Source organism: Lepidochelys kempii, chromosome 4 (assembly GCF_965140285.1).
Source record: "Lepidochelys kempii isolate rLepKem1 chromosome 4, rLepKem1.hap1, whole genome shotgun sequence".
Taxonomy (NCBI): domain Eukaryota; kingdom Metazoa; phylum Chordata; order Testudines; family Cheloniidae; genus Lepidochelys; species Lepidochelys kempii.
In genome coordinates this window covers 111,667,611-111,811,789 of record NC_136383.1, presented here as the reverse complement: position 1 = coordinate 111,811,789, position 144,179 = coordinate 111,667,611, and the positions used below count along the sequence as shown (strand labels likewise).

The 144,179-nt window shown below is 40.7% G+C and overlaps 4 protein-coding genes across 8 annotated transcripts; all 4 read right to left on the bottom strand.

The window, feature by feature from the left end:
- Positions 1 to 7,687: 7,687 nt before the first annotated feature.
- FGFBP1 (fibroblast growth factor binding protein 1) lies at positions 7,688 to 10,121 on the bottom strand. The gene is made up of 2 exons (XM_073342465.1): positions 10,037 to 10,121; positions 7,688 to 8,821 (listed from the first exon to the last, which is right to left on the bottom strand). The coding sequence occupies exon 2, from the start codon at positions 8,798 to 8,800 to the stop codon at positions 8,084 to 8,086; it is 717 nt and encodes a 238-aa protein (XP_073198566.1). The 5' UTR covers positions 8,801 to 8,821; positions 10,037 to 10,121; the 3' UTR covers positions 7,688 to 8,083.
- Positions 10,122 to 42,081: 31,960 nt separating this feature from the next.
- Positions 42,082 to 42,811, bottom strand: FGFBP2 (fibroblast growth factor binding protein 2). Its single transcript, XM_073342466.1, has one exon. The coding sequence runs from the start codon at positions 42,745 to 42,747 to the stop codon at positions 42,082 to 42,084; it is 666 nt and encodes a 221-aa protein (XP_073198567.1). The 5' UTR covers positions 42,748 to 42,811.
- A 1,017-nt stretch (positions 42,812 to 43,828) lies between these two features.
- On the bottom strand, positions 43,829 to 136,985 carry PROM1 (prominin 1). 5 transcript variants are annotated; one of them, XM_073342457.2, is made up of 28 exons: positions 136,896 to 136,985; positions 127,054 to 127,478; positions 102,213 to 102,271; positions 95,128 to 95,333; positions 89,514 to 89,634; positions 86,776 to 86,839; positions 81,311 to 81,400; positions 79,398 to 79,615; positions 78,920 to 78,994; positions 77,448 to 77,511; positions 73,251 to 73,410; positions 67,928 to 68,080; positions 66,487 to 66,610; positions 65,913 to 66,016; positions 65,369 to 65,453; positions 63,266 to 63,412; positions 62,889 to 62,960; positions 55,920 to 56,012; positions 54,885 to 54,902; positions 54,417 to 54,470; positions 51,698 to 51,778; positions 51,529 to 51,597; positions 50,894 to 50,986; positions 49,210 to 49,325; positions 48,472 to 48,495; positions 48,033 to 48,101; positions 45,478 to 45,517; positions 43,829 to 45,232 (listed from the first exon to the last, which is right to left on the bottom strand). In XM_073342457.2, exons 2-27 carry the CDS (start codon positions 127,268 to 127,270, stop codon positions 45,499 to 45,501), a joined length of 2,595 nt encoding a protein of 864 aa, XP_073198558.1. In that variant the 5' UTR covers positions 127,271 to 127,478; positions 136,896 to 136,985; the 3' UTR covers positions 43,829 to 45,232; positions 45,478 to 45,498. The 5 variants fall into 5 exon arrangements, with proteins under 5 accessions (XP_073198558.1, XP_073198559.1, XP_073198561.1 ...); XM_073342458.2 differs by lacking the exon at positions 54,885 to 54,902; XM_073342460.2 differs by lacking the exons at positions 48,033 to 48,101; positions 48,472 to 48,495.
- On the bottom strand, positions 68,142 to 72,666 carry LOC140910729 (uncharacterized). The gene is made up of 2 exons (XM_073342463.1): positions 72,152 to 72,666; positions 68,142 to 71,232 (listed from the first exon to the last, which is right to left on the bottom strand). Exons 1-2 carry the CDS (start codon positions 72,639 to 72,641, stop codon positions 70,970 to 70,972), a joined length of 753 nt encoding a protein of 250 aa, XP_073198564.1. The 5' UTR covers positions 72,642 to 72,666; the 3' UTR covers positions 68,142 to 70,969.
- Positions 136,986 to 144,179: the final 7,194 nt, after the last annotated feature.

The window sequence follows — 144,179 nt, the reverse complement described above, 5'->3', positions numbered from 1 at the left end:
TCCTCTACCTTCACATACCTCAAATACCTTATTACCTGATCTTAGTTTTTATATATAATATCCTATTACCCTCACTCTGTTTGAATATCATAGAAATACAGAATATGTCACCTTTAAAAGATATTATTTGACAGAAAGAATTTCTGGGTTTTAATTTAATATCTAGTTTAAACCATTCTGGCTTACTGGTGCAACCCTTTTCCAGCCTGACACATGTGAACACATCACAGAGCTGTGGTACAAATAAACAGTTTTGAACGTTTCAACCTTTCACGTAGTCTTTTTGAGGTGTCTACTACCTGTAAGTCAGTTTGTGATTTCCATGGTGGACTGGAAACTTCAGGTTAATTAAATGTATCATGACTGCACAGTGATAGATATGATCAAAGTCTGACCCAGTTAAAAACCAGCCACGTGGCAACAATTCTATGGACTGTCTTCGCATGTAAGCTACTCCATTTCTTTCCCACCTCCTTATCACTGTTCTATCTTGAGAACTAGCTGTTTCAATGGCAATAAGTAAGTAAGCTTGGAAGGAAGCCAGAGAAAACTGTGCCATTAGCTAAAGGAGCCTAATAAATCCCTCACCTGGGACAGGAGCAGCCTTCCAAAGAAACCAGTGACAAATGCAGCCTTGTTAATTAAATAAATTGAGCCCCAATTCTCCTGCCCTTTTCCACCTGTAGTGGCTTTCTAACCAGGACAGAGCTGGGATGGGGCTGAGTGGAAGGGAGCTTTGTGCTATGGCCTCCTGTTGCTTCTTAATACAGAAGTCTCTAGTCTGCAGAGTCATGGCATTGGAGGGAGCAAGCTGGGGGCCTTGGCCATTCTCAGCACCATGCCCATTCAAACCCATAAGGATTTGTCAGCATACGTAGCACTGACCTCAGAATTCTGTTATTCTACTTTCCCCTCAGGGGCTTTAGGGTAGCAGATGGGATTAAGGTGTCCCCTGGCTCCTAAGGAATCTGTGCTGACATAGCATAGGGGAGCCATGCAGGTACACTAGACCTTCGCACAGACCCCCTGGCTCCCTGCCATGGTCTTGTGATCAATAGGATTCCCTGGTCCATTCATGGAGGTGAAGGACAAAGGCCCACCTATGCTCCACAGGGGGAATAAAACTGACTGCACCACCCTGATGCTATGATTGCAAGGAGAATCTGTGAGCTGAAGCTTGTGACATTTCCTCTCCTTTTTAAGTAGGATTTTTTTCACATAGCATTTGAACTAAGCCTCATTTGCTAACCAAATTAACACCACCCTTGGAGATAGCCTGGAGGAAACAAACAAAACAGTGTATGGAAACGGATTGGAAAGTGTGCCAAGAACAGGAGAGGTGCAGCAACCACTAACAAGTAAGAAGCTGCTCTGCCTAGGGCATCAGCAGCAGAAGGTAGAGGCGGAAAAGGGAGGAGAGTTCGTTATCTGAGCTCAGTCATGTCCACATGGACTGAGAGCAATGGTGTAAAATGTGTAGTGCCTGAAGATTGATCCTCTGCACTGATTGGCCGGGTACAGGTGAGGTGATATCAGGTGGTACGTACTCGTTGGCTCCCTCAGGGAAAAGGGAAGGTTGGGTTGTGTTGGAAGCAGGAAGGGTGAGTCACTCACATTCTATTCTCTTAAGGGCCATTAAGCAACATGTTGTGAGATTAGATGTGTAACCAGTACTGCTGCCAAATAGAGGAATGAGTAAAGCTGGGCATGAAAGGAATGGAAATTTATTAAAGAAAATGTGTCCTGTAGTAAAAGTGAGTGAAAAACACATTGAAACAAGTAAACTAGAAAGGAACTAAGGCTAAAAGGGCCTGACATTGCAACGAGCCTTAGCTCGGGCCTCCCATGCTGCACCACAGTAAATGCAGGCACCAATAACAACACTGAGGTGGCCCATGCCTGGTGTACAGGGTACACTGACAGATGTATATGAGGTAGCGTCTGAGCCCACAAAATTAATTGCAGGTGGAAAATTGTGCAGAAAGTTTTTTCATACAGTTGGAGGCTGTTTTTGAAAATCAGTCCCAAAATTTCGCTTAAAATAAGGATAACTTGGTATGTGTCAAGATGATTGGAAATTATTTTAAACACTGTAACACTATTGGATAGCATGCAGCACTGATTCCATTTTATATTTCACTATAAAGCTTTGAGGGTTCTTGGTTCTGGGTGTTTGTTTATTTTTTCATCTAATACACAATGGGTATAGTCAAGAAGTTCATTGATGTTCACAGGTTGCAGACTAACAGTGCTGGGACTATTCCCCACTTTAAGGGAATCCCTCTGAAACCTATACTGCCTCTGAAACTAGAATGAATTTTCCAAGTCTGCCAACTCTACACCTCTTTCTCAGCAAGAGATGCAAGTTATAAATCATGAGATAAATAAATAAAAACACAGTAAACTATGTTTCATTGAAAAGGAAACAACAGTTCTTAAAGAGATATTGCTCATCAATATATTCTTTTTTTTTACAATAGTCCCTGCCCCAAAGAGTAATAACCAATGATTACCCAGCTCTTGATCTGGGACTCAAGAGACCTGTGTTTAATTCCTAGTTCAGCCACAGACTTTCTGTGTGACCTTGGCCAAGCCATTTAATCTATCCTGTGTCTCATTTCCCCATTGTAAGTGGGGGTAATACTTCTCTTCTTCACAGGGGTGTTGTGAGGACAAAATCCATAAGTGCTTTCTGAGGGGCTCAGTTACAGAGAGAAGAACCGTATTAATACTTACTAACTCGACGATGCAACAAGTCAGTGAAGAGAGATTATCTAACAGTAGGGAAAAAATGGATAGAGGGAGCAAAAGCATTGTGCAGATAGTCACTGTAGACATGTGCACAGCTTGGTGGGTCAATAAATCCTGGGCTAATACCTATGTAAGTGGGCCCATTGCATTTAGTTATGTAAGTAAATACTTCTCAGTATGAGTTGCAGAAGTGGGCCCTTAATAACTGCCTGAAAATAAATGAGGACTAAGAACCTAATCCTGCAAATCATTACTCATGCAAATAGCCACATGGAACTCAGTGGGATTAACCTCTCCCTTTACATGGTAAACTTTTTAGGGCACACCTCATCTCATTTATCTTAGAGTGCCAAATTATGGGTGGCGTGTCAGACAATTATTTACTGACAGTACACATTGAGATTCAAAAAAAAAAAAGCTTTATAAACTGTTAAAACCCAAATTGTCAATATCACATGCTAAAATATACAAAGTATATGACCTTAAATCAAATTCTAATTAGTTTTCAAGCAGTATTTTTCTTACTTTGTTGATCTGTAAATTTTGATTAGTATCAATGGAATGTGTTTTCATCCTTGTGTGTGTGTACACAGTGAAATCGACGTTTACTGATAAAAATGGAATCCTTCCAAGATTAGCTACATGGAGGGGTCTCAGGCTAGAGCATGCACTGGGCTGTGCCACTCTGGCTTAGTCCAGTATTCACTTGGCAAGCAGCCATTAAAGGAGCAATACTGTGCACAGATAGGCAGAGACAGAATAGGTTTAAGGTAACAAAACAATCAATGAATGGTTGTGTAACTGTAGCTAGTTAAGGATGGATGTTTACCAGCATGCCTGGAAGAGTGGAACCCTTAGAGACGGCCCTGCCCATAGCTCAAAATGTTCATCTATGACTTGGCATGACTTGAAACTCTCATAAAGGTTGCCGGCTACATCTGGTACATCTTTTTGTTGTACAGCATTTCCCAGACCTGAAGAAGAGCTCTGGGTGAGCTTGACAGCTCATCTCTCCCAGTAACAGAATTTGGTCTAGTACAAGATATTCTCTCACCCACCTTGAGTCTACTGTATAGTTACTCATACAAGCTTGCCTCAGTATATGATTGCCTGAGCCAAAGGCTGCTGCTAATGCTTTCTTTGCTTCTGATTTTGTTTCTTGCCAAAACATTCTCCTAATATCAGGCAGGCTTTGTCAAAAAAAAAAAAAAAAAAAAAGATGATTAGCAGCTAGAATTCAAATCCAGGAGTGAGGGTACAGCATGCACCTTAGATCCCTACACATAAAATTGGGATAATTGGTAACTGATTATTAGTTTTTCACCCCTTTCTAAAGAGCCTGAAGTACTGTCTCCCCAGCCTCTTCAACAATTGGCAGCAATTCCTCTATCGTGATGCTTTGCAGTGGGCATTAGGGTCAAATGCAAATGTAATATACCCATGGTTAAGCCTTCTCTTGTCAGATGGACTTTGTAAATAAAATTGCGTCCATTAAGTAAAATAGTAGTAAGAAAGCGTGTATGTGTGCACGTGCTACCACATCAGCAGCATCATGCCTTTGCCAATCTGTTATATAAAAGCTTTGTTTGCCTGTAGCGATATAAGAAGTGGCATAAAATATAATCAGGTACAAAACCATGTATGCGTGTGAGCTTTCAGAGTAAAGCCAACAAAAAACTGTGACTACTGAAGCAAATTCCTTTTCTGTTCTGCCCTGCCAAAAGCAACTCAACCCCGCATGATATGGTGGATTCAAGTCTCAACCAGTGTGGTTGACTTTGAAGAGCAAACTTTTGGAAACATCCTGCTCAGAAACAATTCAGCCTATAGCACCAATGTCTTCTTACTGAGGATATTTGTATGAAAGACTGTGTTGTTTTTTATTCCAGTACATATGTAATCTTTTTCAATGTAAATGGAAACTGATATTAATTGATTGCTGAGACTGAAAGGTACATGCAACTGGGCTCTATTGTTGCAGAAACTGAATGGGGGAATATTAAGATCTCCACACACCCCAGGGGAGTACATAAGAATGGCCATACTGGGTCTAACCATTCACCAAGGGCAAGTCATGCCTGACTAATCTAATTGCCTTCTATGATGAGATAACTGGCTCTGTGAATGAGGGGAAAGAGGTGGACAAGTTTCTTGACTTTAGCAAAGCTTTTGACACGGTCTCCCACAGCATTCCTGCCAGCAAGTTAAAGAAGTATGGGCTGGATGAATGGACTATACGGTGGATAGAAAGATGGCTAGATTGTCGGGCTCAACGGGTAGTGATCAATGGCTCCATGTCTAGTTGGCAGCCAGTATCAAGTGGAGTGCTCCAAGGGTTGGTCTTGGGGCCGGTTTTGTTCAATATCTTCATAAATGATCTGGAAGATGGTGTGGACTGCACCCTCAGCAAGTTTGCAGATGGCACTAAACTGGGAGGAGAGGTAGATACGCTGGAGGGTAGGGATAGGATACAGAGGGCCCTAGACAAATTAGAGGATTGGGCCAAAAGAAATCTGATGAGGTTCTACAAGGACAAGTGCAGAGTCCTGCACTTAGGACGGAAGAACCCCATGCACCGCTACAGACTAGGGACCAAATGGCCAGGCAGCAGTTCTGCAGAAAAGGACCTAGGGGTTACAGTGGACGAGAAGCTGGATATGAGTCAACAGTGTGCCCTTGTTGCCAAGAAGGCCAATGGCCTTTTGGGATGTATAAGTAGGGGCATTGCCAGCAGATTGAGGGACGTGATCATTCCCCTCTATTCAACATTGGTGAGGCCTCATCTGGAGTACTCTGTCTAGTTTTGGGCCCCACACTACAAGAAGGATGTGGAAAAATTGGAAAACGTCCAGCGGAGGGCAACAAAAATAATTAGGAGACTGGAACACATGACTTATGAGGAGAGGTTGAGGGAACTGGGATTGTTTAGTCTGCGGAAGAGAAGAATGAGGGGGGATTTGATAGCTGCTTTCAACTACCTGAAAGGGGGTTCCAAAGAGGATGGATCTAGACTGTTCTCAGTGGTAGCTGATGACAGAACAAGGAGTAATGGTCTCAAGTTGCAATGGGGGAGGTTTAGGTTGGATATTAGGAAAAATATCACTAGATATCACTTTTTCACTAAGAGGGTGGTGAAACACTGGAATGCGTTACCTAGGGAGGTGGTGGAATCTCCTTCCTTAGATATTTTTAAGGTCAGGCTTGACAAAGCCCTGGCTGGGATGATTTAGTTGGGGATTGGTCCTGCTTTAAGCAGGGGGTTAGACTAGATGACCTCCTGAGGTCCCTTCAAACCGTGATATTCTATGATTCTATGATTAATCCAGTATCCTGTCTTCTGACCATGGCCAATGCCAGGTGCCCCAGAGGGAATGAACAGTAATCTTGAAGTGATCCATTCCTTTTCACCCATTCCCAGCTTCTGGCAAACAGAGGCTAGAGACACCATCCCAGCCCATCCTAGCTAATAGCTATTGATGGACCTATCCTCCATGAATTTATCTAGTTCTTTTTTGAACCCTGTTCTAGTATTGGCCTTCACAACATCCTCTGGCAAGGAGTTCCACAGGTTGATTGTGTGTTGTGTGAAAAAATACTTCCTTTTGTTTGTTTTAAACCTGCTGCCTACTAATTTAATTTGGTGACCCCTAGTTCTTCTGTTATGAGAAGGAGTAAATAACACTTCCTTATTTACTTTTCTCCCCACCAGTCATGATTTTATAGACCTCTATCATATCCCCCCTTAGTCGTCTTTTTTCCAAGCTGAAAAGTCCCAGTTTTATTAATCTCTCCTTATATGGCAGCCATTCCCTACCCCTAATCATTTTGTTGCCCTTTTCTGAACCTTTTCCAATATATCTTTTTTGAGATTGGTTGACCACATCTGCATTCAGTATTCAAGATGTGGGTGTATGATGGATTTAATACCGTGGTAGTTAAATAATGCTTTCCCCAGGGCTGACCTAAAGATTTTTGGGGAGGATCAGTTAGGTGATTGTGATCATTATGGAGGGGAACTGGTTATGTTTTGGAAAAAGGCAGAAATAAATGGTTTGCAACCCACCAAAAAATGCTCAGGGCAACTCTGCTTGTTAAAACGTTTACCTCTCTCCAAATATACCCATATTGCAGAGCTGAAATCAGCCACAAGACCGTTCTTCCCACCCCAAACCCACAGGAAATGTGTGATTTATACATTTAATTGCTTCCAATTTATTTTTCAACGGTTACCAATAATCACTTGTCATGATTTAACATTAATTTCTAAAAGTTCTATTCTCTCACAATTTCACTACATTGTCACAAAGTACAGATAAAATCTGTAAGATCCAACTGAAGATGAAGTTAAGCAATTTTTAATGCACTTAATTTAGATTTTTGTCAAAATATAATAGTTATAAGTGAGGCATTTAATCTTCATTAAAGTTTGGACAGAAGGTATAATCAATGTGCTGTATAAGTGATCTAGTTCTTAGAGACAGAGACTGGGAGTCAACTCCTGGGGTCTATTTTTTGCTCCACAATTAACTTACTGCGTGATCTTGGACAAGTCACTTAATCTCTGTGCCTCAGTTTACCCATCAAAAATGCATATAATATTTACTTTTGCTCTATCTCTATGGTTCTTGGATGAAAGTACAATGCAAAGCTTTGCACAATTGTCCTGAAAATGTATCAGCCCAGACACAAAATCTTGTTGCCCTTTACTTTGAGGGATAATGAACAAACAATAACTTACCCATTAAAACAAACAAACAAAAAAAACTTACCCTCACTGTGAGCAGAAGTACAATTTTGTAAAGCTGCAAAAGTATTATTATTAAAACTGCTATCTAGGCACCTCAGTGAATTATATGTCCTCCACAAATATCTAAACTGCAAGAGAAATCTGTTTTAACATACACAGAAAAACAAAACAAAAAACAATCATTTTTAGTCTATTTTGAAGTTTATTATCCTCAGCAATTTTGAAGTCAAAAGTACTGTACACTATGAAAAAGTGCATAGCACTGAAATCATCACTTTGGCTAACACAGCTCAAAGAGAAAAATGAGAAGACTTTGCTTTATATACATCTTTACAGAGTTTGTAACGTCCATTGGTAACATTTGTATAGCAATCTATATACAAAAAAGGTCTACAGCATCTTCAGCTACACCAAGTACAGAGCATTGCATGAAATACAAGTCAGAAATTGCAGAGTTGTTCTCTTTTGCTCGTATATACACTATATAAAATCAGAAGCAAATCTAGAAAGGTATGCAAGAAATAGATAGGACCAAACTTTCAGTAACTAAGAATTTTACCAATACTCTAGAATTCTATTATCTTATCAGCATTTTTTATCCTGTATCATTGTGATAAAGAAGTTGCACCAAGATCTCCATGTTTCTGAACAGTACTCTTCAGCCACCTTTTGCTGATCAATGTAATCTATATCTTCAACGCAGTCATTAGAACTTTTCTCTGGCTGATTTTCAGGTGCAATGGCAGGTGCTGAAGTTTGTGTGATCTCTTTTCTATGGTGATCAGTCTTGTCTTTTATGGAGTTTTGTAGCGTTATCAGGCTTGAGCCGGTCAAAGTGAGATGGGCACTTTGTGGTCCCTTCTTACATACTTTAGATTTTAGGATACCTTTTGGGTCTTGACAGATATTCTTCTGTTTCTTTAGGGATCGGGAGATTTGTTTCCAATATTGTTTTTGGTTTGCTGCAAATTGAGGACAGGTGGAAGGACTTCCTGAAAAATCACACCGGAAGCTGCTTTCACCTTTCTTGCATTCTACTTTTAGGGTAACAGTGTCTACTTCAGTCACTGCCCAGGTGCATGCCGAATTATCTTTGGTTGTAAACTTGCCTTTAAATGACGATTTACCTCCTTTGGATTTCTGTCTCTTCTCATTCTCTTGATTATTTCCAGTTTGTTTTTTTCTACCTTTTCCACCGTTTTGTCTTTCTTTTCTTCTTTCCTTCTGTGTTTCACCGTCAACTACTAGTGTCAGAGAGACCAGAATCAACACACAAAGAAGTGCAAAATTTCTGATTTTCATTATCTCAGCTTTTCTTGTAACCTGTTTTGAAAATAACAATTAATAAAAAAATCCACATACAATGTTGGAGTTCATCCAGTTGCTGCATTTTTAAAGTTTTTAGGAATGACAGTATATTGCTCACTGACAATGGTATTAAAATGACACATTACTAGTAAAATCTACAAAATTGTATGCAAATAATCTCAAAGTTATTTCATATTGTATTTGAGAAATAAAGCTATTTATGGGATGTACCCATTCACACCATTTACTTAATTTTTTCCTAACGGGCCTCACATAAATAGCCTTAAACTCTTTCTTGGGAAATTAGAGTCTGATCCTGCAACTCTTACTCAAAAGAGTAGTCCCATTTACTTTAATGCGACTACTAGAGTAAGGGCAAGTCACATGAGTCAGGGTGGCAGGATTGGGTTACTAGATAGTGGCTGTACCTTGAATCATTGGATCTTCACTGTGGAATAAGAAATAGATCTCGTTTCACCTTTGAAGATGTTTGCAATATATTGAGTCAATCTAAAACTACCCAAATCTAGAAAATATAAATTAATTTATTATGCATAACTTCAATTTTATTATGTAGATGTCCAGCAAATTCAAGGGGGGCCAAACACAAATTTTAAAATTAAAGTCCATATCCTGCAAGCTGCTTTGTATAGCTGGATCCTGGCATCTGCACAGGGTCTCATTCATTTCAGTGAGGTCCAGCTATATTAAGCAGCTTGTAGGGACAGGACCTAATGATATGATGGAATTTACAGTACATGTAGGTAATTTATAATCTGGTCTTCAATTGATGCGATTCCTGGATGCACAGTTCATATACTTGCACCAGACCCCCGACCAATAGTTAAGTTTCCATGTGAGCAAGCTAGGTATTCTTGGGAGGGCATTCCATCAAGGAAGGTATTTCAGCATTTACTTATCTGTAAATATTTAAATTTAATCCTGCAGATTTACACATCTGAATGTGAAGACCCCAGAATATGAGAGAAGAGACCACTTTTGTACATCTCCTTCTCCTTGTCCCATGCTTCGATACTAGTGATTGGCACTGTATGAAAACCTATGATAGCTAGATCTCCATAGCAAATATTGCACATTATTTATAGCTCTAATACTTCTTAACAGGCAAATCAAATGATTAAACCCCCAAAACCTTGTCTATAAATTATGTGACATTAATATTCTACTGCAAATTTAACACTGAAAATGTAAGATAAATAGAACACATACCTTGCACAGTGCTTGGATTTACGCAATTGCAATTCAAGTGAAATACTGGATCTTTCAAAAGTTTCATGCTTAGTTGTAAAGCACTGTGCTATTTATAAAGCCAGAGACACTCCTTCATCCCTCCAACAAGGTTATTACAACATAATTGAATGCTTCAGTGACTTATTCATTTACTCTTGACACACCTTCTTGAAAAGATTCCAGTGATTGCTTATAGCAGTAAAAAAGAAATCAGCTACAGTGGGGTGACAGAGGTGTGGCTGAGTAAATTAGATGTTACATCAGCCAAGTCCTTCCCTTTTCTCATATGGTAACAAAAGTTTTTTTAAGTCATGGATTCTTAAATAACCTTTCCCTATTCACTAAGGGCTGGATCTTGCAAGGGGCTGAGCACCCTTCACTCTCACTGAGTTCAATGGGAGTTGAGTGCTCAGCACCTTATAGGATCAAACCCATCATGGGCAGTTTGCTATACTGTTTGTAGTAGCTTTTATAAACTATCAACCAAAGGCTTAAAATATACATTTAATAAAATAAAATGTTTCAATGTAATGGGTAGATATTATCCTTTATATCTGGCCATTAAGTTCAGAACCAGATCCAAGCTGCCCTAAAATTCAAGGGAATATGAATCTGGTAATTTAGATCAGCCCATTAGAGAGACAGGAAGGAGTCACAAAGTCCAAATCTAAACTTTCCCCTAAACCTTGGGTAGTTTGTTTATGGAGTTTCAGTATGGGCCACATCTCTAATTTATATTAATCTGCAAAAGAATATGAAAATAAAGTTGTGAGCATCTGACAAATGCACAAGAGCAAATAAATTCAGAGCTATGAATGGGACTCCATCAACTGTATAATAAAGAACAGACAAAGTGGATAGTGGTCACTATAGCTGGAATGCTTCATGGAAGCTTTTTTTGAATGGGCAGAAGAAGAGCATTTGACGTATAGTGATAGGCAGGTATTTACAAGAGTAAAAAGTAGCATGGATGAAGGGATGAACTGGGAATTGGTGTAAGAGACAGGAGGCATGTCTTCTGCTTTCCCTCCTCAGCTTCAGGTGCAGATGGAATGGGAGAATAGGAGGAGATAAAGATCGAGATATAGGTGGGGCCAGTGTCTGAACTGGTTTGAAGATAAGGAGACGTTTGAACTTTGTGTGAAAAAGCAAGGAAGCCAAGGCAGAGATACAGAAAAGGGAGAGACATAGGATTTCAATTTGCTTAATTTTTTGCAGCACATCAAAAAGAAACTGCGGGAGGGGACATGTTACAGCATCCCAGCTGTTAGCCCGCAACTGCCTGCCAATACACCCACTGATGTTCAGTTACCTTTGGTAATCCTTCTGGCTCCATTCAGCCTTCAGAGCTGCAAAGTGCACCTCTGAGTTTGATGAAGCAATTGGGAAGCTAACCACACCACTTAACTGAAAATGAAGTAATCAGAAAGGTTTGTGGTTAATGCTGAATTCCCACCAAGAGCAGATGAAATGAGGTGAAGTTAGGCAGTGCAGTGACCACAGAACCAGTTGAGATTGTGAAAGTGACACAGGCTAGGAATCAGAAAAACATAGGAAATGACAGATTAGAAGCAAGGAAAAGGCTTGATTTAGGAATCTCACTTGACCTAGTTCTTACTAAAATAAGTTATATACTGGAACTAAATAAAAACATGGCAGACCTAGCACCTGTAAAATCAGTCATTCTCCATAGTCCTTACACAAAGTCCATTGCTAGAGTTGACCTTTGGGGCCTGTAACCCCCATGGCCACTTCCACACCTACCCTTAATTCAATGATATACACATATCATCATGGTCTAGTCTACTGGACTAAGCACAGGACTAAGAACAAGGCTATTCTGCATTCTAATTCTGGCTCTGACACTAATTTCCTCGGTGGCCTTCATCAAGTAACTTAACCCCTCTGCCATACTTCCTTCATCCATAAAATGAAGATAACACCACTTACCTCACAGAGGTGCTGTGATGATTAGTTAGTGGCTGTTTGTAAAGAGAGATTTAAATGCTAAAATTCAACACTTTGTACACAAAGCCCCCAAACCGTTTGCTGATTTTGACAATTTTCCCTTGCAAAATCATTGGCCACTGTGCATGAACCAGAGCACAAGTAGCTGGTCTGCAGCAGGAAAGTCATTAAAGTTAGGAGCTTCTTGGAGCAGGGATTGTACCATCTTCTTATGTGTGGACACAGAGCCGACCACAACAGCTACCTGATCCTGAGTGAGGCCCCTGGACACAACTGTAATATAAGTAACAATAATAACTATCGTTTAAGTGAACCCTAAAGAATCATCTCACGAACCCTCTTTGAGATCCTCAATCTGCACTGGTATATAGAGGGGTGTCATAAAAATAAAGGGAAGGGTAAACCCCTTTGAAATCCCTCCTGGCCAGGGGAAAGCTCCTCTCACCTGTAAAGGGTTAAGAAGCTAAAGGTAACCTCGCTGGCACCTGACCAAAAGGACCAATGAGGAGACAAGATACTTTCAAAAGCTGGGAGGAGGGAGAGAAACAAAGGGTCTGTGTGTCTGTCTATAGTCTGTCTTTGTCGGGGATAGACCAGGAATGGAGTCTTAGAACTTTTAGTAAGTAATCTAGCTAGGTACGTGTTAGATTATGATTTCTTTAAATGGCTGAGAAAAGAACTGTGCTGAACAGAATAACTATTTCTGTCTGTGTATCTTTTTTGTAACTTAAGGTTTTGCCTAGAGGGGTTCTCTATGTTTTTGAATCTAATTACCCTGTAAGGTATCTACCATCCTGATTTTACAGGGGGGATTTCTTTATTTCTATTTACTTCTATTTTTATTAAAAGTCTTCTTGTAAGAAAACTGAATGCTTTTTCATTGTTCTCAGATCCAGGGGTTTGGGTCTGTGGTCACCTATGCAAATCGGTGAGGCTTTTTATCCAACATTTCCCAGGAAAGGGGGGGTGCAAGTGTTGGGAGGATTGTTCATTGTTCTTAAGATCCAAGGGTCTGGGTCTGTAGTCACCTAGGCAAATTGGTGAGGCTTTTTACCAAACCTTGTCCAGGAAGTGGGGTGCAAGGTTTTGGGAAGTATTTTGGGGGGAAAGACGCGTCCAAACAGCTCTTCCCCAGTAACCAGTATTAGTTTGGTGATGGTAGCGGCCAATCCAAGGACAAAGGGTGGAATATTTTGTACCTTGGGGAAGTTTTGACCTAAGCTGGTAAAGATAAGCTTAGGAGGTTTTTCATGCAGGTCCCCACATCTGTACCCTAGAGTTTAGAGTTGGGGAGGAACCTTGACAAGGGGTGTGGTCACAGTGGGCAGGAGTCCATTTATTCAAAATGGTCTCAGAGGTTTCCTCAGAAATGCTCAGGCAAGCCCTGTTCCTGCTACACACTGTGCCATTTGTGGGTTCTCTCACTTGTTTCTAATTCTTGACTCTACCTGGTGACTACTAAGCTGGTGCTTCTACTCCAGGTAAATTACTGCTTCCTGGAACCCAAAAGAGGAGAGGCAAGAAGCACAGGATCTAGTCCAAAAGGTGAATATACCAAAAGGTAAAAGTAGCCATGACATAATTAAATTTAACATTGCTGTGCATGGGGGAGGGGGAACACCAAAGGAGCCCACTACAGTAGCATTTAACTTCAGAAGCGGAACTACACAACAATGAGGAAGTTAGTTAAACAGAAATTAAAAGGTACAGCCACAAAAGTGAAATGTCTGCTAGCTGCATGGAAACTTTTTAAAAACACCACAATACAGGCTCAAATTAAATGTAAATCCCAATTTAAAAAAACATAGTAAGAGGACCAAAAATGTGCCACGACAGCTAAACAACAAAGTAAAAGAAGTGGTTAGAGGCAAAAGGCATCCTTTAAAAAGTGAAAGTTAAACCCTACTGAGGAAAATAGAAAGGAGCATAAACTCTGGCAAGTCAAGTGTAAAGTGTAATTAGGTCAAAAAAGAATTTGAAGAGCAACTAGCCAAAGACTCAGAAACTAACAGCAATTTTTTTTAAGTAGATCAGAAGCAGGAAGCCTGCCAATGCACCAGTGGCACCACTGGATGACCAAGGTGCTAAGGGAGCACTCAAGGAAGATAAGGCCATTGAGGAGAAGATAAATGAATTCTTGGCATCAGTCTTCACTACAGAGGATGTGAGGGAGAGTCTGACAGCAAAACCATTCTTTTTAGGTGACAAATCTGAGGAAAAGTTCCAGACTGAGGTGTCAGTAGAAGTGGTCTTGAAACAAATTGAGAAATTAAACATCAGTTAGTCCCCAGGCACAGTTCTGAAGGAACTCACATACATAATTGCAGAACTACTCATTGTAACCTATCACTTCCATACCAGATGACTGGAGGATAGCTAATATGACACCAATTTTTTTTAAAAAGGCTCCAGAGGCGATCCTAGCAATTACAGGCCAGTAAGCCTAACTTCAATACCAGGCCAATTGGTTAAAACTATAGTAAAGAACAGAATTATCAGATACATGGTTTGTTGGGGAAGAGTCATCATGGCTTTTGTAAAGAGACAGCGTGCCCCACCAATCTATTAACATTTTTTGAGCGGGTCAACAAGCATCTGTACAAGGGGGATCCAGTGGATACAGGGTACTTAGATTTTCAGAAAGCCTTTGACAAGGACCCTCACCAAAAGCTTTTAAGCAAATTAAGCTGTCGCTTCATGGGATAAGAGGGAAGGTCCTGTCATGGATCAGTTAATGGTTAAAAGATAGAAAACTAAGTCTAGGAATAAATGGTCAGTTTTCAGCATGGAGAGAGGTAAATAGTGGTGTCCCCCAGGGGTCTGTACTGGGACCAGTACTGTTGAACATATTCATAAAGGATCTGAAAAAAGAGGTAAACAGTGAGGTGGCAAAATTTGCAGATTATACTAAATTACTCAAGATAGTTAAGTCCAAAGCAGACTGCGAAGAGCTACAAAAGGATCTCTCAAAACTGGGAGACTGGGAACAAAATGGCAGATGAAATTCAATACTGATAAATGCAAAGCAATGCACATTGGAAAACACACAATCCCAGCTATACATACAAAATGACGGGATATAAAGTGAATGTTACCATTCAAGAAAGAGATATTGGCGTCATTGTGGATAGTTCTCTGAGAACATCTGCTCAATGTGCAGCAGAAGTCAAAAAAGCCAACAGAACGTTAACTATCAGGAAAGGGATATATAATAAGGCAGAAAATATCATAATGCCACTATATAAATACATGGTACGCCCACACCATGAATGCTGTGCATACTTCTGGTTGCCCCATCTCAAAAAAGATATATTGGAATTGGAAAAGGTACAGATAAGGTCAACAAAAATGATTAGGGGTACGGAACAGCTTCCATATGAGGAGAGATTAAAAGGATTGGTACTTGTCATCCTGGAAAAGAGACGACTAAGGGGCAATATGATAGAGATCTATAAAATCATGAATGGTGTGGAGAAAGTGAATAAGGAAGTGTTATTTTTTCTTCACATAACGAGTACCAGGTGTCACCCAATGAAATTAATAGGTAGCAGGTTTAAAACAAACAAAAGGAAGTACTTCCTCACATAACACACAGTCAACCTGTGTAACTTGTTGCCAGGGGGTGTTGTGAAAGCCAAAACTATAGCAGGGTTCAAAAAAGAATTAGATAAGTTCATGGACAATTGGTCCACCAGTGGCTATTAATAATCTGTCATGGAGGTCACGGATTCCGTGACTTTCCAGGACCTCCATGACTTCTTCCACAGGGTTGGAGCAGCTGTCAGGCACAGTGCTACCAGAGCAGTGGCGAGTGGGTCGGCACCGGAGCAAGGTTGACCACCCATTCCTTATTTAAAATGTACTGAAACATACCACTGTAAACACTAAATTGAAGCTGATGATAATTGCATTGTATACGTGAGGGCTGCAGAAATGTACACTTGAGAGAAAAATGCATGATATGCTAAGGGAAATGGTGTTTCCCTGAAATGTCCCATAAAATAAAGCATTGTCCCTTATTTTTCATGTGATTTTCCATTATTTCCATCCAACAAAAGTTATTACCCTAGTGGCTCCTCCCTTTACCCTTGTTCACCTGTTGTGGCCATGGCAGGGTGCAACCATGTAAGGACTACTTCAGTCATTAGGCTGAAGATGCAGAGCACTCTGCACTTCACCACTTGTCTACACACAAAAGTTGTACTGCTTTAACTATACTGGTAAAGTTATACCTGCACCACCTCATTAGTGGGCACAGGATAAAGGTGCTTAGACTAGTATAGCTTATTCCCCTTTCAGTATTTCCACACCCTACCCAAAATAGTTATACCGTACAAAATCTGGGGTAGACCAGGCTTTACGAGATGAAGGGATTCATTGCCCCAGCATCACCACCTGGAGATAGTCAAGGCACAGCCAATTACCCTAGTTAGTTACTCAGGGCTAGATTTTCAAAGGTATAGATACAGATAGGTGCCAAGTGGGATCTACTTGAAGTCAGTGGGACTTAGGTGCCTGTCCTGCTTCGGTGCTTTTGACAACCCCACTAGGTAACTATTGGCATTTTTTGGTGCCTAGATACCTTTGGCAATCTGGGCTTGAGTCCTTGGATTGTCCTCAGGTCTCTGGTTTCATTATCCTCATAATATTTTGGCCCAAATTGTGTTTTTGTTTAAGATGAATAGAGCCCGTTCTTTATTATTTGTTTTTTATCCTAGAGCACAGAGCCTGTTCTTGTTGTGTACTGCAACTCCCTTTTTGCTGGGACTAGCCTGAGCATCTGATCAGTCAGTTAGCTGTATTGCTCCAGTTTTCATTATGGCAGGATTATATTAAAGTAAAAACTCGTGGCTAAATTTCCATGCTGATCGTGGTTTGATAATCTAGTCCCAAGCAGTCTTCCTATTGCCTTTTTTGACTGAAACTTGTGACAGTCAAAGAAATGTTTTCATTAGAACTGAAATAATTTAGTGGGTAATTTTCTGTTTTTATTTATAAATAATTACATGCAGAGAGAGAATTTTTAATTTCGGATTTTACTCATCTATGATGAACTATGATAATGTAGATGATTAATCTAGTCCTTTTCATTGCTCACATACTACCTTCAAATACACTTGTTTTTACTAAAGTATTCATTATTATTTGAACAGTTTGTTAATTGCAACCTAGGGTTGTCAGTAAACTATAGACTTTGACTATTTCCTGATTACTTGTGGTGTCACCTACCTGACATGCCATTGTTCCTGCTCACAAGTGGATAAGTTTTTAAAAAGGAGAATAGAAAATAAGGAATAGCAAATAGTGAATAATGGATGTTTTTGTTTGAGAATGCATGAATTCCTTAACCACATACCAATATTAATATTTATATGAAGAGCAGCTATTCTCCATTCATTTATGTTGAACCTGCCCTCCCTGCCATTCATGCAAATATTCACAAATAGCAAATTCAAAAGGGACACAAATGTGAGTGAAGTGACCAGCCATTTGGAATTTAAATGAATGTCTGCGAATACTGTTTTGCAGCATTTGAGCGGCTCTAACGATGGCACAATATGGTCTGTGTGAGAGTTAGTTACCACATAAGGTATCTGTTCCAAGGATGTTTTTGGAAGCTTTTACTCTAACAGGACCCAAGGGGCAGCTTCAGGAATAGTCTCTCTACCACAAAGCTTTCCTTTTAGTTTAACAGTTTGCATTAGGTTTACTTGAAGGCATGGGCACCTGGGGCAATATATTTTACAGAAATGTACAGGATTTATGCACCCAAATCTTGTTAAAAGAGAACAGAAATGCACATATACAGGTATCTCCTACACATCACTTTAAAATATACAATAAATCCGAGTCTGTTTTTAAAATTTGTTGAGTGACCAGACGAAGGAATGACATTCAGAACTGTACAATGCATCCAAGTGTGCCTTTAAAATTTATTGGACTGCCTGAAGGAATGACATTAAGCAGCCGTCTAATGTTAATGTCAAGATTTTTTCCAAAGTAAATAGATCTAATTTATATTTGAGGTACACTGAAAACTGTCCTTAGAATACGGGCACTGTTATACTATGGGGAGGCACTATTAATGTCACAATTAAAACAGGCTAATCTGTTCATGTACTAGTAATTAAAGGAATGTAATTACTTAGTCAAGAAGGGTACAATACTCCACACCTATCTGCTGAAGACATTTACAGAAAGACTAAGGATGTTCATACTTTACTAATGCCGTTGGTGTGTTTAAATCCAAGAGCAATATCCTTTCTATTATGGAACTGTATGGATGTCTGGCATATCTGCCACCCTGCTCGGTAAACAAGTTTAAAACAAAGAACTCTTTTTTTCTTTTTATTAATTCAAAGAATTTAGTAACTGTGACAGACGCTGGCTTGACAACCCTAAAGACTGAAACCCTCTTAGCTGGCATAAGAACATAGTAAGGCTGCTAGCCTCTTCCCCTGAGTCCAGGTCTCTTTCAGGCCCTTTCCTCAGGGCACAGTTTTATTCTTTAAACGTAACACTTAGACAAAGCACCAAATCAAAGCAGTTCCTTGAGCACTGTGAGCTACAGGTCCCTGAGGTGTTTCCCAGTGCTGAAAGGACATACCCTTTCCTTCAATCTCCCTGCTTCAGGGCCTACTACAGGAACCCATCTCCCTTTTGCAGCTCTCACAGAAGTTAACTTTATAGGGATCATCTGACCCCTTCACATCTGGATCTGAATCGAACAAGCTTGGTTGGCCCCAGACCTTTAAAGGGGCAGACCACCCGGTTACACATGGAGGCAGCAGCAGCACATCCTTCTCTACATTTCCATGTTGCTAAGGAACACCGCCAAGACCGTTCAGAGTCCACGGCTGATTCTGCTGACTGCCCTATCTGCTGAAGCTGCTAACGCAGGAGTCAACTGTGGTGACGACTCTGTACAAGACAAGTGTCCATTAATAACTGCTCTTAGGTCAAGGATACATTTCGCAGGGAGACCACAGAAAAATCTTCAGATAGCAATCATTTGCAGTCACTTTTGACCTGGGACTGGATTCATATTGGTAACATAAGTCTCAAAAGACTCTATATCCCATTGCCAATTCCCTGAGCCACCAGTTCCCCTTAATTTCTCTCTAGTCACATCCACACCTTTCACTAAATGACCATAAACTAACCAACCGCCTCATATATTCCAGCAAAATGTCATACAACTGGAGAGGAAATAAAAAGCAGAAAATAAAACAAAGACTTAGGCTATGTCTACTCTAGAGAGCTTACAGCAGCACTACTGACTCAAAGAAAAATCAAGCCCGCAGAACTGTATTAGCAACGAAAGAGCTACAGAGGTATCAAATAGATATTGCTCCCTTATCCAAGACTAGGCTACATGATGGTGGCACACTACAGAAAAAGAATACACTTTCTACTGGTCAGGTTATAAGGCAGATCAAAACACCAGCCTACACGGGATAGGTCTTGCAATAGCGAACTCCATCACTCATAAAATTCCGCAGCAACCTGTGTTAATATCTTAGCACCTAATGACATTGCAGATACTACTGTCCCACAACAACTGACAATAATATGTGCCTATGCCCCAAGGCAACTTGCTCCCAAAGAAACATACCCAGCAATGAAAAAATCTTATTACTGCGTGACTTCAATGCTCGCACTGGAGAGGATTATACCACGTGGAACAGAGTCATGGGGAAATTCGGCCATGGGTCTTTAAATACAAATTGAGAACTACTCTTAACACTCTGCACAGAGTTTGCTCTTGGTGTTACAAACCTCAGTCAAAATGATGGCACCTTCTACACTATGTCATCACTCATTGTAAAGACATGAGGGATGTTTACATTACCAGAGCTATCATAGAATCATAGGACTGGAGGGACCTTAAGAGATCATCTACTCCAGTACCCTGCACTCATGGCAGGACTAAGTATTCTCTAGACTATGCAAGGTGCAGAATGCTTTACAGATCACCAGCTTATTCATACTAAACGGAATATCAGGATTCACAGTTCTAGATTGAAAATTGTCTGAAAACTGAACTGACATGTTGATGTTTTGAAACTTTGCATGGAAGAGGGGAGACAGTAGTAGGGAATGTAGACACCAACTTTCCTTGTCACAGCTCCTGAATGTTACATGTGGAAACTGATTTCCAGTTGTGGTTTTCCTTGAATATGAGTGACAGGCATTATTATTTATTATTATAATAAAGGACTTGTGCTGAATTCTGTCCTAGATTGGTATGTGCAACCACTATTGACTGCAAGAACAGTTGTGCATGTGTGTGAGAAGACTGAATTTGACACATGAACACATTACACCTATCACTGGTGAGTTAACACAAGAGCCTAATTCTGTCTTGTATGCCACTCTATTTGAGATTGAAGGAAAAAAACAGGTTCAACACCTAAGTAACTCCTTAAACTTTCATAAATGTGTGCTTTCCATTTAAAGAGCAGCAGTCAAGAACGCTCTACATGTTTATCCAGATTATTTTTATTTATATTACTGTAGTGCCTAGAAGGTCTAGTCATGGAACAGGGCCCAATTGTGCTAGATGCTGCACAAACAGATAAAAAAATATGGCCCTTCCCCCAAAGAGCGCACAATCTAAGAGAAACAGGCATCTACACCAAAACTACTTAGACTGATATTATCTATGAATCATTTGGCTCAGAGATATGGTAGAGGGGACACCAGGAAGTTTGTAGCAGCCCTGCTTAAAATTCTTCCACCAAACTCCATGGAGAGTTGGGCTGATTATCCTGCTTCAGAAGATGGGCCATCTGTCTGAACAGTCAAACACATGTCCCTCTCCAGAGCAATCTAATATGTCTGCTAGTTTCTCAAATTGAGCCTATCATGGTGGTAGGAACACCCCACAAATGTATCAGAGTGAATGTTAGAAGATCTCTGCTGCCCAATACAGTGAAGTTTTATTATTTAATTAGTTTTTTTAATGAATCTGCAACTCTGGTGGGGTTACTGAGGGAAGGCAAAGGTTAAGAAGTAGGTTGGGGAGGAGGCAATTGGCTATTGTCGCCCTCGTGCTAGTCCTCCAGCTCACAAAGGGAAGAAGTTTTGGTTGATGTTAATTTTAAATAACTGAGGCACTTGCCCTGGTCCTCTTCTCTCCTCACACAATAGTTCCTGCTGAGTTACTTCAGTCTCAGGCTGCAACCACGAGAGGGGGGCAGCATTCAAAAAATGTTATTGAGGAGGTTTGGGGGGGCTCATTTCCAACATTCCCCACCACCACCGGGAGCAACTCTCCATGAAAAACCCTTCCACATCCCCTTTCATGCCAGCTTGACCATCCTAAGGCTTCTAGACTGCTGCAGAGCCAGTCTATGTGGGAGTGAACGTAGAGCCCTGCAAATCCGCAGATATCCACTTCATATCCGTGGATGCTGATGCGGATGTCCACCAATGTTCCCTCTAATTTTTGACAGGCCGTGTGTGCAAAAAATTTCTTCTGGGCAAATTTTTGAAGCAGAGTTCAAATTTGTGCGCCATGAGGCAAATGCGCCCAAGCGAGTAAAATGCTTATACATTTAAAAAGTTTTAATTTGCAGTTTGTGATAATAATAGTTTTACACCATGTTATTTTATAAATGTCATTTTTAAATACTTAGAAAAAGGAAATTTAACAATTCTTCATGAAGCAGAAGTTAGTTTTAAGCATTACGCTTTATGATCTTTTTTATAGACCATCACGAGCATATATCAAGCACATATTAATCATGATCATTATCAGCCCATAGGCTTCTGCCCGTTGGCGTCCACTTTCAGCTTTCATTCTATACACATATCCGAAAAGATTTTGACAAATGTATAATACAGACAATTTAATAAGTAAGCCATTATGTCAATTTATATGGGTTTTCAGACAGAGACTTCATAAGTAAAAACAAACAAACAAGAGTTTGTGTTTTAAATTTAAAATTTTCCTAAAAGATATCAATAATGATTATCAGCCAAGAATAAGATATGTAATTACAAATGCATTTTAATTTCCTTATTTGTCGAAATGTCAGAGACTGCTGAACTAACCTTACTGTTTTTCCCTGCAATCTTTTTCATTTGCCCATTCAATACAAACTCTGTCCAGATCTATCAGTCCTCCATCCAGCTGGTATCTCTTAATACATATCATCATGTTCAAATGATCTACTTGTAAACGATTCCGTAGTTTGTTTTTTAGAGTGTTCATTAAGCTAAAGCCACGCTCGCAGTCTACACTTGATGCTAGGAATGTTCCTCCAATATCCATCAACTTTGCAAGATCCTGAAACTGTTCATTCTGATGAGCAAATGTCACCATATCCGGGAAACTTAAAACCAATTGGCTTTTGATTCTTTCAGCTACTGCAAACTTGAAGTCATTGTACTTACTGACCATAACAATCTCTTCAGCAAGAGAGTCTTTGTATTTTGAACATAGGGATTTGATAGATGACACTTTAAGAAATCCAACTTCCATATATCATTCCACATTCTTCCTGTTGAAAATTCTCCTGAAGCTCTGGCATTTCGACAATATACACAAACCACTCCGTTGTCCTCATCGTATGTGAATTTTTCACAAAGTTTAACAAGCATTACATTATGTGACTTTGGTGTAACTGTCTCTATAGTCTCATCCAGCCATTCAGATTGAAATGAAGTCGCTGTTCTTTTACGCTTTAGACCTCTAGACAGTGACATTTTGGGATTGATTTTTTTACCAGATTGGTTTATTTAAAATTAATACTTTTATTATATGGCCACTGTTTCAATGCACTTAACAGCGTGGCTCGACAAAACGGCAAACGGGAGATCATTCAGATCAGGATAGCAGAGGTTTGTGTATAGCTCCGATCACGTCCATGCATCTGTGGCAAAAAACGCAGGAAAAGGGAGATGTGTGGGTCCCGACCGTCCTGACGTGATCAACATTACACGTTCGAAATGCCGGCGGGGAGGGGTACAATTCATTGCCCTCTTTTCCCTTTCCCCCCTGGCCAGCTGGTAGAATCTGTCTGTGTTGATAGATGGTGGGCGAACAATGTCAAAAGTCGCCCGTAAATGATATTTCGGCCTGGCTCCGATGTAGTATTTCATTTTTTGTGCGCGCGGTGTTTTGCCATGTGCGCAGGATTTAGCATCTGTGCGCACGCGCACAGCTTAGAGGGGACTGATGGACAGGATCCCCTGGGAGAATAACATGAGGGGGAAAGGAGTCCAGGAGAGCTGGCTGTATTTTAAAGAATCTTTGTTGAGGTTACAGGGACAAACCATCCCGATGTGTAGAAAGAATAGTAAATATGGCAGGTGACCAGCTTGGCTTAACAGTGAAATCTTTGCTGATCTTAAACACGAAAAAGAAGCTTACAAGAAGTGGAAGATTGGACAAATGACCAGGGAAGAGGATAAAAATATTGCTCGGGCATGGAGGAGTGAAATCAGGAAGGCCAAATCACACCTGGAGTTGCAGCTAGCAAGAGATGTTAAGAGTAACAAAAAGGGTTTCTTCAGGTATGTTAGCAAGAAGTCAAGGAAAGAGTGGGCCCCTTACTGAATGAGGGAGGCAACCTAGCGACAGAGGATGTGGAAAAAGCTAATGTACTCAATGCTTTTTTTGCCTCTGTCTTCATGAACAAGGTCAGCTCCCAGACTGCTGCACCAGGCAGCACAGCATGGGGAGGAGGTGACCAGCCCTCTGTGGAGAAAGAAGTGGTTCGGGACTATTTAGAAAAGCTGGACGAGCACAAGTCCATGGGGCCGGATGCATTGCATCCAAGAGTGCTAAAAGAGTTGGCGGCTGTGATTGCAGAGCCATTGGCCATTATCTTTGAAAACTCATGGTGATCTGAGGAGGTCCCGGATGACTGGAAAAAGGCTAATGTAGTGCCCATCTTTAGAAAAGGGAAGGAGGATGATCCTGGGAACTACAGGCCAGTCAGCCTCACCTCAGTCCCTGGAAAAATCATGGAGCAGGTCCTCAAGGAATCAATTGTGAAGCACTTAGAGGAGAGGAAAGTGATCAGGAACAGTCAGCATGGATTCAGCAAGGGAAAGTCATGCCTGACTAATCTAATTGCCTTCTTTGACAAGATAACTGGCTCTGTGGATAAGGGGAAAGCAGTGGATGTGTTGTTCCTTAGCAAAACTTTTGACACTGTCTCCCACAGTATTCTTGCCAGCAAGTTAAAGTAGTATGGGCTGGATGAATGGACTATAAGGTGGATGGAAAGCTGGCTAGATTGTTGGGCTCAACGGGTAGTGATCAATGGTTCCATGTCTAGTTGGCAGCCGGTATCAAGTGGAGTGCCCCAAGGGTTGGTCCTCGGGCTGGTTTTGTTCAATATCTTCATTAATGATCTGGAGGATGGTGTGGATTGCACCCTCAGCAAGTTTTCAGATGACACTAAACTAGGAGGAGAGGTAGATACGCTGGAGGATAGGGATAGGATACAGAGGGCCCTAGACAAATTAGAGGACTGGGCCAAAAGAAATCTGATGAGGTTCCACAAGGACAAGTGCAGAGTCCTGCACTTAAGATGGAAGAATCCCATGCACTGCTACAGAATAGGGACTGAATGGCTAGGCAGCAGTTCTGCAGAAAAGGACCTAGAGGTGACAGTGGACGAGAAGCTGGATATGAGTCAACAATGTGCCCTTGTTGCCAAGAAGGCCAATGGCCTTTTGGGATGTATAAGTAGGGGCATTGCCAGCAGATCGAGGGACGTGATCATTCCCTTCTATTCAACATTGGTGAGGCCTCATCTGGAGTACTGTGTCCAGTTTTGGGCCCCACACTACAAGAAGGATGTGGATAAATTGGAAAGAGTCCAGCGGAGGGCAACAAAAATGATTAAGGGACTGGAACACATGACTTATGAGGAGAGGCTGAGGGAATTGGGATTGTTTAGTCTGCAGAAGAGAAGAATGAGGGGGGATTTGATAGCTGCTTTCAACTACCTGAAAGGGGGTTCCAAAGAGGATGGATCTAGACTGTTCTCAGTGGTAGCAGATGACAGAATGAGAAGTAATGGTCTCAAGTTGCAGTGGGAGGTTTAGGTTGGATATTGGGAAAAACTTTTTCACTAGGAGGGTGGTGAAACACTGGAATGCGTTACCTAGGGAGGTGGTAGAATCTCCTTCCTTCGACGTTTTTAAGGTCAGGCTTGATAAAGCCCTGGCTGGGATAATTTAGTTGGGGATTGGTCCTGCTTTAAGCAGGGGGTTGGACTAGATGACCTCCTGAGGTCCCTTCCAACCCTCATATTCTATGATTCTATGAACAGTGATGTCTACGGATCATTTTTGTGGATAGTGGATTGGATGTGGATACAACCATGCAGAGCTCTACTCACTGGCAGTGCCTGGCCCATGGCATCTGGCTTGGGCAGCCCAGGGGGCGCAGTGCACTTGGGGCTGGTGGCCAGCAGCCAGTGGCTGGGGCTGGGTGGCAGGCTGGAGTCAGGGCTGTCCAGAACGTGCTCACTGCGCTGCTTCCTGTCCAGCAGCTCGGGCCCCTTGGGCAGCGCCAGCATCCCCACCATGGCCCAGACCTGCAGCACTGGCTGCATTCCCAGTCTGCTGACTCCTGGGCAAAGGGCCCTCCCCCAGGCACGGGGATTGGAGTGCATGGGGCCCCGGTTCCCCACCCTTCTGCCTAGCTGCGATGCAACATGCACTGCTGCTGCCATGTGCCGTCTCTCACGAGCCCCTGGGAGCAGCATGCTATCCGCCACTCTGTCCTTTCAGACCCCATCAAGCCCCTTTCCCTTGAGACCCCACGCCCACGCCACCTCTTCCCTGCAAGACCCTGCCCTCTTGCTCGCTCATCTCCCTCTCCCCCTTGTGACATGGCTTGCTGATGCGGGTGCGGACACACATAAAAGATGGCGAGCGGATCATGGGTCGGATCGCGGGTTGATTCTGGCGGATGTGGATTGGATGTGGATTCACATTTTTGTATCTGCGCAGGGCTCTAATTAAAGGACATAATGTGTCTTATTTCCAATAGAATCTGGCCCATTGATATCAATGAGTTGTGGATCCCTAGTACCTCTCAAGGCCAGGTCCCAAGTGCAGTAGCAACTTCATAGAACTTACTGTGGAAACAGCATTAATTTTAACTGTGCTTTTTTATAATTAGAGCAGGGGAATGGGAGCCCATAGGCTGTGTTGCTACCTAAGACCCCAATCCTGCAAACACTTGTGCAAATACTTAATTTAAACATTGATTTCATTGGGACCACCCCTGTGAGGAAAGTTAAGCACACATGTAAGTGTTTGCAAGATTGGAACCTACGGCAGCTCACCCTCCTTATACCTCAGGTTCCCCTCCATAATTTGTACAGATAACATTTCCTCACCTTTGCATTGTGAGGCTCAAGCTGATGTTTGGAAAGTAATTTGGGATGCTCTGTTGAAAGCACTATAAGTTCAAAGTATTATAAATATCAAAGTTTTTAGGTATATTATGGGCCGATGGTTTGCACTATTTTAAATTATGAAAAATAGGTTTTTGAAAGACCTGCAGTGAATAAATGAAAGGGAAATTAGAACATTTTTCTTTTAACTTTTCAAAAATGTTCATAGTGAGATATCCCAGAATAAAATAAAGAAAAAAGAAAAATTACAAAAAATATTGCTCAGTAAAGTTCATGTTTTCCTTGTTTTAAAGCAACTTGTTCTGACCCATTAATAAAACTTAAACAACTCTCCCCTTCTAGAGTTTATAACACAGATGCTTTGGGTTTTCAGTTTCAGCTGACTAGAGTTATGGAAGTCAAAGCTGCTATTTTGTTATAATGTTTCTTTCAAATTGATTAACATTTTTTTTCCAGAATCATTTTTAACTCTACAGCTCCTTCATGTGGAGACCATTAACAGTCAAGAAATGAACAGTCACTCACATAGTCCTAAATGTTAACTTTCCCTATTATTATTATTTAAGAATATAAGAACAGCCATACTGGGTCAGACCAATGGTCCATCTAGCTTGGTATCCTATCTTCTGACAGTGGCCAATGCCAGGTGCTTCAGAGGGAATGAACAGAACACGTAATCATCAAGTGATCCATTCCCTGTCACCCATTCCCAGCTTCTGCCCATCCTGTCTAATAGCCATTGATGGACCTATCCTCCATGAACGTATCTAGCTCTTTTTTGAACCCTGTTATAGTCTTAGCCATCACAAAATCCTCTGGCAAAGAGTTTCATAGGTTGACTGTGTGATGTGCGAAGAAATACTTCCTTTTATTTGTTTTAAACCTGTTGCCTATTAATTTCATTTAGTGACTCCTAGTTCTTGTGTTATGAGGAATAAATAACACTTCCTTCTTTACTTTCTCCACACCAGTCATGATTTTATAGAGCTCTATCATATCCCCCCTTAGTCTTCTCTTTTCCAAGCTGAAAAGTCCCAATCTTATTAATCTCTCCTCATATGGAAGCTGTTCCATACCCCTGATCATTTTTGTTTCCCTTTTCTGTACCTTTTCCAATTCCAATATATCTTGTTTGAGAACTGTGACATTGATATGAGGTCAGTGGGACTGTTTCATTTTGCTACAGGTGTAATATTTTTAATTTGCAAGCCCTTTTCCAACATGCACTACTCTGCATTTGTCAACATTGAATGTTCATGTTCTTCACGCTGCCCCACCGCCTAGAAGGGTTAGGTCCTCCCAGGCTTCTCCTGTCTTGAATTATCTAAATAATTTTGTGTCATCTGAAAACTTTGCCATCTCACTGCTCACTCACTTTTGCTGTTTGTTAATACATTTACTAAACAAAACCGCTTCTAGTGAAGAAATTTGCCCAAGCTGTCCATCACTGCAGTATCTGGGTGTGCAATACATGAGCTAGTGATCCAAGGAGTTCCTATAAAGGGAATGAATGATACTTTCCTTCTCTCCCTCATTCAGAAACATACATAACAGAAACAGCCATTTAGGAAGAGGGTACAAGGCTCCCACCTCCATGCAGAAAGTATCTGCATGGCTCCATAGGATCCTAGACCTGGGTGTGGGCTGGGGAGAGCAGGGGTTGCATGCCCAGTATCTTCCACAACAAACAAGAGATCATGGGGTGGGAGGTGGGAGAGGGCTAGTTGGAACCCTTCTCCTACATAGTTGTGCAGAGAGTATGAGGGGGATTGTATGCTTCATCTGGTAAAGGGATGACTCAGCATATCCCCTCTACACACTGCCCCCCCACCCCACCCCAGAGAAAAGAGAGCTCCAGAGGAACTGTGCCTCAGAGGCAATTCCTTCCCAGTGCTCTTCCTGAGGCAGCAGGACTACACACCATCTCCTCATCAGCGGTAAGCCTAAAGGCACGATCCCCTTTAAGAGAGAATAGATCCATGTTCTGGATTTACATTGCTCAAATGATTCAACAACAACTCCATTAGGGGAACCTGAGTCATCAAAGGTGTCCTAAATGTGGTAGGCCTCCAGCTCAGCTGGGTGTCTGGGGGGAGCGACTTCCAGCCACAGGCCATCCTCAGAGAAACCCTTAGCCTTGTCCCCTCACATACCATCCTGCGAACCAAGAGCCAAACCGTCCCTAGTGCCTTAGCTGTCAAGATGGGAGTGGAGAGAGAGTTGATGTCTGGGATAACTGAGTGCTAGAACATTAGGGCTACAAATACGTTGAATTTGATCTGCATGTTGATGGTGGCTAATGGGCATGCAGCGCATATGAGAGGAACTAGAGAGACAACTAAACTGAACCCTCTCTGACTCCCCAGGTGGAGATTTCTGGAGACTAGCAACTACCAATCACAAGCCTCTGGGATCCCTCCAAAAGGAAGAGAATTGGTTTAAAGATACACAGTCCAGCCCCGACCAATTCCTGCAGATGAGTTAGAAATGCTCCATGGTCAGCATTCTAAATGATTGCCCAAATATCTAATGATATTAGCATGAATATCTGACCTCTCTCTATAGCCGTGAGCACAACCAATTCCAAGTCATTGGTCTGAAGCTAGATAGGAAAGGATACAGATGAAGATCAGTGCTGCTGGGTTTGTTGGCCTGCCAATAACGCCTCAAGAAATTTCCAAATATTATATTAAGGATACGCAAGACTGTGGAAGAAGTTATGGTTTCTTGAGCCTGGGCTGGGCCAGCCCATGTTCAAATGGTAAACTTGTCCTCCCTTAGCAAGGCATTAATGATCTTCAGATGCAATTGTCCCAGGCACTCCCCACTGGTTTTTGACCAACCAGTAGAGCAAGAATGCATTTCATATGCAGTGGAAATGACTTTTCCCTATCACTTCCACAGTGTCTACCTGTGTGCTAGACCTCAGCACAGCCAGGGACAGTGATGGAATTAACTCTTCCTGCTCTGATCCTACTTCCATTTGTCCTTAAGTTTTTCAGACATATTTATCCAAGTATGGTTTTTCTAAAGATAGTATTTTGCAACATCAAGGAGAGATGAGTTCCCAATTCTTGGCTGTTCTGGTGCTTTTTCATTTTGCTAAGAGCCTAGAGTTGGAGGAGCTGGCCTCTGGAGGACTCCCAACTGGAAGAGTGCAGCGCTTCCTGGCTCTACACCTCCCCTGCTGCTGTGGCCAGAACATCTTGCAGTCTAGCAATACCCTGATGATTGCTGTAATTTAGTCCAGGGACCAGACTAATGCCCAGACAGTCCCAGGATTGGAGTAGTAAAAAGGGTTCTAAAGATGAGCAAAATTACTCAGTGGCCTCTCAAAATATTTTTTAAACGCTCATTTATTATAAACTTGCTAGATACAGACAAGAATTACTGTGAAAGGCAAGAGCGATTTAATCCTTTGATCCCTGCTCCTGGCTTCACATGTACATTTTAGAAATAGGTGCATACTGTACAGTCACAGACAGTATTGTTTCTTGGCTTTCCCTATAACTCTTCTGTCAGCCCATCAGTACTTACTCTGTTTCTCTAACCATCCCAGAAATACTAACTCCTCAATGTTTGTACAACGGTTTGAAAATGTAAAACACAAAGTAGGTCTTAAGTTTTATTATTACTTATATCCAGTCCTTATCAGCTAGTTTTGATACTTCAACATATCTAAAGTAATGAAGGAGACTACAGGAAAAGGATCAAAGGGTAAACGGTTTAATTAAATATAAACACCACTAACCCGAGAAAACACTGTTACATTCAGATACATGAATTACAGTAATCTATATTCTAGCACACAGAAGAGTTTGTATTCATTGGGCATACTGTATATATCCAGCTCTGCTTTGCACCATGACAGATTTACTGTAGGAAGAAAGCATTAATGAGATGGAGAGAGAGAGAGAGAGAACTGCACCAGATGAACACATCCTTATACTTAAAAAAATAAAATTATAGGCAGCAGGACCTGGGGAAAAAAACAGTGCTTGCGGTGCAGAATTCCTTTCTCATTTCTAATGTGCACAATCTGTTGATTATACTATTGGCAGGGTTCTGAATTCATTTTATTTTTTAAGATTTCCACACTATGGAAGAACAGCACAGGCACAATCAGAAGTTAAGTACTGTAGCCCTTCATCTGTTCATCCTAAAACAGAAATGGAAGGAGGTTTTGTGGCTAAAGACTAAGAGTGAGGAGACAGGAATTGTCAGACTGGATCAGACTAAGTTCCACGTAGTCCAGGACAAGGGGGATCCAGTGGACATAGTGTACTTAGATTTCCAGAAAGCCTTTGACAAGGTCCCTCACCAAAGGCTCTTACGTAAATTAAGTTGCCATGGGATAAGAGGGAAGATCCTTTCATGGATTGAGAACTGGTTAAAACACAGGGAGCAAAGGATAGGAATAAATGGTAAATTTTCAGAATGGAGAGGGGTAAATAGTGGTGTTCCCCAAGGGTCAGTCCTAGGACCAATCCTATTCAACTTATTCATAAATGATCTGGAGAAAGGGGTAAACAGTGAGGTGGCAAAGTTTGCAGATGATACTAAACTGCTCAAGATACTTAAGACCAAAGCAGACTGTGAAGAACTTCAAAAAGATCTCACAAAACTAAGTGATTGGGCAACAAAATGGCAAATGAAATTTAATGTGGATAAATGTAAAGTAATGCACATTGGAAAAAATAATCCCAACTATACATACAATATGATGGGGGCTAATTTACCTATGACTAATCAGGAAAGAGATCTTGGAGTCATCGTGGAGAGTTCTCTGAAGACATCCACGCAGTGTGCAGCAGCAGTCAAAAAAGCAAACAGGATGTTAGGAATCATTAAAAAAGGGATAGAGAATAAAATGGAGAATATTTTATTGCTCTTATATAAATCCATGGTGCTCCCACATCTTGAATACTGCATACAGATGTGGTCTCATCTCAAAAAAGATATATTGGCATTAGAAAAGGTTCAGAGAAGGGCAACTAAAATGATTAGGGGTTTGGAATGGATCCCATATGAGGAGAGATTGACGAGGCCAGGACTTTTCAGCTTGGAAAAGAGGAGACTAATGGGGGATATGATAGAGGTCTATAAAATCATGAGTGGTGTAGAGAAAGTGAATAAGGAAAAGTTATTTACTTGTTCCCATAATATAAGAACTAGGGGCCATCAAATGAAATGAATGGGCAGCAGGTTTAAAACAAATAAAAGGAAGCTCTTCTTCACACAGAGCACAGTCAACCTGTGGAACTCCTTGCCCGAGGAGGTTGTGAAGGCTAGGACTATAACAGGGTTTAAGAGAGAACTGGATAAATTCATGGAGATTAAAGTCCATTAATGGCTATTAGCCAGATGGGTAAGGAATGGTGTTCCTAGCCTCTGTTTGTCAGAGGGTGGAGATGGATGACAGGAGAGAGATCACTTGATCATTACCTGTTAGGTTCACTCCCTCTGGGGCACCTGGCATTGGCCACTGTTGGTAGACAGGATACTGGTCTGGATAGACCTTTGGTCTGACCCAGTATGGCCATTCTTATGTTCTTACTTCTTCCCCATAACATTTACTATCCTGTCCCTGATGGTAGCCAGTATCAGATGGCTCAGAAGAAGATGCAAGAACCCCACAGTATGCAGATATGAAATAATCTGCCCCTCACATAGGTCTAATACTGGTCTCCATATCAGATCCTATTCCTAGCTCTGCCAGAGAGACCATGGGTAAAATCCTAGTACCACAGAAGTCATTGGTAAAAATCCCATGGATTTTAACAGGGCCAGGGTTACATCCCCATGTGGTTTTGGTTGTCACTTAGAGCCATGTTTCAAAACATGGTCTCCATTGGAGAGCCTGCAAACAGATGCTCATGCATTTTTTCCAGCACAACTCTCTGCACATAGAGGCGATGGATTCTGCTTGAGTGACTTTTGTTTGTCCAGATTTGTTTGGATATGCAAGTTCTGTCACCAGTGTGTATTAGTGAGAGAATCTTTCAGATGACAGTGGTCCAAAATGTTCATGCAAATATTTCATGTACTTAAATACAAGCCTAGCTGAGGTCCGTTTAAAAATGTGGCTCTTAAATTTCTTTGTACTTGATTCCTAATCTTTACAATGTGGATAATATTCACCTATCTCATAGGGGTATTAAAAAGCAAAATTAATTACTGTTTATAAAATGCTTTGAAATATGCAAATACTATAGGAGTATAAGGTATTATTATTAAAGGCAATTTCCACAACTGAGAAATACTACTATCATTGAGGTTTGTCCTATTAAAATTATTCTCTTACCCTCTTTTGGAACTACAACTAAAAGTAATGTGCTCACAACAAAGCTACTTTCACAAAACAAAATAATATTAAATTGTGTTTCTCCAGATATAAACAGCAACAATGTACTTTCTCTCTGAATAACTTTTGCATTATACTAAAATAAACAACAAAGGATGAACAAATACAAAATCAGTTACCTGATTTCCTTACTGGGGCCAACCTCTTCCCCTACCTGAAATATTTAGTGTGTGCCACTCTTCCTGCAAATACTGGAGGTAGAGCAATCTTGCCCATTGGTTTCTGTGCTGGACCACCCCCTTCTGCCCTCATGATAGATGTGTTCCTCCAAAGCTGTACAGAGACAGTGAATTCTTATTAGAAGTTTAAACATAAAGTTATAACAGTAATGCATAAGCCAGATGTATTTAACTATATACACACACCAGGTGATAGCTTTGCAGATTTATTTTGTAGTAGCTGTCCACCCTTCTGCTCAGGAGGCTGCCAGAGAATGCGGTGACTGGGTGGCAGCCATTTGTCAGCAGCTTCTTATGCGATGGTGATAACAGCAGCATAAGCAACTCCAGACAAACATATTTCATAGATTCAAGGCCAGAAGGGACCATTGTGACCTAGTCAGACCTCCTGTATAACACAGGCCTTAGAACTTCCCCAGAATAATTTCCAGAGCAGATCTTTTAGAAAAACATCCAATCTTGATTTTAAAATCATCAGTGATGGAGAATCCACGACCCTTAGTAAATTGTTCTAATGGCTAATTACTGTCACTGTCAAAAATGTATGCCTTATTTCCAACCTGAATTTATCTAGCTATAGCTTCCAGCCATTGGATCACATTATATGCTTCTCTGCGAGATTCAAGAGCCTATTATTAAATGTTTGGTCCCCATGTAGATACTTATAGGCCGACAAGAGGCTAGGAGGGCATCTAGGAGGATGCTGAGGCAGATTCTGGCAGCTGAGAAGATGAATCGGAGGACGCTGTGGTAGCTGTGCCAGGTCTGACAACCACAGCCATCTTAGTCCTTTTAGGGTGTCAAGAATGACTGTTTTCCTCCTTTTTGATCTTCTGAATCACTCTTCATAGTAACAGCAGAGGAAGGAAAGTTTGGAGAGGTTGATTTAGCCATCTGTGAGCCAGAACATCCATTCCCAGTGATGTCTGGTCTGCTTCCTGGATACTTAAGAAGTTGTGTTTTCACATGTTTAGTGGCTGTGAATAGATCTGCTTGGGAGTAGTCCAGCTCACTGACTACCAGCTGGAAACTTCCTGCTTCAGAGACACCCAGCGTGGTCTGTCAGTCTGCTGTGTGCTCCGTGTTGCTTTTATGTGGGTTGCCCTGGGGAGACTGAGTGATATTCTGACTAACAAAAGGTCTATATCACTTCAGCATTTACACATCAGCTTTCTGTGCCTCTGGAGGTAATTCACATTTTTGTGTTGTATCAAGATGTGCTTCTTCCATACGTGAGCCTGGAAGTCTTAGCATGACCAATCCTCTCTATAGGAAATGCGTGTTTTGAATCCTCGCTAACCTTGACCTCATTCCCTGTGTACTGTGGTATATCAAATGAGCTTCTCATCAATGGGCAGGAATTTGGGATCTGGACTGTGAAGAGAGGATTCTACTATTAGATATGGGCTTTCTATTTCCACCCAATGAGAGACTGTGTCACTCCAAAGGATATCCTCACTGGGCTTTGTATCTCATTAGAAATGGTTCCAGGCTCATAAGAACGATCCCTAATGCACCTGCACATGCTGTTTTCTCCATGGAACACTCTTCTATGCATAAAACTGGGAGACTCATTTGTGGTGGGTAAAATGGATGGATGAAACTGTGGCGATCAGCGCCTGGATATTGTTAAACCTTTTCCATCACAGGAAGACTCTGGCCTTCCTAGTGTCTCTTGACTCATAGGTGGAAAGTTATCTGAAAGGGGAAGAGGGATCTCTTCTTTAATCTTATCAGAAACCCATATGCCACCAGAAGCATGGAGAGTACCCACCATTATTACATGCATAGTACAAGAAGAATAGGGGAAAATCTCATAATTTACATGTTAATTTTTACTTGCAGCAGCAGTCACAAGTTGACATGCAGCCTTCCAAATCATAATGGACTAGCTTAGTTTGTGAGGTAGCCAGTCCTAAAAAGGCTTCTTTATTCTCTTTCTTGACTATAATCTTTGTAGGTCTAAAGGAATTGGAAATCTATTACAGCTTGACTACATACTGCAAGTAGTTTGTCAGACAAACTGTTTTAAAACATATTTCACCAAAAGGCTCTGGGCTTCATAATTCAAGCATCAGCCTCATTTCCTAGCTGCCTTATACATACAGTAGGGTAACTGTTCTGAAAAATCCATAATTGGCCTCTTGCCTAACACTTACCCAATAAACTTTGTATGTGCAAGCCGTGAAAAGTTTGACAATAGATTCTCGGCACAGCAAATTCTTGTCCACTAGATGACAATGGACCTTTTTGATGATACCTATCGTCTCCGCTGTGCTTTGTTCCTAGTACAGTTTGTAATTCAGCACACAACACATAAGTGCCACTTTGAAAATGTATTTGTGATGTCTGAAAAAGAACGGATGGGGCATGTTTGCTATATATTGGGGGTGGGGAGAGTAAATAACAAGAGATGTGGCCAAAAAGTTTCGCAGGATATATCCTATTTAACCCAAAGAAACATGGAAAAGCGGGGAAAAGCAACTGCATGACAGAGGCACGGCTACACTATAAAGTTTTGTCCATAGCTATGTTCATCAGGGGTGTGAAAAAAACCCACATTTGTTAGCCAACATAGCTATGCCAGCAACACCTCCAATGCAGATGCAGCTCTGCTAACAGAAGAGTGCTTCTGTTAGCATGGCTAATATTGTTCAGGGACGCAGTGTTACTATACTGGCAGAAAAACTCATGTCAGCATAAACACTGAATCTATACTTGGGAGCTATACTAGAATAGCTATATTGACACAGCCGGTGTAGCGCAGACTAGACCAGTGGGAAAGAAAACAGAAAGCAGCCGCAACTGGAGACCGAAAGGAACATTTTCCCCAACCCCCCTTTCTCACACTTAGTTTCAGGATATGTATTGTGGATGGAAAAATACCTTACTGGAAACGATAACATCAGTTGAAAAATTAGACATACAAAACCTAATCAGCAGAAAACGGCTGTGACTAAGAAGAACAAAATTAAATATTTCTCTCAAAAATCACCAGAGTGCACTATTGCATAGGCAAGCTAATTTAATGACTGCTTAATAGAAAAGCTTGAAGCAATAACATGTTATCTATACACTTGGGCTGCATTTTAGTCTGAGGGACCTAAGCACTGGCAGGGGCTAGCTTGAGAGTATGGATTGCCTCAGTTTTTGAATGCCCAATTTAAGACAGCCAAGACCTTATTTCCAGTGGTGCTCAGCACCTGAAAGCCTTGCTGACTTCACTAGGATGTGTAAATGCTCAGTGCCTCCTAACATCAGGCCCTGGTTGTGTCAAATTAGGCACCAAAATTGGAGGCATTCAAAATTAGGAGACTTTTAAAAACAGATATTAACACCCAAGATCGCATGAATGAGTCCATAGAACCACCCAGTATGGAACCACAGAGAAGTGAAATTGAGGAAAATCTTTCCCATACTCTATTCAGGTTAAAACAGCTGATCCAACAACAGTTCTTTGTGAATACACACAGACTGACAGAGGAATTCAATATTTAATAAGTGGAATCTTTAAACTCTCTCATATTTTCTCCGCTTCATTCTCAATTACGCGTGTAATACACGTATCCTTTCTGGGTATTTTGTTGGGCTTTTTAAAAATAGTTGGCATTTATTGAATGCTACACCTTTTCAAAACACTGCAAGTCTTAATGGCACTCACCCATGTAAGACTGTTACCAACCTCATTTTACAGATAAGGAGACACACAAAGGTCACATGGCTTGCCTGACAACTCTGAGTCCCTGGGAAAGCTATGTCTGGAACTCAGGTCTTCCTGGTTCCCAGCACTATCTTCAGTTGCCTGCCAAGAAAATAAAGAGACTGAATCTCCAATTGTGTAGATTTCCCTGTCTTGTGTGGGGACCAACAGGTTAACCTAAAGCAAACAAAGGAGGATTCATTCATTCACAGAGTGCTTGCAAACTGCACTGAACTTCTAGCAAATGGTTTTGAAATGCTCCTTTCATGAATGAATGGCACTTTTATACCAAAATAGTTTCATAACTGTGCATTTGCCGTTTTAAACACAAGCAATTAAATGGAAATTTAATTGATACAATTATAATGCTATTAGAGGAGAATGGAACATGACCAATTAACAGCCAATTTTATAATGTTTGAAAGCAAGATTGTAATAATTACCTGACTACTGTGTACACATACCATTGCCTAATGTAATCTAACTGATTGAAGGTGCCTACCCTCTGGTATCAAAATGCTCTCTGTTTTTCAGAATAAGGTGTTCAAATGTGTGTCATTGGTCCTATACTGTTTTACAGCACACAGATCATGTGGTAGGGGACTGTATTGTCCTCCCTCCTGTTCAATGTATACAGGGGGAGAGAAGGCTTAATAGCATTATGGTTTCTTTGGTGAGTTAATGATACCCAGCTTTCTTCCTAACCTCTCAGTGTAATGGAATGTTCTCACGGAGATTGGAATGTAGAATGAAGACACTAGCTGGCTAAGACTCCACCCAGAAGTGGTGGAGATACTGCTTAGAGAGAGAGAGGACAAGAAAGAAAACAGCCCCCACCCAAAAGAAAATTTCATCTGTCTCCCATTACAAGGTTCGTAGCCTGAGAGTCATCAACCCGCAGCTCCTTCTGGATAAGAGGGTAGTTACAATTCCCAAAAGTACTTATTAATTTGTATTTGGCAAGAACAAGTTGCATCCTCTTCTTGCTATGGCACATCTTGCTAGAGCTCTACATACCACCTTCACTTCAAAGCTAGACAACTGCATTGTGACCTATATGTGGCTATATCTTCAGATCAACTGGAAACTGTAGGCAGTGTGGAATTTGGAAGACTGCTTATTAAGCAGTGTTTCCACACAATGAGCACAATACACTTACAAGCTTCGCTGGCTGCATATTGATTTCTAGATGCAGTTTGCTTTGACCTATAAAGCTCTATATAGTTTGGGCTCCTAGCTCCTTGCAGGATACCCCCACACTCTCAAGATCAGATCCAAGTCATTGAAATTACTTGAAACTTCCATGGGCTTTGGATCATGTCCTCTGAGCATGATACCATGGCAGCTGCCATCAACAGAGGTACTCAAATTGAACATGCCCCCCTGCTTAATTGGGAGCATGCTAGCAGCAGGGTTGTCTCTGTGAAGGGCTCCTGGCTGCCAAGCGCACTTTCCCTCCTACTTCAACAGAAGCTAGGTTTGTTGACCCTTCAAGGCACTCTCCACTCATCTGTTTTTACTTAGACTTCTTCTGTGTGGAGTTGTTGAGGGTGGAGACAAAGGGATGGAGCTGTTGTGCCACAGGACAATTTTTAGTAGATGGGTCCTATCATCTTAATTTGTTTCATTTATTGTTAGAAGTTGGTGCTTTTACATAGCTGTATGAAGTTGAGAAAGCTCATACAAACAACAAAAATTCTATTAGAGAGCAGCTAATGTGGATTCTCCTGTAGCTCAGGTGGTAGCAGCTGGACCAGAACTCTATTCCACAGCTTATTTGAAGCTTCAAGTGGCCATCATGTCCAGCATAGGAATAACTGTGAAGTTTTAGGAAGCCAGAGGTTTCATACTGTGTCAAAAATAATGATAATTCCAACAAGAGTGTGCAGTCCTCTTTCATTTATAGCCTTTAGTTTTTATTGATTTGAAAGCTCAATTTTTATTTGGAGTCCTCTAACATTCAGTGATGTTTTGGCTGGCTGGGATCTGAAAGGCACACTATATGGAGTCCCCTCTGATTTCCACTTGCAGTTTCTTACTGGGATGACCACTTCCTGTTCCTCTTTCCCTCAACTCACACACTAGCATTATGGTGGCATCTAAGCTCCTCTCAGGATGTGCTTGCTCAGCTGACCCTCCCAGAGTAGTTGCCAATGCTCTTATGACCTGGACAGCAATCCATTTTCACTGCCCTGCACACTAACACTTCAGCTCTGCAGTTGGTCAGTGTCATATTTACGCAGGAAGAAAGCTTCTGGAGAATGTGCCTATAGCCATTAAGTCTGCAAGCTAAAGTAAAGTTTTGTGCTGTTCAAAGGGAAGGATGCCTGCCTTGCTAAAGAAAACACACTAACGTTTACTTTGCAGGTAGCAGGAACTTGGGGGGGGGGAGGGAGAGGGGGAGGCGAGGGGGGGCAGAATTCAAGTTGCAAAGCTATTATATATATATATATATATATATATATATACACACACACACACATACATACACACACACACACATATACATACACACACTCATACACATTTTTAAAGACCACTTGTGGAAAGTGTTGGCATTCCCAGACTGCCATTCCTTTCAGAGTAACTTTTCCCTGATGTCCCGCTATTTAAAATTGACAACTTTCAATTCACTCAAGTTCTTCTGCTCCTTTTCCTGGGCCTCATTTCTCAAGCCTTCCACCCACCCTGTACCTCCACATTTGCATATTTTCACATACAGAATCACTCATGTCAAACACCTTGCTTGTTGGAAAATTCAAACATATTCCTGGAATAGTTCTGTTATGTCTAAATATGACTTGAGAAGAAATGGAAGCTATTCTAGGAAGTAAATATTGTTCTCGAGTATGAGCAGCCATGTGCAGTCTCCAAGAAAAGTTTTACAGTATGATAAACACACTGGAACCTGATTCTCTCTAAAAGATCATGTTTTGTTTCTTACCAGAATTTACTTACATATTTATAAGTCTATTCCCCTAAAAGATTGCTTTGTATGGTGCCCAAAGACCAGAGTAATAGGCATGATAAAACAGTTTGAGAATTGGATATAAAACTGCATTCACCTCTCCCCATGTTTGGAGGTACCTATCAGGATTCCCCCACAGGAAGCAGAAAGCTAGGATAGATAACTGAAATTACTGGTGATAGTTACAATGTTAACTTTAAAACAGAGATCAAATTTAAGCTTCCTTAAGCACCTGTTTTATCAGCATTTAGACCTGGCACATGCATTTACATTAAGCTATTTGGCAAATGTTTCCCTCCCTTCTGTGTACTTGCTACTGTACTAATCCTGTACTATTAAAGATTCTCTCTCAATTTTGTCACTTGTTTTTCTTTCTCCAAAACTCTCTCCTAGTTAGCATTTCAGTATAAGACACATCTGTGAGTAAAGTTGCACAAGATGCTAAATACTTGCAGAATCAGGGTATGAAACAAACCTTATCAGTTTTTCCAGTTACGTGTCTTAGGGCAAAGTGGGGTAACTTGTTACAACTATTTCAGAGGACTAATAATAATGTTTTGTAAACTCCAATAGCCTAAAACGAAGACAAGTTAATCCTTTCAGCATTTGGCTGGGTTTTTGACATTGATGTTCGTGTGGAAGTAATGTGTAATTTTGCAAGTGCACAGATCTGTAAGTTTGCAAGAAGCTGAATATTCTATTCTCCCTTTCCAAATCCTTCCTGCAAGTACCAGCATTTGGAGTCAAGAACAAGTGAAGATTATTCATTACATGTTTGTAATAGCGATGAATTTTAAAAAAAGCATCATTCTGTGGGCTGCCTCTGTTTTATACTCTATTTTGGACTGTATATTTATACTGTAATTTTTCCATTCAGTTTTTGCAGCTGAAGTTTCTCAGTATCACAGCATGGACAAGCACTTGCCACTTCATTCTGAGATCTGTGGTTTCCTTCTCCCCTGATATGCTACCCCAGTCCCTTAGACTCTGGCACTGGCATTATGTAAATCACTGTTTGGACACACAGGTCCTTATATTTAAGATTGCAGCAAAACACACAAGGATATTTTCAAAAACCATTCTTTTATTGGTTGCATAAACTGGAGCATTATTTACAGCTTTCATCTTTCTATAAATGCTCATTAAAATAAAGTTGCACAAATAGTAAAATGTAGCAAAGTTCAGCCTTTTAAAAAAGTTAACCTGACATCTCAGATTAAATGCAGTCATGTTCCTATATATTATAACTATATTTAGAAGAATCAAAGAATTTATATAGGAGAGTTTATCTTAATAATTTCAGTACAATCAGTCCAATTTCATGCATCTTTGGTGACTGTCTTGAAAATTTGCTAAAATGGTTTAATTTTAGAAGTGCAAAGGAAAAAAGTAATTACAAGATTTATAGCTCTGGTCCCATTTTGAAACTAAAACTTTAGTCTAAAAAAGGATATTAAACTCCAGTAGGGAACTCTCTTCAGCTGTAAGAAATTTATTCTGCAAAATAAAAAAGAAAATAAAAATTAGTCATTTAGCAATTTGCCTTCTTAAGCACCCTTGGAATCTTCCGCAGTCTAAGCGTGCCTAAAACTAACTTTCTGGCTCACACAGTACACATTTCCATTCCTGTGGAAAGTTTGTCAGGTTTTGTAGCCAGCTGTTGTTAGTCTCAGAGATAAAATGTAAGTGGGAACAACTCCGATTACTTCTGTGAAGGCTTTGTCTTTATGCCCAAACTATAGCAGCAAAGATTTAGCATGTGATCGCCTCTCATTTCCACAAGAAATATTCAAATAATTGTCTGTTTTGGTTTATGTATGTAAATTAAGTAACTTTTCAAAACTCCATAAAATAGTTTAAAAGTTAATTAAATATTAGCGCGTAGTTTTGCTTAACAACCCTAGTGTTCTCAGAATCTGCATGTCTTTCTAAATTGTGCTTTTAGATGAATGCAATACATTAAAAAAATGATGACATCTCATTAGTTTAAATCAAAGCAGCATGCATTTGGGGCGAAAAATAAATCCAGTTTATACAAGTGGAATTGATGAGCTGCTGGGTTAAGAATTGTATCACACACAGAAGTGTACTGGAAAGTAATTCTGAAAATAGTACTATTTATTATTAACTAAGATAGCAGGCACTACATTTTAATTCTTACTAAAGGCCCAATCTTGAGGGGTACTAAGGTCCCCTGACTCCTACCGACTACAAATGGGAGATTACACTGTTCAACATCTCATAGGATTAGGCACTAGGTCACTTAACCGTCAACAAGTTTAAATCTTCAAGGTGAACAAATTCTTCCTATCTGACAGTTTCTGAATTCATTACACAGTATACAATCCTTATCTACATTCTTTAGAGAGCCCTAAGCTTAATTTAAAAAAACAATGTGAAGAGATTCTGTTTTGGTTGTATATTATTGAAGAGGGAGCTTTACCTGAAGCAATTCTTAACCTTTAAAGATGCTGATGATGTAGGAGCAGAAAGCGTGCAGTGATTCCCAGCAATGCTCTCGTGCCAACTTCATTACTTCAGTATCATTTTCAGACCCTTGTCCATGCTGTGTTGGTTTTACAAGAGGTTGTGTAGATGGTTTAGGTCTCCCTGCTTTTTTGGCAGAGCTTTTCCCTGCCTGGGTTTCTTTAACTTGCTTTAAAGAAGCTGAGGGTTTCTGGATTGATTTCCCCTGATTGGCTGTATCTGCTTGCTGGCTAGGATTCTGGTTTGGCTTCATGCTGGAAGCTACTTGCTTCATGTGAGCATCTGTGGGAGCCTTTTGGCACATGTTGGGCTTCAGCACTAGGGTGGACTGGCAAGCGTTTGGGAGTTTTCTAAGTTCAAGGGCAATCTGGTTCCAATAAACCTTTGGGTTGTTATTGAAAGGACGACAAATTGATGGTTTGCCAGTATATTCACACCAGTAAGACTTGCCTTGGTTTTTGCATTCAATTCTGAGTTTCATTTCCCCATTACCACTCATGTTCATTGTGCAAGCATCTTTGACTTTAGTCTGAAAATGGATTTCTTCACCATTGCTCCTTTTCTTTTGTGTCTGTTTCTGTCCCAACCCTCCCATGCAACAGAACATCATTAGAAGAAGGATGACAGTCTTCATGGTGAAACACAGAATAAGATCCTGAAGCAACTCAGTCCAAAAAAGCAAAAGAAACAGGCAACTGTCTGCTCACAATTTAAAGGTTTTGTGCACAAAGAAGTCTCTCTCTCGAGGTGGCTTGTAATTTTTTTTTTTTAAATAAACCACCCTAGTGTAAGCATATGCCCATAATTTATAGCTTAGGGGAATGTCAAATAACCTGTGAACTCCCAAGAAGGTAACAAGACACGTCTTGCAGCTAAATAGAGCACGATAGTTGTATAACTGAAAAGCACATTCCTACCCAAAATGCACACGTCACCTTTGATTTTAACAGATATTTTCCACTCTCCAGCTATTTTATAGCTGTCTTTATGCCAGATATTGTATGACCACATGGAAGTAATCAGAAGAAGGTCAGCCAAATCAAACCTATGAGGATTTGTCCAGAAGATTAAAATAATTCAATTAATAAAAATGGATTTGTGGTACCCTTATGTTTTTTGTGGATGTGCACTGGCAAGCATGTCATTTTTATATATTGTGCCAATACTGGAAACATGGAATTCTGTGGCAAATCAACAGCACATTCCTTAACTAAGGAAAGAGTTTAGGACACACTGGGTATGTCTAAAGAGCAAAGAAAAACCCATGGCTGGCCCATGCCAGTTGACTTGGGCTGCTTCATTGCTGTGTCGACTCAGGCTGGAGGGCGAGTTTTGGGACCCTCCCACCTCTCAGGATCCCTGAGCCCAGAAGTTTACACAATAATGAAACAGCCCTGCAGCCCAAGTCAGCAGGCATGGGCCAGCAATGGGATTTTCTTTGCTGTGTAGACATTCCCAGTGTGGCCTGGGGGTTTATGAGCTTCCCCACACAGGTTTATCAAGGTAATCTAATCCCTCTCATTCTATTTCTGGGTTTCTCATCTTGCTTGGAGCCAATCTTGGCAATGAAGTCCAACAGTACATCAGTTTTTGTAAGGAGGACAAAATCCATTTCCCAATGTGATCTCAGTCCACATCTTAACCCAGTGTGTCTCCTACACCTCTCAAACACACTTAAAATGAAATAAAATAGTTATTTATGAATCAAATACAGATTACTTAACCAAGTTTTTGTTTATTTAAATGGACTGGGAAAATTTTCTCAAATGAAAAATAAACTCTTTAAATTCTACAATTCTGAACATATATACAACCACACACACACACACACGCGCTACATATTGTCACACAGAAATATTTCCATTTCTGACCAAAGAGTGAAAAAACTTACATTATTCCAGATAAAACTGGTATTGCTGTTCAGTTTTGTTTTATGTTTTCAAAGGTTTTTGGAACTACCCTTATTTTAAGCCAAATTAACCTTTTTGAAAACATAGTTAATACTGGTATATAATCAGTTTTCTCTTCAGTTCAAGATACCCAATTCTTCCATCTTTCCTACCCCCTGTGCTTTATTTTTGTAGTGTAGACCTTTACAGCCCATTAAGTGGATTTATGATGTCATATAATCCAGCAACACAACTGACATGTCTAAATTCAAGGCAATACCCTAAACTACAGTGATGTAAAACAACCTTCTAAAAGTGTTCAAATTCCTATGTAGAAAGTTTAATTTAAATAGGCAGTGATTATATTTTTGCTAACTAATTTTTAAAGAACCACTGACATTTATTAGGAACTTGGAGATGAAGTATTCTAAAAATTACCAATTTTTTGACATCTCTCAGTCTAATTAGAGTATTACTCAAACTCCAGGGAGCTCCATACTCTGCCACATACACAAAAGTTGTAATTTTAAATGAGTCTCTCTGCAAATACCCTTTCAGGTCTAATACTTAAAAATCATCACGTATTAAATAACTCAAAGAGAGGGAGAAAAATCTTCAACTGAATTAATTTTTCAGAGACAGGAGATAATGCATATCCCGTACATTTAAAGTTCAGTCCAAAGTGGTCGTCCAAGAGCACCAGAAGTCAACACTGAACATGCTGATAAATTCATCTGTGAAGTACATTATACAATATCAAAAATTTTGCTAAAACACTTTTAAGCTTTAAGAAAATGTATATACAAAGGACTCTGTATACAAAATGTATTCTTTATGCAAATGTGTATATACTATATTTAACACATTCCCAACAAAATGGTAAGGTAAGAACTTGAGTAATCATGGCAGGGTAGTCAAGCAAAATCTGTGTAAGCCACATTAGTATACATATTGTGATGTGAAATAGAAACCTCAGTGTAAAAAAAGTAAAAAACAGAAACCACTTTAGTTCAAGTCTTAAACAGCAGTGAAGAAGAGGAAGGGCTCTGGTATTTTGTACAATAGTTAATGGCATAACATTAAACACTGTTTTCTTGATTCAAGACTGATTTACTGTACAAGCCACATAGAACAAGTGGCATGGGATTTGGATAGTGAAGTCAGATCCCAGTGTGGTTGGAAGAATTTCATGTTTTCCTGTAGAAGAATCTTGAGCCTCATTTCTATAGGCTGAAAATAGATCACAAGAAAAAAAAATCAATAAAAAATTGATTAAGGTAGCAACAAAATTCAGATAGAATACTATACATTCATGGTCTTCATGTGAAAGTCATGGATGTGTCAAGAGATAAACTTTACCCTACCTACAATCACGTGTGTACAAGCATGTGTTTTTACATTTTAAGAAGCAGATTTCAAAATGGGAGGATGTGCTAGGTAGATTTTGAAATACATTTTAAAAGCTCATTACTTACCCCTGATGTTTTCAGTATTGGCTACCACTGTTCCACAGAGCTAAAGAGAACACAAAAATATATTTTTCTGTTGCTAACAAAAGGACTGAATATACTGCGTTCATAACTACAGTGCGTGGTACTGTCAGATGTCAGTAGTGTGACCACCAATCATGCCTGGGTCTGAAATGTATAAGTGCTATATAAATAAGTCCTGAGTCTTCTTGTCAGTTATTGAAGTTTTTAATTAGAGAAAATGGGTTTAGTTTCATTATATAGCAATCTTTTTTTTTTTAAAGTTTTGTTTTGAGGTGGAAGGAAATACTCAGATAATCAAACACTATAGACCTGAGTTAGAAAAAAGATCTTAACCCAACCTCCCATTTTGCTCACACAAATAGTTGTACCTGAATTTGATTTTTATTTAGATCTCTACCTACCTGATCGGGGAAAAATAAAATAATCAGGTAGATTTCTAAATGCAACTGCAACCTGCAATTACGTGCATCCATAACACTGCAGGTGCAAAGGGGGAGGCTTCCTATTCCTATCACTTTAAGAGGATATGGTTTCATTGCTAACAATCTCACTCAAAAGATGCTACAAATACTTACAGCCAACTAAAAAGATCTGTAGGAACTGAGAAAAAGCAGTATAGCAGAAAATATGAAATTGGTTTGTGCAGTTAAGAACAGAAAATAAGAATCTACTAGAGTGGTATTCCCGGATTGTCGTAGCCCTGATGCAGTTTTTTCAAACTCTGTCTCAGGTATGAAATCATCAAAAGGAAACGGCAGTTTAGAGTAAATTCTAATGATTGCTATGGTGGGGTCAATCCAGAGAAAGTTCACTGACCGTAGGACAGTTGAAATCAGAATATAGTCCTTAATGTGTTTGTGTCCATGTGGAAAGCTAGTATGCTTTAATTTAACAGAGTCTATTTTTATGTTAATGATTTTTCGCTTATTTCCAAATAACTTGTTGTATTATTCAGTCATTGAACAAGGATTTCCTTTTAAATTTTTTTTGAAATACCACATAAATAATGTGCCATACAGTGCAAGAATGTTGAAAATCAATATTAAAAAAAATCCGAAGATCAGAAAGTGACTTCTAAAGTCTGGATGATTAGTGGTTCCCTCTTATGGAAAATATCAAAAGTCTTTAATGTGGAAGTTCTCTGATGTGCCAGTGGAGTTGACTTTGGAGTCAAATACCTTGTAGATTAATTTGAGGAGTTCCAAAAGCCCACAGTGTGATATAGGCTATGCCAAAATAATGAACATTATAACACCATGAATACTACTATTATGAAATACTTCCTCCTAAAGGATGCATAGGGAAGAGACTCGGTCAATAAAATAATCAATACAAAATAGACTTTTACTCAACTGATACGGCCCTGAGGGCTGTCAAAAATGTCAACCTCAGCCCCATCAACATAAAACACCCCATCCATGATCCAGAGAGCAATAAAAATTAATTCTCTACCAAACATTCAATCTAAATGTGTTCTATATAAAAAAGTTATGGGGCTCACTAGTCCTTATACTTGCCAATTATTTACATAGCTTCTCATTGTAACATACTTCTGAGTTCCTCCAAAGCCTACTGAAGTCTTACTACAGCCCTGTGAGGTGGATAGCACCATCCCAGTTTTATGGAATGGGAATCCAAGGCACTGAGGTTAAGTGACTTGCCAGTGTCTCAGAGCAAGCGAGCTGCAGACTCAGGAGAAGAACCCACAACTCCCATCTCCCAGACTTGTGACTTAACTGTTTGGCCACACAGGTCTGGACTAATTTCATAGGTGCAGTAACATCCATCTTCTCCTCTAACCTTCCATACCCCCTGGCTCATTTGCAGCCTGCACATAGCAAACTTTGCCTTTCCTCAGCCGTTTAAAAAGCTGCACCAAAGGCACAGGTTGGAGGGACTACTGAGCCATTAAACATTACGTTAATTTGGGAGGTTACTGTAGCTACTCATTGCTTTTATAAAATAGAAGATTTTTTTAATGTTTCTTCTTTATCTTTCAAATCTCTAGTCCTGCTTGTTCTATGTAGCCTACTTCTATGCATTCTCATGAAAAAAATTCTAAAAAAAACAAACTAGAATTTAAAAGTGAACCATCTATTAATGCCCCAGGTTACAGTCAAAGGGGTATTCATTAAGTATCAATTTATAATTGGTCCTACAGACCTTTATATAAACATGGGAAAAAAAACAGGAAAAAGTGAACATGCACCCCCCACAGCCTTTTAATTGCTATACAGAGTACTTTAATAACTTTACTATTTTAGGGCCACCATGTTATAGAAGTAATATGGAATTATGTGTCTTTTAAGCTTATAAAATTCCACAGTTAAATGACCGGATACTATTACAATATCTATGGCTATATAGGCTTATTCAAAAAAGTTAAACATACAGCACTTGTTATAGTGAGCAACCATGCAAAAGGCAAATAGAAAATTAAACTATTCACTTTAAAACGTGCAGAAAATTGGATAGCTGATTAGCACAGTACGCTAAGCAAGGAAACGTGAAGGCATGCAGTTTCAGACTTGGTTTACCTTGTCATAACAGGATTGTGTATACCATATAAATGCTCTTTATGATAACCATTATTACCATTTTCCATACTGTAACAAAATAAATACACCAAAAAAAGACTATGTTAACTATAAGATGCAATATGTACAAATGGCTACAAAGACATGTAAATGGCTGATGGTATTGTTTGTAAAAATAAGTTGTTTCTGTTCAGTAGACAATATTCTTTAATTTTCAACCTTACTGATACTGTAGAATATCAAATAATTCTATAAAATCTTATTTTAGCATGCTCCAATTTCAATTTAATGGAGATATTTATGTTCAGTTGTACCCTACCATTACAAAATATAATTAAACCAAAAGATGTTCATTCTTTACTATAAAAACTACATTCTAAATATAAACCCTCACTCTTTAGTAAAAGAACTTTAACAAATACCAGTAAAAGTGTCTTACTTTTTCATGGGTATAGTTTCAACACTAAAAAAATATAAAAAAGGAGAAGCAATCAACTTAAATATACTAGTAAGTGAACATTTGTCTTAGCAGTACATGCCTTGCTACGGCTCTATTCATTTGTGAATGTACAATACAAATTGACCAATGTGAAATAAAATTATCTGAAAAAACAAAGTGCACAGATTTACTGAACAGCTAAAATAAAGAATAGGAAAAAATAGTAAAAATGAAAATAAGTAAAAACAGTTATCATAAAGTAAAATGCCAAGTCCCTGAGACAGAGGAACTGCAAGTGAAAAGGAAAGACTGGTTAGGGATAATCAGGATATTGAGCAAAAAAGGAAAGAATTAACACAAGGAAACTACAAAGCAGGTACAAGTTATCTTAACGTTATAATTGAGCAAAAGATCATCTATCTGAAATTGGGAATATTTTAAAATAAAGGTGTAAGAAGTTCTAAAGCTCTGAACCTGCAAAGAGCTTCTCACAGGCAGACCCTGTTACACCTATACAGAGCCCCACTGAATCAATGTACGATATGGAAGTCCACCTGTATGGAGCATATTAAAAGATCAGGGCCCATATCCGTACTCTTTCAGAGGATACTGTGGTGCTCATTTTGCCAACAGTGAAGGTTTAAACAATGCACCATATATTTCATGTAAAATAATGTGTTATGCAGGAAAGTATTTGTGTCCACTTTCTTTTTATCCTATTTAAGATTATACACTTACTCATCATACACATCCTCTGTATCCATTCTACGATAGTATTTGGATAGTTTTACAGCACAAATTATGGCAGGAATTAAAAATATTGAACAGCCTCCTAAACCAAACCAGAAGGTATTCTAGAAGACAAAAATCAAGAAAATGACATTCAATAAAATACTGTATTAGTGTTTTAAACCACTGCTAGTTTCTTCCCACATTATTTCTTAGAACTGACCCCCTTAAGAGTTTTGAGTTGTAAATTGGCTTTTATTTAGTAGCTGAAGTTGCTGCCCTTATTACTACTAGATTGTCAATTATGTTGTTTCTGAAAGCATACAGCTGAAGTCACCGACATGGCACTGCAGACCCTGTAATGAGAGGCAGCCATGAATTATCAGTTGTTGGGCCAGCAGCAGAACATTACTACTCAACCAACCAACTCCAAGTTGGAAGATACTGTGTCCCTAGAGATGAACCCACTAGCCATGTTTTTTCCCTGCCTTGATATTTAACAGTAGTGGCCTTATTCATGTTCCCTGTGGCAAGCTGAATTTTCATCACCTTAGAGGTAGTTTCTGACTTGACAGCTGCAGTTCACAACTGTGAGAGTAATTTCATTAGTGCACAGATTAGCAGGCTCCAGCTGTTAAAATGGTATTTTAAACCTGATTCCTATGGGCTGGAGGCAGTTTTGACTTGTATGTGGGCCCAGCTGGGATCTTTCATCATGTAAGATTTTGACCCATCCACAGTTAACTGATTTAGTGAGTAGTATTTTTCCTACTCAGTTTCTGCAGGATGGAAGAAGGAGAAGTTCTGCAGTTCCTTTGTGGTACTAGATGATTATGACTTGGCTCTGGCAGGACAGCAGATTTCAGGATTTAGTGTTAGCACCTCAGACTCGATTTCAGAAAATTGGAGGTGGTTCTTGTATACAAGTTCTGATTATTGCTTGGTTCAGACTGATTGAGGAAAAGAAAGAATTGGTGGGAGAGGTTTTAGGTGGTTTACAGATGTGTGGTTTCTTTTAATACACACAGCCAACTTTTTATCCTCTGAGATGAGAAAATGCCAAATAGCAGCACCTCAAAGTACTACCAGCCATAATGAACCTCTCCTCTGTACATGAATGAACCAAGATTTGTTTTCTGCACGCCACCTGAAAAAAGTTCCTTTTCCTCATTCACATTTTCTAGATTCCAGCAAAGATGTTTGTGGAATTTTTTTCCTCAGTACTTTCATTGTTCTTATATTCTAAGAGCAGAGATGGGTCAAAACTGATCAGATCCACTCCGCTTTGAATTTCAGGGGAGTTCAGATTCAACTCTCCAAAACAGAACCTCCTCCAAAACTGTTCGGATTCAAATTCAGATCCCGAATGAGAATTGGTCTCTTTTCATATTCAAGATGGCAAAATCTCACAAGAACAATGGATTTCTGCTACGATGGGACAAAAATCTCATGGGAATGTATTGAAACTCCAGCCTTGGAGTGGTTTCAGACCTGAGCTCCATATGTTAAACTAAATCTAATCCAGATCAGAACACTTTCTCCTTTGCCAATCTCAGATTTAGACAAGCTCCCTCATCAGAACATCTTAGTCAAAGGATGAAATGCAGAGAGTTATGTTCACAGTTTGGTGGAAGTACAAGCAAGAATTCCCCATTTAAGGCCCTAGTTTAGAAAAATGGGAAATATTTCTTACCACAGAATCAATTACATAGCTGCATAAAAATATATCTACTGCAGTGTCTATCACGTTGGCAATAGGCTTGCATGCCGCTACCTCCATGGTAATCTACAACAGATTAAAAATACTGTTCAAATCATTCATTAAAAAACCCTGCAATACCTGGCACAAGCTTTATGTGCCATTTACCAAGGGCGTGTTCCCCCCCTCCTAAGCAATTTCCTGCAGTATATTTTATCCCCAGAGCACAAATCACACCTTGAAGAATTAACTTGCTCTGCTCAGTAGAATTATGCATTTATTTTTCCTATTTTTAAGAAGAGGGTGAGCAAAACCACAAAAAGTCAGGCTCAGTGTGTGAGAAGTACAAATGGTATCTCGGCCACTTGCACTCTAGAGAAACAACACTGTAATTAGAACGGCATTTAGTACCCTGGTATGCACTGAAACAACTTATTCCTTCCATTCTACTTTAAATATAATGAAACTCCATTTATAGTAAACACACTATAACAGTTTATACTTTTCCCCCTGTTCTGAACACAAATGGTAAAACACACTTTAAATAGAATAAGTCTTTCATCTTTAGATTCTTTACACACTTTGTCGTATTTTACAGTAGTTCCCTCAATGTAGTAAATGCACCTTACCGACTCCTTGACCCACTCAACATATTGCTCGAAGTAGCCTATTATCATATCCATGTACTTTTTGGTTTCCTAAAAAATAAAAACAAACAAACAAACAAATCAATCCCTCACCTAAAGCCTCTACTGCACCATAAATTCATTAAACTAATTTACACATAAGGAAGTTTACCTGGATGATAACCAGTGACGCATCGTTGCTTATGAGAAGCTGAGCAGCATCAACAGCACTAATCACATTTTTTACTTTTATCTGAAAAAAGAATGTACGTAAAAGATAGCTAAAACCTTTCCAAAGTTGCTACCACAACACTGCTGGTATTATATTTTTAGCCCTTTCTATAGGCAAACAAATATCATTGTCCTGATAACAGTAAAATCTGAGACAAATGGTGAGTGCAACAGTGGGTCCACAATGCAATATGTGAGTGAGTGCAATATGGTGAGTGCAACAGTGGGCCCACAATGTCCCGGCACCCCTCAGGCACAAGGATTCATTCTATACCAACATGGACCCCCCTCACCACTGTCAGAGGCTGGCACCTCTATAGTCAGGCAGCAGCCCTTCCTACACTCTCTTTCATACTTCTAGAACAGGTTACCCTTCTTTTCTTTTCTTCCTCTACGAGTAGGGATTCTCTCATCTCCTAGGCCATTCCATCACCACCTGGATCCCCACAATAGCAGCCCCACACTATATAGGTAAAGATAAGCAAAGTCTTGCCTCAGAAAATAAATTTCACATTCTCTATCATGGCAGAAGTACTCATGTGGAAGGCAAGCACATGGCCAAACTGTATCTCAGCTCTGGACTACAATGTAGACTGTAAATGTCCTTGAAACATTTTGGTCCCCCCTCCCTTTTTTTTTAAACCAGACAGCTTTTCATTATAAAAAAATCCCGATAGCTCCCCAATACACACAAAGGATGATGTACTCAGAGCCTTACTCTGTATGTGAATTTAAGAAAAGCTTCTGTTCCTTCCCTACAACAACCTCACATTCTCACCAACCCCTCTTATCTGCCAATCTAGGACCAGGACATACAAGTTCTGAATGGATTTCCTGCAGCTGGTTTGCTGCCATGCATGGGTGTAAAAGTGGCGAGAAGAACTGAAGCAGATAAGGAGCAATCACAGTGACATAACTGCACTAGTGCTAATGAGGCTGGACTGTTGCTACAGGAGCTAAGACAGGCTGGTGGTAACAGAGAAAGCTGCTGCCAGAAGGACTCTCCACCCTGTTGCTGATTCTCATGAGACTAGCAGAGCATAAAGGCAGCTGCTCTCTTGGCTGTGCAAGCACTAGCTGCTATGGAGAAGGAAAGCAGGTGGGCTGTCGTAGGGAAGCCAGGTCAAGCTCAAGCTTCCTGCAGTTTGGCTGAGATTGCAAGAGTGAGTAAGGGGACAAGGTGGATGCAGTGTGCCAGAGGAAGAGACATCCAACGTTAACAAGACAGTGGATCTCATTTCATTAAGCACATGAGTGGGCTAAAAAATTTTTTTTCTTTTTACATACGGACAGGTAAAGCAATCCTACATCAATGACTAAGAGTAAACGCAAGCTGCTGAGTAACATGAAAACCACAGCATGTAAAATTGTACTGAAATTATTTTACTAAGTCAGAATTAAAACTTTCCAATGGCCTGTTTAAAAAATAGCCATACAGTGTCTTGATTTGTGGCTGCTTCCTGGGCACTGTAACTACCTAGATTAGCAATAAAAATCAATGAAACTTTGCACATCAAGTGCTTTCAAGGGGAAATGTGAGAGATGGGGAAACCACGGCACCTAGAGCTCTGTAGAATAGAGCCCAGAGCTTGAGATTCCTTGGCTCAGACCTGCAAAAGGACTTGGACATTGCAACATAGAGCGTCACAATGCCTAACTGTTTAGGTGCCTAGAAAAAACAGAATTCACAGGAACAACACTGTGATACACAAAGCCTGAGTTAGACCCCTTGGCTTCCTACAAAATGCATGGGGAGCCACAGGTGCATTAGACTGTGATCCACAAACCAGTGCACTAGGCAGGGTATTACTGAAGCTAGCCCAGGGGAGGTGCCCGCCAGACGGGTGAGTGTTATGCCCAGTGCCTATCTCTGCTGGCAATCCAGGAACCGGGGAGAAGATAGGTGTTTTGTCTGCCTAAGTTGCATGTGGAGCCCAAAACAAAACTCCTCCTTTACTGCTCCAATTAATATTTAATTATTCAGTTGTTTAATGAGAGACTGAGGAAGCGCCACCATCACAATAGCCTAGTGGCTAGGGCACTCACCTGAGAAGTGGCAGATCCCAGTTCAAATCCCTTCTCCCCTTCAGGAAGAAGGGGAAACTTGAACTGGGGGGGGTGTCTCCCATATCCCAGGTGAGTTCCCTAACTACTGGATTAAATGTTCTGAGGGAGGTCCTCCTCCTTTCCCTTCCCCCCCACTGTTTTGTGTGAACTCACCAGAAGGGTCTCAGAGGTCACCTACCAGACGGGGCCTCACACATGACATAGGCAGCGTAATGCCTGTTTTTCTGGGCTTGTGAACTGCGCTGAGGCTTAAGTGGGAGACAGGTGTCCGGACATTGACAGTGAGGCTGCACTGCACATGCCCAGAGGTAAAAATTTGGGAGCCATGTGAGTTTAGGTACCTACAGGATTGGGTGTCAGCCAAGCAGGAGTTTTATGGGTCATAGTGGTACCTAAAAATGGGACTTAGCTGCTTAAGTACCTTTTGTGGATTCCATCCCTGGTCCCTAGCTCTAAGTATGACACTCTCTTCCTGCCCCCGAAAAGTTAATAAAATTAAAATATTGCAAATGTTATGTCCTGTATGCTTGTGGAAGGGTAGATTTAAAGTAAAAAAATATCACATGTTCTTTTTGCCAGAAAGACTGACTTACCATAAATTCAGATGATGTCCTCTGCAGTAATCTAATGCTCTGATTTAAAGTGCTCTGTTAAAAAAAAGAAAAAAAAGAAAAAAAAAAGATTTTATACAAGTAAGAATTCTCTTGCTTTAATACAATGTATGTCTATAAGAACAAATCACCTAGATAATCAGAACCAATAATATATTTCAAAACACATTAATATTAATGAATGCAATCTAGTTGCATTAGCTAAGAACTGATTGCCTACTAATGGAACTAGCAGCCAGCGTGTGTAATAGAGACTCTTGAAAGGAAACAATTTTTCTTAAAGCACAGAGCAGGTATACTTTGCGTGCTAGAAGACTTCAAATATAACTGAAGTTCGCAGCAATAAAGGCTGGATATTATTTATTTGGGAGGTGAAGGAGAATTAGTTAAAATTAAAGCTCATTGGGCACAGTATATCATTTTGCAGTTTTGGAAAGGAAAATCACTTACCCTAGCTTTTACATATTTCTTGACAGTCAGTTTTGGAAAAAGAAAAAAGATGAGAATAATTAAGAGTTAATTAGAAGAGAAACGGTGAAAGATCAGCAGAATGAAACAGAGGACCTAATACTTCTCTATAAGAGGAACATAGGGACAAATACATTTCTGTAAGGAACTATAAGTATGAACTGCTAAATTAAGGCCCAATCCTCTGAGGTACTGAAAACCCCTTGGAAGATGATGAGCTCCCCGATTCCCAGTGATTTCAGACAGTTTCTCACACTTTCCAGGAGATGTTCACCACCTAACAGAACTGGGTCCTCAGACACTAAAGTAGTATAAGCTGAAAAATTTAAGCAGAATATACAGAGAAAAACTGACATCTGGCGGAGTTGTGATTTCAGCTTGCTCTTCTTAAAAAAAAAAAAAAAAAATGTGCCTGGCAAAACCTGTTAGAAGAAACATTTCCATATCCTTTGAGAGATCAAGGAAGATTTTTCTTTGGCTGTAAACATTACCCTGTAGGATTTCCACCATTACCAAACCCAGAAAGTAAAACAAAACCATTAAACAAATGTGAAAATTATAACTGTTTTCTTTGCCCAACATGAATGCAGTGCAAAAATGGAAAATAAATTATGCAAAGTTAGAACTTGTGGAAGTTTTTTTTCTCCCTGTCCTACTGTATTTCTATAAAATTGTACATGTAGAAGTGGAAAACAAAGGGGCAAAGAAAAGTTTGGTTTTCACAATATTATGCAATACTAACAAAGATCATGAAATTGGTTTGTTAAAAATGTATCTGACTACCCTTTTAATTACATAAAATGTATATAAAACCTGTATTTAGATATTTATATGCAGATGTGCACATTTTGGAAACATACCCCTCATAAAACTAAACCTAATATGGAATTTGCACAAAAGAAAAAAATGTCCTTAGCTGCACTGTAATTTGCAGATTTTCTAATGGGTAGTTTTGAAATATATATCTATATTTTTAATGTAACTATATGTTCATAGTACAACACTTAAATATTTTACCATCGCTTGCTCCAGTGGAACAACTTGCTGGTTATGAATCATTCGAATACTGTTTGCATGTCCTTTTAATGCATTTTCCAGTGCTCCTTTGGGCTGCAAATATAAACATAATAATCCAGTTTGCTGATCTGTAGCTTTTTGTTTTTGTTTTTTTAAAAAAGTGGTATTTTTCAAAAGCATCAAGAATCTTTGCGACACATTTCCTTGTTTTGCTTGAATCAATAACATATACATTCTGGTCATATTTTGCAAAGCAAACTGAAATAAGCAATAGGATATGGCAGTAGATATGCTACAACATCATCAAAATAGTAGAAATCTCAGTATTTGAAACAAAATATGCAATTCTAATATAGTCAGAGAAATGTTAAAATACCTGTACAAATTCAATAGAATGAATTTTCACATAGTGCACCGAGTTAACCATTTTCTTCTCAATATAAACCACAGCATAACCTCACTCTTTTTTGCTCTAATGTCTGAGAGGCTCATTAAGAATGACTCATCTTATTAAAAAACAAAAGAAACAAAAAAACGAACAGGAGCACTTGTGGCACCTTAGAGGCCAACAAATTTATTAGAGCATAAGCTTTCGTGGGCTACAGCCCACTTCATCGGATGCATAGAATGGAAAATATAGTAAGAAGAAATATATATACATACAGATAAGTTGGAAGTTGCCATACAAACTGTGAGAGGCTAATTAGTTAAGATGAGCTATTAGTTAAGATATGCCATCATGTGCCAGAGGGGCATTGCTGGCACATGATGGCATATATCACATTGGTAGATGTGCAGGTGAATGAGCTCCTGATGGCGTGGCTAATGTGATTAGGTCCTATGATGGGGTCACTTGAATAAATATGTGGACAGAGATGGCATCGGGCTTTGTTGCAAGGATAGGTTCCTGGGTTAGTGTTTTTGTTGTGTGGTGTGTGGTTGCTGGAGAGCATTTGTTTCAGGTTCGGGGGCTGTCTGTAAGTGATGACTAGTCTGTCTCCCAAGATCTTTGAGAGTGAGGGATCATTTTTCAGGATAGTTTGTAAATCTTTGATGATGCGGTGGAGAGGTTTTAGCTGGGGGCTGAAGGTGACAGCTAGTGCCATTCTGTTATTATCTTTGTTGGGACTGTCCTGTAGTAGGTGACTGCTGGGTACTCTTCTGGCTCTGTCAATCTGTTTTTTCACTTCAGCAGGTGGGTATTGTAGTTTTAAGAATGCTTGGTAGAGATCTTGTAGGTGTTTGTGTCTGTCTGAGGGGTTGGAGCAAATGCGGTTGTACCTTAGAGCTTGGCTGTAGACACCTGCACATCTACCAATGTGATATATGCCATCATGTGCCAGCAATGCCCCTCTGCCATGTACATTGGCCAAACCGGACAGTCTCTAAGCAAAAGAATAAATGGTCACAAATCTGACATCAGGAATCATAACATTCAAAAACTGGTAGGAGAACACTTCAACCTTTCTGGCCACTCAGTAAAATATTTAAGGGTGGCAATTTTGCAACAGAAAAAGCTTCAAAAACAGACTCCAGTGAGAAACTGCTGAGCTTGAATTAATATGCAAACTAGATACCATTAACTTGGATTTGAATAGAGACTGGGAGTGGCTGGGTCATTATGCATATTGAATCTATTTCCCTAAAGTTAAGTATCCTCACACCTTCCTGTCAACTGTGTAAACGGGCCATCTTGATCATCACTACAAAAGTTTTTTTTCTCCTGCTGATAATAGCTCATCTTAACTAATTAGCCTCTCACACAGTTTGTGTGGCAACTTCCAACTTATCTGTATGTATATATATTTTTTCTTATTATATGTTCCATTCTATGCATCCGATGAAGTGGGCTGTAGCCCACGAAAGCTTATGCTCCAATAAATGTGTTAGTCTCTAAGGTGCCACAAGAACTCCTGTTCTTTTTGCAGATACAGACTAACACGGCTGTTACTCTGAAACCTGTCATCTCATTAAGGGAATGCTCCAGTTATTAGGTCTCTCAAAGTGCAATGGCGCCCTCCACTGGGATTATAATTTTCCTTTATAGATTAAACTAAAACATCTACATGTAGGATTGGTACAGATTTAGGGACATCTAGTCTTTTGAACTATTTACAATTTTGAATATAGCCAATTGATCTGAGGTATTTCCATTCAGAAATATTATAATCTTTGAGTGATTCTGACTTGGGGAAGGAACATTTGCGCCTATGCTTTTTCCTGTTTAGTGAAAATCAGAGGCTTTGCAGTCAATTTCTAGACACTGAAAAAAAAAAAAAAAAAGGTATGTCTACACTGCGATGAAAGACCTGCAACACAGTTACAGCTGGCTCAGGTCAGCTTGCTGGGGCTGCAGTGCTATAAAATTGCAGTGTAGACATTTGGGCTCAGGCTGGAACGCAGACTCTGAGATGATCTGAGAGAGATGGCGTAGGATTGCGGTTCACTTAACACATGGGTGTAACAACTATTAAGGCAAAACACTCAGCAAGTAGCGATCAATTACTTACTTCACCCGCCTTTTGTGACACAAACTTATTTATAACTTCTTGTTATCTTTCCTTATACATCAAGTATTAGCTTCTCATTTTCATGAGAACTCTCCTACCCTGTCAGTACAGGTTTAGTTTTAGTTCAAACCAGTCTTTTCTAGCTTTTTAGTTACTTTATCTTTTCTTGTTCTCAAAAACATGATTACTCTGCAATTTCTTACACATACACAGTTCTTCTTACACTTATGCTGTTAAATGTTATCAGAACAGACTCTTAAAATCCACAGCAGGCTTCTGTCAGGCCTAAACATGCCCCTTTGCTCCCAAAGTTCCCCACTGTGAAGCTGTAGAATCCTTTCTAAGGCTTAATTGAAGCCTATATTTAATATACATCTCTTCTCATTCCCAACTGCCTAACCAAGATCATTAACCTTCCAAATCAATGCAATTAGCACAACTACTAGTATGGCCTGCACACTTACAAAGCCCATTGATATCATGCATACCCACAGATGTTCCCCAATAGTGTATACTAACTCCCACCATGGGGCATTTCCAAGTGCATCTACGTCACTTTGAATATTTACACTCTCCTATCTTAGAGTCAACAAATGTTCTGGATGTTTAAGGTCTGCACATTTAAATGTGGTATGACTCAGCTTAACTGTATCACGGAGTCTAGTGCAGCACGAATTAGAGGGGCATTAGCTGATACACTGTGGATCTCATTCTGGGGAACTGGAAAAGTTACCTTGCCCCTATTCAGGTAGCTTTTCTTGGAACTAAAGCAGAATATTGGCCACTCATGGTATCACATGGGTCTCGGAACCCAGGATACAGCCCAGGCCAGAACATCTCCATTGCAATTTGATAGCCCTACAGCCTGAGCCCAGAGGAGATTTGGTGCTAGGGGTTTTTTTTAATCACAGAGTAAACATATGAATACTACATCAACTAGTTCATCCAGTAAGTCACCCTTTCTGTTCCACCCAAATCTCAATCCTTTGACAAAAATGAGGACACGACAACAAGATCTCACTTTCCTCTCTCATGCTGGACGAATAAGCCTGAGAATATTTTTTTAACCTTAGCCTGTTTTTCTCCTTTCTCACTGCAGAGAGCAGAACAAGTGGTGTTTAAAAAAAAAAAAAAAAAAAGTTTCTCAGCGGGACAAGTGGGAAAAGAGACAGGGGCCTGATCTTTCCAGGCAGGCTGGTAGAACTGGAGTCCCTGCCAATGAGCAGCAGCCACTTCTTGTACAAGGAGGTGATTCACGTTCATCTAAAGCTTTGTCCACACCACCAAGAACCATGGCTGAAAATGGGTGTCAGCAATATGTGCAGCAGAACCAGTACCAAACATGAGCAATGAGTAAGCATAGATAAGAAACCTATGTTGTGCACCAGTTCAGCTGCATCCATTGCTGAGACCTATTGGCAGCAGATCTTTTTTAGAATATAAACATGGCCCCAGAATCTGTGCTACTTAGGGACTTAGGAAGGAAAAGCAACAGTCAATCAATTCCTGAAGGGGCTGGAGAACTCCAGGTACTCAGACAGTAGGAATAACAGAAGCCAGAGCCATCAACAGCCCTAGAGCTCAACTGTCCTGGGGGAGACACTCCAGGATCCTAGGTGGGACAGCTAACTGTGGACACACTATGGGGCAGGGACAGCTCAGTGGTTTGAGCACTGGCCTGCTAAACCCAGTTGTGAGTTCAATCCTTGAGGTGGCCATTTAGGGATCTGGGGCAAAAATTGGGGACTGGTCCTGCTTTGAGCAGATGATCTCCTGAGTGCCCTTCCAACCCTGATATTCTATGAGAGTGAATCCGCAGGCCTGTTAAAAGAAACAACCCAACCATTCAGGGGGAAGGGATATAGGGAGGCAAAAACAGAAGACTGTGCAGATGCCAAATAGCCATGCTGCTAGAGCAGATGGTGAAGGAGTGGGAGTTAGAACCTGCCACATACACCACATCCTCATCGTTCCTGTTGACCATGAAATGTTCAGCCTCACGTGGCACTAAGGGCCAATAAGCAGTCAGAAAACATTCTGAATCCTCAAGTGTGGCAGATTAATGTGCACACCTGCTGTTGGCACAAGAGTTTAGCAAATGTAGTTTAGTTGAGCTCCTGAACTATAGTTGCCCGGATAAGTTAAGTCCCCATTTATAAAATCTCCCACAAACAAAACTATGTTGCCATCCTCCAAACTTCACCCTTCCCCCAAACATCCAGAGTTGCCCAAAATAGTGCAGGATCATAAACATTACATCCTTAGACGCTAGTGTCAATTTCAAAGCAATCTAGCTTCCCTGCATAGATTCTAACATGTTATGCTGTCCCATCAATGATCTCATCCATTACACTAATCAGCATCACCAGGGAATGTAAAATACACACAGAGGAAAAACTTTCACAATGACAAGTAATGCATTTAACGACCGTATACTATACATTACATTCTTTGACTTGATCTTTTCTCTGCTTTTTTTTTTTTAAACCATCCACTAAAAAAATAAAGATAGCGTCACAGAACATCTTATATTTTATGGATGGATGTAGAATCTACCATTAAAGAACCCCTATCATGAGCAATTCCAGGGAAAAGTGTGTGTTTGAGGCTCTGACTTAGGGACTTGGGAGTGTGTTCGACGTGTCCCACTTTAGCTCACAGAAAATTCCCTCTTTAGTCATTCTGTTTGAATGCAATTCTTTAGTTGTTAAATGGATAATGAATGCATTGTCATAGCCTTCATGAAGATAAATACAGTAGCCTTGTGCTTATGGACACTACAAACAGAAGAGATAATATGTATTTTAGTTGCTTCTATGCAACATCCTCTGGGGGCAGCCATTCATCTCCTAAATTTTGCATAAAAAGGGTTCAGTTAAGGCAACATCATTTTAAAGAGGAAGCGAATAAAGGAACAATGAGAGCTAGAGTCACTGAAAAGTCAACGGAAATCTCAGAGCACAAAGAATCACATTACTGTCATGTAATCAGAGTTGTAAATTAAACCTAGTGTGAAGCCATTTCCATGAACCCTTGAACTCTGTCCACTTTCTTGTTCTAACTTGCCATCACCAAAATACAAAACAAATCCTAACAGTTACCAGGGCTGGATGAAGGCAGTATAGACCTATCTTTAAGACATCTAAAGTCACGCGATGACAGAAGAATCTCTGCTTTCATTACAAAGGTCTCTTGCTCTCATGACTACAAAGAAAAGCTGAAAACAAACAGTGTAACCAAACCACTGATATATGCCAGAGTGTGCAAACAGCCTGAATCAACAGCTACGAAAGATTTGACCTGCATTATGCATCTTAATAGGGTGTTAACTCCAAAACCCCAGCGCTGAGGGTTCCCGTCCCCCTCAGTCAACACCATCTAAACAGATAACGTGTAGTAAGAAGAGAAGAGGGCAGCAGGCCTGGCCCATGTACCCAACAAGCTGGAGTAAGTATTTGGAGCGCTGTGTTGCTACTCCTGTCTCTCTCAGGGAAGAAGGAGCTCCTGTTACCACCCCGGGATGCGGAGGGGGGTACCATGCCACTGCCTCTTTGAAAGGAGGAGAACCCCCTGTCACTGTACAGGGGCATACATATGGTAGGTCCATGGTCCGTAGGACACCTGATAGCCTTGCTTTGCCTTCACTGTTATGCTTGCTGGCTACTATATTTTCATATTTTTTTAAAAAAGAATCTATGTATGGAAATATAAAACCAAATGTGCAATATTAGCCTACAAAGCTGTGCCAGTTCTTCCCCGGATTAATTTGCTTGTATGCTGTATCCACACCTCCTACCCTTTGTCTGTTTGTAACTTTCAACTGTAAGCTCTTCAGGGCAGGTACCATCTCTTTTGTGTGTTTGTACAGTGCCTAGCACAATGAAGCCTCAGTCTCAGCTAGGGCCTTTAGGAGCTAACATTTATATAAATATTTACTAAAAACCAACATCCACTGCATAATAACTGGACAATGTATTCAAATGACCTTTCCCCACCATGATTTGGGTCAGTTTTCTCGTTAAGTTGTGATCATAAAATATAAGCAGTGCTTATCTGAAATACCGTAATGGAGTTTGCAGGACTTGCCAATTTCTTTTAAAAAAGCAGTAATAAATACTAAATACAATAAATGAAAACCAAGACAATAGATGCAGAAGTTATGTGTGTGGGGTATACAGAAAAGGGGTAACATGAAACATATTACATGAGAATTACATATATACCTCCACATACCACATTGCAGGGTGAGTGCATGTGTGTGTGAGAGGAGCAATGACTTTCTTCACATACGAAATCCAGACTGGTGGATATTTACTGTGACAAAATGCTGAGTAAACTACAAACTACAAAGTGTATGGAAATTACTGCAACATGCCCTAGAATGCCAGAAAAGAGAACAACGTATAGCAGTGAACAGCCATCAGGTCTATATTCTTTGCACTGTTCAAATAAAACTCACCAACTGATCCGCTCTTGCTTCCAAGTCATTAGCAAATGATAAAAGATCCACTTTGGTAACACTTTTATTGATCTAAACAAGATACAAGCAACATTTTAATTCTCATTACTACTGCATTTACATTTACTTTAAAATTACGGCACTGCTAATACATAAACGTAGCCCTTTCCCTAAATGTTAAGTTATTTATGGACCTAATCCTAAAAAGCATTCTTGTTCAAGTGTTTTTGTCCAACTTATTGTGTCCTTAAAAGACAACACACACACACATATGGAACCAGCCTTTAACCCGTTTTGCTTGTTAAGACAAATATATACTGTTATATTTTCTTCCAGATGTACATGACCTCCCAGATTTGAGGTTACCATTATCTTACCTCTGTCAAATATGCTGCAAAGTTTATTCCGTCTATTCCTGAAGAACTGAAATCCAAAAGGTTCCGCTTTCCGATTTCATCCAGCAAAACTATATTGCTAAGATTTACATTAATATGTTCAATTTTCAGTGATACATCTTCTGTATACTGGGATGGGCGGGGAAAAAAAGACAAGAAGCAGTTCTCACTGAGTCCATATTCTTCCTGTGATAAGGCACTCCCCACTTGAAATCATTTGCTCCTGTTGACTTATCACTGATGTCACTTAAAGCACATAGAAATTCAGTGATCAAATTCTGCTCCCAATTATACCAGTGGAAGTCCAATTAATATGGACATATAGTAGGTCTGATTCTTCCTTTCCCTGCAGCATCCCCATACTCTCACCTTGCAATATCCTAACCCGTCTCTGCATCCTTTCAGCTCCTTTACAGATTACTCTATTTCCATGACCTATTTCAATGCTTCCTTCAGGAGGGTACAATTTCCATACAGAACAGACACTGGGATAAAATGCAGGAAATGTGTTTCTTCAGACAAAGCAGTTTAAAATGGCCAGGCTATGCCACAGGCTGTATGGTAGATCTAGAGAATATAGGACTCTAGCATTTTATCATCAGCCTTGACAGAAATTCTATACCATAATTGGGTAAAGTGGTCACCGATTGATCAGAAAAGATCCTCTAACAATTTATCAAGATAACAGAAAGACCCCAGCCTACTATGTAATAGAAGACAAGTATTGCACCGATTTGTGCCGTCCAGCAAACAGGGCGTTGGACTGGGATGCAGGAGATCAGAGTTCTATTCCAAGTTTGCCACTGGATTCCTGAGAGACCTTGGGCAAGTCATTTAATGTCTTTGTGCCTTCATTTCTCCTCCGTCCTCTGTTTTGTCTATTCTTTGTATACTCTTTGGGGCAGGGACAGTCTCTTGCTATGCGTAGGCTCAATGCCTATTATAATGGGGCACTAATCTTAGTTGAGGCCTCTAGAAGCTACTGCAGTACAAATTAGTACAGCTGATTATTATATCCAATTAACCTTGGCCAATTCTAGAAACCAAGCTGGGAGAAATAATTTTTTCCTCTCTCAAATAATACAAGTTTTGACATGGGTTGTGGGGAGCATATAGGACAGCAATTCATTTCTTTGGCCAACTTTAATTCTGTTTCCTGCCAAACTGAACATGTCAGTATAGGGGCTTGAAATATGAAGAGTGAGACTATATGTTGTCTGCAACTAATAAGAAGTCTCAGCATCTCCTAGAGAATGCTAGACTTTGAGGTCTTCATGTATGTAAAATAAAAAATAGCGTCAGAGCTTAAGAACAGAAGGGACTACCAGATCTATCTAATCTGACCTCTGGTATATCACAAGCCATGAACACCTCCCGTGCTATATTCCACCTCCAACAATGTTATTACTTATAAATAAGGCTATGATTTAGTCGCTGAGTTCACGGAATCTGTGATTTCCAAAGACCTCTGTGACTTCAGCCGTGGCTATAAGCTTCCTGCGGCTGCCGGTGGCGGGGGGACCTCCTGCAGCTCCCTGCGGCCACCACCACTGGTCGCAGGGGGATTTCCGTGGCTCCCCGTGGTATGGCTGGCATGGGGACCCCACCGCTGTGGGTGGAGGGGGAGGGGCCCATGGAACTCCCAGCCAACCAGCGTCTGTCCAGCCACTTCCCATTTTATCATGGATAGTTTTAGTCAAAGTCAGGGACCAGTCGCTGGCTTCCGTGAATTTTTCTTTATTGACTGTGACCGGTCCGTGACTTTTACTATAAATATCTGTGACAAAAATCTTAGCCTTACTTATAAATAAGTAAGTAAGTAATCCCATGCATAGAGCTCTCCATGCCCATGAAGGCCCTGAATGGAAGAATTCTACAAAGTTATTTACTAAAAATAAGACACTTTCTCCCAGCTTAACCAGGTTTGACTGTTAGAGAATATAGGAATGGACAACCCTTCCCCTCCCCCCCAAAACCACCTGTTTCTACTGTGTTCAAGAACACCTGAAAAGGTTAGCTAACAACTGCAATCTCCCTCCACACACTCCAACATTAGGATCACAATCACAAACTTCCTTTACTTACCATGCTAATGTTCAGAAACTCATTGATATTGAAGAGATTTTCTAGGTGAAGTGTAGTATAAATTCCTTTGTTTTCTTTACAGTCACTATGAAAATAAATGATGTATATATCAATTTGAAAAACAACTTTGGTGCTATTTTTTTAAAATGATTAACAATGCCAGCACATTTTAGGTTAGTCAATTTTTATAGCGTTCTAGCCATATCTTTTGGATGTCAGGCTATGGGAAGGACAGTATTTAACAATTTGCTTAAAGATTCTATGATGCTGTAAAATACACAAAACAGCTTTTCACAAGGACAGCTGCTTTTGTTCAATTGTATTATACTAAGGCTACCTATAATAACTGGTTTATATGTGGGTCACTCATTTTTGCTAGTGATTCACTAGGAAATTAGGGGGTCACCTTATACAGTAGATAGGCAATTTTTGGTGCTGGAAATCTAGAATACGGAAATTGCTGGCAATGAAGACACAAGGAATCACAAAAAGCAATGCATGGTAACAGCAGTAAATCCCGGCCAAGATTTTATATTTTTGGTACCTGTAAACTTTTTCAAAGGTCAAATTAATATCTGGATTTTTAAGCACGATGGCAGAAAGGTAGCTTCGCCAATGCTGATTCAGTAAGTATGGAGTATCCAAAACCTAGAACAAAGTGCACTGAAATTATTTATCATAATTCTACATTTCTAAATTTCTGCCTGAATTTGTGTATGAGAGCCTTCAACACACACGTGTGTCTCACCCTCAGAGATTATCATCTGCTGATGGAAAAAGAAGCAGACACACCAGACCCAATGATCTGTCAAGAGCAGAAAGTGCAAATTGTAGTTTCACATGTTATCATGGGCTGCTGAGCTTCCGGGAGATTTACCTCCAGAGGTAGGCAGACAGTATTTGCATTGCCATTCTCAGTTGCAGATTCAACCAAGAAGAGGATGAGCCTCTCCACCAGAGTGGACACTAATAGTCCCATATTATCATGACTGATGTGTGTCATTGAAAATGCCAAATCGGCACAAAAATTTACAAACATCTTAAAGACTTGTCGGTTTGGAATGTTTTTTTGTTTGGTTGGTTGTTTTGTTTAATATTTTGAATATGAACAACTTCACCTTGAACAAAGTCCTGTCTTCATAGGGTTCACAGACCAGCTTTTCTACATTTCCACCTGTAACAAAGGTGATGACCACTATGATCATCAGCACCCAGGAGAAAAGGAAACTGAATCCTACTCCACTGAAAAAAGGAAAACAAAAAAAACTAGTGAGAATTTAAGAACATTTAAGTGCATGCAGTAGCTAAGCCAAAATTCAGTAACTGTAGCAATCACCAAGAAGAGGCAAAGACTGTTCCCAGTAGCCCTGCATCAAACTAAGGCAGAGGTCCCTGAATTATGTGACATGTGGAGGAATGTTCGGCGGGGGGGGGGGGGGGGCGGAGGGTGTGCAGTGCAGCAGCTTGGGCTAGCCCTCCCGGGGGTGGGAAAATCTCCACCCCCACCACTGCTCTGCTCCGCCCACCCTGACTCTGCTCCCAGACCCACCTCCACCCCCGTTATCGCTATCCATGTCCCCCACCCAGGAGGCCTGGGGGGAGGAGTGCGCAACCCTCAAGTTTGGGGAACACTGAATTGTTTATATGGACATTTAGTTTGTGGCAAGCTGGGGTATAAATCTACATCACACTAGCCTGCCATGCACTACATGGCTGCGTGGACTCTGCTGCGTGCAGAGTGGACTTAATTTACCCCACTTTGAAATGGGAGTAGAATAAAGCACACTAGGGATCAGAGTCTGAGACACAAGCAGGCTCGCTCCTTTCTTAGGTTGGAAGTGGAGCATATTGCCTCTGTCAAGAGTGAGAGCATTGCCTTTTTTAATTTTTTTTTTTAAATGAAGCCTTTAGTCTTCAAAAGTGGTTGTGCAAGTTCCAGCCCTCCTCAGCAAGAAGGATGGATTAAACCCAATGCTAGGATCCCTAAGGATCATTATCGCCCACAGAAAAAAGCCCTCAGCAATCAGACAGAAATAGGCCATATTCCCCTATTCTTCTGATGCAGCCGATAGAATCTCTTTCTTTTGGAGCCCAAACCATGTTTAAAAATATGTTCCATACATATTATTTTTAGAGGAAAACTACAGATTCCCTTTATAGTCTAAATAATTAGACATATGTCCCAATTTTGCAATTCCCAAGTTGGTTTAAATGGATGTTTGTTAGCCAAAATGCTCTCACTATAATAGATTCACATGGCTTATCTTCTCACATGATCCTCTAGTAAATCCTCTAGTAAATGTATATCAATGCCAGCCTAACATCTTTTGACGCATCCCAAGGCTAGAACTTGCTTCCACTGACGCACTTAGTTTCCAAACATTTAATCTGTATTTTCCTCTTAAAAATCTATCACCCCCGCCCTCAGTTGGCCAGCGTATATATTTACCCAGGTAATAAAGCCACTGCACTTCAAAATATACTTTCCACAATACAGTACATAACTGAAAGAGATGTTTGTGTAATATTTAACTTATATTTTTAAAAATATAAACTCACGCCATAAGGAAATTGCCACCAGTGTTTGAGATACAGCCTCTGGTTGTTGGAGAAGCATGTTTATCATAACCGCAAGTTCCACATAATAGTCCAAGACAGTAAAAGACCAGGATCAGAATCACCATGCAGCAGAGAATTAGACAACCCAACCATCTAATGAATCAATATAGACAGTTACAGGATTAATATGTATGACACACCAGAGACAAAAAAAATCAATCATGCATATTAAAGAAGAAATATCAAAGAGATTATAGGGTAAAAATATTATGCAGGGTGACTAATAATTCAGAAGAGACCCATCTCAAATGGGTTATAAACGGAGCAGTGCAAAAATCAAATAAAAATCTGTGAGTGTGGATGTGTTATAGAATTTCCAATTGCTCTTGTAAAGTTTACTTGTCTGAAAATACACAAATATTACTTCATATCTGAATGTTGCAGAACAATTCTGTTTAGATTGGTGGGGTTAAAACCTATGGTAAAGGTGCACAATTTGGCACTTTGCAATGTATTGCTGCAATTACAAAAGCACACAGTTAAATGGCATATAATCAGGGAAATGCAAGATTAACCTTAATTCCTACCAAAGTATTCTTTCCTTCTTACTCATGACAACAAAGTAACTCTGCTCAATCTACCTACATATGTAGAATTTATCCAACACTACTCAACTCCAACACCTTCCATGCCTCTCTCCATCCTTCCTTTCATTTATTCTGATTTCTCTCCCTCCCATCTCTCCTTCTTTCTCACTCTTGCCCTACAAGACATTTGATGCACAAAACAAAATATGCCACCCCCAAATAAATACAAAAAAAAAATTCACAGCTAACCAAAAAGAAAACTGTGGAACTAACGTGATATTTGCAAACCATCATGCTGCTTGTATGTTACATCCCTTATCCCCACCCTTTGATTGTCTTAACAGACTAAGTTCTTTAGTGCAGAAACTGTCTTAGGGTATGTCTACACTACGAAATTAGGTCAATCCTATAGAAGTCGATTTTTAGAAATCAATTTTATACAGTCGATTGTGTATGTCCCCACTAAGTGCATTAAGTCGGCAGACTGTGTCCTCAATACTGTGGCTAGCATCGACTTACAGAGCGGTGCACTGTGGGTAGCTTCCCACAGTTCCTGCAGTCTCCGCTGCCCATTTGAATTCTGGGTTAAGTTCCCAATGCCTGATGGGCAAAAACAGTGTCGAGGGTGGTTTTGGGTACATGTCATCAGTTGCCCCTCCCTCTCTCCATGAAAGCAATGGCAGACAATCATTTCGCCCCTTTTTTCCTGGGTTACCCATGCAAACGCCATACCACGGCAACCATGGAGCCTGCTCAGCTCATTGCTGCCGTTGTGAGCATTGTAAACACCTCACGCATTATCCTGGAGTACGCGCAGAACTCAGCTAAGAGATGCCAGCACGAGGACGATTGTGATGAGGACATGGACACAGATGTTCCTGAAACCACTGTGGCAACTGGGACACCATGGGGGCAGTGGGGCTGTGGTAATTGGGACATCATCACGGCAGTGGGGCTGGTTGATACAGTGGTACACAGATTCTGGGCCCGGCAAACAAGCACTGACTGGTGGGACCACATAATGTTGCGGGTATGGGATGATTCACAGTGGCTGCCAAACTTTCGCATGCATAAGGCCACTTTCTTGAACTTTGTGAGTTGCTTTCCCCCGCCCTGAAGTGCAGGAATACCAAGATGAGAGCTTCCCTGACAGTCGAAAAGTGAGTGGCAATAGCCCTGTGGAAGCTTGCAATGCCCGACTGCTACCGGTCAGTCAGGAATCAATTTGGAGTGGGCAAGTCTACTGTGGGGACTGCCGTGATCCAAGTAGCCAATGCAATCACTGACATTCTGCTATCAAGGGTAGTGACTCTGGGAAACGTGCAGGTCATAGTGGATGGCTTTGCTGCAATGGGGTTCCCTAACTGTGGTGGGGCGATAGACGGAACACATACCCCTATCTTGGCACCGGACCACCTTGCCAATCAGTATATAAACCGCAAGGGGTACTTCTCAATGGTGATGCAAGCACTGGTAGATCACAAGGGACGTTTCACCGACATCAACGTGGGATGGCAGGGAAAGGTGCATGACACTCGCATCTTTAGGAACTCAGGGCTGTTCAAGCAGTTGCAAGAAGAGACTTACTTCCCAGACCAGAAAATTACCGTTGGGGATGTTGAAATGACAATAGTTATCCTTGGGGACCCAGCCCACCCCTTACTCCCATGGCTCATGAAACACAGGCAGCCTGGACAGTAGTAAGGAGCAGTTCAACTATAGGCTGAGCAAGTGCAGAAAGGTGGTAGAATGTGCCTTTGGATGTTTAAAAGTGCGCTGGTGCTGTTTGCTGACTAGGTTAGATCTCAGCGCAACCAACATTCCCATTGTTATTGCTGCTTGCTCCATAATATCTGTGAGAGTAAGGGGGAGACATTTATGGCGGGGTGGGAGGTTGAGGCAAATCGCCTGGCAGCCGATTTTGAGCAGCCAGACACCAGGGCGATTGGAAGAGCACAGCTAGGTGTGCTGCACATCAGAGAGACTTTGAAAACCAGTTTCATGACTGGCCAGGCTACGGTGTGACAGCTGTGTGTGTTTCTCCTTGCTGCAAACCCGTACCCTTTGTTGATTTTAATTCCCTGTAAGCCAGCCACCCTCCCCCCTTCAATCACAGCTGGCAAAGGAAATAAAGTATCTATTGTTTTGAAACCATGCACTCTTTCTTTATTAATAAAAATAAGTGAGATAACTGACAAGGTAGCCCGGGTGGGGTGGGGTGCGGGAGGAGGAAAGGACAAGGCTACATTGCTTATTGTAGCCACACTACAAATCAAAACTGTTTGAATGACAACTTTCTGTTGCTTGGGCCATCCTCTGGAGTGGAGTGGCTGGGTGCCTGGAGCCTCCCACCTCGCATTCTTGGATGTCTGGGAGAGGAGGATATGGAACCTGGGGAGGAGGGCAGGCAGTTATACAGTGGATGCAGCGGGGCTCTGTGCTCTTGTTGGCTTTCCTACAGCTCCAACAGATGCTTCATCATGTCCGTTTGCTCCCCCATTAGCCTCAGCATCACCTCCTGCCTCTGCTCTTCACTCTCACTTAATGCTTTCCTGGCCTCTGCCACTGAATGCCTCCATGCATTAAGCTGTGCCCTTTCAGTGCAGGAGGACTGCATGAGCTCAGAAAACATGTCATCACAAGTGCTTTTTTTTCGCCTTCTAATCTGCAATAACTTCAGGAACAGAGGTGATAGGGGGAGCACAGAAACACTTGAACCTGGGGGGAGAAAAAAAGGGAGAGTAAAATTTAAGATGATACATTTCTGAGAACAAAAGGGAGACTCTTTCACAGTGAATCAAGCAATTCACAGCAGACAGCACGTGTGCTTTAGGTACAGGTCGCATTTTGCCTTTTATATTGAGCGCCTGCCGGTACGGTGACACATCATACACGGCTGGGGCAACAGTTTCCAGGCAGTGATGGTAAGCCTTTTGGTATGCAGGGTTGGCTTCTTCTGCCTTCATAACATGTGGGAATGGTTTCAAACTGCAGTGCCATCCTTTCCCATAGCAAGCAATGCCAGTTGGGTTTCACAATTAAAAGGAGGGGCTGCGGTTTTCGGGTGGATGTGCAGCACACACCTCCCCCCACCTCACCGCAGGGCTATTCTCTGGGATGATCCCTTCACCCCTCCCACCACCGCGTGGCTATTCTCCAGGATGATCCCTTTTAGCCATGTGCAAACAACCCAGCATGAACGGGATCCTTTTACTGTTCCCTTATAAAAATTCCACTACTTCAACCAGGTGACTATGAATGATATCACTCTCCTGAGGCTAACACAGAAAGATAAAGACCAAATGTTGCTTGAATGCAACCAAAATCCAGGACCATTCACTGCCATGCTTTGTGCTGCAATGATTCCAGACTACTTGCTAGGCATGGTAAAGTGTCCTACCGTGGAGGACGAAATAAGGCAGTCCTCCCCAGAAACCTTCTGAAAAGGCTTTCAGAGTACCGCCAGGAGAGCTTCATGGAGATATCCCTGGAGGATTCCTGCTCCATCCCCAGACACATTAACAGACTTTTCCAGTAGCTGTACCGGCTGCGAATGCATCCCAATTCTTCAGGGCAAATCAAACATTAAACACTGTTGCTTTTAAACCCTGTACTGTAGTTACAAATGTGCACTCACCAGAGCTGCCTTCTCCAGCTTCAGGGTTGGGGATCCCGCCTTGGGAGGGTATTGGCTCCAGGGTGATTAAAAGGTCCTGGCTGCCAGGGAGAAAGGATTCGCTGCTTGCCTGCTGCGCATTCTCCTCCTCTTCCTCATCCACAAAATCCTCCTCCTTGTTGCGCGAGACTCCCCCCTTGCAGGTGTCCATGGACAGTGGTGGGGTAATGGCAGAGTCTCCCCCTAGGATGCCATGCAGCTGATCATAGAAGCGGCATATATGGGGCTCTGACCCGGAGCGACCATTTGCCTCCTTTGTCTTTTGGTAGGCTTGCCTGAGCTCCTTAACTTTCACTAGGCACTGCTGCATGTCCCTGTAATAGCCTCTCTCCACCATGCCCTGTGCGATTTTGGCATATATATTAGCATTTCTTCTTTTTGATCGGAGTTCGGCCTGCACAGATTCTTCTCCCCATACAGCATCAGATCTAGGGTCTCCCTTTCGGTCCATGCTGGAACTCGTTTGCGATTCTAGGGGGACTGCATGGTCACCTGTGCTGCTGAGCTCGTCACGCTGACCAAACAAGAAATTAAATGCAAAATTTCCCGGAGCTTTTACTGTGTACCTGGCTAGTGCATCGGAGTTCAAAGTGCTGTCCAGAACGGTCACACTGAAGCACTCTGGGATAGCTCCCGGAGACCAATACCGTCGAATTGCATCTGCACTACCCCAAATTCGACCCAGCAAGGTCAATTTTACCGCTACTCCCCTCGCCAGGGAGGAGTATAAAAGTCAATTTTAAGAGACCTTTAGGTCAATGGAACGGGGTTGGTTGTGTAGACGCATTCATTTTAAAATCGACCTAACGTGGCTAAATTTGACCTAAGCCCGTAGTGTAGACCAAGGCCAACTTTATGCTTGTAGAGTGCCCAGCAAAATCCTGACAAGGCCTCTACCACCAGACAAACAATAAATTACAACAACTTCACAATAGCATCGAGGCTGCACTGTCGCTCAGCGATCACAATTTTATTGTCCTGACAAAAACAAATAATTATGTCAAAATATTCCTAGACAGCGTTCCCCTCCTACCTTATTGCTTAAGTAATGTGTACCTACCTGTAGAAATCATACTGTTCCACTACTGGGAAATAATCTTGAACATATGCCTCACTCTGAGTAAGATATATTGTTAAATCAGCTAGAACCTTCTGAACAGGAAGCATTTTAGTGAAGCTAGTGATATTTGAACCAATCAAGTCCAACAAATTTTTGATATCTGAAAAACCAAGCATTGTGGGAGTACATCATTATAAGACCATAAAAGACAAATTATATTCTATATACACCAAGTTAAAATGCTCATTCATTTCAGCCATGTATCTGGAGAAAGGCAAGCCATGAAGACAAGCATGAAACAGGACAGGCAAGCCACAAGGAATATTAGCTTTCAACGTAAGATAATGGCATTTTAAGACACACATACTGTAGTTTTAACATTTAATTTAACAATGAAAGATGTTGATGTCATGTCAGAGTTTTCTTTCTGTTGATTCATTTTAAAAAGAATGTGTTTTTTAAATCCAGCTAGCTTAAATCTTCCATTTTTTTTGGTAATATATGAAATAACAATACTGAGCCAGGCAATTAGGTACTAAGTTTATGAATGATTATTAGGAGAAGTTTTAAGATTGTTTAAACTAGGGCTGTTGATTAATTGCAGTTAACTCACATGATTAACTCAAAAAATTAATCGGGATTAAAAAAATTAATCAATCAATCAATTGCAGTTCTAATTGCATTGTTAAACAATAAATACCAATTTAAATTTATTAAATATCTTTGGATTTTTTTCTGCATTTTCAAATATATTGATCTCAATGATACAGAATACAAAGTGTACACTCACTTTATATTATTATCACAAATATTTGGACTGTAAAAGCGATAAAACAGTATTTTTCAATTCACCTCATACAAGTAATGTTGTACAATCTCTATCACAAAAGTGCAACTTACAAATGTAGATTTTTTTGTTACAAAACACCATTCAAAAAAACAGAACAATGCAAAACTTTAGAGCCTACAAGTCCACTCAGTCCTACTTCTCATTCAGCCAATCACTATGACAAACAAGTTTGTTTACATTTATGGGAGATAATGCTGCCCACTTCTTATTTACAATGTCACCAGAAAGTGAGAACAAGCATTTGTGTGGGACTTCTGTAGCCGGCATTGCAAGGTATTTACATGCCAGATATGCTAAACATTTGTATGCCCCTTCATGCTTCGGCCACCATTCCAGGGGACATTCTTCCATGCTGATGACACATTAAAAAAAGAAAGCGTTAATTAAGTTTGCGACTGAACTCCTTGAGGGAGAACTGTAGGTCTCCGGCTCTATTTTACCTGCATTCTGCCATATTTCATGCTATGGTAGTCTCGGATGATGACCCAGCAAATGTTCATTTTAAGAACACTTTCGTTGCAGATTTGACAAAACGCAAAGAAGGTACCAATGTGAAATTTCTAAAGACAGCTACAGTACTCGACCCAAGGTTTAAGAATCTGAAGTGCCTTCCAAAATCTGAGAGGGACGAGGTAGGGAGCACACTTTCAAAAGTCTTAAAAGTGCAACACTCTGATGCAGAAACTACAGAACCCGAACCACCAAAAAATAAAATCAACCTCCTGCTGGTGGCATCTGACTCAGATGATGAAAATTAACATGTGTCGGCCCGCATTGCTTTGGACTGTTATCGAGCAGAACCCGCCATCAGCATGAACATAACATAAGAATGGCCATACTGGGTCAGACCAATGGTCCATCTATCCCAGTATCCTGTCTTCTGACACTGGCCAATGCCAGGTGCCCCAGAGGGAATGAACAGAACAGGTAGTTATCAAGTGATCCATCCTGTGGACGCATGTCCTCTGGAATGGTGGTTGAAGCATGAAGGGACATATGACACTCTAGTGCATCTGGCATGTAAATACCTTGCAACACTAGCTACAACAGTGCCATGCGAAAGCCTGTTCTCAATTTTAGGTGACATTGTGAACAAGAAGCAGGCAGCATTATCTCCTGCAAATGTAAACAAACTTGTTTGTCTGAGCAATTGGCTGAACAAGAAACAGGACTGAGTGGACTTGCAGGCTCTAAAGTTTTACATTGTTTTATTTTTGAAAGCAGTTTTTTTAAAATATATAATTCTACATTTGTAAGTTCAACTTTCCTGATATAGAGATTGCACTACAGTATTTGTATTAAGTGAATTGAAAAATACTATTTCTTTTGTTTTTTACCATGCAAATATTTGTAATAAAAATATAAAGTGAGCAGTGTACACTTTGTATTCTGTGTTGTCATTGAAATCAATATATTCGAAAATGCAGAAAAACATCCAAAAATATTTAATAAATTTCAATTTGTATTCTATTGTTTACCAATGCGATTAAAACTGTGATTAATTTTTTTAAATCCCTTGATAGCCCTAGTTTAAACACTATTCCTACAGTATACAACACACCCTGTTAAAGAATTGAAGATCCTATATTAACTTCTTAACACAGGAAGAGTAAGAAGTTATAATCTCAGTCTTTACAAAATGCATACTTTAAATAAAAAGCCTTTCCAATTAGTTAGCAGCATTCTTCAAAAAGCTGTGCTAATGAAGTAATATTTTGGTCATCTCAATTTATGAGGGAACATGCCAATCTGTTGGCACAATTTAACAATTATATTTAGCTGCACAGAGATCCTAAAATATTTCATACTCCTATTGCACTATAAATATATAAAGAAATGCATTTTTCTTCATTCTTTTATTCCTTCAAAATTCTGATGCACCCTATTCCATCAGGATACATTCTGTAGATGTCAACTTGTCATATGAATTTGGTAATGCTCAGCACTGTCCCCCCTCCCTCCAGGAGAATCAGGCCTTTTTTACGCTTCGAAACAAATAGATTCAGGTACCAGGTTTCCTAGACCCAAACCCTCCTCCTCTCTGTTCATGAAATTACTCTATTACAATTTTTTCCCCCTCTGTTTTTAACTTGATGTCTACCCTGCACTCAGTTATTAGTAAGAAACATCAAGCTGCTAAAATAATGAAAGCCTGCCTTGTTTTATGCAAATTGCCAGCTACTGGAAAGGAGTATTTTTGCATTTAGATCTCCTTAATAAAGAAAATGTAACACCATCAGCTTAGAAAACTTTGACTCATTTTAGACAAGGTCACACAGTATGCTATGTTTACATACATACTGTGTATTATTTTCCCAAACTTACAAGGAACAGCTGTTTATATTGGCAGAACAGGTCCACAATGCAAGAACAGAAATTAAAACACATTAGTATACACATTCATATATTAAATGTACTACATGCTACCCTTTAATGATAACTAAACTATTAGCCAATTTAACGATTTTAATGGTTTGATTTTTGGGTACTTAAAAGGTTAGATAAAGAACAAGTTAAAATACTATGTAAGGCATGTGTTTTACCCACTAGATTTTATACCACAACGTAGATCAGTTTCTTTTTTTATTAGGAGCTTAGCTTAAATAAATAATAAATATTGTATGCGTGCTTTTTCCAACCAAGGCACGGTCAACATTATAGCACAATAAAGATATAGTAACCCAAATGCCATTTAGACATCAAGATTTCACTTGCAAGGCAAAAACAACGAGAAGTCCGGTGGCAGCTGAAAGACTAACAGATTTATTTGGGCATAAGCTTTCGTGGGTAAAGCTTATGCCCACATACATCTGTTGGTCTTTAAGGTACCACCGGACTCCTCATTGTTTTTGTGGATACAGACTAATTTAGGGAGGAGGGATAGCTCAGAGGTTTGAGCATTGGCCTTCTAAACCCAGGGTTGTGAGCTCAATCCTTGAGGGGGCCATTTGGGGCAAAAATTGGGGATTGGTCCTGCTTTGAGCAGGGGGTTGGACTAGATGACCTCCTGAGGTCCCTTCCAACCCTGATATTCTATGATTCTATTACAGCTACGCCTTTGATACTTGCAAGGTAGCAGTAGTCTAAGAAACAATGCACACAAACACCATATGTTGTCTTCTTAGATTTAATTATGAGACAATAATACTGCCAAAGGTGGTCTTCTCATTCTACAAAAATGTGAACAAGTTTTATATTTCATCTTTGATAGCATTTTCTGAGACATCACCAATAAGGAGGATACAAAAATATAACCATGGTAAAGGAGTGATACTAAACTTTAATGTTATGCTCTAGAAAACAATTTATCAATCAAAATAAAAAGCAAATTCTATCATCAGTTTCACCTGATAAGATGTTCCTGGTTTGGTTCAGCACTAAATCTGGAGTATCATTAAAGGCTGCATAGCCCTAAAATAAACGGTGAGAGTTAAAAGAACATCTCAATGCCAAATTGCTCACATCTGTTTTTCTATTATAAAAGGGCTAACATTATACACATCACATCTTATCTGGTATGTCAAACAAATTTTATGTCACCCCTTGAAAGTACAAAAATACTACAGAAAGCTTAATGAGAGAATCTAATCCAGGTAGTTTACTCTCCCAATTAGTCCCTGAAGAAGTAAACACACACACACACACACACACACTTTTTAAACATACATCAGTCACATTCTCATGATTATGACCCAAAGGTGCTTTTTGTCCAACGCAGACCTAAAGCTTACAGAGCTAAGGACACAGGCATGTATTCTCTGTAAACAATGCTGAAATGCTGAACACCTGCACAGTCTTCTCCTCTAAGAGTGCCCCCAGCCCATCCCAAAACAAAAAAGTCACATTGAGAGTGGTGAGCAGAAACACCAGTCAGGAAAGATGACCAACACGGTCACCAGGGCCAGAATTTCAATCCTTTTCCTCAGGCCTTTGTTTTATGGAAACAAAGGATTATGAACAAAAAAACCTCAAGATGCTCAAAACAGTGGATGCCAATTGCAGGAGAACTTTCCATCATCTTAACCAGATGGGAAAGGAAAGGGCACACTTCACTCTACCTAGCCATCACTCACTACCTTTGTATCTCCCCCTCACTCTTATCACCCATGTGACAGGCAGGGGTCTGGATGAACCCCTCATGCCCTGGGGCTTGTGGACTGCTTTTCTATCTTGTAACAGGGCTTCTACTACAAGTACCTCAGCTTTAAAATAAGAAAAGGTAGTAGACCAGTGGTGGGCAACCTGCGTCCATCAGGGTAATCTGCTGGCAGGCCACGAGACAGTTTGTTTACATTAACCTCTGCAGGCACGGCCATCTGCAGCTCCCAGTGGCCATGGTTCGCCATTCCTGGCCAATGGGAGCCAAAGGAAGTGGCGGCCAGCACGTCCCTGCAGCCTGCGCCCTTCCCGTAGCTCCCGTTGGCTGGGAATGGCGAACCGCAGCCACTGGGAGCTGTAGGCAGCCATGCCTGCGGACGGTCAATGTAAACAAACTGTCTTGTGGCCCGCCAGTGGATTTCCCTGATGGGACGCAGGTTGCCCACCAGTGCAATAGACCCAGATTCTGTCTTTTTGCTTTTGAAGAATATCCTGCAGTAGACAATTAATGTTAATTATGGATGCACACTGCTCTGAAGATGTAAAGCCTTAAGTAAGTATTATTACATATTAAATCTTAAGATGTGAACCAACGCTGGGACAGTTAGCAGAGAAACCCACTAAGAAGAGGAAATGGAAAGAAAGACTTTTACTTGGGAAAGCGAAGAACAAATGTCATATGTAATCGTCCCATCCTATTATTTAACGTAAAGAAACATACCTTTTGAACCAAACTGGAAAGGTCTATTTTAAGGACATCATTGACTTTGGCAAGCTGTGTGCTCACACCTGGCAACTAGGATGGAAAAAAGCATTCTTGAGATAAACCAAAATACCATATACACTACTTGACCATATATTTCAAAGGAGATGTAAAAACAAATTGGAAGAATATGTACAGCACAATATTGCTAGTGCTCTCCTTAAACCTTCATTGGATGAAAGCAAAATTTATAATCAATTATAGTTAGCAGATCATAGTGTTGGCCAGAACAGCACTTTAACATAGCTGTTTGACACATATATCTCTCTATCTTACTTTCTAGTGCACTCAAGATGAAAGCAGTCATTGAAATTGCACAGATGAAGAGATACAGAACAGATCATTTTACTACACAAATTGAGCCTAAATCAGAGGAATATTCCTGAGGTAATACAATGAAACTACACTGTGAAATGTTGAAAAAATATTTTCTTACCCCACTGAAGTTAGCATTGATATTCAGTTGATTTAATGAATTTCTGATAATGTTGCAAGTTGAAGCAGCTTGAGCAGCAGAGCACGCAGAGTCACTGAGTGTATTGCTCAGGTGTATTTTAACATTGGTCAGGTTAGCATGCAGCCTTTCAGTACCTTCCTGCAAAACCTCCACAGAGACGCTCACATTTTCCAGTGCCTCCTTTGTTTCTCTGATTGCTATGATGATACAAAGATTTTAAAACAAGTTTCATTTAGAAGTCAGTCCAGTTACTCAGCAAGATGCATACATTTAATGACAAAAAACAACTATTGCAGCAGAAAATATACTGCAAATAGAAGCATGGCATATTTTGCTAGCACAGGCCAAACATAATCAGTCAGTCAATCTATTTTTACCAGGATTCCACCCACCCCCAAAATGTACCCCTTTTTACTCTTTGTTCGGTTCACTAGTTTTGGTGGATTGCAACACAGAAATACAATGAGACCACTGTTTCATTATCATATACCAGCGCAAGTGGGTCAAGTCATTAGCAACAAATCCAGGGCCTTGTTTTGCAAGCTCAGTACGATATTTTCTGTATTTCTATCACTACCATACACTTGGGGCACATCACTGAACTCTGAGTTTCAAGTGAAACAGAACATGTTGCACCAGCCAACACTAATGCTGGTTCAACATTTTCTGCCTTTAGATCTCACCCCAGTCATACAAAAACAAAGAAGTGCTGAACAGAAGAGTAATAGACAAACAGATACAGCTAAAAATGCACAAGAAAGTGCACAAAAAATGAACCACACTTCACACAACACACAAGATTTTGTCAAGTCTTTTACCTTTGATAGCCCTTTCCACTTTGACTTCAAGCCAAATAGAAAAATAAAGCAAAGAAACGAGAATGATAATGGGTGATGAGAAAGGGGTCTGGTGATGTGTGCAAACAGTTTCATGTGCATGGGTAGAGAAAAATAAAAAAACCAGTGACTAACTTCAGTGATAATTTGCACTTTTGTATGTACAACTGCACCACTTACAAATTCCTGAATTAGCAATCTTGTATAAAACAAGAACTGTTGAAATCATCTTTATAATGGAGAAATCACAGAATCAAGTGTTACTAAGCCCCAAAGCATGTATGGTCAAGAAATTTTAGTTGCTGGTATCTTCACAATAAACTAGACAAATATTTTAACTTGATGGTGCTAGCCCAGGCATAAAAAGCAGCAACACACCTATGAGGACTGAAGGTATAAAACAGTATGACCTGCCTGAGAAGCAGACAAACTACTACTCATTAATTACAGTTCACAAAAAGTTTGAATGTTTCCTAATCAGCCTTTTCATATAAGAAGAAAAAGTCTGGCAATAGATATACAATTTCAAATTATGGGAAATTCACTACAAAGACCCAGCCGAATAAGCTCAAAACCTTTCGTACAATGCAATCAATCCACTGGCTAACTCTGCTGTCTAAACTTTCTACCACTGCAACTTCCATAAACCATTGGGACTACTGGAAGAGGTAAAGATGGGACGTTTACCTAGCCAAAACCTAGCATTCAAAGACGCTTATAAATACCCAGAAGGTCCAGTATCCGTCCGTCTGAAAGTTCACAGAGGTCAAATACCTTTTTAAGCAGAAAGATACAAGGATGCATATTCTGAGGAAAAGAAAAATAAGCTCCTGCCACTGGAATAATGCTCTTTCCTCTGTAATGGGACCATGCTTTCCCCTCTTGTCCCAAGGCATGCACAAAACTCTCAATTCATTTGATAAGTGTCACTGCCCAGAAAAATACTCCACCTATAGACTGATTACAAAATTACGTAAACTTGTGGAATAGGGAGAGGGTGTCTCTCTTAACAAGGCAATGGAACGTTAATAAATAAAAGCAGAGATGTGCATTTACCTCCTGCCATCATTAGAGCTGCATCGAGTGCAGGGCGCACTTCTTTCGCAAACCGCTCTTGAACTCTGCTGCCAAGCAATGGCCCAACATCTGTAGAAAGAGAAAATAAAAACACACTGCAAGCCAGTTCAATACAATCCTGTATCACTACTTATCAGAACAAGTATCTTGCACCAATTTTTATTAACTTCTAAAAAAGCTGCACTCAGGACTAAAATCAAAGTTCAGTGTAAGAAGACAACTTCACTGCTCACACCTTCTTTGGCAACACTTACCTCTAAGACTTATGGGATTAAACAATAAATCAAAAGGGAGTGACGTCTATTTATTCGTGCCTGACTTGGGAAAGTGAAGACAATAGCAATGCAACAAGACACCAGAAACGCGTACTCCAGTATTGCTTTTTGTTATCGAAGCTCTGCTCCTTCGCTTTAGTTTTTCATTTTTCAGAACACACTTTTTTAAGAGTCCATCATTTTGCAGTGAATTTTGGGCAACAATCCTTTACTATGAATTATTTTTCATAGTGCACAAGAAATAGGGAAATTGATTCTTTGGATCCCTTTCTCCCTCCTTTTCCCCAAAAGCCCCAGCTGTGTTCTTAAAAAACAGTCCCAAAGATTCTTTAAATTTTCCATTTTTGGACTTCTGCCCATCACTGTAGTATCTGACTATCTTCCACATAGAATACTTGGCAACAGTGAAGTCCCTAGTGAACTTCATGGAGTCTCTAGCTTCCCTCCATTTTCAAGTCACAGAAAGCTCTTAGGGTAGGTTTTTGGGGGGCAGGTTTGGGAGGCGGTGTCAGGGGGCTATGTCATGGGAGCATCCAAGGTGGTCAACATTGTTAATTCTGGTTATGGTGGAAAGGCTTTATTAAACAGGAAGGTTTTTCAGTGTTTCCTAAAAGCGGTCAAACTCTGGATTTGTCTAAATTCCTCCATAACTTCATTCCACAGCTTAACTTAATTTAAAATGCTTTGTCAGCAGCTCCCATACACTTTGTTCTGGCTTTTCACTATTGCTCTAGAGCAGGGGTTGGCAACCTTTCAGAAGTGGTGTGCTGAGTCTTCATTTATTCACTTTAATTTAAGGTTTCGCGTACCAGTAATACATTTTAATGTTTTTTAGAAGGTTTCTCTCTTTAAGTCTATATATTATATAACTAAACTATTGTTGTATGTAAAGTAAACAAGGTTTTCAAAATGTTTAAGAAGCTTCATTTAAAATTAAATTAAAATGCTGATCTTACGCTGCCGGCCCGCTCGGCCCGCTGCCAGCCTGGGGTTCCATTCACCTAGGCTGGCAGCAGGCTAAGCGGGGCCTGCGGCCGGGACCCCAGACTGGCAGTGGGCTGAGTGGCTCAGCCCGCTGCCGGTCTGGGGTTCTATCCGCTGGCTCCTGCCAGCCAGAGTCCCAGCTGCCGGCTCCTCTCAGCACGCTGCTGGTCTTGGATCCCGGTCCTGCCCACATAGAGGGGGAACCTACCTTCTCCGTGGTTCTAGCCCATTCTCTTCCTCTCTCTCTGCACTGAGCTGAGGGTGGGAGTGCACTGATCACAGGGCTGGGGGTGAAGGAACAGGTTGGGGGTTAGGGTGCAGGGTCTGGCCAGGAGCTAGAATGAGGGAGGAGGCTTAGGGTTGGGGCAGGAGCTTTGGGTGTGGAGTGCTTACCTGGGCAGCTCCCATTTGGTGCGACGGGTGCAGGTGGGAATGTGGGGGAGGGGCTGCAGGAGCTCCTGTTTGGTGCTCAAGGTTGGGGTGGGAATGTGGGGGGTGCAAGAGTCAGGGTGGGGGGCTACGGGCGTGTGAGGAGGGTGCAGGAGTCCGAGCAGGGGGTGTAGGGGGGGCTGGAGTCAGGGCAAGGCGCGCGTGTGTGGGGGTGTGTAAGGGTGAGGACAGAGGGCTGGGGGTGTGGGCTAGGGTCGTAGGGGTGCTCCCAGCCCCCTGCCCAGAGCGGCTCAAGGCAGGGGGCTGGAGGGGATATGCCCTGTTTCCACCTCCTTGCCCAAGGCCCCATCCCCATCTCTCCTCCACCTCTTCCCTGGAGCAGCAAGCGCGCTGCAGCTCCACTTCTTCCCCTCCCTCACAAGGGCCATAGGCTGATCAGTGGCAGAGAGGGAGAGGAGGAGGGGCAGGAAACCAGCATGCTGGGAGAAGAGGCGGGGGAGAGGAGCTCGCCTGCCCTGCAGCAGCAGCTGGCAGGACCACACTTCTTCACCCTGCCCCCATGGGGCGGAGAAGAGCAGGCCGGGGCGGGCAAGATTTTTAATGGGGTCCCGGCAGGCAGCAGCGTGCCATTAAAAATTGGCACGCGTGTCATAGGTTGCCGACCCCTGCCCTAGAGGAATACAACTCTTGGTGGCTTGTAGATGGAGATGTGGCCTCTTATGAGCTGGAACCTGTCCCACAGTCTGCTTTGAAAATAAAGACTCAGGCCTTAAACTGGCAGAAGCTTACAAGAAGTGGAAGATTGGACAAGTGACCAGGGAAGAGGATAAAAATATTGCTCAGGCATGCAGGAGTTAAATCAGGAAGGCCAAATCACACCTGGAGTTGCAGCTAGCACGAGATGTTAAGAGCAACAAGAAGGGTTTCTTCAGGTATGTTAGCAACAAGAAGAAAGTCAAGGAAAGCGTGGGCCCCTTACTGAATGAGGGAGGCAACCTAGTGACAGAAGATGTGGAAAAAGCTAATGTACTCAATGCTTTTTTAGCTCCCAGGCTGCTGCACTGAGCAGCACAGCATGGGGAGGAGGTGACCAGCCATCTGTGGAGAAAGAAGTGGTTTGCGACTACTTAGAAAAGCTGGATGACCACAAGTCCATGGGGCCGGATGCGCTGCATCCAAGAGTGCTAAAGGAGTTGGCAGATGTGATTGCAGAGCCATTGGCCATTATCTTTGAAAACTCACGGCGATCGGGGGAGGTACCAGACGACTGGAAAAAGGCTAATGTAGTGCCCATCTTTAAAAAAGGGAAGAAGGAGGATCTTGGGAACTACAGGCCAGTCAGCCTCACCACAGTCCCTGGAAAAATCATGGAGCAGGTCCTTAAGGTATCAATTCTGAAGCACTTAGAGGAGAGGAAAGTGATCAGGAACAGTCAGCATAGATTCACCAAGGGCAAGTCATGCCTGACTAATCTAATTGCCTTCTATGACGAGATAACTGGCTCTGTGGATGAGGGGAAAGCGGTGGATGTGGTGTTCCTTGACTTTACCAAAGTTTTTGATACGGTCTCCCACAGTATTCTTGAAAGTAAGATAAAGAAGTATGGGCTGGATGAATGGACGATACGGTGGATAGAAAGCTGGCTAGATTGTTGGGCTCAACAGGTAGTGATCAATGGCTCCATGTCTAGTTGGCAGCCAGTATCAAGTGGAGTGCCCCAAGGTCGGTTCTCAGGCCGGTTTTGTTCAATATCTTCATAAATGATCTGGAGAATGGTGTGGATTGCACCCTCAGCAAGTTTGCAGATGACACTAAACTGGGAGGAGAGGTAGATACGCTGCAGGGTAGGGATAGGATACAGAGGGACCTAGACAAATTAGAGGATTGGGCCAAAAGAAATCTGATGACGTTCAACAAGGACAAGTGCAGAATCCGGCACTTAGGATGGAAGAATCCCATGCACCGCTACAGACTAGGGACCAAACGGCTAGGCAGCAGTTCTGCAGAAAAGGACCTAGGGGTTACAGTGGACGAGAAGCTGGATATGAGTCAACAGTGTGCCCTTGTTGCCAAGAAGGCCAATGGCCTTTTGGGATGTATAAGTAGGGGCATTGCCAGCAGATCAAGGGACGTGATCGTTCCCCTCTATTCGACATTGGTGAGGCCTCATCTGGAGTACTGTGTCCAGTTTTGGGCCCCACACTACGAGAAGGATGTGGAAAAATTAGAGAGAGTCCAACGGAGGGCAACAAAAATGATTAGGGAACTGGAACACATGACTTATGAGGAGAGGTTGAGGGAACTGGGATTGTTTAGTTTGCGGAAGAGAAGAATGAGGGGGGATTTGATAGCTGCTTTCAACTACCTGAAAGGGGTTCCAAAGAGGATGGATCTAGACTGTTCTCAGTGGTAGCAGATGACAGAACAAGGAGTAATGGTCTCAAGTTGTAGTGGGGGAGGTTTAGGTTGGATATTAGGAAAAACTTTTTCACTAGGAGGGTGGTGAAACACTGGAATGCGTTACCTACAGAGGTGGTGGAATCTCCTTCCTAAGAAGTTTTTAAGGTCAGGCTTGACAAAGCCCTGGCTGGGATGATTTAGTTGGGGGCTGGTCCTGGTCCTGCTTTGAGCAGGGGGTTGGACTAGATGACCTCCTGAGGTCCCTTCCAACCCTGACATGATTCTATGGAGGTAGATACATACTCAGTTTAGTCTCTAACTTCAAGAGCATGGAAAGTCATAAATGAATGCTGAACATGCAGATGACTATTTTAAATTATCCTCCAAATGCCCATTCGTCTTGTGCATGGCCACCCTTTCTCTGAGACCAGTTGTGAATTCTGTGGCTCTGTCTAAACTAGGATTTTAAAGGTATGATATTAAATAATGTGATAACATGTTTTAAAAGCCTAGCATAGACAAGACATGCTGTTTTTAACATGTGCTATAGCATGTTAAAGTAAAGTATATACGGTCTTATGTAAACAGATTTTTAAAACTTGCTCGCTAAAGGGTGCTAACACCACACCTTTTAGTCTAGTCTAGAGAAGATCCATATGTAGCTGGGCTCCTTTTAACTTTAGACACTGAAGTAAAAGCCTTGGGGGAAAAAATTCCATATTATGGCTTTTTCTTAAAATGCATTTATTTATTCATTCATTAAAAGTTTCAGTCCCCAAGTGCTATAACTGTGCTGCAGAGGAAAACGCAGCAACTGCTTTAAGTTTCATGATCTGTGCTTTTCAAGTGCTAATTATAAAATAATTGCTCTCAATAATTCTCTCTTGCTCCAGCCAAATATCTGAAAGAGTTTTACCATCATCAATAAATGTACATCTCAACATGTCTATGTGGTGGGTATTATTAGAATGCCAAGAACACTGAAACACAGTACCTGATTCGACTAAGCTCAAACACAACCTGAATTGCAGCCAGGAGCCATGTCACTTGTCACCCAGTCCTGTGCTTTAAAAATTAAGAAATGCTTCCTCAAACCACCAAGTACTAGTGATTACTGGACTCAGAAAGGCAAAAATTATTAGTCTTTGACTTAAAGTGAAAGTCATTTAAAGAAGAATGGAGTTTATTTTTTAGAAAAAATGTATATCGTGCCATGTGACATTTTTCATGAAGAATTATATTTTTGTTTTATTGATCTGCTTGGGATTCTGATTATAACAACTGGACTTTCGTATTGCGTTATAAGTCATTCACAAGCGCATCAGTGAACTTACCGTGAATACACATCTAACATAACATAGACATAGCTAATAAAAAAAAGGTTTTATTGCTTACTATTAAGGTCGGAGAGTGCTTTGTTCTTGGTAGTGTTGTATTGGCTCACCAAGTAGTCAATTTGCTAAAAGTTTTAAAAAAATATTTTTAGTAAAGAAACAGTAACTACCCCACACATGCATATTTAGCTGCAAACCCCCAAAACTCTTGAACTCTATCATTAATACTTTCAACAATGTACAATGCAATTCTCTTTAACCGTGAGATGCTTAATTGAGAAGTCTCCTAGTGAGCAGATTTAAACCCCAGTGATGATTAATAGCAGCAATTGATGCTTCATGAGGATTCCTTCAAGTGATTTAGTATGACTAGGGTCTTGTCTCTCTCTGTTTCATGCTAGTTCTATCCCTCTGGTCATCTAACAATGTTTAGTCCCTCCTTCACTGAGATATATACAGAAAGTGTCTGAACTGCTTCACCATTTTTTATTCCTTTGCCCTTAACATGCTAAGCAGCTTGCAGGCGCTTCCATTGCTGGCCGTGGGAAGGGTGGTGGCTGTCCTTTTCCAATACTATGGTTCTGTCCAGTGACAGTTTGGGCTCTGCACTGTCCCAGACAGCAGCATTATTATGACGATGAGGTCTTTTGTTAATCAATTTTTGTTTGGTTTGTATTTCTATTTGGCTTGCATCTTCAAGTATTCAGTGTAGTAAATCCCATATGTCACAAAAGCAGCGGTGATTAAATGTCCAAAATCAACAAATGCAGCATATGAAACATTTTCTGCCTGCCTGAGATTATGTTTTTGCCTCTCTTATCAATATACCATAGTTTTCTAGGCTCTAGAGTCTGTAGAAGAAACTAAATTAAACAGTTCTTAGCAGAACTGCTATGAATTCCCAAACAACGTCACAAAACAAAGTGGGATTTAGAATGACTAGGAAAACAAGTATAGATACCCTAGGGGAAGGGGATATAAGTTGATGTCCTTAATAGACAGACTGTCAACTGCACTGAAGTGTGGTGTTGACAGTGCAAAATTTATATAGCCTGCAAATCTTCTATGACAACAGCTCTGAGCACCTGGCATCTTTATCAAATCCTCTATACATTATGCACTTAATGCTGATTGGCTGTGTTAAGTTAGACTTCTGAAGTACTGTCTGCAGTCTACAATCAAATGGATTCTATACCACAGTCAACAAAACGAAAGAGCCTTCCTATTAGTCTCAAGAATTTCTAAGATTTAATTAGAGGCACATGAGCACATGATGTAAAGATGCCTGTACAACAAAGCAACATATTAAGAAAAGTCACATATAATAGAATAAATGTTATCTATAGTCACTAGAGTTAATTCTACAGAGAAAGAACTAATAATCCTAGGTAAAAACTGGAAAACAATACATAAAACTGAGGCTTTGATAAGTTTCTGCAGTTTCCATGAGTATTCTAATACTTATTTTAACTTAGTGCAACAGACTTTTAGGAGTCATTAGCTTTTTAGATATTTCATATATACATCACGATAGCTGAAGGAAACACAATAGATTGTATATTCTGACATTTCCTACAGTAAGCACTCAACTGTGGCTGATGCAAAGGAGTGAGGGGGTTGGAAGAATTCTTGGTATAACTGGGTCACAACCACCAATGTCAAAAATGATTGTAGACTTATGAAAAGCACTCCATACTGCAAACCAAAGGTTTACTATGTGACCTCATCTTTCTTTCACCACATCTACCGCAAAGGACTCTGCCACGACATTGCATTTACATACATATGTGCTGGAGGCAAAAGAGAATAATATGCCCAGATGTGGAGAGAATTAAGGAAGTGGTGGATAGAGATTTCCCTTCAAACAACAGTGTACTCCAGCCCAGGCTGCAATGTTGGAGGAGACATCTTGAATTCCCAGACTCTCACGTTATCACTGCAAAGCCCTCAGTCAAAAGAAAAGCAGTTCATACTCTATGAGAGAGTGGGATTATTATGACCAATGCGGAGGATGGTCACTGTGCCCACAGGTGAGACAGTATTGCCTGAACTGGCTCTGTAAAAACTTTAGCTACCAATAAGAAGTAGGATATTTGTTTGCTTTCCACATGATTTTTAAACAGTATGTTTTTTCAATTTTTAACAAATTAAACATCTAACACAGAAGGGAAAAGCTATCATATAAAGTTCTCTAATAGGAATTCATCTTTCACTGGAGAACGTCATATAGAGAGGTATTTGGAGGACTCTTTGCAACATAAAAAGGAAGTGTGAAGTCTTAAGGACACTGTACTTCATATTTGGGATGCCTCAATATATGCATTTAAAGAAAGCATAAAAGGTGTTCAACAAAAAAACAGAAAAGGCTACCATCCACTCCAGAGGATATTGGCATAAGGAAAAGGAATGTAAGGAACTGTTGCCCATGCATACTTTTATAAGAATTGCCAAAAACAGGAGGTTATTTCCCTTAAAAAATTACCTCTTTGGCAACGCGCAGTGCAGCAACAGAAAAAAGGCAAAGGAATATCACATTACTGCAGAGCCTCTTATTTGTTCGAAGAATGCTGGTCCACAAGAATAACTGGTGGATATTTATTAACATATGAGAAGTCCTTTATCTTTAATTGTATTGTGCATTATATATTATATGATTGGCAACCAGAGCAATGGATGGGCACCCATAAAGGAAATACAGTTTGTTGCATGCATCACTTATACCAAATAGAAAGAAACACTATTTTCTGGAATACTTATCTTACATATACAATCACATATATAAAGAAAACATCTCTTTACCCCTGGAGTGTCATTGAGGAAAATTCTCAGGTCTTTAAAATTACTGTGCACCAGGTTCTTTGCTCCTCGGACTTGACTTGTTAAGTGTTGGTTGGCAGCATAAGCACAAAGGACACCGATACTATAAATAGAAAGATAAGAGCTATTACTTTACTACTGCAAATACCCATTCTGCCAATTAAGAACAAAAAACATAGCAAAGCAATCAACATTTATCTGGATAACGGAGTCCCTGCAGATAAATTAGTATCTCCTTTTAATATAAATTTTATTTGAACCACTAGGTGGCACTAGGGAATTAGCTATAAGATTTGACATATCACATCACTAATTTTCTACATGTTTAATAAAGAAATCACGTTAACTCAAAAGCCTTCAAAAGGAACACACAATAGCAAGACATATTTGCAGCACTGCAGTTGTCAAAAATTTACAAAATTTATACAAGATACAAATACTATGCATACTTGGTTATTTTTTAAAACTATGATTTATGAAGGCTAACATTCCTTTTCACTAGTAATCATTAGTTTGACACACCTAGAAGAAAACAGTTGGTAAAATAACTTATTATTAAAAGGAATCATACATGAAACACGTTTTAAATTAGAATTACTTCCACTGCTAATTTTTTCACTATGGTCCCAATCTTCCAAATACTTTACATGTACTTAAAAGCACATAGTTTAATTAACTTCAATGGAGTTACTCATATGCTTAAAATTAAAAGGATGCCCACAGAGTTCGCAGAACTCGGGCCATAGGGAGAAATATATAAAACAAATTAACAACTTGAAAGATGGTAGGCAGATGGGAGTTTCAATCAGTGCATTTGGTGATTATTTTCCCAGTTTGGCCATTATGGTTACAAAATGCTATCTTCAACAGAATATATCTGTATTTACAGTAAAATATGGTAACTAAAAGCCCATGACAAGCTTGAGAGAGTTATCTTAGACTATAAAATATTTCATTCTTTGTTCACTTTCTTTCCACATGGAACTATGTTTATCAGTTGCCAAAGTGAGACACTTCTTAAAAAATCCCTGTAGTTACTGAAACCCTGTTCCACTCCTTTTACATATAGATCTCTGCTCTCGTAGGCTAAGAGCCGCACTCTGAAGCTCAGGTGGGAATGCAACAGTGGAATCAAGAGAGATGGTCTCTATGGTAGGCAGAGAAGAAATCCACTTTGCAGGTTAAAAATTAAAACCTTAAATTTCAGACGGACTGGTGGTAGATCAGACCATGGGTGTAACATGCCCCTCTTTTGGGAATGTTGCTTAGGAAGGCAGGTATTTGCCTTCACTACCTGCAATTTCTGGATAGCATTAAGGTGTAACTTCATGCAGTTTGCATTGCAGTAAACCAGTTTGAGGCTAGCAATATCAAAGGGAGCTGACAGATGCAAAGAGCACCATCTAATGGTATCATCATGCTAGGAGATCACTAACACAAATGGCTCTGTACTACATCAAAATCTACAACTGGGGTCAAAGAGACCTGAGCACTTCATACTATTAATGGTTTATTTTACCGTAGTGCCTACAAGCCAGCCATGTTGAGTGCCCTATTGTGTTAGCTGCATGGTAAATAACTGTTCTGACTCCAGAATTCACAATCTATGGAAGACATGATTTAACAAGTGGAGGAGACCAGCATATCTGGTGGGGTGGAAGGGTAACGAACAATAAGACATGCACAATTCTTAGCAAATCAGGAGCACAACTTGCCACCCGATTAGCCATTATCATGTTGCAATTTTGTGTATTTGTTACATTTGAGTTCAGTTTTGAGGAGACACAGTATTGGACAGCAGTTTTTTATATTTTAACTAAGAGGTTTTTCCCATATATAAGGGGTGGCAAGGGACAAAGTATGAAAGTTGCTTGTCAGAGACATGAAGAATCAGATAATCAAGGCAGGCGTTGTTGGCAGAGTGAAGAGAGGAGCGAACCTTGCAATAAAGGTAACAGAGCAGGGATATAGTGGGAAGGGCTTTGAAAGTAGTAATGGACAAGAATCTTAGCCGCATGGGCAGAGAGAAGAGGTCATTTTGGAGATGTTGTTTATTACTGTACCACAAGATGTAAATAAATACTCTAGATGCTGCTAGAGTTGTTCTATTAGAATTGTTTTCTATTAGAATTGCATCACTAACCTTCACCTTGGAGAAAGAAGGATTTGGGATAGGATGACAACTGGCGAGTTCAACATCAAGAGATAATTTCTTAATCAAAGGTTTAACAATTGCTTCCTTAAAAGATGCTAGTGTCCAGCCTTCTCAAAGAGAGCCGTTGATGGTAACTGAGGGCTGTTTACATTGAAAATGAAGGTGTAATTGTAGCGTGAGCAGGCATAACCATACTAGCTTTGACCTAGCTAACGCTGGCGACAATCGTAATGAAGATATGGCCGCATGGGTTAGCAAAGGTCATGGGTCAATTCCATTTGTAGCCCACCACTCCCTGAAAATCCTTGCTAGTCACATCAATCAACACTCAAGCAGAGACGTGCGTCTCCACCAAACAATTTAAAAGACAAAACAAACTGATCTGATATATATATATTAAGCATCTTTAAAAGGTGACCATTCAAAATAAGCCAGCTGCATTTCTGGCAAACATATACATTGTTCTCCTTGTAGATGTGAAAGAAACAATGATTCTGAATATTATTTTCCCAGTGAAAGAAAACTGATTAGCTACTTTCTTTTGACCAACTGAAAAAGAAAAATGTCTCATGACTGACATTCAAATGTAAAGTACAATATTAGCGTGTAACTCACATAACTGAGTTTACAATGACATCTTTGTTCTTTGGAAGGGATTGTTTTTATATCCTTAGAGTATTCTTTTTACAAAGCAAAGAGGTCAGCAATTGCAACCCAACAAAAAAAGGTACTCTGTAAATTCGAATGTGATCTTTTACTCTTTAGCTTTCTGAGAGGAGGGTGCGGGAGAGACGCGAATCTTGAAACAAACTGTGCACTCAAACATTCACCTGTTCTAAGCAGATACACAACACAAAAGGGAAAAACTCTACTTATTACCTAATGAGCTTGAAAAATCACCAAATAAGAGAGAAAAGGAAAAGAGATGACACAAGACTTGCCTTTCCCATAACAGACGGCAGTGGTGTATATCTGTTTAACTAGTCTCCCTGAAAGTCAGATATTTCAGTTTCAGTTTGTGAGATTTCATAAATGGATGTAAACACCATCAATCCAGTTGGTGAAAAAAGCAAAAAAACTTTCCCGAGCATTTTACTTGCAAAAGGTTCAAGTCACAGAAAATTAATATTAAACAGATTTAAAGGAAAAGTACTAAGGGAAAAGTTCTCACCATTCATACAGAAATAAAATGTTGGGTCAGAGTTTTCTTTTTGAACCCATTTGTCAATTCTTCGGATTCATGTGGACTCCCAGGTGCTGAACTATCTGTATTACCAATTACATGAAGGCAGAAGTCCTTCCTTGATACTTGAATAAGGCACTTGTCCACATAACAGATATAACCTACATACTTTAGGATCTACATTTCTGAATATCCAAAATTTATTTACAGGACTCGCAACATGGAAGGATCAAAAACTCATCATGTGGTTTTCCCACCAAAAAAGGAAAGACATTTTCTGTAAACAGGATTAATTTTATTATAATAAGCATTTAAAAAAAAAAAACCCACACACACGCACCCAGCTAACCTTTCTGATACATTGCACAGTGATTAAGGAAGTGACATTTATTCTGCAGTGCATGCATGTGAGAGATTGTCCCAGCTTGCTGATGACTTTGGGATAAATAAAATATAAAATCTTTGTCCCAAAGAGAACAGTAAACACTTGAGTAGGAGCACACCCCTTTTGGAGTGATACATAAGTTGTATCCATCTCAGTTCAACCAATATAAAATATGCTCAAATTCAAATGGTATATCTGTGCTCATTAACAATAGCTCCTGCTCTATAACCATAATATTCATGCATCCAAACTCCCAGCTGCCAGAAATGGAGCCAGACACACAACGAGGGTGAAGTAAAATATTTTATTGGACCAAGTTCTGTTGGGGAGAGAAGCTTTAGAGCCACACAGAGCTCTTCTTCAGGTCTGGAAAAGGTACTTCCAGCATGACAACAAAATCCAAGGTGGAACAGATTGCTTAGCATAAATTAGTTAGCATAAACTGCAAGGGACCATCATGGTAGAGTGGCCTGTTTACACCTCTGCAGTCATAGGACAAAGAGAGGAGGTTACTGGGTTATAGGTTGTTGTAATAAGCCATAAAATCCCATCCCATACAGTATCTCTTTCAGTCAACGAGTTTTAGTTTCTTGCGGAGTAATGAATTTAACCTCCCAGGCTCGTCTTTTGAAAGTGTTGTGCATGTTTCCTTTGAGAATGAGAACTAATAGGTCAGACAGAGTTATTGCTTTGTGAAAAGTGGTCACCCAAAGGTGACAGGGTGTTTCTGTCTCATCATTTTCCTGTGACAGTTCATTCGAGACCACAGTGATGGTCTGGGTTCACCCACATAGTTGTTAGTGGGGCACCTAGTGCACTGGATGAAATATACTACATGTTGTGATTGGCATGTATAGGATCCATGGATCTTGAAAGGTGTTTTGTTTGAACACTCCACTCCAACAGAAATGTAGCCAGACGTACTCCTGGCTTTAGAACATTTTCTCCCCCATTTTCAATCAAATACAAAATATTTCATTTGTCTGAGAAAATACAGGTCTACAAGAAGAGACTAGTCTGAAACTTACTAAGCTGAATAAAGGCATATTTATGGACATAAAAAGACTCCAGAGCCACTTGCATCTCGTTGATGAAAGTGTGGTATACTGTCAGAAAAACGGTCTGTATAACTTATTTTTTTGTTTAACTTTGCACTTTTTTACTTTCCATGAATCTTGCCACTCAACTCTGATTAGTTTACTAAAACAAGGTTTTAATACTCTTACCATTGTTGCGTATCAGTGGAAGGGCAGAGATATTTTCACTCATGGGGAACATGGCCAGTCAATTTCTGATTTTAGAATCGTTATTAGCAGTGATGTATGAATGAATCCGGAATAGTCATATGCCAGCATGCTGACGTAGAGAAAATTCTGATTTTGACTTAAGAAAATTTGAGGGACAACACACACAATCACTTCTGACCACCACTGGACTATTATCAAAATGTGTTAAAATGTGTTGCATCCTAACAACTCTTCTCAATGGGATGGCCTCTGAGCACAAGACAGGTAACCTTTTGTTCATGAATCACCAACTTTAAGTGGCCATTTGGATAATTTGATTGAAAAACAAAAACAAAGAGTCATCTCCCTGGAAAAAGTCTCACATGCCAAATTCAACACAATGATGTTTCACACCTTAAACCCCTCAAAAGGTAGGTTCACTCATTAATGTGACATTAACCATATTAGAGCTACTGTAACGCCGTTGTAAAATATCTTTTCTGAGCAAAAGTGAACATATTATTTTCAGCCTAATAAAAATCATTTCAGCTTCTACAGATGATAAACTAGACTAAATATTCCTTGTTGTACAGTACTGCATGATCAGTACTGTGCAAAATGAGCATTGTGCTCTTTATTATACTTGCCTGATAATTAAAGAAGCAACAAAAAGAAACGTTGCAAAGCAGCCTCTCCGACAGTCAGCATTTTTCTTGTGTCTTTGGTGCATTTCCCCACCACAGTTGTCACAGCAACGACACATACAGAAGCAGAGTCCCACAAGAGGCAGTAACAGAACAAATAGCAATCCCAAAGCAGCAGACACTATAAAGCCGATTTCATAGTAGATTGCCTGCAATTCAGACAAAAATAACTGTAACAGCAGATCTTATATAGTTGTTGAAATTCAGATACAGCCCCTGCTTAAAAACGAAATTAAAGCTACAAGATCCACTAGTTACTGTAGGTTTCAGAGTAGCAGCCGTGTTAGTCTGTATTCACAAAAAGAAAAGAAGTACTTGTGGCACCTTAGAGACTAACCAATTTATTGGAGCATAAGCTTTCGTGAGCTACAGCATCCGATGAAATATGCGCAAATAAATTGGTTAGTCTCTAAGGTGCCACAAGTACTCCTTTTCTTTTTCTAGTTACTGTAGTCATTGGACTCAATGTTTTCTAAGTCATCAATACAAATCTAACAACATTTCTATCCCAAACAGATAAAAACATTGTAAATGTTGACAACTAACCTATCAAGAAGCGGTTTAAGCAGCATATTTAACAAGTAAACAAGCTTGTGATATTGATGCAACTTGCATTTTAATGGATTAAAAATGGGCACATTTGATTAGCAGGCCCACAATTTGATCCATCTCTCATAGCTGTTCCAAAAAAACTATTTGAGACTACCAGCAACCCTAAATATACCAACATACTGTACTATGGTGGGAAATGATTTGTTTTTGTTCTTAAAAAAACAGATTTCGGTTATGAGTAGAAGGCCTGATTATGAAAACTGAAGAGAAATATTAAATGAAGGACTGTACCCTCTTCAAAACAAAATGTAAAAATAGCTGAAAGAAAAAAAAAACATCAAGGGATGGATTTTAAACTCTGTAGGACAGAGGCTCTTGATCATCTACATTGCTATGCTCAGTTGGCAACAAACTAACAGCAACTAAAGGAAAGATTTTTCAAAGGCACAAAAGGCAGCTGGGAACCCAACTCCCTTTTAATCAGTGAGGTGGACGCTTAACTGTCCTTGGTGCCTTTGCAAACCTCCTGATAAGGGTATGTCTACAAAGCAAAGAAAAATCTGCAACTGGCCCATGCCAGCCAACTCGGGCTGTTCCATTGTTGTGCAGACTACCAGACTCAGGCTGGAGCCCAGCTCTGGGATCCTCCCAGGGAGGCTAGCCACAGGGTTTTCTATGTTGTGTAGATATACTCTAAACAGTGGTTCTCAACCTTTTTGGGCTCAGGATCCAGTTGTAAATGTTTATGGCCTGTGACGACCCAGTAAATAGTTTGGGGGTGAAGGCCCTGGGGTGGTTTGGTTGGGTGCTGCCTCCTGGGGTCTTGGGTCCCGCCTAGCACTCACCTCACAACAGCAGCTCCTGTGCTGTGGGGCTAGCTGGGCTTGGCTCTCCGTTTTGGGCATTGCAACCTCCAGGGTTGCAGCTCCACTCAGGTTTGGCCCCGCCCCCCTGACTGGACCAAGTTTGTGAGAGTGGAGTTGTGACATGGCTTATGGAGTTGTAGTGCCACTCACTCAAATTTGGGCTACCCGGACTGCCGTTATCATGACGGCTGGGCCAAACTGGAGTGGTGCTGGGACCCCAGAGTTTGCAGTGCCTGGAGCAGGGAGGCAAGCCCTGCCAGACCTGTGAGACAGGAGCCACAGGAACTGCCACACGACCTTTGAAACATTCTGGCAACCCAAAATTGGGTCCTGACCCATGGGCTGAGAAGCTCTGTCCTCAAAGGCTATTAAAGTCACTTGGAAAAGTCTGTGTTAACTTTAAGGGTACTATAATTATTACACTTACTACTTTGACTCATCCTGTATCTCTTGTATATAGTCTGTAAAGCAGTAGTATCTTGGCAGGAACAAGATGGAATAGATGTTGTATTGTCACCGAATACAAGTCATAAATTTCTCACTAGCCATCAATCATCATACTTCACTTCTAATCATACTAAATCTGCTTCCAATCCCACCAGTCCTTGGAGAATAAAAATTGCTTCACATGCAGTGTCAATAGTAATCCACCATCATTAACACAGTTGTAATCGCTGACCTTATTGCCAATCCTAGAATAAACTCTAGGAGACTAGTGATGGTTTAGAACTGCTCTGTGAATAAGAACAAGATAATTTTGGTTGGATTTAACAAGTCAAATACTTAGCCAAAGTTTGTTAAAAAGAAAATCAGAAAAGATTACAAAGTAACTAAAAATGAATAGAAATATGCTTTAGTAAGTTACCTGAACAATCTGGAACGTAACCAAATCAAAAGTGGCTTAAATGAAAAAACATCTCCATTTAGAATGACATGAAAAATAGTAATGCATGTTTTGACAGGAGTAGTGAATATAGTCCCTGCTAGTTTTGAGAAAAGAAAAGAAAGAAAAAAAAAAAAGGCCAAGACACAGAGCACATCTACCAGATACAATGGAAGGCATTATTACCTGAAGAGTCAGGACAACATTTTCTGGCTGTGGAAGTCAAAGCAGATGGAGAATGTGTATAATGCACAGGCAGCATGCACAAAACCAAATCATGTGAGTAATTAATAATTAACCATAACTGAAACAATTAAAAATACCCAAAATAAAAAAATAAAAGCCACTGAACTAAAAAAATTGCAGAGAAGCAGTAAATAATTAAGCCAAATATATTATGTAGTAGAGGATTTCTGATTGCCTTGGTAAGTTAAAAGGATTCAGGATTTCTTTATCCACCATAAATAGCACTCAACCTTAAAATGAAAACAGACCAGTTATTTTTGTATGGACCATCAGTTATATTTCCCCAAGACATTTCAGAGAAGAGGAGGGTCAGATATTGTATTAGTGCGCGGTTTCCCAAAGAATTCCAGCTGTCAGAGCTGTTCCACTATACTTTTGCTTTTTGAAGTTACGAATTGTTTTGGCATTAGGAGAAGCAATTCCAATAGCAGTTTTCGTGCCTTGGCACATTATACAGAAAGTTCATCTGCACTTTAAAAGTCTGTCGGAAACTTAAAACCTACAAGGGGGGATGGGACAGAAGGGAGAAATCTAATTCAACAGGGTCATAAGCGTTTCTGCTACCCCATTTGCCTTTTGAGAAAACAGGGGGGAAAAGTTCAGTCACGGGAGTTTAAGAAGCTACTCTCTTCCCTCTTGTTCTCAGAACTTATGCACAGATTAAAACAAAGAATTTCTTAAAGTTAGTTGTTTTTCTGCATCTTCGTGTGGCAATTCATACCCAATAGGGGTTTCCTCTTTTCCTGGTAAGTTAGAAAATAAGAGCAACCCAGCAGTTGTTTGTTGCTATACTGAAAGTGCAGAACTCACTGAGAAGAAAACATTTCCAAACCACCCAAAGACTTGAAAAATTCCTGACACTATACTTAAACGTTTTTGCATCAGAAATGCCAATTCATCAAAACAGAAACTTGAGAAAGACACCTACCCCAGAATAAGCAACAGATGAGTGTTTAGGACGCACACCGGCGATGTGGGAGACCCAAGTTCAAGTCCCTGCTAGGGCTGTCGATTAATTGTAATAGCCATTTTAATTGCACTGTTAAACAATAGAATACCAACTGAAATTTATTAAATATTTTTGGATTTTTTTTGCATTTTCAAATATATTTCAATTACAATGCAGAATAGAAAGTGTACAGTGCTCACTTTATATTATTTTGATTTCAATATTTGCACTGTAAAAGTGATAACAAGAAATAGTATTTTTCAGTTCACCTCATACAAGTACTGTTATGCAATCTCTCACAAAAATGCAGCTTACAAATGTAGATTTATTTTGTTACGTAACTGCACTCAAAAATAAATTGCAAAACTTTAGAGCCTACAAGTCCACTCAGTCCTATTTCTTGTTCAGCCAATCATTAAAGACAAGCACTTTTGTAGCGGACACTGCAAGGTATACCTGCCAGATATGCTAAACATTCATATGCCCCTTCATGCTTCGGCCACCATTCCAGAGGACATGATTCCATGCTGATGATGCTTGTTAAAAAAAAAAAAATACATTAATTAAATTTGCGACTGAACTCCAGGGGGCAGAATTTACCCAGCACATGTTCGTTTTAAGAACACTTTCATTGCAGATTTGACAAAACACAAAGAAGATACCAATGAGAGATTTCTAAAGGTAGTTACAGCACTCGATCCAAGGTTAAAGAATCTAAAGTGCCTTCCAAAACCGGAGAGGGATGAGGTGGGGAGCATGCTTTCAGAAGTCTTAAAGAGCAACACTCTGATGCAGAAACGACAGAACCCAAAGCACCAAAAAAGAAAATCAACCTTCTGCTGGTGGCATCTGATTCAGATGATGAAAATGAACATCCGGTCTGTACTGCTTTCGACTGTTATCAAGCAGAACCTGGCAGCATGGACTCATGTCCTCTGGAATGGTGGTTGAAGCATGAAGGGACATATGAATCTTTAGCACATCTGGCATGTAAATATCTTGCGAAGCCGGCTACAACAGTACCATGCGAATGCTTGTTCTCACTTTCAGGTGACATTGTAAACAAGAAGCAGGCAGCACTATCTCCTGCAAATGTAAACAAACTTATTTGCCTTAGTGATTGGCTGAACACGAAGTAGGACCGAGTGGACTTGTAGGTTCTAAAAAGTTTTGCATTGTTTTGTTTTTGAGTGCAGTTATTTTTTTGTACACAATTCTACATTTTTTAGTTCAACTTTCATCATAAAGAGATTGCACTACAGTACTTGTACTAGGTGAACTGAAAAATACTATTTCTTTTGTTTTTTTTACAGTAAAAATATTTGTAATAAAAAAATAAGTGAGTACTGTACACTTTGTACTCTTTTGTTGTAATTGAAATCAATATATTTGAAAATGTAGAAAACATCAATATTTAAATGGTATTCTACTATTGTTTAATAGAGCAATTAATCACACGATTAATTTTTAATTGCTTTGATAGTCCTAGTCCCTGCCCTGTCATTCTCCCACATCCCCAAATGCCCTGAACACCAAGATACATTGGCCATTCGGAGGAGGGTCTCTCTCTGGTTTTCATGAAAAAACTGCAACAGTCTCCGTTTCATCCCACTGTGGAACAAGAAAAATTTAAAAAATCTGAAAAAGTTTTGTGGGATGGGAAACCTGTTTCTGTTCCAGCTCCAATTAAGATGCCCATCTACCCAAACTATGAGATATGGATATTTATTATATGTGCCTCCAGAAACTCCATGCAACTCTTATTGGAAATGTCATCACATTTAGCTACAATGTATCTAAGGTGGTAATGGCACTGGATATATTTTTCATAAAAACAAATTTTATTCTTCATTGTAAATGGGTACCAAAATTTGATTTAGAAAATAAAAAGTAAGTTAATCTTTCTCACAAAAAAATAAAACAAACAACCCCTAAAATCATGGCAGCATGATCAATTGGGTATCTGTGGGGACATCACCTTCTGCCAGGATAAACCAAAAATTGACTGGAACAGCGGTTATTTATATTCTAACATACCTGAGATAGCCACAGAGGGTGCTAAGACAACTACTAAGACAATAGTATAGTTTAAAAATGAGTTTATTAGGAGGGTTTACTACACAGGATTACAACTGACAGTGGTTTCAAGTTTCCTGTGAATTCTATGAAGTAGCAGGGAATGACTGACAGATGTCACCGACGATCTAAACGCCTTGTTCAAAGGGTCAGTCAGTCCATGAAATTCAACCTCTAGGCTTACTTCTATGAATGCAAGGTGTTTTGTTTGGCCCTGCAGCCTCTAATGCATCATCACCAAACAACCCCCCCCAAAAGAACTTGTGAGATCGGGAGGAACTTGGTACAGCCTTAGGACAAGTTCCAAACATCTGGATACTAGGCAAAGGATATCAGGCTATTGGAGTAAGAGGCTCAGTATCAGAAAGGCTTTCCAGAAAGGCCTCAGGCCAGTGGGCATGAGTCTAGGGACCAGATTTGTTTTCCTGAGAGCACACAACACCATTCACAGCATGCTCCAGTACCCTATAACCTAGCAGATGGTACAAAGTATCATGTCACCAATCTGGGCCCAGTTAAGGTCCTTACTGCAGGAATTCAACCCACCACAGTGCTTGAGACATGGCCCATTGTGCTTGAGTATGGCTCAAGGAAATGAATTAGTACCACATCCAAATTGGGTTGTATTCCCTGCTGTTGCTGGATATCTTGAGAATGTACACTATTCTAGGGTAACCATGCCATAGGGAGAAGGTAGGGAAAACATGTTTTTGTAATCACTTTAATCTAAAAAAAAATATTTTATCAATGGAATGTGGAAACTCAGCTGTCTGAAGGTAGTAACTGGAACCAGCCTACGAACCGAGCAACTACAGTTTTCTATGTTTAAACATTTTTGGACAAAAGCAAATACTTTTGCTTAACACAAAGCCAGAGCTTAGTTTCTGTGTGACAGATACAATCACATTTTTATACCTGGAATACTAGTGAAAACTGCTGCTAAGATTGCCTGAGTAATTCTATTTTAAAGTATATTTTCAGTCAGTTTTTGGACCTCCCATGACATCAAAAAACCAACATATATAGGAAAAAAAGACAAATAATATATATTTTACAATAAATATTTACATGCAATCATTGTGTATGCTAAAAATAAGCATTATTATAGGGTTAAAATGATTCTGGTATCTGAAGGCCAGCAGGAATTCCTGGTTCATAACTAGAAAACAAAAAAGGGCAGATTTTTACTAAACATTTTGGCTTCAAATATTAGTTTTGCACAAAAGATTCCATACATTTCATGAACACTTACTTGCAAAAATTTTCTTAGTATTTTTCAAAAAAGAATTTTACATGGTATTTTATTTGAAACCATGAAAATAGTTAGTCAGATGTCAATCAATCATATATCCAATTGTTAGTTTCAATTATTCTTCTCTATTTAAGGAAGAGAGTCTCAATGTTTCAACTAAATTATGAATACACACACTTCCATTACTATGTGTAGACAAATTACCTTTTGATAATCATCCTGCACATTTCCAAACGTCTGCTGTGCTAGCTTTTTGATGAGATCTGAAAATAAGCAAGAACATTCCAGAGTTTTAGATAACGTAAGTTAGAAAATATTAGTAAATTATATTGCTGGTTAGGTGGGATGAAACTGAGAACAGAAATCAAAGATGACAGACAAATATACCCAAGTTTCTATAACTACAGTAGAATGATACATTTTTAAACAAATTTTTAAATTTTATGAGAATGTTGAAAGATAACGAGGTTAAGAAGGTCATACTGAGAAGCAGTAAGGTTATTTTTGTTGAGGTGATCTTATGTGCCATAGAGACCAGTGAAATCATAAATCAGATACTAGGTTACCTACTACCTAGGCATATTGATTTGGGCGATTTTAATGCACCTTGTTTGTGCCAGGTCAAGCATATCTTCATTGGAAACCACCTACTAAGCAATTAAGATTTTTATCATAACAATCTTCTAAATTAAATTATACACACACACACACCCCCCCCCACGGAACTGTATAACTGGTGCTCAAATATTCTGGTGTGGATATTCAATACAGCTTTTTTGGGGGGTGGAGGTAAGGGTGTGGCCTGGGCAGGGAATCACTGTACCTGCAAAAAGAAAAAGGAGTGGCACCTTAGAGACTAACAAATTTATTTGAGCATAAGCTTTTGTGAGCTACAGCTCACTTCATCGGATGCATTCAGTGGAAAATACAGTGGGGAGATTTATATACATAGAAAACATGAAACATGGGTGTTACCATACACACTGTAATGAGAGGTTTCAGAGTAGCAGCCATGTTAGTCTGTATTCGCAAAAAGAAAAGGAGTACAAGTGGCACCTTTGAGACTATACATTTGTTAGTCTCTAAGGTACCACTAGTACTCCTTTTCTTTTTACTGTAACGAGAGTGATCACTTAAGGTGAGCTATTACCAGCAGGAGAGCAGGGGGTGGGGGGGGTAAGGAAGGAAAACGGGACTTTTGTAGTGATAATCAAGGTGGGCCATTTCCAGCAGTTGACAAGAATGTCTGAGGAACAGTTGGGGGTGGGGGGTGGAAATAAACAAGGGGAAATAGTTTTACTTTGTGCAATGACCCATCCACTCCCAGTCTCTATTCAAGCCTAAGTTAATTGTATCCAGTTTGCAAATTAATTCCAATTCAGCAGTCTCTCGTTGAAGTCTGTTTTTGAAGGTTTTTTGTTGAAGAATTGCAACTTTTAGGTCTGTAATCGAGTGACCAAAGAGATTGAAGTGTTCTCCAACTGGTTTTTGAATGTTATAATTCTTGACATCTATTTGTGTCCATTGATTCTTTTACGTAGAGACTGTCCAGTTTGACCAATGTACATGGCAGAGAGGCATTGCTGGCACATATGACGGCATATTTCACATTGGTAGATGTGCAGGTGAATGAGCCTCTGATAGTGTGGCTGATGTGATTAGGCCCTATGATGGTGTCCCCTGAATAGATATGTGGACACAGTTGGCAACAGGCTTTGTTGCAAGGATAGGTTCCTGGGTTAGTGGTTCTGTTGTGTGGTGGGTGGTTGCTGGTGAGTATTTGCTTCAGGTTGGGGGGCTGTCTGTAAGCAAGGAATGGCCTGTCTCCCAAGATCTGTGAAAGTGATGGGTCATCCTTCAGGATAGGTTGTAGATCCTTGATCATGCGCTGGAGAGGTTTAGTTGGGGGCTGAAGGTGATGGTTAGTGGCTTTCTGATTTTTTTTTGTTGGGTCTGTCCTGTAGTAGGTGACTTCTGGGTACTCTTCTGGCTGTGTTAATCTGTTTCTTCACTTCAGCAGGTGGGTATTGTAGTTGTAAGAATGCTTGATAGAGATCTTGTAGGTGTTTGTCTCTGTCTGAGGGGTTGGAGCAAATGCAGTTGTATCATAGAGCTTGGCTGTAGACAATGGATTGTGCGGTGTGGTCTGGATGAAAGTTGGAGGCATGTAGGTAGGAATAGCAGTCAGTAGGTTTCTGGTATAGGGTGGTGGTTATGTGACCATCGCTTATTAGCACCATAGTGTCCAGGAAGTGGATCTCTTGTGTGGACTGGTCCATGCTGAGGTTGATGGTGGGATTGAAATTGTTGAAATCATGGTGGAATTCCTCAAGGGCTTCTTTTCCATGGGTCCAGATGATGAAGACGTCATCAATGTAGTGCAAGTAGAGTAGGAGCATTAGGGGACGAGAGCTGAGGGAGCGTTGTTCTAAGTCAGCCATAAAAATGTTTGCATACTGTGGGGCCGTGGGGTACTCATAGCAGTGCTGCTGATTTGAAGGTATACATTGTCCCCAAATGTGAAATGGCCCACCTTGATTATCACTACAAAAGGTCCCCCCGCCCCCCCCAGCCCGCTCTCCTGCTGGTAATAGCTCACCTTACCTGATCACTCTCGTTACAGTGTGTATGCTAACACCTATTTTTTCACGTTTTCCATGTATATAAATCTCCCCAAGGCATTTTCCACTGAATGCATCCAATGAAGTGAGCTGTAGCTCACAAAAGCTTATGCTCAAATAAACTGGTTAGTCTCTAAGGTGCCACAAGTCCTCCTTTTCTTTTTGCGAATACAGACTAACACGGCTGCTACTCTGTACCTGCAAACTTGCTGGAGGGAGATCTGAGGGCCTTCACTGCCTATCACTGGCAGACAGATAAAAGAAAGCTTTCATCTTATTATCTGTGTTGCATCTATTCTGAAGCTCAAGGAGGATTAAGAGTTCTGAGGACTGAAGTCCCCAGAACTCTTAATCCAGCATTTTTCAAAAACAAAAAATAGAAGATGATGAAATAGTTTGTACTGCAAAGCATCATCATTTGGGGAAGACTGAAAAATGCTGGAAAAATGGAGCCGAATGCCTCAGGAACAAAGGTACATATAAAAGCTGCCTGGAAGGCAGAGAATCCTATTCAAGGAAAATATTTTGAAACATGGCTATTAAACACTTTAAATGTTAGCAGACCTCTGATGGAAAGGACACACAGAATTGCAGGAGCGATAAGCAACACACCAAAAGCTACAGTTGTGAGATTACAAACATATTGCGATCAACAAGGAGTCCCTACTGCATCAAAATCAGTAACAGAGGCCAAGGACTCTGGGAAGAGAATTTATATTTCCCATGATTTTTCAGCTGCAATACAGAAACACAAAAGCAGAATGTAACCAACCCATTGATGCAACAACTCCACACCAGACAAATTCAATGAACTGACTTAGCCAAACACATTGCAGATTTTCTACAAATACACTACACACCTTTCCCACATCAACAGAAACACTGAATTTCATCAAAAAAACTTCAATATCTAAAATAAACTAGGGACCCACCTGGTGCACAGAAGTGTAATGTAAATTCCTTATTTCTCTGACAGACGTATTTTATAACAATCAACAATGGTTTAAAATTTTCCTTTATCCTTTTAATGTAGTAATTGATAACAGATAAATGAGAGCCAGTAACACTTCTGGAATGGAGGAGGTACTTTAAGCCAAAGTTTTATGGGAAAGAGTGGATTTATTTATAATCAGACTTGCACATGCCCCATTGTTTTATTAAAAACATGGGCCAGATCCTCAGCTGGCGTAAATTGATATAGCTCTACTGAACTAAATGAAGCTGTGCCGATTTACACTGAGTAGCTGGTCCTTTATTTGTCATTTATTTACAGAGCCCAGCCACGGACCAGCCACTTATACAAGGTACAATCAAGATCTCATGCAAGATTGGAAAAGCTCTCTGAATACAATACAAAAGCTTCTTGAGAATGGCCAATAATGGGAAATCAGCTTTTCACAAGGACTAACGGCTTTTATATTCTGAACATGGGGAAGTATGGGCCTAGAAAGGATATTGGACTCTGCAAGAATAGGCACAAAACAACAAGTTTCCCATACTTGCAACAAAAAAAGTTTCAAGCAAGCCATGGCTGTGCTACCTGCAGATAAGAAATTAAAAAAAAAAAAATGTTGAAATTACAAGGCCGCTGGTATTGCATCCTACTGAACAGTGAAAAGAACCCTCCCCCTCTTAAGGCTAATGCTGTTACGTCAGCAGCTAATAAAATACTAGTGGACCCTAACTTAAGGGAATTTCATAGTAGAGCTGGTCAAAAATTTACTAGTGGAACAGTCTTCCATTGAAAAATGCTGAATCAACTCCAAAAATTTTGATAAAAAAAATAATTGAAGTCCTTTTTTTGATATTTATATTACACAACAGTACCTAATATAAAAGTGAAAACAATCAAAACAGAAGCACTTTGATAAGGTCATTTTGATATTTCTGAAACAAAATGTTTCAGAATTTTAGTTCTGTGGGAAATTTTAAATTTTTGTTCCAATTGGGGATGATAGGAGATTTCAAAACACTGGAATTTCCTGTGGAATGGAAATAAAGTTTCACAACCAGTGTAACTTTGTAGGCACCTTTGCCTTTTGGAATAAAGAATTAAACAGAAGTCAGCCAAATGCCATATGTTTAAAGAAACAAAGAAGAAAACAAAGAAGAGTCAACTAACTTATTTCTTATTTTAATGAATTTGAAAAGGCTCTGAATTGTGGTTCTGAATCACAGAAGTTTTACTTAGCTAGACACGATTACCTCACTATTAGAGCTGTCATTCAAGACTGATGGAACTAATTAGAAAATACTATGAAAAATTGATGGAGAAAATAGTTTTTCAAACTGTGTGAATTACTGCATACACTCCAAAGCAGGCCCAACAGAAACAAACTAACTATCTTTAACTTCCTGATCATCAAGATTGATATGTATTGTTTAGCAATTAGTCCCTTCAAGTAATTAGGCAAACTGTGCATTAAATACTGTATGAAGTTCAGATTTCACTCCATGTGTTGAGCTATTCACCAAATAACGTGAACACTACTCGAACAATACTATTTTTCTCTATTTTTAGAAAGCCCATCGCCTCTGCATTCACTCTTGGTAAGGTTTCCAGATATGCCACAGACTACTAATCCTCTCTGACCAGGTGTCAGTCATTTATGCGAACAGCTATCTTCTCTATGATTTAATATTTTAGAAGTTCTTTGGTATCAACTGTAGTAACACCCATCATAATGAACTCATTTGATATTAAATGTGAAAGTCATTAAACATTATATTAAATGTGCATTCAGGAGCAATAGTATCACTGTTGTAAGTTTTTGACAACACAAGTCTTATTCCTACCAGGTGACAAATCTTTCTACATTTTACACCACTCTGTAGAAGTCTATAAAATGGAAGGATTCCGCAACTTGAACATATTTATCGAGTCCAATTCTTATTTCCAAAATAAAACTAACAGGAAGGCATTGTGAAAAAGCATGATGACCTCTATTTACAAATTAACTGGATTCATTTTTAAGTCCATGACTGAGCAGATGTATGCATTGTTTCATATGACCAGTAATCCAAGGCTTTAACATAGAACACATTTTATCACTGAGGTTAAAGAGCTTTACTTTATAAGGCTCACTTACAATACTAATTACGTTAATACTTTACTCAGTCTCTTTCCAGCTTTCCACGCACAAGCAAGATGCCATCTGCCCTAATAGACTGAACTATTGACTTATTACACCACCATCTTACTGATATTAGCACCTTCTTGCAGAGCTTCATAGAAAGACTCCTTTCCATGTGGTGTGAGTGTTGTGCAGATGTTTCCAGGTACACCTGTTCAATGTTGTAATACTCAGACCATAAAGGTTGCTTCTTGGCACTATTCAACAGACAGGGATGGCAAAAGAGAATAGAGACTTAACAATAAGCTGTCTAGATATTAACAACCAACACAACAAACTGGAACACAATTCCCACTGCCAGGAAAGTTTTACAGGACTAGGTGACAGAAAAAAGCAAGCAAACAAACAAAAGTTGGGACAATACAATTGGTAGGGGGTCTATTTAAGTGGCAGAGAAATCACTTTTTTGCAGCTTGGTCAAGGCAGAAATAATTTCATTGATATGAAATTTGCTATTTATGCTGTGATCAACCCACGAAAAATGTGTGATTTCTCCACAGTGCTTCTCAAACTTGGGGCACATGGCCCAAAAAGGGGGTCACAAGCCTCTTAGGGGGTCATGATATTGCCATGCTTATTTCTCTGCTGCTGCTGGTCGCACTGCCTGACCCTGGGTGGCAGGAGAGCAGTGGCTGCCGCCCAGATCAAAAGGCAGTGCTGCCACCAGAACAGAAGTAAGGGTGTGGCCAGCAGCTGCCACTCTCCACTCTGCCTTCAAGGGCTGGGCGGCCAGAAACCAGATTTCACGGGGTGTGGGGGGACCATATTTCACAATCCATGATGCAATTTTCACAGCAGCAAATTTGGTAGATCCCTAACCACTGGGGATATTATTCTTGTTCTGAGCGCCTACAAAAAGAGCATTTAAAAAAAAATTAATTACTTTGGGCCAAATTCAGTCCCCGTGTCACTCTAGTAAAGTCAATGAAGTTACACCAGAAATACATTTGCCCCATTATGCTTAATACAGAATATTAGTCCCTGATTCTGCAAAGTAATTAAGCATGTGCCTAATTTTAAGTGAGTAGCACCTATTACTTCAATGGGGCTATTTCAATGCGCAAGTACCTTGCTGACTCTGGGACTCTAAGACAATGATGGAAAACTACATCATGATAAAGTTGCTCACCACTTTAATACTGTTAAAATGCTCTCACTCTTAACCCATGGTATTTCATAGCATAACTCAAGTCAACAGGATTACTCATATGCTTAAAGTTAAGCATGTGCTTAAGTGCTTTTCTGGATTGGCGTCCATGTGAGTACATCTAGTGACAAAATAAGCAATTTCACAATGTTTAGAAAATTTACCTATTAGCATGAAATGAATGTATTACTTCTACTTCAAACTCATTGTTTCTTTTAAACATGACTTGTAAAGGTCTACCCCAGGTTTTAATACAAACTTTCAAGATTAATTAATGCACACAAGTTTCATGCTGATCACTGGAGATATCAAAAAAAATAGCTTGTGATCTCACAGAAAAGATAAGTGGAAGTTCAGTTTGTCATCAATTAAAGTCTTTGTTTTGACTTCATGGGACTGATCCAAAGCCAACTGAAGTCAGTTGGAATCCTTCTACTGACTTCAATAGGAGTTGGATCTGATCCCGAGTGAAGAGGTCCACTCAGTCTGGAATCTAGGCTACTGCTCCTTGTTGCCACATCACTGCCAGGTAGCTTTTGCTCCCTAGCCAACTACTTGGCTTTCAGCACCCAGCATAGCTCCTTATTCCAGCAGCCCCCCAATCAGCTCTAGTTTCCTACTACCTCAGTCAGACAAGAATCCCTAGTGGCAGGGGCAATGGCAGAAGGACCCCGCACACAGGCTGTTGCAGAGTGGGACAGGTCCCCCTGTGTAGGTCATTTCTGCCCTGCTTACGCTAAGGAATCTTTACCCTCCTCAAGCAAGGAGAAAGTCCATAAGATTCAGCCCTCTCCCAGGGCAGACACCAGGGAAGCACCTGAGCTAAGGCAGGGATCCAGATGGGGACCAAGTGTTCCCTCTTTCCTCCCTGCTTATGTTCCTTGTAGCCTTCAGGCCTGTGCATGAAGTGTCTACACTGCAGTAGGGAGTGAGTGGCCAAGCTATTCCTCCCCACACTCCAAGCTCTAGTGGATAGGGACTCTGGAGCAGGTAAGAGAGCTTACTCTTCTTCTCACACAGTCTCCTTCAGGCAGTTTACGCCCATTTTCCTGAAGGATGATGGAATTAGGGGTCTTTCCTCATAGTAGCCCTGTCCCTTTATATTTTGGCACGGTCTCTCTCCATGCAGTTGCTAGCATCATCTTCAAGGTTAACTAGTTTCCTTAGCAATCAGGTCATTCAGCTACCATTCTTTTGCCCCCCTCTGTCAAAGAAACTCCTTACTTAAGTGTAATCCGCGCATTACATTCTTCCTGAATAAAACCTGGAAGTTTTGTAAATCAGGCTTACTATCGGTACTGTTCAAAGGTACAAAAAAAGAGGGAAAGGACTTGCATGAAAGAATTACTTAATAGTAGAGATACATGCCTTGTATTTCAAAGCACATACCCTTTGTGAGCTGGCCACATCTTGGACAGAAAAGGTAGAAATCTGGCAATCATTCCTCACTGTCATAGGACATTACAGAACTGATGTTTGCAGACATAACTTTTGGGTGCATGTTCTGAAGTCCAAGACTACACCTCCTAGTTCTCTCTCATGAAGAATGTCCAGAGTTATCAGAGGGTCTGCGACAACCTGTGCTGTGTCTAATTTGTTGGGCTTCTTGCAGGAAACAAAGATATTCGTCCTGCCTAGTAAACTGCCATTTTCTGGAGGAGCCCACCAGCATGGAAGTCCCACTTGAGTACTTTGTATACAGTTGGTTTATCTAGTAATGTATTTCAGAGTTCTCCGTTTTGAATTAGAGACTGAGCATAAGGAAGCTTTGAGTGGAGCAAAATGAGTCAGGACTGCTGGAAGGGTGGCTATAATGGGCATTAAAAAAAATTAGCAGTTAGCCAGTTGACATTAGTCTTTAAAATAATTCAGATAATTGTAAATAACTTCCCATATTCACATATTTTAAATGCTATTAAATAATAAACTCATGCAAGTTGTAGGAAAACATGCTTCTTATGCCACATTAGTATGTTTCATAGAAACCCCACAAAAACAACGTTGTGCTGCCCTAGGGGATCCTGGAAACCCTCCCAACATCACCAAACCGATTCAATGCCCAGTGGACTTAATATTTGTATTAAGGATGGGAACTCACATTGCCAGATTTTAAACCCACTCAAACATCATTAGCTCACCACAGAATGAAGCAGCTAAAAGTTCAAGCATTTCTCCCTCTCTACTCACTCACTGAACAGCTATTTCCGGACTCTCAATCTGCTTCTGCCCCTCCTCACCACATCCAGCGTCCAGTCTCACGCCCTACTTTTGCTACCACTACATCAGAGATCTCCCCAAATCCCAAAATGCTGATCTGTCTTTTACAGTAGATGCAACACGGAAAATGAACCACAGTGTAAGTGTCAGTTAAGTGCTTACAAAAAATAGCAAGCTTTCAGAGTGTATATTGTTATCTTTGTAGCTGAACAGTTAAGGCACTGAACTATCTGTCGAATTTCAAAAGAGTTGTATAAGAATATCAGGAGCACAGCTGGGATGGTGGGAAAATGGGGTTGAGATGCAGTGTGGAATAGGAGATGGGGAGAACAGCAAGCGTGAGTGTGACAGGGAACTGTGTGACTGCTATTAGGAGGGAGAACTTTATCAGAGAGAGGTTTCAGAGTAGCAGCCGTGTTAGTCTGTATTTGTAAAAAGAAAAGGAGTACTTGTGGCACCTTAGAGATAGGCTTCTGGTTACAAAATGCAAAGCATTTCATAGAAATGTTGAGGTGTGATGCAACAAGAGTAGCTGGGTGAATGGGAAGCAGTAATGGGGAGACAGAAATTTAATAAATCCCTCTTCTCACTAGCAAATCCCATTGAACTCCTGAAGAAACAAAATATAATTTATTAGCCAACAGACACACTCCTTTCAAGGAACATTTAACTTGTACATGCACAAGAGCTCCTTATTTTCCAAAAACATAGATGGAAGCATGGTAATTTTATAAACTGAATGGCCTCAAAGTCTTATTATTAACCAGGAAGCAGAACTAAGCAATTTAAACCTCCATTCTCCCCCAAAAGTTCCTCAGTCTTTACAGCTGCCAAGCACTGGGCACACTCACATTATCTATCTATACAGTAATCCACACAGACAAAAATTTTTAAAAAGCATAGTCAGAAAGCAAATCATTCAAAAAACAAAAGCCATTATGTTGATTGTCAAGAAAATGGGACACACAGAATAAAAGTTTTTCCTTTGAAAAGAACCTTTTCAGGGACGTGGTGATTGTTCTTCACTACCCAGAAAATCCTTACATGTTGCAAATTTGCAACAAAAACCAAAAAATAATTGCCGTCAGAAAAATCTTTGTTCAAAAATCTGCATACATAATCCAAACAATGTCAAGAGGGATGCACTTGAAAGAGTATTCTATACAGAAATTACATTCAATCAATTTTAGTAAAATATTTTTAAACTTAAACTAAACCATATTGTTTACAGCACTATAATTATCCATCACCATATATTTTTTGTCTGTAGTGGCTATATATGGCCTCTTCTAGGCCACCATCTGGTAAAGATTTACAACAGATTAGGGGCTAGGGTTCAGCTCAGGGTGCTGTACAGGATTGCCTGTTTTAACCCCCTGCAGACGCTGAACAACTTGCCGGTACTTTGTGGTTCGCATGTCCAAGGTGTACTGGAGTGACACTTTAAAACATTTAAAGAGATTATTTTAACACATATGTATAACAAAGGTGGTTTTACCTTAAGTGTCAGATTTCCAGCTCCCTCCCTCTCCTCTCAAAAAATGTTCCAGTATATTGTAAGTAAACTGAGAATAGGAGAGAATTCTGCTTTCATACTCTAACGCATGCCTATGGCAACATGAATGCAGACAACTGGAAGTAACACAGGAGAGCCCTACTAGTATTGGTTTTTAATTACTTCAACAACTGACTTTTTGGCAACCACATTATGGTCTCAGAATTCCTCCTCTGTATTTGCCATTTCTCTGCAAGGGACACTATACTCCATATGCACCTGAACCACTAAATATGCGATGGTTGCAGAAGTACCATAGGTCACAGATTAAAAACAATAAACATTTGAGCTCAGTCAAATAAAATCTGAATTATGCCGTGCCTTCTTCCCCCTCACCTCCATCCTGCTCAAAACACAACAATAGGGGCAAAGTTTCCTTGTTTCCTTTTCCTTATGAAAACAGAGCACTGTACATGGTTCAATTGAAAAGTCAGAAGTTGTTTTAGTACAAGTTGTTTAACCAGGTACATAACAAAGTCTGCAGCAAACTCTCAAAATCAGGTGGTTTACAAGAGGCTCGGCAGATACTTTTGACAGAAAAAAAAACCCAACTCCGGTATAAAGAAAGTTTCCAGGATTTCTGTTATGGGATTGGCAAGGAAAGATTAATACATGTAGAATCCAATTAATCAGAGTTCGATTAAGTCTCCTGGAGTTCTACGTTGGAGAATGTTGGCTTTCTTGCTAGCCCACCAGCTTTGATGAGGCCACGCACATGTTGCTCCTTTAAGTCATTTGTTCTGTAAAGGAAAGCTAATAGTAATTTTTGACCCTCTGGGTTTTACCCCTTTAAAGCCTGCCACTACGCTCATTCTAAAATGGAGAAAGACGCTGTGGAATCCAAAACTCTATTTACCTGAAGAGTTGATTTTTGCCAACCCATCTTTGTTGTTGAAAAAACATGACTGCCTACTTCTATTCAGCAGACTTCTTGAATGGTGAAGAGAAATCAATGCTAATACATAGTAGTCTGACTAGTGTCTATTCCAAACACACAAGAACAACAACAATGTATTTTAGCCGATAAGAACTGGAAGCAATTTACAAAAGGCTACATCTTAAAAATATACTTGAAAATAATTTTTGGCTCTTATATTCTTTCAAAATCTGGGATCTTTTAAATATTGGAGTTCTCAAGAGCAGATGAAATGCAGACTATTTCTGCTATTTTTCTCTATTAAGAATAGTTAACTGTTACTTTCCAAATCTATAGTTTTAGCTAAAAGGCAGAGACGAGCATAGTGATTATTCTTGCCTATCAAAGAGAGAGCACAAATTTTAGAAAGTTATTTCCACACTTATCAAAATCCTTATTTCATTAAATGTGTTATGAATATTGCAACATTTTCTGACTTGGATCTGAATAGCCAAAAGGACTATGACACACATGACAGTCTTTAAAAATTGGAAAGCAAATTCTACTGAGGAAAATAGAAAGGAGCATAAACTGACAAGTCAAGTATAATTAGGCAGGCCAAAAAAGATTCTGAAGAGCAACTCTAACAAAAGACACAAAAACAAAGAGCAAAATTTTGTTTAAGTACATTAGAAGCAGAAAGCCAGCTAAACAATCAGGGGGTGGGTGTATGAAGGCCCCTTGGATGATCGAAGTGCTAAAAGAGCACTCGAGGAAGAAAAGGCCATTCTGGAGAAGCTAAATGCATAGATTCATAGATATTAAGGTCAGAAGGGACCATTAGGATCATCGACCTCCTGCACAAGGCAGGCCACAGAATCTCACCCACCCATTAATTTCTTGCATTGGTCTTCACTGCAGAGGTTGTGAGGGAGATTCCCACACTGGAGCCATTATTTTTAGCTGACAAATCTGAGGAACTATCCCAGATTGAGATATCAATAGAGGAAGTTTTGGAACAAACTGATACATTTAACAGTAATAAATCACCAGGACCAGATGGCGCCTAAGAGTTCTGAAGGAACCCAAATATGAAATTGCAGAACTACTCACTGTGGTATGTAACCAGTTGCTTAAAATCAGCCTCTGTCCCAAATGACTGGAGAATAGCTAATACACAAAATTTTATTATCTCTTTGTTTAAGGCTCCAGAGGTGACCCTGGTAAGCCTAACTCCAGTACGAAGCCAACTGGTTGAAACGATAGTAAAGAACAGAATCAGACATATAAACATGATTTGTAGGAGTAAAGAGTCAAGGTGGCTTTTGTAAAGGGAAATCATGCCTTACCAATCTACTAGAATTCTTTAAAAGGTCAACAAACATTAACCAGGGTGATTCAGTGGATACAGTGTACTTGGGTTTGCAGAAACCCTTTGAACGAGGTCCCACACCAAAGGCTAGTAAGCAAAATAAGCAGTCATGGGAGAAGAGGGAAGGTCCTCTCATGGATCAATAACTTGGGCCTAGGCTACACCTGGGGGGAGTTGATGGGGAGAGGGTTTCAAACTAAGATACGCAACTTCAGCTACGCTATTCGCATAGCTGAAGTCAAAGTATCTTAGTTCAACTTACCAAGCCGTCCTCACGGCGGCGAGTCGACCGTGGTGGCTCCCCCATCAACTCCACTTACTCCGTCTGCCGAGGTGGAGTACAGGTGTTGATTTGAGGATCAATTTATTGCGTCTAGATGAGACACGATAAATCGATCCCCGATCGATCAATCACTACCTGCCATTATCCTGGCAAGGTTCATCTTATAAAGTTATACCTCATAGACATTTCAGTTACCAACATATATATTTCTTGCTAAAAACCTAAATATCCTCTGAAGAGCTCTATATTTTGGGGAACAAAAATCAGTATTTTAACAAAATAAGTTCACAAAGGGATACAAAAGCTATTACAGATTCAGAACAAACAACAACATTGTCTGAGACAGAAGCACAAGCCAACTTACATACTGAATGTATACTCCATGCAGATACCAGGCTGTTGGTAGAATGGCACAATATATCACTGTGTGCAGGTTAGGCATGCCCAGCTACCATGGGTATAAATAGCTGTGTAGATGGTGAGGCATCACTTAGGCGATTAGAGGAGAGTGCCCTACATGCTGAACCTGCAGGGTATACACCTTACGCAGCGTTCTACACACTGAAGCCATCCCTGCCACATCTACACTGCTATTTTTACTCCTGCTGCCTCCCCACTACCAGAGCCCTTCCTCATCACAGAAAAAGGCTCTGTGCACCCCTGCCCACCCCCCAAAAATGATAAAAAAAATAACAAAGAAACTTCACAATCTACAACCCCCAGCTGTCTTTTGTGCAGGTTAGGTATGTCCTGACCAAACCAATTGGATCAGCTCTTGCAGACAAGACAAATGGAGGATCACCTAGTTTGAGAATCTCAGAGTTTAGGGGGTGAAGGATGGTGCTCTCAGGATTTAGGGAGTTACCACATCATTGCCAGCCCTTGACATGCAAGTTATTTTCATCTGAGATATCCACTGAATACAAAATTGGTGCACATTACAATACTTTACCAGATAGATCTGTGTTCTGACCAAGTTACACTACCACAACCTGTGAGGTGTAACTTGCATAACTACTGAAATTGATCCAGAGACTTATATGCAGGATGCTTACACTTCCAGAGCACATGACTGGGCTAACAGGATAAGAGAATGCCTGCTAGACGCAGACTTTAGGATTGTTAGCAGTCAGAAAGAAAGTCCCAGATGCCACTTTGGGAAACATCAAAAATGACTTACTCTTATGTAAAGAAAACGGAATACCTGAACCCATAACCTTTTGGACATTTCATACATCTCTCTCTATTGTTTGTCCTATGCCAACAACATTCAATGTTATTTACAATTAGAACTGGATATGGAGACTTAAATTGGGTATAATTTATACACAGTTGTATAAACTGCCCAGCTATACATGCTTTGTAGTGATTAGCTAGTAGCAGGACTTTACTACTCCTTTTTAAAGCTACATCATAATTCCAACCACCGCACTGGAGGAGAGAATGAAGGCACGGGATCATATGGCACACTTAACGGGACTGTGGAGTGTATGCACACTTTTGTGACACTTTGGACTGAGACTATATAAATGGAGCAGTCATCTCACCAAATCTATAACAATTGGTTATTCTATAACAATACTCAGGGGAACTAAGTTTTCTGTGCAAAGGATCCAAAGACATTTAAAATCTAAGAGCAAAACTTAGCTTTCAGATCTATACAGCTGGTTTCAACTTCAATATTATACTTTCCCGACATGCACACATCTCCTTGGATATCACTGGAATGTCTGCACAAATAAGGACAGCTTAAAGTAAAGATCCAAATTTTTGCCTACTCTTTGGCTGAAACTATACTTAGAAGAAATATTTATTGGGTATGCACAAACTAATCAATTACTATACATGATAAGGATGCCTACTACTTTCCCACGCCTTGTAACCTATCGCTTAGATCAGCCTCTGTACCAGATGACTGGAGGATAGCTAATGTAACGTCAATTTTTAAAAAGGCTCCAGAGGTGATCCTGGCAATTACAGGCCAGTAAGCCTAACTTCAGTACCAGGCAATTTGGTTTTTCCAATGTGCATTACTTTGCACTTATCCACACTGAATTTCGTTTGCCATTTTGTTGCCCCAACAAAGAAAATAATTAGATAATTTCATGAAGGATAGGTCCATCAATGGCTATTAGCCAAGATGGCTAGGGATGCAACCTCATGCTCTGGGTGTTCCTAAGCCTCTGACTGCCAGATGGTAGGACTGGACAACAGGGGATGGATCTCTCAACGATTGTCCTGTTCAATTCCCTCTGAAGCAACTGGCATTGGCCACTATTGAAAGACAGGATACTGGGTTAGATGAACCATTGGGATGACTCAGTAAGTCCATTCTTATGTTATTACACAAAATTACCTTCTGCTACTGATTAGATCTGGTTGTCCATTTCTCGTTAATTTTGCTCCTTGTTAGCAACTGGTTAACTTAACAAGGGAAGCAAAGAAATTAGCTCTACAAAAGTCACAATTTTAATCTATTATAGAGTTACAATAGTTTTGTGTTAAGACTTGCAAAGAGATTCTGCTTCAGTGCCTTACACATAACACATCAAATGCAGTTTTCAGAATCAAACAATTCATAACATCTTTCCCTTTTCACTCATCATCTGAGTAGGTTTTACCTGTGCTTTGTTAGTTTACTTACAATTGACAGTGTAAGTGCTATGCAGCAATAGTAAATTCTACTAATGTAGTTCCTTTCCTGAAAATTTTTTTACAAACATTATCTAATCATTGTAACATTTGTGAGAGATATGGAAGTTTTATAGATCGGGAAAATGAAGCAGAGAGGTTACAATGCTGAGCACTGCCACTTGCAACTCCCAATGACTTGAAAATTGGGGCATAACTATCTTGCCCAACATCACATGGGGACTGAATGACAGAGCTAGCATTGGACTCAAGTTCCTAAACCCCAGTCTTGTGCTCAAACTACTAGACAACAGCTCTCAGACCGATTGTACTCTTGAGTTCTGAGATTCAGTCAATACTGTACTTGGGAAACAACATTTTATCCTCCCTCCCCATTCTTATGTTCTAACTTGTGAAAGATGAAACAATTATTTATTAGTGAAACTAAATTAATCTATGATGGTAGCATGGTACTAGTGAAACAGCTTGTTTATACCACTTAGTGTGCTATGAGCCTTCAGGTGTGAATTTGTTGTATACAGGGCATGGTCAATATCAGGCCTCTCAAACTCTGTTTACCTTAGGGCCTTAGCACCAGACGGTGCAGTCACCCCATAATACACTGCCTGTACCACACTGATTAAATACAGTGGGCCATGCCTATAATTTTGTCTTATTTTACTGAAAAACAAATGGGTGTTTCTCTTTAGCCTACTTCTCTTAATGACTTCTCACTCTTTAGCTAGAAGAGGAAAACTTCTAAAATGAATATTTGCTGTGCACACCCTGTCGTCAAATGAATCCCAGATTATTTTATTGGAACTAACAACTGGTTTCCATAGGAACAAAGATGGAAGCCACTTTAATATGTTCATAGCAACCAAAGGATATTGACCAGGGGTCTCAAAGTCCCGGCCTGCGCGACATCTGCGGCTCAAGAACATCCTCACTGCGGCCTGTGGAGGACAGACGCAGGCAGACACACTGCCGGCAATCTCAACTACAGGCGTTGCCCCCCACAGCTCCCATTGGCTGTGGGAGAGGGACAGAGATACCATCACTAGTTGACGGGCAGAGTCAGCCATAGAGGCAGCATCACTTTTTCCCACAAGTCATAGAATCACAGAATATCAGGGTTGGAAGGGACCTCAGAAGGTCATCTAGTCCAACCCCCTGCTCAAAGCAGGACCAATCCCCAACTAAATCATCCCAGCCGGGGCTTTGTCAAGCCTGACCTTAAAAATACCTAAGGAAGGAGATTCCATCACCTCCGTAGGTAACGCATTCCAGTGTTTCACCATCCTCCTAGTGAAAAAGTTTTTCCTAACATCCAACCTAAATCTCCCCCACTGCAACTTGAGACCATTACTCCTTGTTCTGTCATCTGCTACCATTGAGAACAGTCTAGATCCATCCTCTTTGGAACCCCCTCTCAAGTAGTTGAAAGCAGCTATCAAATCCCCCCTCATTCTTCTCTTCCACAGACTAAACAATCCCAGTTCCCTCAGCCTCTCCTCATAAGTCATGTGTTCCAGTCCCCTAATCATTTTTGTTGCCCTCCGCTGGACTCTTCCCAATTTTCCCACATCCTTCTTGTAGTGTGGGGCCCAAAACTGGACACACTACTCCAGATGAGGCCTCACCAGTGTCGAACAGAGGGGAACGATCACGTCCCTCAATCTGCTGGCAATGCCCCTACATATACATCCCAAAATGCTATTGGCCTTCTTGGCAACAAGGGCACATTGTTGACTCATATCCAGCTTCTCGTCCACTGTGTAACACCTAGGTCCTTTTCTGCAGAACTGCCGCCTAGCCATTCGGTCCCTAGTCTGTAGCGGTGCATGGGGTTCTTCCGTCTTAAGTGCAGGACTCTGCACTTGTCCTTGTTGAACCTCATCAGATTTCTTTTGGCCCAATCCTCTAATTTGTCTAGGGCCTTCTGTATCCTATCCCTACCCTCCAGCGTATCTACCTCTCCTCCCAGTTTAGTGTCATCTGAAAACTTGCTGAGGGTGCAATCCACACCATCCTCCAGATCATTTATGAAGATATTGAACAAAACCGGCCTGAGAACCAACCTTGGGGCACTCTACTTGATACCGGCTGCCAACTAGACATGGAGCCATTGATCACTACCCGTTGAGCCCGACAATCTAGCCAATTTTCTATCCACTTTATAGTCCATTCATCCAGCCCATACTACTTTAACTTCCTGGCAAGAATACTGTGGGAGACCATGTCAAAAGTTTTGCTAAAGTCAAGGAACACCACATCCACCACTTTCCCCTCATCCACAGAGCCAGTTATCTCGTCATAGAAGGCAATTAGATTACTCAGGCATGACTTGGCCTTGCTGAATCCATGCTAACTGTTCCTGAGCACTTTCCTCTCCTCTAAGTGCTTCAGAATTGATTCCTTGAGGACCTGCTCCATGATTTTTCCAGGGACTGAGGTGAGGCTGACTGGCCTGTAGTTCCCAGGATCCTCCTCCTTCCCTTTTTTAAAGATGGGCACTACATTGGCCTTTTTCCAGTCGTCCAGGACTTCTGCGGATCGCCATGAGTTTTCAAAGATAATGGCCAATGGCTCTGCAATCATATCCGCCAACTCCTTTAGCACTCTTGGATGCAGCGCATCTGGCCCCATGGACTTGTGCTCGTCCAGCTTTTCTAAATAGTCCTGAACCACTTCTTTCTCCACAGAGGGCTGGTCACCTCCTCCCCATGCTGTGCTGCCCAGTGCAGTAGTCTGGGAGCTGACCTTGTTTGTGAAGACAGAGGCAAAAAAAGCATTGAGTACATTAGCTTTTTCCACATCCTCTGTCACTAGGTTGCCTCCCTCATTCAGTAAGGGGCCCACACTTTCCTTGACTTTCTTCTTCTTGCTAACATACCTGAAGAAACCCTTCTTGTTACTCTTAACATCTCTTGCTAGCTGCAACTCCAGGTGTGATTTGGCCTTCCTGATTTCACTCCTGCATCCCCAAGCGATATTTTTATAATCTTCCACTTCTTGTAAGCTTCTTTTTTGTGTTCAAGATCAGCAAGGATTTCACTGTTAAGCCAAGCTGGTCGCCTGCCATATTTACTATTCTTTCTACACATCGGGATGGTTTGTCCCTGTAACCTCAACAAAGATTCTTCAAAATACAGCCAGCTCTCCTGGACTCCTTTCCCCCTCATGTTATTCTCCCAGGGGATCCTGCCCATCAGCTCCCTGAGGGAGTCAAAGTCTGCTTTTCTGAAGTCCAGGGTCCGTATTCTGCTGCTCTCCTTTCTTCCCTGTGTCAGGATCCTGAACTCGACCATCTCATGGTCACTGCCTCCCAGGTTCCCATTCACTTTAGCTTCCCCTACTAATTCTTCCTGGTTTGTGAGCAGCAGGTCAAGAAGAGCTCTGCCCCTAGTGGGTTCCTCCAGCACTTGTACCAGGAAATTGTCCCCTACACTTTCCAAAACCTTCCTAGATTGTCTGTGCACCGCTGTATTGCTCTCCCAGCAGATATCAGGGTGATTGAAGTCTCCCATGAGAACCAGGGCCTGCGATCTAGTAACTTCCGTGAGTTGCCATAAGAAAGCCTCGTCCACCTCATCCCCCTGGTCCGGTGGTCTATAGCAGACTCCCACCACGACATCACCCTTGTTGCTCACACTTCTAAACTTAATCCAGAGACACTCAGGTTCTGCAGTTTCATACTTGAGCTCTGAGCAGTCATACTGCTCCCTTACATACAGTGCAACTCCCCCACCTTTTCTGCCCTGCCTGTCCTTCCTGAACAGCTTATATCCATCCATGACAGTACTCCAGTCATTGAGTTAACCCACCAAGTCTCTGTTATTCCAAACACATCATAATTCCTTGACGGTGCCAGGACTTCCAGTTCTCCCTGCTTGTTTCCCAGGCTTCTTGCATTTGTGTATAGGCACTTGAGATAACTCACTGATTGTCCCGCTTTCTCAGTATGAGGCAGGAGCCCTGCCCTCTCGTGTGCTTCTGCTTCCTCCCGGTATCCCACTTCCCCACTTACCTGAGGGCTTTGGTCTCCTTCCCCCGGTGAACCTAGTTTAAAGCCCTCCTCATTAGGTTAGCCAGCCTGCTTGCAAAGATACTCTTCCCTCTCTTCATTAGGTGGAGCCCGTCTCTGCCTAGCATGCCTCCTTCTTGGAACGCCATCCCATGGTCAAAGAATCCAAAGCCTTCTCTCCGACACCACCTGCGTAGCCATTCATTGACTTCCACGATTCGACGGTCTCTACCCAGGCCTTTTCCTTCCACGGGGAGGATGGACGAGAAGACCACTTGTACCTCAAACTCCTTTATCCTTCTTCCCAGAGCCACCTACTCTGCAGTGATCTGCTCAAGGTCATTCTTGGCAGTATTATTGGTGCCCATGTGGAGAAGCAGGAAGGGGTAGCGATCCGAGGGCTTGATGAGTCTCAGCAGTCTCTCCGTCAAAATACCAAACAACTATCTGATGCACACCTTGCTGCAATCCTGAAGGTTTCAACTTGTCAGTCACTGAGGCCAAACATGAACAAACTGACAGAACTGAAGTGTTGACAGGTGGCTGGCCAACACTAAAACCTCTCTGGGAGGCGAAGAATTGTATAAAGTTGTATGACAGTTTTATTACTTCTAAGAAATTTGAAATAAAAAATATAAATGTTTTAATTTCTGAACACCATCTTCAGTGGCATTATTGGCCTGCTGAGAGGATTTGAGGACTGGCGCTGGCCCTAAGGTAAACGGAGTTTGAGAGGCCTGATATTGACCATGCCCTGTATACAACAAATTCACACCTGAAGGCTCATAGCACACTAAGTGGTATAAACAAGCTGTTTCACTAGTACCATGCTACCATCATAGATTAATTTAGTTTCACTCATAAATGATTGTTTCACCTTTCACAAGTTAGAACATAAGAATGGCGATATTGGGTCAGACCAAAGGTCCATCTAGCCAGTATCCTGTCTTCCAACAGTGGCCAATGCCAGGTGCTTCAGAAGGAATGAAAAGAACACGTAATCATCAAGTGATCTATCCCCTGTCATCCACTTCCAGTTTCTGGCAAATGGAGGCTAGGGACATCATCCCTGGTCATCCTGGCTAATAGCCATTGATGGACCTATTTTCCATGAACTTATTTAGTTCTTTTTTGAACCCTGTTATTATCTTGGTCTTCACAACATCCTCTGGTGAGAAGAAAAAACCCAAAGGCTGTTTTCTTATATCTTGTCTTAGTTGAGTGACAACAAATTGTAATTCTCCTGGAACTGCCAACTTTTATTATAATGACAAGTTTCAGAGTAGCAGCCATGTTAGTCTGTATTCGCAAAAAGAAAAGGAGTACTTGTGGCACCTTAAAGACTAACAAATTTATTTGAGCATAAGCTTTCATGAGCTACAGCTACGAAAGCTTATGCTCACATAAATTTGTTAGTCTCTAAGGTGCCACAAGTACTCCTTTTCTATTTATTATAATGTTAGTTATATTACTAACAAAAGATGAGATAACAACAACCACCATTTAGATAGAGATTTTCAGCACTTTACAAAGGAGGGTAGCATCATTATCCCAATTTTACATGGGAACTGAGACTCAGGGAGTTGAAGGGACTTGACCAAAGTAACCCAGTAGGCCAGTCAGGAATGGAACCTAGGTCTCCTAAGTCCCAGTCCCGTGCTCTATCCATTAGACCAAACATCTCCCCACAGAATAGGTATGTATCATATGCTCAAGGACAAATTCTGCTCTCATTTAAACTTGTGCAATTTCCAGTGAAGTCAACAGGATTTAGTGAGTGGAACTGAAAACAGACTTTAGCTCTCAATACTTATACTCACTACAGTCCTTCCAATCAAACCCCAAAATGCACAATTTTTAAAAAACTAGAGGACTAATTTCTTTCCTCACAGTGGGAACTTATTGCCCTTTTAACTCAGCAATTTAAACAATTAGTGTACTGAAGAGATGCGGCAATTCCCCGTCCTAATTCTATTAGTGTATATAAGACTTAAGACATGCATGTGATCACACAACTAATTTTCGTATTACATAAACTTACGATTTTTAAAAGTTAGATTTAGGGCCATGAAACTCTTCTAGTGACCATTTATTTTCAATTATGCATTAATTTCAAAGAAACCAAGGTAACATTTACATTTTCAATAGAAGCTGAGTAAAACATTTAGAACTAGCAACTGCAACTGAAATATGATTGCGTCCACATTTTTAGGCTACCATTTGGACCACTATTTTTATTACTTACACACACATCATTGTTATCTTTACTCAGACACAAACAACTTTCTCCTGTTTTCTTCACTTACAATGCAGATCATAATTACACAGAACTTCTTAAATACCTAAAATTATTGGAGTATTATTATGCACCCACACAAGGCAATCTAGTACAACAGCACTTTGCCACATAAATATTATCCATGTTTTTACAGTAACCCATTTTGTGATTTCAATTATCTTTCTCAAAATAGCCAAGCTATGAATTATCTAGTTCCTATTTTTATTCTGATCCTAATCACCATAACATTCATTAAACATGTCAGGATTTTTATTTTATTTTTTTAAAAGATGTATACTTGATTTTTTTCTGCAAACCAATGACAGTTATCCACCTTTCCGCCCTACATCTAACTTGCTATTATCTGGAATGAAAGATCTGTAACTTCTAAGACTTAGAGTGCTTCTTTTAAAAGACACTTTCTCCAACATAGCATCCATAGGAAGCCAATTTATTTCATAGACTGGAAGAAGAGCTACGTGTAAACTCAAAAGCTTGTCTCTCTCACCAACAGATGTTGGTCCAATAAAAGATTATTACCTCACTACCTTGTCATTCTAAAAACCTGGGATTAACACAGCTACACCACTGAATATTGTGCCACTGCCATTTGCCCTGAGGCAAAAAGTTCGCAATAACTTCCTTATTAATTGCTTACTGTTGCTTGAAAGCATGTCACATCTGCATTGGCCAGCCTTGAAACATTCAACTGTCCTTGAACATTACTACAAGCAGATAAATGGTTTAAGCACAGTAAGAATACATATACACAATTTAAACAGTAAGAGTCACTACGACTTAATATAGTACCTTTAAAGAAACCCCCCTCTAGCACTAACAAGGAAAATTAGCAGGCCATGTACTACAGGTGAACAAAGAGAAAGGTCAAAAAAGGTGGAAGTGGGACTCTTAGCAATCTCCGCATTTCTCAACTGCTATTTGAATGGCCATGTTTTTCGGACCTCTTAATGATCAGGACCATTTATTAATTACATTTCTCCTCTGATTCATGACTATAAAGCAACACCACATTGATTACATAATGGTTTAGGGGAAAACTAGGCTAATACCCACAGCTTACATTAAAGATTTAAACTCTTCTGAAGCCTCTGCCTAATTAATAGCAACAAAGTTTACAGTTAAACACTCTGAAAGAGGTTGAGTCAAGGTATATGTGCACCTAAAAATTATCTGTGTGTTTCAACTCTTGATTGGAGTAAGCTCTATTCTAGTGTCTTTTTTTTTTATATATAAAGAGTTAAAAAGTAACCTTCATAATTAATACTTTAGATATGAAATAGAACAGCATATGGTAAAACAGATTATGGGATTAAACTAATTACACGATAACGCAGAAATCCACATCATCCTTCAGATCTAAATTTTGGGATAGGGTGTGTGGTGGAGAACAAAAAAGACTTCACATAATACAAACTTTAGAAACTGTGTTTTAAAAAAAATATCTGGGGGTGGGGGAGAGGAAGAAAAGCACATGTTAAATAAGAACAAAGAACTTATGTTTAGGCATCTACTTGCTCTCCATGGGCCTAACTTTGTACACCTACCACTGGGTATAGAATTTACTACTGTAATCCTATGGGACTAATAAAAATTTAAATAAACCCTATGCCTGCTAGTATTTACAAGTTTAGTCCCCATACAATTAAAATTTGCATCTATTTTTATAGGACCCATTCCTGGAGCCCTTATTCACAAGAGTAATTTCATTAAAACCAATTGGATAATTAATATAATAAATGGATACTTATAAGGCTTACAGGACCCAGTACAGTATTTATGTGAACTTGTAATAACTCAGAGGGGTAGTCAGAGTGAAGAATTAGCCTGTTCTTTAAGTTTTGGTTTGAATATTACATTAGAGACCCATTCAAGTTTGTTTTGACCTCTTTCTTCCATAGGCATTGACATGGTTGTGGACTTTATATTTTTATACTGAAAAAAACAGAAAATGATGGAAGACACTATACACAGTAGTAACCAATTATGAAAGTTATATCTCCTTGTAATTATACTGAGAAGTGTAGTAGTTGGACTGATGTACAAACTACTGTCTTTCTAAATCCCAATTATTTCACCTGAAAAGGTTTCTAAGATACAATGGAGGTAGTATTTAAAACTAGTAAATATTTTTTGTGCTTACCTATAGCTAAAAACAGACAAAGCAATTTGGTGAAAATCTGTGAGCAAACAAAATAAAAATACTGCTCAGATTTCATATACTAAAATTTCAACCTGCTGTGAATTTTAATGCCAAATTTATACAAACAGTATTGACATTCTGTTTTAACACCTGAATTAGACAGTGTAAATATGGTGAAAAAAACAAACCAATAATAAAACCAGATCCACAGCTCCAGGAGCTTACTAAAGAGCCTTTCATGGACAATCTAGAAATCTTGAACATGTATACTTCTCTTTTAAGATTTCTTTTCCAGCTTTGGGAAACAGAGTGGTGTGGTGGGGTTGGGGAAGAAAGGACAGAGAAATAGTCCAATAGAAGAGTAAAACCTTAATTTTTTAAGATTACAAAGCTAAACAAATAAGCCACAAGTTAGATGTAGCTATACAAAGTAATTGTCTTTATGACTTCAGTACAGATACAGAAATGCATGAAATTTACTTTGCTACTGACATTCCCTTTGCAGAATAATCTCTAGAATAAACCTTGTAATTACATAGTAAAAAGTCACAGTCTCACAAACACTGCAAAGGAGAATAAAATTTTATCCCAGATTAAAACCTGAGGCGAGGCATTTTATACTTTACTCTGAATCCACTGCTTCTGAAAGAGTGGAGCTGGGAACAAATTTCAGTAAAAAAAAAAAAAAAAAATCACTGTTTACTATGAAAATGAATGTCTTAAAAGTAGATCATTAAAATAAGCTATAATTTTACACACTTACCTTGTGGAAAAGAATTTGGTTGCACTAAATAAAGGAAAGCATGGACTAGTCTAAACAAAATTCCTATTGGTCCAGGTTCATGATATGTATTTGTATCATATGTCTTCACAGGCACAAATCCAAAATCCAAAGTTCCAGGAGGTGGTTTGTGTAAAGGCTGCACCTCTGAAAGAGTACTTCCACAAAGCAACAACAGCAGCAGAAGTTCCACAGCCATGGCTAAAAGTATTCATAAAATAGGAGGTAGAGATTTTGCTCTCCCAAAGTCTAGAAATCTTCAGCACATTAGAAATGTACTCACTGGGAGTGAGATGTGTCAGCAGGAAAAAGCTGATGTCTTTAGTCCTTTGCTTAGTCTTTGATAATGTACACTGACTTCGGAATGGTGTAGAAGCTCTTCACAGAACTGAGGCAGTGCACCATCTCTGGCAAAGACAGAAAACAACTGTTTAAATGAGCGCCCTCACTGCACGAGGGTATGAAAATGTGAGATGCCTCCAATCTCATGTGGAAATATAACACAAAAATGATTATACTGGCAAGCTAAATAGGGCAGAATAGACCAATTTATTCCCATGTGTGAAAAAACGGATCCATTATACACACAGTACTTGAGGAAACCACTGATTATTCACAGTTTTGACTGAGCCTTTAAAATAAAACAAATTTAAAAAAAAAATCACAGTATTAGGACTGCAGCATAAAGAGCAAATGAAATTAAAGGAACAAATTTTTACTTTACTTATAATTGTAATAAAGTCAGATTAATTGTATTTAATCACAAAATAATCACAGTGCATTTTATGAATGCTTTAACATGCAACTCTAAATGCATGTAGACAGCCACACAAGGACTGATATACATAAGCAGATGATTAATACAAAAGGACATAACTTCTCTGCCCTGAGAATTCATAACTTCCCAATGTTGCAAAACTTTTTTCCCCCCACATAGGTTAGCAGCGGCAAATTTATCTTTACTCTTGTGGCATTATTTTATTAACAGAGGAGCCATCGATTACCACCTATCAAAGAAGGATTTAAACTTTCAATTCATTTTATAGTGTCAGTAACATATGGTCATGGGAAAACATTTTTTTTCTGGCACACAACATTGTAGGAACATCAGACAGGGTATGTGGACTTTAAATATAAAATATGGATTAAAATATCAACCTCGGGCATTTTCTAATAATAAAATATATTTAATTCCCTCAAACATGAAATACCCCCCAAACCTTCCCCCCACGTATTTAGTATTACATATTTCCCTTTCAACATAGAAAATAATGTAATCTAAGTTATTCTTCACTTTCAAATTTGTAACTAAAATGAAGCTAGATTCAAGAAACACCTTCTCTGTCAATTACGGAAAAATCTGCTTGCCACAGATAGATAGAAAGCTTTTCCTGTAAGGCACGAATGGGTCTCATCCACAAATTCCTGTTAACTTTAAGGCTTTCCACAGGGCTCTGTCCTTGGCCTCCTACTCTCCTCCCTCAAAAAGTAATCTCAACCACAAACACAAACTTAACTACCATCTGTATGCTTAGGGTTAGTCTGTTAGTCTATAAGGTGCCACAGGAGACTCTGCCGCTTTTACAGATCCAGACTAACACGGCTACCCTTCTGATACTTGCCATCTGTATGCTGACACTCACAAATCTACCTGTCTTCTGTCCAAACAAAAACTTAGGCTGTCTCTGATTGCTCTTCATGGATGTCTATCTGTCGGATCGAGCTCAACATGGCTAAAACAAAGCTCTTAATCCCCCACCCCACCAATCCTCCCTGCTGCCCCCTTTCTCAAATCACTGTGGAAAACACTACCAATCCTACCTGTCACTCAGGCCTGTAAGCTGGGTGTCATCTTCAACTCGGACCTCTCTCTGGGTTTTCATCATTTCACATCGCAGTTAATCCAACCTCCTTCTTTCTGACCTTGACAAATGGAACCATCACTCATTGATATCCATTCAAAGTGCTGCTCCAAAGCTCGTTTTCCTAGCCCATTGCTTTGCTCACGTCACCTCTCTTTTTGCATTCCAGCACTGGCTCCCTCTTTCTATCATTTCAAACATCAGTTGTCTTATTATTGTAACCTATGGCCACCCTACCTATCATCTCTCATTCAGCATTGAAAAGTCAACTCCCACATCCATTCAGGCCTTGTCAGCCTCCATCATCCACTTGTTAAAATTTTCAAACAAGCACCTTTGTGCTTTCTTCCACGTTGCCCCTCATGCTTGAGAGTAACTCTCCACAAACATTTACAAAAATAACTCAATATCCTCCTTCAGAACTCTCCTTTGCTGTGAGGCCTACAAAAAACAGGAGGATAGTTAGGTTGCTGAGACCACTGCCTATCTTGCTGGCCAATACGGTCTCAGTTTCCTTTTAATCCCAGTCTGTCTGCTTCACCTATTGTCTCTTGTCTTATACCTACATGTAAACTTTTTGGGGTAGGAACAGTCTTTTTGTTTTGTGTTTGTACAGCGCCTAACACAAAGGAGCTCTGGTCTAGGACTGGGGCTCTGATGCCAGTTGTAGCTTCCCAAAACAGAGTGAAATTAACAAGACTCTGGTCACTTTTCTATCTTTTATTAAGAAACCTGAGAGTAGTAGTGAAAATACAAGAGTCACGTCAGTTTCACTGCTGAGGAAGTCTATAAGTAAAAAGCCAATACTGTTCATTTCAAATGAAACATATGAATTTGCCTATGTGTCACTGAGGCCTAGTTAGACAACTCCGCCAACTCAGTCCTGGGCCAGTTGGCTGTACTGCCTATTTAGTGCAACATAAGCAGAAAAACAAGAACAAAAAAGATGAGGAGCGGCATTTCTGTTCTCCTCCGACTTCAGATGCCAAAATGCTCTTTCTTAAAGGCTAAATCCTTCAAGAGCATCCATCTGGTATGCAAATCCAGCCACAGGACAGATCCAGGACTCCTGCTGGCATACAGGCCTCAACTGACTGCAAACCCCTTAGAGAGGCCAACCAAGCTACCGTCTAGCACTCTAGTGGAGTCTCCTAGATTCCTTGCCCTTCAGGACATCAGTACACATATAAAGGACACCTGTAACACCTTAGTGATCTATTGTCATGTATGGCAACCACTAATTTCTTCTGAATTGTGTCTGGACCCATATGCTGGACTCAGCTTTGGCCTATGAGTGGAAATGAGAAATATAATCACCTTACTGTTTTCCTGGTCCAACTGTACTTTCTCCCAGCAGAGTTCATTACTTTCCCAATAGCGTGACCAGAGGTCCCGATTTTATGGAACAGTCCCAATATTTGGGGCTTTGTTTAATATAGGTGCCTACAACCCCCCCAGCCCCATCGTGATTTTTCACAATTGCTGTCTGGTCACCCTATTTCCCAAGCAAGAGGTGAACCACCCAGACTGGCTTATCCTTGAAAGGTCATGAATCTGGTGAGCTTCTAGAATGCCCTGGAAGAAAAGAGCCATCCACCTACAGGACCAACGGTGAAATAACACAAACAATACACATGTTTTACTATCAAACAACCCCTGTCCCCAGATCTCCATGGTGCACCAAAGTTTGATGAAACATGAAAAACATGAAGGCAGAAAACGACAATGTTGGTGGTGATGCAGGAGTACGCCAGAGCTATGGGGAAATCTGAGAACCTTTTCCCATCTTTCATAGCCCCTGTTGAATTACACACAGCAAGTGTTCTGAGGAGAAATCCAGTTTATCAACTGGACTACACCAAGCTACACCACAGATCCATTACTTATTGCTGCAAAGAGCGATAAACATGCTTTGTTCAAAATATCAGTCAACAGCTAGAGGAGCTCTCAGACAGAAGAATTCAAAATCAGAGCCAGGAACAAAGATTATTCCTCTCCTTCGTGACGTTCAGCTTCTGTATCCTCTCAGTAACTGTCCTATCTTTGCTAGAGAAAGCCAGGAAAGAGCAACTCTAATAATACTCTAAATATTTGAATAACCTATGCTTATTCAAAAAAGGTGGTCTTTTCAACTACCCTGAAGCATGATGCTCAATGCAGTAGTCTAAAAGCCACACATATAAATTCAAATATTTGAATGTTTTCAAAGCAATAACTGATTGTTGCAAAGCATCTATGCTATGAACCAAACAGATATATAAGCCCAAAGGATCTCTTATATTCCCCCTCCCCCCATTTGTTTACTTCATTCTTTAGTCTTCAAGATTTTCTTCATCATGGATTGCTATCTTATCCCTTTATATATTGTGCTATGATTAAATGTAACAAGCAACATACATTGTAAATTGCTTAGAATGCCTCTAATTATGGAATGGTAGGAACATCATAGTTAAAGTTGGGTTCTATTTCACATTTAAAGTTAACAGGAGTTCAGCGTCTTTGTTTTGTATGAAAAAAATAGTATTTCTGCCCAAAATTTTGAACACAACTTCTGAGAGAAATTTGAATTTTCTGGTAATTTTCAAGTAAATCTATTATTTAGCTTTGAGTTCTAATCAATTAGGATCTGATTCAATGGTTAATGAAGTCAGTGGAAAGGTTCCAATTGACTTCAATGGGTGATAAATTGAGCCCTTAATTGCCAAACCTGAATAGGTTTGGTTTCACAGAATTATGCAGACAGGAGTAAAGCATTATGAAGGTGCCTCCTTGATGGAGAAAAAGAACTATTACCAGTGTGACTCTGTAGAAAATATTAAGTCATACAGTAACAACGTTAAAAGATTTGTAGGCTTAACAGAAGAATTCTGTTGAGAATGCAAGGTCCAATGAGTCCAATCCCATATTTCAGGACCCTAATGGGCACCCTGCTATGAGGGCAAGAACATATATGTTCTTCATTTCTACAGAGGCCAATGAAATCCGCAGATGCTATCATTATAAATATAAATAAATTTAGCAACCACACATTAGAAATAAAATAGCTTTCGTTCCCCTGGCCTCTTGGGAATCAAAAAGGAATGCCTCTAGAATCCTTACTGGGGTCTCTATCCTACCTCTGACAGGTGGTATTTCTTGCCATGCTATTTCAAAAAACAGAGTGTAAATTCTCCTCAAGACCAGTGCTCTGTAAAGCAACAGCACATTATGGGTGCTGTATCAATAATAGCAATCAGGAGCTTGCAGAAATGTTACCAATCCTATGGCACAAAAAGCCAATGTGCATCTGAATAGGAATTCCACTCACTGAATGACAGCTCCCCTACTCAAATCACAAGGGATCTGGGCTATGAATGGGATCCTTCTGTTTTCCTTACCTTGCTCTGCAAAAGAAAACTTTTTGGAAGTTTGTTGCTCGCTAATGATGCTACAGTAGATCGACAGCGTTGGAAAAAGAGACCTATCCACAGAATACGTAATCAGTAAAAAGACTACCAATCCCCAAGGCAAAGCTGCAAGAGCGACAAAAAAATGCTACAAACATAGATAAGAGTTTATTTCTAGGACACTCTTCACCATAGCATGAGCCCTTTGTATCATTAGAAACAAAACGCACATTACTCTATACTCTTGCACCTTGTGAGCTACATTCATGGCCATACACAGATTTTTCATATTCAGTGGGGGGGGGTGGGGAGGAAACAGAGCAGTATAATATTTTAAAAGATTTTTATTAATTAATTCACAAGCTACAGGACATTTATTTTAATGTCCTTGTTTTTCATGAAAACCTTAAGTTCAGCTACATAAAAAAGAATGTAACTGAATGGAATAATTTAGTTTATTTCTCGTTGTAATTGGAAAGGGTATTAACTTTCATCTTTAAAAATACAAGTTTTTGGCTCCCCCCAAAACCCCTCCTCATACCTTTCTATATACAGAAGTCACTACACCAGAGATGGGCAAACTACAGCCGGCGGGCCACATCCGGGCCTTCAGACATTTTAATCCGGCCCTCGAGCTTCCACTGGGAAGCAGGGTCTGGGGCTTGTCCCACTCTGGCACTCCAGCCAGGGAGTGGGGTTGGGGGCTTGCCCCGCTCTGCGCGTGCCCCAAGTGCTGCCCCCGCAGCTCCCATTGGCTAGGAACCATGGCCAATAGGAACTGCAGGGGCGGCACCTGCGGACAAAGCAGCGCACAGAGCCTCCTGGCTACGCCTCGCGTAGGAGCCGGAGGCGGGACATACCACTGCTTCCGGGAACTGCTTGAGGTAAGCGCTGCCCGGAGCTTGTACCCCTGATCCACTCCCATGCCCCAACCCCCTGCCCCAGCTCTGATCCCCTCCCGCCCTCCGAACTCCTCGGTCCCAACCCAGACCACCCTCCTGCACCCCCAGCGCCATCCCAGAGCCTGCACCTCCAACGAGAGCCCTCTTCCCCCCCCCGCATCCCAACCCTTTACCCCAGCTTAGAGCCCCCTCCCACAACCTGAACTCCTCATTTCTGGCTCCATCCCAGAATCCGCTCCACCAGCCAGAGCCCTCACCCCCTGCCGCACCCCAACCACCGACTTTGTGAGCATTCACGGCCCGCCATAGAATTTCCATACCCAGATGTGGCCCTCGGGCCAAAAAGTTTGCCCACCCCTGCACTACACCCAACTCTAGGGCATCTGCGGTCTATCACTCTATAGAGCATGCCACAAACTTTATATAAAGTATGCTATAATACTAACTCCATACAAATAGCACATTTCATCCAAGATTCTCAAGTCACCTTACTACATTAGTTAAGCTTAGACATGCCTGACACAGAGACAGATAGGTAGGTAAGTAGGTAGGCATCCCCTTGTTAAAAATGGAGAGATTGAGACACAGAGTGGTTAAGGAACTGTTCTAAGATCAGACTGAGCCTCAGCTGCAGAGCCAGAAACAGCACACAGGTTCTCCAACTTCTCATTTTCTATTTTAACAACTACACTGCACTTCTTCCCTTTAACGCTGCAATCTATGCAAACATAATATTGCAATCCAGTGATGTGACTGCAATTCACTCTGAACTGAGATTCAATCAACCAGGAGCCAGACTGTTAGAGCAGGATGTGGGAGCCCTCTGGCAATGAACAAAGAATGGAGGGCAGAAGAAGGGGCATTTGCCCATGCTGGGCACAGATCAAGGACAGATCAACATTTTTTTTTACATTAACCATTTGAAAAGTTGGTCTATAATTCCATCTCAAGATTCCATTGACACCAACCACCACAAGAGCAATGCAAATTATGAGGTCACAGCCACATGACTGACAGTTACCTGTACTGTATTATAACTTTTGATTCCATACACAAAAAAAAATATAAATCTTCACATTCAGAATACATAAAATGATAAGTCACACTAGCCACTGGCAAGTCACAAAAGGTGTGGTGTTCGGTTACAAAACCTCTTCTAGGCCTGTGATTTAATGACTGCAACTTGTTGCCATAGGAGGAGTAGGGAGTATGTGAACCTTCTAAACATCAGGGACTGCAGAACACAGTAGCAAAACAATAAACAAAACTAAATACTGGATAGTCTCAACTTGTATCTAACATGCATATTGTGAGTTCCAAGTGGGATAAAACCGGAGAAGGGCTTGAGTCACAGCAGCCAGATATGCAGAACACAGGAATGTATTTTCTGGATGTGTCTCAAAAAATCAAAGATTTAAAAAGGAAAATTTAAAAATTCGTTGTGTTTTATTGAAACACAGCAAAATCCCTCGTAATAAGGTGATAATTTTAACAATTGCCTTAAAATTAATTCCGGGGAGGCAGTCTCCATCCCCAAGAAAGAAAGAGTTGGGCAGGTGGTCTAATTTTAGCCAGTTGACCAGATGTTTAGATTATAGATTCATTAAGTGGAACAGAAAAAAAAATCAGTTTGTTTGCTCTGATAATATTTATAAAGCATACCCTATGAGGGCACTGTAGAGCAATAATAAAAGATTATAAAAACAACAAACATTATGAAGCCATTCCATAAAAAGGAAATCTGCCGTGCTGACAGTTCAGAACTGGTGGGGTGTGCTGGTAAGGTTCTAATGCAGAAGAAAATGGATTACAGCATATAATTGCGTACATAATATCTCATAAATGGGACAAGACCTCCCCCCTTCTTCCAAATTATATTTAAATAGTTGGGATTTTCCTCCCCCCTCCACCAGTTTAATTCTAAAAATTACATAGTATGATTTGTGTTTAAACTCTGCCCTGGTTGGAGTTACAGAACTGATTTTACAGCTTCTTTCTTAATTTCTTCCCTGGGTATGATGCATGGAAGGAGATAGAGTCAACTCCTCTCTCTCTCCCTCCACCTTCCCTTCCCCACCCCACAAAACAAACACACTTCATGATTGAGTTCACCCTGCTGGGACCAGAATGTAATCATTCATGACCTTTCAATATGATTTGTCCTGAACTACACTGACTAATGGTCAGTATCTCATAATCTAACTCAACTCTTCACACTCATGTGTGAGCACAATAAAATGTTATAACATATACAAAGCCATGAGATGAGCATGGCTGGGTCTCTGCTGCAAGTCTGGACACAAGATTGGACTGCAGATACGACAGCATAGTATTGCTTATTACAACAGTACCTCTTGAACCTGGTAGATAAAGTGGTTTCTAAAACAGCACCCTACTCATCTCCGTAGTGTGGTTAGTCACTATCGAGGTACTCTCAGCACACAATACCGGGGTACTCTCAGCAGAGACTTTGACACCGCCCCATACACATATTTGGGCTACTGGTTAGCGTGGTATACGAGTTAATCTCTCTGGAGGTCCTCATTTTTCTCCCACAGTACTGCCTTGTGCTTGTCTCACATCCAAACCTGGTCTCGAGTCCACTTCCTTTCGAAAAGTCAATGACCCCAACATAAACTACACACCCTTCTCAGCAAAATTCATACAGACACAGCATTAGGGGGTCAAGGAATCATCTTCATTCACAGCAGAGAATATACAGTCCCATCACAATGTTTTCGATAACGGGAAGGATGTCCCACCCTTCCGTCACACACGCCTCCCCCCTTCATAGTGTTTTCTATAGAGGGACCCCTCGCTTCCCTCAATGCTTCCTATGGGGGTTCCTTCTGCTTGCCCTCACCCCACATCCACTGTTTGGATGTGGGGTGAGGGCAAGCAGGGTCTCCCTTCCTTCTCCCATGGCTATTACAAGGGATCCCTCCACGGCCTTCACTCCGGGTGTGTTCGGCAGCACTGAAGGACCCGCCCCTGAAAACTCTCGTGGGGGCCCCTGAAAACTCTCGTGGGGGCCCCTGTGGGGCCCAGGGCAAATTGTCCCACTTGCCCCCCCCAGCGGCCCTGGATCCCTCTCCCTCACACCCCCAGACTACACAAGCAGTGTAGGCACAAGCAGACTGAGCAATGGATTAGCGGCCCAAGAAGCTCAAAGGGGTCCTGATTTAGTATTACCCCCAAAATACTGGTCAAGTTATTGAACGTGGGCTTTTTAACGATTAATATGCATTAAGTTTGCCTTTTTTGGGGGGGGGGTTTGTACAAATAATCAGTATTTTAGCGGTGGGTGACGGATCAGGCCCCACCCCAAATATCCCTGCTTGGGGCCCCCCCATGGGCTAGCTCTGCCTCAAAGCTTTCTATGGAGGTACCGCTCCACTCTCTCCAGTGGTTACGTCTCTCCCGCACACACCGATGGTTTCTATACCCTCTCACACCCCAGCCCACGGGCCAGGCTTTCCGAGACCCCGACCCCCGCCCGGCGCTTCCTGCGGACCCGCCACCCGGGCAAGAGCAGCAACTCGCAGGGCAGGATCCGTGCACTCTGCCCAGCAGCCCGGGTGCAACCCCCTCCCCCGGGCTCCCGCACCACGGAGCGGCGCCGCGGCGGGCTGCAAGTGGCCGGCGCGCGCGGGGAGAGCCAGCCGGGCACTCACCCCGCGGACAGCCCGCTCCCGCAGGCTCCGGCTGGTCCAGCGGCTCCCGGCTCAACGCGCCGAGTCTCCCCGCCCGGCCGCCTCCCCGCCAGGCAGGCGCCGCCCTCTGCCGCACGCACCAATCAGCAGCTCCCCGCGACCCCACACCCCGCTCATGACTGATTCGGCGCGGGGCTGCGGGAGCAGCGCGGGAGGCTGAAGTCGGGCGAGGGGCCGCGCGCTAGGTTCCCCAGCAGCATGCAGCGCTCGACCACCTGCTGCTTTCTGTGCAAGCCGCGGGGGGGGCAAAGAGACTCAGCCCAGAGCTGCGGGCTCCAGACTTTAGGCCTCCTGAAACTTCAGAGCTGGCTCCAAGTTGTGCAGGTGGTTCCTGCAGGGGCCTGAGGGACTCCAGCAGCCAGGGGTTCCGGATCCAGATCGTCTTCACAGGTCGCCCTTTATTTCTACAGTGGTGGGGCGAACCAGCGACCAGGGTCCAAAAGACACCTCTTTGCTGTGAAGAGTTCAAACTCAAAACGGATCCCATGGGACAGTATCCCTATACCTAGTGGGCTGAGCCAAAATATGAGCTCCTCAAAAAACTGGGGAGAAACTAGAGTTTAATTTTGTCAGTTGGCGCCAGCCTCCCATTTTTACCCCCTAGATTGGTGATTTGTGAATGCTCTTCTGCCCCTTATTCTGAGGTTTAAGAAAGCAGCACTTAATATTCTTTTGCAATCCCACACTTATGTGTGTCCTGTAAATTACATTATTAAAAGCTGTTTCTATCTTTGGCTTTTGGAACAATATCTTATTTTATCTTTTCTGAGGTTGCCCTGATTTCCTAACAAGATTCTACTTTCTACTCCCAGGATTCGTGTCCCTGTTTCTAAGTGGTTCCTTTGACTTCTAAAAGAGACCAGTGAATTTTTAGTAGGACAGGGAGCCAAATTAATGTCCCCAAACTCTCTATTTCTATATGTCAATCTGCAGGACCTTCCATTCTCCTGGGACTGTATTTGTGTGCTCCTTGTCACGTTGTGTATTTTTTTTATTTATTTTTGAGATTTTCACTTGGTTTTAAGAACATAAGAACAGCCATACTAGGTCAGATCAATGGTCTGCCTGGCCCAGTATCCTGTCTTCCAACAAGAAAAGGAGTACTTGTGGCACCTTAGAAACTAACCAATTTATTTGAGCACAAGCTTTCGTGAGCTACAGCTCACTTCATCGGATGCATGCCGTGGAAACTGTAACAGACTTTATATATACACAGAGAATATGAAAAAATACCTCCTCCCACCTCACTGTCCAGCTGGTAATAGCTTATCTAAAGTGATCATCAGGTGGGCCATTTCCAGCACAAATCCAGGTTTTCTCACCCTCCACCCCCCCACACAAATTCACTCTCCTGCTGGTGATAGCCCATCCAAAGAGACAACTCTTTACACAATGTGCATGATAATCAAGTTGGGCCATTTCCTGCACAAATCCAGGTTCTCTCACCCCCCTCCCAAAAACCACACACACAAACTCACTGTCCTGCTGGTAATAGCTCATCCAAAGTGACCATTCTCCCTACAATGTGCATAATTAAGGTGGGCCATTTCCAGCACAAATCCAGGTTTTCTCACATCCCCCCCACCCCCATACACACACAATCTCACTCTCTTGCTGGTAATAGCTCATCCAAACTGACCACTCTCCAAGTTTAAATCCAAGTTAAACCAGAACATCTGGGGGGGGGGTAGGAAAAAACAAGAGGAAATAGGCTACCTTGCATAATGACTTAGCCACTCCCAGTCTCTATTTAAGCCTAAATAGAGAGCTGAGGAAGCGTTGTTCTAAATCAGCCATAAAAATGTTGGCATACTGTGGGGCCATGCGGGTACCCATAGCAGTGCCGCTGATCTGAAGGTATACATTGTCCCCAAATGTGAAATAGTTATGGGTAAGGACAAAGTCACAAAGTTCAGCCACCAGGTTAGCCGTGACATTATCGGGGATAGTGTTCCTGACGGCTTGTAGTCCATAACTATTTCACATTTGGAGACAATGTATACCTTCAGATCAGCGGCACTGCTATGGGTACCCACATGGCCCCACAGTATGCCAACATTTTTATGGCTGATTTAGAACAACGCTTCCTCAGCTCTCGTCCCCTGAAGCCCCTACTCTACTTGCGCTATATTGATGACATCTTCATCATCTGGACCCATGGAAAAGAAGCCCTTGAGGAATTCCACCATGATTTCAACAATTTCTATCCCACCACCAACCTCAGCCTGGTCCAGTCCACACAAGAAATCCACTTCCTGGACACTACAGTGCTAATAAACAATGGTCACATAAACACCACCCTATACCGGAAACCTACTGACCGCTATTCCTACCTGCATGCCTCCAGCTTTCACCCTGACCACACCACACGATCCATCGTCTACAGCCAAGCTCTGCGATACAACCGCATTTGCTCCAACCCCTCAGACAGAGACGAACACCTACACGATCTCTGTCAAGCTTTCTTACAACTACAATACCCACCTGCAGAAGTAAAGAAACAGATTGATAGAGCCAGAAGAGTTCCCAGAAGTTACCTACTACAGGACAGGCCTAACAAAGAAAATAACAGAACGCCACTAGCCGTCACCTTCAGCCCCCAACTAAACCCCCTCCAACGCATTATTAAGGATCTACAACCTATCCTAAAGGATGACCCAACAGTCTCACAAATCTTGGGAGACAGGCCAGTCCTTGCCTACAGACAGCCCCGCAACCTGAAGCAAATACTCACCAACAACCACATACCATACAACAGAACCACTAACCCAGGAACTTATCCTTGCAACAAAGCCCGTTGCCAATTGTGCCTACATATCTATTCAGGGGACACCATCACAGGGCCTAATAACATCAGCCACACTATCAGAGGCTCGTATACCTGCACATCCACCAATGTGATATATGCCATCATGTGCCAGCAATGCCCCTCTGCCATGTACATTGGTCAAACTGGACAGTCTCTACGTAAAAGAATAAATGGACACAAATCAGATGTCAAGAATTATAACATTCATAAACCAGTCGGAGAACACTTCAATCTCTCTGGTCACGCAATCACAGACATGAAGGTCGCTATCTTAAAACAAAAAAACTTCAAATCCAGACTCCAGCGAGAAACTGCTGAATTGGAATTCATTTGCAAATTGGATACTATTAATTTAGGCTTAAATAGAGACTGGGAGTGGCTAAGTCATTATGCAAGGTAGCCTATTTCCTCTTGTTTTTTCCTACCCCCCCCCCCCAGATGTTCTGGTTTAACTTGGATTTAAACTTGGAGAGTGGTCAGTTTGGATGAGCTATTACCAGCAGGAGAGTGAGTTTGTGTGTGTATGGGGGTGGGGGGGATGTGAGAAAACCTGGATTTGTGCTGGAAATGGCCCACCTTAATTATGCACATTGTAGGGAGAATGGTCACTTTGGATGAGCTATTACCAGCAGGATAGTGAGTTTGTGTGTGTGGTTTTTGGGAGGGGGGTGAGAGAACCTGGATTTGTGCAGGAAATGGCCCAACTTGATTATCATGCACATTGTGTAAAGAGTTGTCTCTTTGGATGGGCTATCACCAGCAGGAGAGTGAATTTGTGTGGGGGGGTGGAGGGTGAGAAAACCTGGATTTGTGCTGGAAATGGCCCACCTGATGATCACTTTAGATAAGCTATTACCAGCTGGACAGTGGGGTGGGAGGAGGTATTTTTTCATATTCTCTGTGTATATATAAAGTCTGCTACAGTTTCCACGGCATGCATCCGATGAAGTGAGCTGTAGCTCACGAAAGCTCATGCTCAAATAAATTGGTTAGTCTCTAAGGTGCCACAAGTACTCCTTTTCTTTTTGAAAATACAGACTAACACGGCTGTTACTCTGAAACCTGTCTTCCAACAGTGACCGTTGCCAGATGCTTCAGAGAGAATGGACAGGGCATTTATCAAGTGATCCATCCACTATTGTCCATTCCCAGCTTTTGGCAGTCAGCGGTTCCGGGACACCAAGAACATGGGGTTACATCTCTGATCATCTTGGCTAATAGCCTATCATCCATGAATTTATCTGATTCTTTTTTTGAGGGGTAAATAACGCTTCTCCAACTGGGTTTTCCCCAACTGGGATATCAAAACATAACTGGTAGGAATAAGTCTTGTGCACTTTTCACAGAGTCAGTTTCACTTTTCAGTGCTACTATTCATGGCACAGTAAGAATTTACATTGGTGAAATGAGATCAGAATGCTGCCCTAGATATCCCTAAAAACACTGATCTATAGAAGGGCCCCCCCCCCATTTTTTCACTCTGTTTACAGATAGAAATAACTGACAGAGGTAGAAAGAAACCAAGGACACTGCTATCTACAGCTGTAAAATATCCTTAGGGAAAATAAAGGTGTAGCAGCCAAATTGGAAGCATTCAAGAATGAACTAGGGAATGAGGAGTTCAGATTCAATAGTACATCACCTAAAATAGTCACAAATGATTGGGCAACATTTGTTTCCAAATAGCAAATGCAGGTCATGAGCACCCAAAACTTTTCTTCAAACTATCTACTGAATTTGATTCCTTTGCCCTATATAAAAATAAAATGGAAAGGCAAAATTTCAGTGCCAATTTGATTACTGTACCTACAGGCTATAGAGGTAAGTCATACAGTTACAGAGATAAATAATTGCAGTGATGCATAGGAGAGCAGTCAGAAATATGGAAGAGATTATGTATATAACGGGGTGACATGAGAAGTCAGATATAAAAGTAAATCTAGCTCTGCTTGGCCAGAAGATACTCAAGTTTTCACTTGGCTCATCAATAGTGAGCTACCACTATACTATTATATGAAAGACAACAATAGTTCGCATATCCCTGTAGGTGGGTTTCTTCTGAAGTACTTAAATGGAATTATAGGCAGATCTGCTAATTTTCACAAAATAGAGTTAGTTTTTGCAAAAAATAAATTTGTCAATGAAACTAATTTGCTAATGTTAGGCAAGTCCATGCCTTCTGTTCAACATGAACAATGCATAACATCTTTCCCAGCTTTTGGTGTATAGGGTGGTGAATGAAACAAAGGTACAATTTTCCAGTTATGTGTGAGTTTCCTTATACTACAGGTGTCCAGTCTTTAGGCACTTGAAAGTGACTGTCAAGATAATTAGTGTAGGACTATTGACTGAAAATGTGTTCGCTGAGTGGCACGCTGATTTTTAAATGGAAATGTCTGAATTAGCCTTATCACCTTGAGATGGTGGATGGGGGTCTGACCTCACCATCTGCCTTCTACTGCTTTGCAGGCAACTCCAGGAGCAGCTCTGATGTGATCCAAGAGCATTCTGAACAGCTGCTGACCTTTCCCTGCTACAGCTGCTCAGCAGTTTCCCTACTGATTCCTGCTGCACCTCAGGGGAGGAAAAAGAGAGTAATTCTGTTCCTGTTGGATGAAGGATAGTAGGGTGGGAGCTCAAATGGTTCTGCCTGAGTCGAGGGAAGTGCCTAGCAAGTGATGGCTGCCTTGCCCTAGGCAGCTCCCCAAGTGCAGCCCAGAAGAGTGGGGAAAAGAGAAGAAAGCTGAGAACTAACACAGTAATGACCCCCTGATTTTCTGACCTGGAACAAGTTTAAGCAGCCTAACTTGGCAAGCACCAACTTACAGCAGCTGGCAATGGTCCTCAAGGCCCAGATCCACAAAAGGATTGCCCATGTTAGGCACCTAAGTCCAATATTTAGGCAGCACTATGATCCTCAGAACCCTTGCCCCCCTGCTGCCCAACTCTGGAGGCACCTAAAATCCTTCAGCACCTACATTTTCACTGTACAAGTTCCCAAGGCCACAGAGCCTATGTGTCTGCCTCTGCGATGAGTACTGCTTGCTCAGGCTGGCGCCTGGGCACCTATCTCTCACTTGACTCCCAGCATAAACCTCAAGCCATAAGAACATAAGAACTGAGTCAGACCAAAGGTCCATCTAGCCCAGTATCCTGTCTTCTGACAGTGGCAGATGACAGGTGCCCCAGAGGGAATGAACAGAACAGGTAATCATCAAATGATTCATCCCCTGTCACCCATTCCCAGCTTCTGGCAAACAGGCTAGGGACATCATTGCAGCCCACCCTGGCTAATAGCCATTGATGAACCCTACCTTCGAGAATTATCTAGTTCTTTTTTGAACCCTGTTATAGTCTTGGTCTTCACAACATCCTCTGGCAAGGAGTTTCACAGGTTGACTGTGCATTGTGTGAAAAAATACTTCCTTTTGTTTGTTTTAAACATGCTACCTATTAATTTCAGTGTCTGACCCTTGGTTCATATGTTGTGTGAATGGGTAAATAACACTTCCTTATTTACTTTCTCTACATTAGTCATGATTTTATAGACCTCTTTCATATCCCCCCTTAGTCGTCTCTTTGCCGGGCTGAAAAGTTCCAGTCTTATTAATCTCTCCTCATATGGCAGCCATTCTAGACCCCTAATAATTTTTGTTGCCATTTTCTGAACCTTTTCAAATTCCAATATATCTTTTTTCAGATGGGGGCAAGCAGATCAGCATGTAGTATTCAAGATGTGGGTGTACCAGGGATTTATATAGAGGCAATATGATATTTTCTGTCTTATTATCTATCCCTTTCCTAATGATTCCCAACATTCTGTTCTCTTTTTTGACTGCTGCTGCACATTGAGTGGATGTTTTCAGAGAACTATCCACAATGACTCCAAGATCTCTTTCTTGACCTAATTTAGACCCCATTATTTTATATGTATAGTTGGGATTATGTTTTCCAATGTGCATTACTTTGCATTTATCAATTTTAATTTCATCTGCCATTTTGTTGCCCAGTCACCTAGTTTTGAGAGATCCTTTTGTAGCTCTTCACAGTCTGCCTGGGACTTGACTATCTTGAGTAGTTTTGTATCATCTGAAAATTTTGCAACCTCACTGTTTACCCCTTTTTCCAGATCATTTATGAATATGTTGAATAGGACTGGACCCAGTACAGACCCTTGGGGGACACCATTATTTACCTCTCTCCATTCTGAAAACTGACCATTTATTCCTACCCTTTGTTTTCTATCTTTTAACTAGTTACTGATCCATCAGAGGACCTTCCCTCTTATCCCATGACAGCTTACTTTGCTTAAGAGCCTTTGGTGAGGAACCTTGTCAAAAACTTTCTGGAAATCTAAATACACTATATCCACTGGATCCCCCTTGTCCACATACTTGCTGACACCCTCAAAGAATTCTAGTAGATTGGTGAGGCAT

Bases quoted from the DNA above. Each gene is read 5' to 3' on its own strand.
- PROM1 (XM_073342457.2), bottom strand. From the start codon at position 127,270: ATGGCTGTGGAACTTCTGCTGCTGTTGTTGCTTTGTGGAAGTACTCTT. The intron at 65,454-65,912 runs GTACCAAAAATA...TTATTTTCATAG, and splicing joins ACCTTTGAAAAAGTTTACAG to TGACTGTAAAGAAAACAAAG. The intron at 49,326-50,893 runs GTAAGAAATATT...TTTGTCTTCTAG, and splicing joins GCTATGTAATTGATTCTGTG to AATACCTTCTGGTTTGGTTT.
- LOC140910729 (XM_073342463.1), bottom strand. From the start codon at position 72,641: ATGGACCGAAAGGGAGACCCTAGATCTGATGCTGTATGGGGAGAAGAA. The intron at 71,233-72,151 runs GTGAGTGCACAT...TTCTCCCCCCAG, and splicing joins AGCTGGAGAAGGCAGCTCTG to GTTCAAGTGTTTCTGTGCTC.
- FGFBP1 (XM_073342465.1), bottom strand. From the start codon at position 8,800: ATGAAAATCAGAAATTTTGCACTTCTTTGTGTGTTGATTCTGGTCTCT.
- FGFBP2 (XM_073342466.1), bottom strand. From the start codon at position 42,747: ATGAAGACTGTCATCCTTCTTCTAATGATGTTCTGTTGCATGGGAGGG.